This window comes from Mastacembelus armatus, chromosome 13 (assembly GCF_900324485.2).
Source record: "Mastacembelus armatus chromosome 13, fMasArm1.2, whole genome shotgun sequence".
NCBI lineage: Eukaryota > Metazoa > Chordata > Actinopteri > Synbranchiformes > Mastacembelidae > Mastacembelus > Mastacembelus armatus.
Window position 1 is genome coordinate 26,328,421 of NC_046645.1, and position 144,179 is coordinate 26,472,599.

A 144,179-nucleotide genomic window follows, 5' to 3' on the forward strand; every position below is an offset into this window, starting at 1 on the left:
CGACTGTTGTTATCAGATTCCTCGAGTTTTCACTCGTTCTGTGTTTCTGAGCTGACACACCTGAGACATGTCATTATTTGAACAGAAGGGAAACCATACAGATTTCACTGCTGTACAACCATCTCCTGCCACGACCACCTGCACATCCACAAGCATTTTGGTGCTTGAAACACAAACTGCAGGCAAACTAATGGCATCACAACTGTGTGCTGTATAGCTGTAAGTTGTTCTGTGTGGACATGAAGGTGAAGAAGAGCGGAGCAGTTTAATTTTAATTTTGGCAGTAGGGGGAGCTGGAGGTGCAGCAAATGCAAACCACAGTAAGTTCTGGTGTAGAGAATCAAGTCACATACAAGCTACTCTGGATGAAGCTGCTTTAAAATTATATGAGATGGCAAATAACAGGCAGTCACATGAGACGCTGAAGAGGAGACAGCGGAAAACAAACATACGTGAGAAAAGGACATAAAGGACAGGAGAGGGAGAAAGCAAAGGAGCAAACAAAGTTAAAGACGATGACAGCAAAGAGAGAAGAGGACACGGAAAAAGAGGAGAGAAATGCTGAAAAGCAAAAATGACTGGTTGGTATTTGGCATTAACAGGGTTCTCATTAATGCTGTGCTTGAAACCAAACCAAAAGTACTAAGAGATGATAGAGAAAACAAAGAGGAACTCAGAGAAATAAAATGAGGAAGAAGAAAGACGGAGGAAGCGTGGAGGAGGAGAATGCTTACATAATGGAGAAGAGAAAGCTTACATAATGGAATGACAACAATCTGCATACTATGGGAGATCAGGCCATTATATAATGGCCCAATAAAAAGGAATAATGTTGTTTACTAAAGCACAGAGATATTTACAGAGCACTTAGAGACAGACTGACTCCAGGCCTGCTAATGGCTGCTGCACTTGCTCTGTCTTTCCATCCCTATCTGTCCACTCTCTCATCCTCACTTCACTCTTTCTCCATCGTTCTCTGCTTAAATGTGCCTGGCGTCTTTCCATGCTCCCTCCCTGAGAATTCTTCTTCTGGTGGAACTGAACCCTCTCACCTGTGTGCACATATGTGTGTGTTTGAGCTCTCACCTCTCCGACCTCGTCTGCCTCCAGTGCTGTGAAGCTGAACCCATGAAATCTGAAACACACACACACACACACACACACACACACACACAGAGGCCACACAAGATAACAGGGTCAGCACTGATAACAACACACACACACACACACACACACACACACACACACACAGAGGCCACACAAGATAACAGGGTCAGCACTGATAACAACACACACACCCAGGGTGGGAAACACAGATATAAAGACTGACAGACTGATAGATAGATAGATAGATAGATAGATTGATAGATAGATAGATTGATAGATAGATAGAGGGCAGCATAGTGGGTGAGTGGTTAGCACTGTTGCCTCACAGCAAGTAGGTCCTGGGTTCTCAACCCAGCCTTTCTGTGTGGAGTTTGCATGTTCTCCCTGTGCTTGCGTGGGTTTTCTCCAGGTACTCTGGTTTCCTCCCACAGTCCAAAAACATGTATGTCAGGTTGATTGGTGACTCTAAATTGCCCATAGGAGTGAGTGTGAGTGTGTGAGGTTGTGTGTCTCTATGTGGCCCTGTGATGGACTGGTGACCTGTCCAGGGTGTACCCCTGCCTTTCACCCAAAGAGAGCTGGGATAGGCTCCAGCAGATCCCCGTGACCCTGGTTAAGGAATAAGCGGGTATAGAAAATGGATGGATGGATGGAGAAACAGATAGACAGACAGACAGATAGATAGATTGTTGCTTATAAATTGCTTCTTCTAAATAAATGGCCAACAACGGCCACCAGTGCACAGGCCACTCCCCACTGCCTGTAAACCTTAGTGATATGAATCCAATCAAGTCTACAGTACAATGAAAAAACAGCTCAACATTTTCATCATTCTTTCATTTAGCTTGTGGCTGTGAGAAAACAGATTTTACATGTTTTACATGTCTTCACATCCTTCTCTCCTCTGCTCTTCCACTATTGTATTACTCCTGCTTTGGTCTTCAAAGACTAATTGGCAGACAGCTCTGATGTCTTGTATCATGATAATAAAATATATTCCCTGCATAAGATTGAGAGGTGTGGTTGAAAACACTAGGTAGACTTTGAGTCTGTTTAGTGAAACTACTGTTTGCCAGGCGCAAAACAAAGTTTCTGAAGTTTGGAAAGTGTAAAATGGGTTTTCACGTCTTATTTTGCTCAACCAACAGTCCAAAGATATTTCATTTACAATGATCGAGCGATAGGTAGTGGGCTACTGTTTTCTGTCAATGCCTGTAAATCTGGGCTTCAGCTTTTTGTTTGCAGACTTCTCATCTTCTTCATGTCCAGTCTCCTCCCAATACCTCCTCCAACTCCCCCTCATCCCTTAGTAGTTTTATCTCCATCTCTTCATCCCTCCATTTTTTGTGTCAATAAATGTGTCTCTGGGCTCAGTGACTCATCTGTACTTCTCTCTGTTTGGTTGGCTTTCTTGCTATTTCTCTCTATTGTTTTTCCCTTCACTGTCTCACTAAATATAAGTCCATAATCCTCCCGTCTGTCCCTCTCTCTGTCTTTCTTCGATATTTCTCTCCTTCGCCAACTGTAAACCCACAATCCGCTCGGCTGCTACCTCTCCTTCTTCATCTATCTTTCTCCTTCTTTTCCACAGAGATTAAAATGATTTTGACTTTGTTTGATTTTTGTCAAAGGGATATGAAGCCACTGGCAATGTTATGCTGCACATTATAGTCAAACGATTGCCTTAAATAGATATCAGGAAAGAGCAGAGCACAAGTTGGAATTCCACTACTTCCTCCTGTATTCACATGGTTTATTTAGCGCAAAGAGTCCATAGAAAACCAGGATAAACTTTAAAGACAGGCTATTCTCTTGTTTTTGTGTTTCTACAGTTACTTTTAAGTGTGACACCCACAGATAACAGCAAAAAAACTCTTTTTTAAAGATCTCAGAACTGGATGGAGTCACTCAAAGTGTCTACTCCCAGCATCCAGTCTCTGAACGTCTGACTGACAGCGTTTCTTCACTGGACCTGATCTCAGCTATAAACCAGGGGTCCAAGTTATGAAAATTAAAGTCAGTGTGAATCAAAGCTGACTCATTCTTCACAGCACAATTATCATGTAATGCAAAAGTACACTGTCAGCCCAGGAAATACTGGGATATTTATTGTGCATCACAAAAATGAAGGAGAAACAATGATCTAGATTTTAAAGACCTGGGTTCAGACCATCAACCACTGCTGGGGCAGCAGCCATTCCCAGCATGCAGTGGGTGAGAGACTCTTGTCTTGCAGATATTGTTGGAATAAATTCTTTAATTCGTTAACACACAAGTTTTAAATAACTCATTGTTATGAATTTGATCTCTGTAGGACCTGCTCACAGGACCATTCATGTCATTATCTTCTCAGGTTTCTGTAGGTGATGTGGAAATGGGGGAGATTCTTTTGGGATCTGAACACCTGTGCTCTCGGCTATAAGAATTTTATAATGTTGTGTAGAAGATCCTGATTTTCTGTTCAGAGCAGAGAGAGCACAACATCTATTTTTCCTTTGCTTTTGGGGGGTTAAAGAAACGCTTCCTCTCCTTTAGACATGTTGGTATAAACATCTTTCTGGTTTTACTCAGAAATGTCGTCCAGCATCCTCCCTTAGAGACTGTGGTTTTACTGGGTAATTTCCAGTGTGAGTTTGTGGAGGCATGAAAGTGACCGGCAGCATCTTTCTCTGGATGGATGCATGAGGGTAAAGCTAAAGGCACATGCATTTGTGGCACAGTGTGACGTGACCACCTGGTGTCACTGTGACTCTGTGCAGGCACTAACAGTTTAGTCACTGTGTCGTCCTGCTGCTCGGTGCCAGGCCTGGATAATAAAAGTACAGTGAACGAGGCCCTGATGCCTCGTGGTGTAAGTGAGCACACAGTGATGCTATCTGCCTGTTTCTGCATATATCTCTGTCCTCTGTGTGGTCAGCGGTGAGCTGCTATCGTATCAGAGGGAGCCACCATGTGTTCAATTAACGTGTGTATTTCTGTGCAAGGTGTGTGCACGTATATTGATGCTGTTGCCTTTGCTAAAAAATCAAGCTTCTTTCATCTGAATCAGTGCATTTCTGGCATTATATTTCCCATGCATGCCTCTACCACTATTTCAGGGGTGGGTAGGGTGGGTAGGGGGTAGGGTAGGGTGCATACACTAAACTCGATTTACAGTGATGCTCAGGTTCATCACTAGCTCCACTGTCTGTGTGTTGTATAAAATGGTTGGGCCTCCACCTTGATCCCAGAACCTGAATGTTTGAGGCCTGTTGCCTTGATGTTTGTTAGGGAGAGACTGGGGGTCAGTCGACACATGATGCTTCAAATCAGTGTTGACTTTCTCAGTATTTAACCAAAGTGAGAATCTTTCCTTAACCTCAATAAATGTTAAGCTGTAAAAACATCAGCTATTACTGTATCTGTGAGGTTGAACGCTCACTGGCTGGAAAAATGAAAGGGGACCATGAATATCTGTACAAAATGTTAATGTTCAGTACATAGAGCCTCACTGCTAGTGTGGCTAACAACATTAACCACGCTAGGCACATAAAGCAAGAAAACAAATGAAATCTGTTCACATAAAGTTTGGTTGATATCTGAGTGTGTGAACATTTTGCAACAGCTACGTTCTCACGTTAGGTTATGTACACAAATACACTCCACGCAGAACTAAGTTTCTCTTTGTAAACATTATTTCTCAGGCAGCTGGGGTATAAACTGAGATTGTCAGGGAGATCGTAGCCACAACACCTCCACAGAGACACATTCCTCACTGATATTTCATTATTAAAAAAGAAATTAACATCTTTAAAGCTTTTAATAGGCCTTGGAGGGTGGGAAAGTGTAAAATGAGAAATGCATTCCTGTGGCTCATTGTGTGTGGGCCTCGTTTTACTTACATAGCGGGAACAATGTTGGTTTAAGGTTAGGGGGAGGTTAGGATGAGCGTAGGGTGAGGTTAAGGTGAGGTTAGAACCAAAGAGCAAAAAGGGATCAAAACAAAGCGGGAGGTGAAGAAAAGAAAAATACAGTAGGGCTGTTAGACATGAAAAGACCATGGAGGATGGAAAAAAACACAGGAGAGGATAACTGATGGCTATAAAAGATAAAGCAGAGAAGGAATGACCTGAGCCCACAAGAGGACGAGGACACAGTTTCTCCAAAAATACTTCCAACATGCTTCTCTGAATTATTTCCTGTGGGACAGGAGGCAATGGGCCTGATGGGAAAAGTGGATCTAATTTGGAGAAACAAATACAGCAATACTGGTGTTAGACAGTGGTAATGGGGTTATTTCATAGTGGGGCCAGTACTACTTAATACTTTTATCCATATATACTGGAAATACGTGGTGTTGCCTTGTTAACATCCACTAAATTAAAAAGTGTGATGTGGATAAAACATCACCCCAATACAAAGGGATAGAAAGGGATAGATGATAGAAAAACAATTTCTTGTGTTGCAGCCCTGACTGGGCCTGCACACTTGGTGGACGGGGCCCCGGTGCTGTGCAGAGGCCAATGGAGTGCTTTGACCTTTGACCTGGTTAGATAGATTTGAATTGTGGCATTAACCTCCTACTCTTGTATAAACCTGAGTTTCCTGATCCAGATGAAAGTCCATCAGGTGCTAACACTGGACGATCACAAGGTCAAAACACATCCCAATTTCAATCCAAAGATTCAAAAGGAGGTGAACTCCAACTACAGACAGAGAAAATATGTGAACCAGACCCGTGCAGAAACTCGTGATACAGAAGGATGGTCTTCTGTCATGTGGCTTGTAAATGTTTGGATAAAAAGGTCACACGGAGCCTGTATCTGTCAGGTCACACAGGACACGTGACCCACAGGCACAAACGACTTGTCGGCCTGTTTAAACCCTGACAGCGCTGTGTCATGCTCCATCCACTGAACTACACAGGCCCACTTTTTCAATTCACACCGAGATAAAAAGAAAAGAAAGAGCTCGTAAACAGTGTGAAGGCAAGAAAACCCTCCAGAGCTTTGACAGATACCTTTCTGCAGAGCATACATCTCAATTTAGGAGTGAAATTGGAGGCACAAATATCACAAGATAAAGAGAAGAGCTATGGCGGGGGATAACAGACAAACAAAACGACCTTCAAGTCAGAAATGAAAGCACTGGAGACGAGAAAGGAAGCATCCAAACATAACAAGTCATTAAAAACAAACAAATGACTACAGGGAAAGAGAGGGAGAGAAGACGCTTGTTCGTTTTGGGAGGGAAATGCAACAGGCAGACAGAATATTTCTGCACAGCACAGAGCTAGAAGTGATATGGGGAGAGGCCGTGTTTGGAGTTCCTCTGAAGTTTGAATGTAAAGAGCTCATCAGCAGGTTCCCAGTAAACCCCTCCCAAACATTTCCAGAGTGAGACAGACCAGCTCAGGACTCCACCTCTAACTGGCTGATAAAACCATTTAACATAGTGACTCGTGAAGAACTTTATCTGTGAGAAGAACCAGTTTCTGTGTTCAAGAACCCTGAGGTGACTTCAGGAACCAGTGGCTGCTGCTCTAATAAACGAGAAGCTACTGTGCCTATAGAATCACTACAATAGACAATTACAGCACCATTACCTCTAGATATATGTTCAACTGCACCAGCTTTGATTAACTCTGCATTGACGTGATGCTGTTAAGACAAAAGTTTTGCAGTAATGATCCCTAATAGACATGATGATGTAAAGCATCAGTGAGAATAAACAGGACAACAACATGAAACCTAATCCCTGCAACAACTTCACAGTCAATATTAACATAAAATCCAAAGGGCTGTGACCTGCTAAACCTGATTACACAGCACCAAACTCTGCCTGTGCACAGCATTATATAAAAGCAAATGCATATTCAATTCAGCCTGATGTAGCAGCATCGCATACCTGTAGCCCCAAACTGTGTCAGCATTTGTGTATTACACATGTTGTGGCGACAAAAGACTGTTTGCACAGTCCCTGAAATGTAAATCATTAAATTTTAGAGGCACAAACCTGTTTAAAGCACACGACTGTGTGTATTTGAGTGTATGTATATGTGTATGAGTATGAGTGTATTTGAAAATATGTGTATGAGTGTGTGTGTGTGTGTGTATTTGAGTATATGTGTATGAGTGTGTGTGTATTTGAGTATATGTGTGTGTCACTCCCCAGGTGAATGACTGTTCATTAAGGTGTATTTTTAATGGCACAGCATTCAGCTGCTGCTCCCTCATGCAGGCTAAAATAACGTGCATTGTTTGTCGTCTCCATCATTTTCTCTCTGAGCTCCTGTGTGTGTCTGATTTCAATTTCAAACAAACTTCAGATCCCTCTGTTTGCCTCTCCTCCCCCACCCCTGTGCTGCACTCAGGCTGAGCTGTATTGAACTGAGCTCACGTCGTGTTTAACCATTAGCTCTGTGTTTGCCAGCTGACCAAAGGAGCCCTAAACCAAAGGCTGCAGGTGTTGGGTCTGTAGAACACAAAGACAACTGCACCTGAAGATCCTCCGAAAGACCTGAGAGTGAAATCAGGTGTCACTCTGTGCTGGCCTGACAGCAGGTACTCACCACTGACAAGAGCCGCTCTTCGCTGTGAAGTGGAGTTTGGCTCCAGGCACCAGCAACAAATAAAAAAAAGGGGGAAGGAGTATTGGTCTGGGCTCAAAGATTGGTGTGTTGTGGGTATGATTGACAGTTTCTTGTGTGTTATTGGGAGATGGCGTCATCGTCATGGGTGGGATTTAAGTCCACTACAGTCGTCCCTCGAAGAGAGGCTCCTCCCATTCCGTCTGTTGACGATGACGGTTGGGAGTTTTTATTTGCACCAACCCCTACCAGACAAAAATTTGGAGTCAGATTAGCAGAAGCTGATGACAAAGAGGAGTCACACCTTTCCATTTTTCCTCCAGTACCTTGCCCTGCAGAGGAGGAAGATGGAGGCAGAGCGAGAACGTTAGCGCCCCCTCCTCCCCCGTTGGTCTGGGAGCAGACGTTGGCCTGGCGTGCAGCGGCTTTCTGCTTGTAGTGGTTACTGTGCAGCTTGTACTTCATCAGGAGGATGAAGATGAAGACCAGGACAGAGGCCACAATGATCCCCCCAATGATGATGATCATCGTCCCACCCAGGAACTGTGAGAAAGATTGAAAACATGAAGAAGAGAGTCTTGTTCCCACATCGTATGATTCACAGTAGGCACGTTATACCCTGTGACTCATCGAGTATGAGCTCTCCTTTCACTGTGACCACTTACTATCACAAAACATCACAACAATCTCAAACTCTTTTCACCTTTACAGGGAGCTTTAAAGCTGCCTCATTACTCGAGTTCGAGCCTTGTTACTGGAGTTTGAGTCTCGTTACTGGAGTTTAAGCCTCATTACTGGAGTTTGAGTCTCGTTACTGGAGTTTAAGCCTCATTACTGGAGTTTAAGCCTTATTACTGGAGTTTAAGCCTCATTACTGGAGTTTAAGCCTTATTACTGGAGTTTAAGCCTCATTACTGGAGTTTAAGCCTTATTACTGGAGTTTCGTTGGTTAAACAACGCCCAAATCCATCTGTGGATTTTGTGGTCCTGTGTGTATCAAAGCTCCAGAACAGCCACTAAAACACTTCAAAAATGAGTGTAATGAGCCTAAATATCCTCTGTTCCAAATAAAAATCCTGCATCCAAATGTTATTGCTGTAAAAGTTCAAAAGTATCATCAAGTATCCAAAGTAAAAGTAGTCATTGTGCAGAATGGCCCATTTCACATGAATGTATCTGATATTATTGGATTCTAATTATTGATGGATTATTGTGTTGATCACTTTAATGTTGGAGCTGGTAAAGATGGTGCTGATGTTAACTACCTTATATACTTCTAATTTGAAGTACTTTATATACCGCTGGGTAGATGATGTTAACTATCTTATATACTTCTAATTTGAAGTACTTTATATACTGCTGGGTAGCTGATGTTAACTATCTTATATACTTCTAATTTGAAGTACTTTATATACTGCTGGGTAGCTGATGTTAACTATCTTATATACTTCTAATTTGAAGTACTTTTCATACTGCTGGGTAGCTGATGTTAACTACCTTATATACTTCTAATTTGAAGTACTTTATATACCGCTGGGTAGCTGATGTTAACTACCTTATATAGTTCTAATTTGAAGTACTTTATATACCGCTGGGTAGCTGATGTTAACTACCTTATATACTTCTAATTTGAAGTACTTTATATACCGCTGGGTAGCTGATGTTAACTACCTTATATAGTTCTAATTTGAAGTACTTTATATACCGCTGGGTAGCTGATGTTAACTACCTTATATAGTTCTAATTTGAAGTACTTTATATACCGCTGGGTAGCTGACGTTAACTACCTTATATACTTCTAATTTGAAGTACTTTCCATACTGCTGGGTAGCTGATGTTAACTACCTTATATAGTTCTAATTTGAAGTACTTTCTACACTTTCTACTTTTAAATTCAGAGAAAAGAGAAGTTATTGCATTCGGGCCAAAAACCTCAGAAATAAATGTTCTAAAATTATAGCTACTCTAGATGGCATAGCCCTGGCCTCCAGCACTACTGTGAAAAACCTTGGAGTTATTTTTGACCAGGACATGTCCTTTAACTCACACATACAGTAAAACAAATCTCTAGAACTGCATTCTTTCACCTGTGCAACATTGCTAAAATTAGGAACATCCTGTCTCAAAATGATGCAGAAAAACTAGTCCATGCATTTGTTTCCTCAAGGCTAGATTACTGTAACTCATTACTATCTGGATGTCCCAGTATCTCCATAAAAAGCCTCCAGTTAATCCAGAATGCTGCAGCCAGAGTCCTGACAGGAACTAGCAAGAGAGATCATATTTCTCTTATATTAGCTTCTCTTCATTGGCTCCCTGTAAAATACAGAATAGAATTTAAAATCCTTCTTCTCACATACAAATCCCTTCATGATCCAGCTCCTTCATACCTTAAAGACCTCATAGTACCATATTATCCCAATAGACCACTTTGTTCTCAGAGTGCAGAGCATCAACCACTACTTGTGGTTCCCAGATTTTCCAAAAGCAGAATAGGAGGCAGAGCCTTTAGCTATCAAGCTCCTTTCCTGTGGAACCAGCTCCCAGCCTGGGTTCAGGAGGCAGACACTCTCTGTATTTGTAAGGCTAGACTTAAAACCTTCCTCTTTGACAAAGTGCAACCCTGAAGGTAACCCTGAACCATCCCTTAGTTATGCTGTTATATGCCTAGACTGCCCGAGGACCATCGGTGCATCTCTCTCTTTTTCTTCCGTTAAAGGGAGTTTTTCCTCTCCACTGTTGCCAAGTGCTTGCTCATAAGGGATTTGTTGCGTTTTTTGTTTTTGGCAGTATACAAATAAAATTTAATTGAATTGAACTGCTGGGTATCTTGGGAATTTCCCACCAGGGATCAATAAGTTTGATGATCAGACTGTATTTTGTTGGATTCATCTGATTCTGAAAAGAAACTAAAGTTATCAGATAAATGTAGAAGTACAAGGACTACCCAGGCTTTCAGCTCTTCTTTCTATGAATCAGTGTTATGCTGCATGTTTCCACACTAACCTGGTCTCGTATAGAGTGACAGCGTCCGTACTCTGTCTCCGTGGTGAAGGACACGCAGCCCACCAGTTTGGTGCCTGTCAGGGCGGTGATGCCGTCGTCGTACACGGCCAAAACACACAGCTCGTAGTCTCGCGATGACGCCAGGTCACTCAGCAGGAAGTATTTATGGTTGGCTGGGATCATCCTGAAGGAGGAAAAGACAGAACTTTAGATTTGCTCTATGGAGAAACTCTGATTCAGAGTCAAGGAGTCTTAGATTAACATAAGAGTCAGTCGGCAGTTCAGTTTCTTTCAGTCCAGTCGAAGAGTTTTTGTTATTTTTGCTGAGCTTCATGTTGTCAAAAACTAGAGGTCCAGCACCCACAAAGTCCCAGTTTGTTTACTGGGCTGAAATGTGCAGTGAGGCAGTGCACTGCACACTGCCTAGTGTGACTGACACCTGACTGGGTGTGTCTACGGTTGTTGAGCTTTCTGTCTGGAGACCCCCGACCAGAGCAGGTCACAGCACCGAGTGGGCAGGGGTCAAACATCATCGAGGAGTAGTCAGCTGATGGATGGACAAAACCATTTTCACATCCAGCACCAGAGGCCATCTTTGAAGGGGGGGGGGGGTGGCGGCTGGCTCAGCAGCAGCCTCCATGTCCTGTACAACCAGCTGTTACCACATGCCACAGGGTTAAACTGATTCACTGATTCCATCCAGCAGCATAACAGTGATCTTTCCTCTGTGTGACCTGTGAGCAGAGCACTTTAGAAAATACTCCAACCTGGACACCATGATATATCCACATATTCAGCTGTCTCCTTCACCTCTGTGGCTGCTCTCTCCTTCTCCAACGTGGCAGATGCTCCCTCCACCTCCACCCCCACCTCTGCAGCTCCTTACTATACCTCATACTCTATGACTGCTACCTCGATCAACCACCTGTATGGCTGCTCCCTCTTCCTCCACCATCCCTATGTTACAATCTGAACAGTTGCTTATAGTGCAGTGAAAACACTGTTGTTTACTGCTGCCTTCAAATAATTGTTCATCCTTGTTTTCTTAATGTGCTTTTACATCATTACATTTTAATTTACTTTATTTTATTTAAATTTATTTTATTTTAAATGTCTTTGTTTTTAAATGCTCTTTTCCATACTTTTAATGTAATTTTATGCCTTGTAAAGCACTTTGAATTGCGTAGTGTATGAATGGTGCTATACAAATAAATTTGCCTTGCCTTGCCTTGCCTTATATCTCTAACAACAGAAGAGGTTGGAGCTGAGCTCAGGAGACTTCGGCCAGGGAAGGCAGCTGGACCAGATGGAGTATGTCCAAGGCTTTTGAAGGACTGTGCAGGACAACTAGCTGTTCCTCTTCAGAGGCTCTTTAATATGAGGCTGGAACACGGCTGGAAAAAGTCCCACTGCTGTGGAAGACTTCTTGTCTCATACCGATGCCCAAAATAGGGTGGCCGGTGGAGCTAAATGACTATAAACCGGTAGCTTTGACATCCCATATCATGAAGACCTTAGAGTGGCTTCTTGTCCGTCGCATGAGGCTGCAGGTTGAGGAGGATCTTGATCCCCTTCAGTCTGCCTATAAGAAGCACTTGGGAGTGGAAGATGCGGTGCTTTACATGCTGCACCGGGCATATGCCTATCTGGATGTACCTGGTTCATATGTGAGGATTATGTTCTTCAACTTCTCCAGTGCTTTCAATACTATCCGGCCTCCCATACTGAGAGACAAGTTTCTATGTATGGGGGTGGCCCCCTCTCTGACGTCATGGATTATGGACTATTTGACATCCAGACCACAGTATGTCAGACTGGGGAGATGTGTTTCTGGGACACTGGAATGCAGCACTGGGGCTCCACAGGGGACTGTTCTTGCTCCTTTTCTGTTCATGGTCTACACTTCGGACTTTAGGTATAACTCAGAGTCTTGCCACATTCAGAAGTATTCTGATGACATGGCTGTTGTGGCATGTGTCCGCAATGGACAGGAGGGGAAGTACAGGTGGCCTAGTTGAGGCCTTCACTGACTGGAGCAAAAAGAACTATCTTCTCCTGAGCACCACCAAGACTAAGGAACTGGTGGTGGATTTTAGGAGAACAAAAGCACCATGCCAGTAGGGTCTGTATTGATGGACAGGAGATAGAGACTGTACAGACCTTCAAGTACCTGGGGGTGGTACTGGACGAAAAACTGGAGTGGTCTGCCAATGTGGAAGCAGTGTACAGAAAAAGGCAGAGCCGCCACTTCTTCTTGAGACGGCTTGGTTCGTACAGTGTCTGCAGTGACATGGTATGCATGTTCTACCACACTGTCATGGCAAGTACACTGTTCTATGCTGCTGTCTGTTGGGGGAGTGGCATTACAGACAGAGACTGTAGGAGCCTGGACACCTGGTTAAAATAGGCCAGTTCTGTGCTACGCAGGGGGATGGACCCTCTCAGAACTGTGGTGGAGCAGCAGATGTGGAGGAAGCTGCTTTCTATATTGAACAATAATAAACACCCCCTCCACCACATACTGACTAAGCAGACTAGCAGCTGCAGTAGGAGGCTCATCTCACTGTGCTGCAGAACTGAGAGGTTGAGAAGATCCTTTGTCCCCACAGCCATTAGACTGTTTAATAATAATTGTTATTATTATTAATTAATCATTATTATTATTATTAGTAGTAATTGATATGTAATTGTAATTGTTGGTCGTAATTGAGCCCTTATTATTAGTAATTGATATGTTATTGATATGTTATTTATGCTATTTATGTTATATGTTATTGATTTGAGTACCTTTATCTGTTAATTATATTTCATATTTTATTTTATATTTTATAGTGGAATCTCTGTTAAAGTTACAATCTGAATTTCTCCAATGGAGATGAATAAAGTATCTATCTATCTATCTATCTATGAGGACTAAAACTTTCCTCAGTGATCAGCAGAAAATCCAATGCTCGTCCATTACAGCTCGTCTCTCGTCAAGAGGAAGTTGGTGTTAAACTGAACTACAATGGACAGGACATTAGGATGCACCGGGCGCAATGCATCATGGGTGTTGTAAGACTTTTCACCTTGGGAGCTTTTGGGAATAAGACAATTTTACTGTTAGACACATAAAGGGCTGAATTGGATTTAATGAGAATCTATGGAGCAGTTAATTATTCCTTGACCACAAAGCTCATATGTTGACCAGACCTTTATATGGACCTGAATATAAATCAGAGAGAGTGTTCAACCTCTAACGTCAACAACAGTCCTGTTACAATAAACACACCTTGGAACAAGACCTTTGTAGCAAAAAAATGTTTTAAAATTCTTTTACATCCACCGTGAGACAAAGAGCAAATGTAGGTTTAATGCAACAACATGACATGACATCGATTATAGAGTTTGCATTATATGAGCAGCCTGTCTGAAACCAGCTGTGGACCAACATCCCAACATCGAGCTGCTGTCTGAAGGACCCACAAATCTGCTCAATCTGGTCTACAGTCCTATGACCTGCAGGCACAGTCACATTTAGCTATCGACTGCAATTACTAAAAGTTATTCCCATCACTATCATTAACTTTGGTCTGATTTGACTGTGATGAGTTGATGAGTTTTCATGAACTTCAATAATGCACCAGAGTGAAGATGCGCCAACACTTTTAAGTAAAGAAAATCAAATTGGCATTTCAGCAGAGTAAACTTTCACTTCGCACCTTATGTGTATTTAAACGAACACAAATCAGTCACCCTACAGATCTAGAAAAACAGGCCTTTACACCATTTTTAAAGTACTTATCTTTACGTTAATTCATTTCAAATGACCCCATCTCTGATGGAGCTGTTATCCAGTACGTCCAGTACAGTTCATTTCCTGTCATTTTTTTAGTGTCACCCAAGTTTTAATCTCCAGTGTTCCAGTGTTGATTTTTATCTTTGCCCGAAATCCTTTTTCTTCAGACTTCTCATTAACCTTCAAACTAAAAGTGCTGCTGCAAAGTGAAGAGCTGTTCCTTATCTATCTGTCTTCAGATTCTTGTATGTATATCACTGCTTCACTGGCTGTAGTGAGTTGGGCTGGACAGAAAGGGCAGTCGAGATCTAACACCATGTTCTAGTAAAGAGCAGAGGCCTTTTAATAATACAAATGATCAAAGCTGAAGAAGAAAATTCAATTGGAGAGAAAATGTACACAGCAGCAAATAACTTTTCTAAAATTATAGCTACTTTAGATGGCATTGCCCTGGCCTCCAGCACTACCGTGAAAAACCTTGGAGTTATTTTTGACCAGGACATGTCCTTTAACTCACACATAAAACACATCTCTAGGACTGCCTTCTTTCACCTGTACAACATTGCCAAAATTTGGAACATCCTGTCTCAAAATGATGCAGAAAAATTAGTCCATGCATTTGTTACCTCAAGGCTAGATTACTGTAACTCATTACTATCTGGATGTCCCAGTATCTCCATAAAAAGCCAGAGTCCTGACAGGAACTAGCAAGAGAGATCATATTTCTCCTATATTAGCTTCTCTTCATTGGCTCCCTGTAAAATACAGAATAGAATTTAAAGTCCTTCTTCTCACATACAAATCCCTTCATGATCAAGCTCCTTCATACCTTAAAGACCTCATAGTACCATATTATCCCAATAGACCACTTCGCTCTCAGAGCGCAGGTCTATTTGTGGATCCCAGATTTTCCAAAAGCAGAATGGGAGGCAGAGCCTTTAACTATCAAGCTCCTCTCCTGTGGAACCAGCTCCCAGTCTGGGTTCAGGAGGCAGACACTCTCTGCACTTTTAAGGGTAGACTTAAAACCTTCCTCTTTGACAAAGTGTATAGTTAGGGCTGGCTTCAGGTAACCCTGAACCATCCCTTAGTTATGCTGCTATAGGCCTAGACTGCCCAAGGACCATCGGTGCACTAAGCTCCCCTACCCTAACCCTAACACTCCCTTCCCTTCCCCTCTCTTCCTCTCCTCCCCCCTCACATGTATATTCCACCATTGAATGTCACTAACTTTGTGCTCTCCCTCTCTCTCTCTCTCTCTGTACCTTCTGCAGGTGTCCCTGGTCCTGAAGCTGTATATCGCTGATGTGCAGTTACTGGCCCTACCAACCTGCAGTGTCTTTGTTGTTTATTGTTGCTGTTCTTTTCTCTCTCACCCCAACCGGTCGAGGCAGATGGCCGCCCAAACTGAGCCCGGTTCTGCTGGATGTTTTTTCTTCTGTTAAAGGGAGTTTTTCCTCTCCACTGTCGCCAAATGCTTGCTCATAAGGGATTTGTTGGGTTTTTAGTTTTTGAAAAGTGCCTTGAGATGATTTGTATTGTGATTTGGCGCTACACAAATAAATTGAATTGAAATTGAATTGAAATGGTGGATGAGTGGTTAGCACTGTTGCCTCACAGCAAGAAGGTTGCGGGTTCACAACCCGGCCTTTCTGTGTGGAGTTTGCATGTTCTCTCTGTGCTTGCGTGGGTTTATTCCGGGTACTCTAGTTTCCTCCCACAGTCCAAAAAACATGCATGCATAAATTGCCTTTAGGAGTGTGTGTGGTTGTTTGTCTTTGTGTGTATGTATGTGGCCCTGTGATGGACTGGTGACCTGTCCAGGGTGAATCCCTGCCTTCCACTTGAAAGAGAGCTTGGAGAGGCTCTAGCAGATCCGCGTGACCCTGGTTAACAAATAAGCGGGGACAGAAATAGGATTGAAGGATGAAATGTACACAGAGGAAAGAGACAGATCAAAAGGGAAGCATCAGAAAATGTTTTTTTCAATTTTCAACTTGTACAAGGATAAGTGGGATTAAAGACAGGGCGGAGGCAAGGAAGAGGGTGGTGGGAAGAGGAACGAAAAACATAGGGAGGAAGAATCAGACAGAAAAGTGATGAGACAAAGGAAACAAGGAAGACAGGAAAGAGAAAGGAGATGTCAGAAAAACAACAGGAGCAGAGATGAAGAGAGGACGGAAAGATGAAAATATACAAACTTTATATTTTACAATGTGACAGAGCAGAGCTTTCCAAGTTCACGCATCAGATTTATCATATTTATGACCTGACACCACGTCCACCCCCACATCAGGTTAAACAGACCATCACAATGCCTTCAGTGACTCACTGAGCTACAACAACAAGAAGATGATTTTTCTGTTCTTGGGCTAGACCTGGGTTAGGCCTGGGTTTAGACATTTAGAGACAGGGTTAGGGCTGGGTTTAGATATTTACCAACAGGGTTAGGGTTAGGCCTGGGTTTAGACATTTAGAGACAGGCTTAGGGTTAGACCTGGGTTTAGACATTTAGAGACAGGCTTAGGGTTAGGCCTGGGTTTAGACATTTAGAGACAGGCTTAGGGTTAGGCCTGGGTTTAGACATTTAGAGACAGGGTTAGGGTTAGGTCTGGTCCCTGCAGCTCACTGAGTCTGAGGGAGTCTGAGAACGGGAACATAAATACAGGAAGAAGATCCATGTTCTCTCTGGTGAAACATAGAGAAATATAACTGTGGTGAAGATCTGGACTGACAGGAAGGATATTGAAAACACTCAACTGCTTCACACTTTGGAGCTGACAGTTGACTGAGCAGAACAGGGGAGTGAAGACTGAGCGTGTACAACCACAGGCTAAACTTCAACTGGCTCACAACCACATCCAGTAATGGGCCTCAGTCTGGCTGTTTTGATCTGATGCAACGTGCCCAAACAGACCGAACCAGAGTTCAATTCAACTGGATTAAACAAGGCAGAAGTGAAAACACCCTGAGTCACATGTAGGGTCTGCATGTCTCACACGTCCCTCCAAAATCTCACACCTGGTTTGACTGGGTTGAGATTTGTTGGCTGCCCCTACTCTAAAGGGACAAATAGACCCAAACCATGCTCCAATATCCAGTAAGTGTCCCTGTCTCCATCACAGTGAGGTCTGAAAACCTCACATTTTTCCTTCCACCTAACCACAGCTGTACTGCAGAGTGAAAACAGCCTTTAATAATGACTCAGAGACTCTGATGAACCTGTTCTAAAAGTTCTGAACTGCAGCTCTGCTAAATGTGACCCAGTGGAAATGAACAACACAGTTTTAGCCATTTGGCAGCTTTGCAGAGACACGTCAGAGGTACTGATGGTTACGGTTACAAACTGGGGAATGCATCATGTAAATTAGTGTATTCTCATAGGTAGCTGCACTAACAGGTGTGTGTGTCTGTTACAGAAGGTGGCTCTGTGCTGTACACACACACACACACACACACACACACTCACATACACAGTAAATGTTGAGCTGCTATTGTCGCCTGTGGCCTTGTTGCTGGAGCTAAGTCATGTCTCAGCCTGAGGCTTTAGACAGAAGCTTTAGACAGAAATGACAGCAGCATCATGAAGGCTGGTGGTTCGATTCCCTGTGTGGCTCAGAGGGCAGAGGCAGACCCTTACATTGAAGAAAAAAGTGAGAAATGAACTTTCCTTGACAACTTCTCAGGACATTCCTGCATGTGATGGATTTACAGGGTATTTGGGGCCAGTAAAGATCTTTAAGTTGTGGCTATAAAGGTAGTTTGAGCTTCTTTGTCCATTTTAACCCTCTGGTATAGTTTTAACTTCTCCTGTGTCCAGTCTGTGACTGTTAATGGCCCATTGTGCAGAGACTGAAAGATGTCACTGTTCATCAGGCATGAAGAAATGACATAATCAAGGTGTACTGTGGGAAATGTAGGACCCGCTGAGTCTCTTTATTATCAGATTTGGAGTATATCAGTAAAGGTTTTCATCCATTTTTCAGATCATAATCTCAGGAAACTAAGACCTGAGTTAAACTGTGTGGAGATGTACTGACTGATTGTTCTTTTGCTTTTTTCTTTTTATACAGAAAATACATATCTATAAAGTGCAATCTTTACTTCTTATTTCACTCCTTTAAAAACTGCAAACAGACAATAATGCGTTCCCATCGGCTCTTATAGAATTAACAAACCAACTTAATGTCCTTGTGTAAATCCACTTTTATAGTGTATGTGCAGACAGGCTGAGGTGGGATGCACTAAAATGAAACAGATAGCTTCAGTTGGAGCTTAAAGCTAGTGAAGGCTATTTTTATGCTGAAGCTTTATATTTTATCTTACCCTTGCCTTGTGTATAGAGCAAGTTAGACTGCTCTGTAACGACGATCCGGAGAGATCCGAGAAAAGTGCAGTTTAAATATGTCAACACAGCAGTGTGCATCAGTTAGGATTTTAATAATTCAGCGCTCATAATGACATGCTGAATGCCATAAAGGATTTAGAGACAGAATGACCTTGTGGCTGCTTCTCTGTCCGTTCATGGCAGGACTGTGAATAATGCAGTGGCCATGACCATATAAAATACAGCCACTCAGGGTTTTATACAAGGCAGGACACTAAATCCAACCCATCACTGGGGTTGCATTTCATATCGACCTCTCCATGTTCACATTCTGTATGTATGAAATGGCTATAAGCTTCCATTCCTCTTATGCTCCATTATTAAATGACACAGTCCTCAGCAGAGGGAGAAATGTACACAACCAGCCTCTGGAAACAGAAGCATAAATCTCTCTTATTTAGAGTTAATGTCACAGGTTTGATTTCTATATTGAGCAGATATGATGCTGGGCACGACAGGCAAAACACGGCAGAGCTCCCAGTAGTCTAACAGCAGATGCTGAGCTGTGGAAAGAGGCACAGTAGGGTTCTGGATTTCGTGGAGCTCACAGCATCACAGGAGGATGCGGTGGAAACGGCTGTGATATGCAGAGCTGGCAGCAGAGGCAGAGAAGTGTGTCTGAGAACCTATGGGGGTTTCGTTGGCAGACCAGCGTCGTCGCTGTTAACCACACTGGGTATAAGAAGGCCCTAAATCAGGCAGAGGGACTGGGGCGAAGTGAACTCGTGAACTCATGACATGCATGTGGCTCATTGCTAAGATGAGTGAGCTAAAGATTTATTGGTTCATATGGACACTGCTGAACTCAGAGCCCACTTAGCGTGCTACTCATTGTTAACTTGACATACAGTGGGTACGGAAAGTATTCAGACCCCTTTAAATTTTTCACTCTTTGTGTCATTGCAGCCATTTGCCAAAATCAAAAAAGTTCATTTTATTTCTCATTAATGTACACTCAGCACCCCATCTTGACAGAAAAAAAATGTAGAAATTTTTGCAAATTTATTAAAAAAGAAAAACTGAAATATCACATGGTCATAAGTATTCAGACCCTGTGCTCAGTATTGAGTAGAAGCACCCTTTTGAGCTAGTACAGCCATGAGTCTTCTTGGGAATGATGCAACAAGTTTTTCACACCTGGATTTGGGGATCCTCTGCCATTCTTCCTTGCAGATCCTCTCCAGTTCTGTCAGGTTGGATGATGAACGTTGGTGGGGAGCCATTTTCAGGTCTCTCCAGAGATGCTCAATTGGGTTTAGGTCAGGGCTCTGGCTGGGCCAGTCAAGAACGGTCACAGAGTTGTTCTGAAGCCACTCCTTTGTTATTTTAGCTGTGTGCTTAGGGTCATTGTCCTGTTGAAAGGTGAACCTTCGGCCCAGTCTGAGGTCCTGAGCACTCTGGAAGAGGTTTTCTTCCAGGATATCTCTGTACTTGGCCGCATTCATCTTTCCTTCAATTGCAACCAGTCGTCCTGTCCCTGCAGCTGAAAAACACCCCCACAACATGATGCTCCCACCACCATGTTTCACTGTAGGGATTGTATTGGCCAGGTGATGAGCAGTGCCTGGTTTTCTCCACACATAACGCTTACAATTAACACCAAAAAGTTCAATCCTGGTCTCATCAGACCAGAGAATCTTATTTCTCATAGTCTGGGAGTCCTTCATGTGTTTTTTGGCAAACTCTATGCAGGCTTTCATGTGTCTTGCACTGAGGAGAGGCTCAGGGTCACTCTGCCATAAAGCCCCGACTGGTGGAGGGCTGCAGTGATAGTTGACTTTGTGGAACTTTCTCCCATCTCACTACTGCATCTCTGGAGCTCAGCCACAGTGATCTTTGGGTTCTTCTTTACCTCTCTCACCAAGGCTCTTCTCCCACGATTGCTCAGTTTGGCTGGACGGCCAGGTCTAGGAAGAGTTCTGGTCGTCCCAAACTTTTTCCATTTGAGGATTATGGAGGCCACTGTGCTCTTAGGAACCTTGAGTACTGCAGAAATTCTTTAGTAACCTTGGCCAGATCTGTGTCTTGCCACAATTCTGTCTCTGAGCTCCTTGGGCAGTTCCTTCGACCTCATGATTCTCATTTGCTCTGACATGCACTGTGAGCTGTAAGGTCTTATATAGACAGGTGTGTGCCTTTCCTAATCAAGTCCAATCAGTTTAATTAAACACAGCTGGACTCCAATGAAGGAGAACCATCTCAAGGAGGATCAGAAGAAATGGACAGCATGTGAGTTAAATATGAGTGTCACTGCAAAGGGTCTGAATACTTATGACCATGTGATATTTCAGTTTTTCTTTTTAATAAATTTGCAAAAATTTCTACATTTCTGTTTTTTTCTGTCAAGATGGGGTGCTGAGTGTACATTAATGAGAAATAAAACTTTTTTGGATTTTGGCAAATGGCTGCAGTGACACAAAGAGTGAAAAATTTAAAGGGGTCTGAATACTTTCCATACCCACTGTATGACCACTGCAAGTTCACCTACATCATTCATTGAGTTTTTGTTTATGCAAGGTACATCACTTGGCTGTATCATCACTTAACTACAAACTACGATCTTCAGGGATCTTCTCTCAACATCAGATCCCCTCACTTGGGTGATCCAGCTGGGGTTGATCAGTCCCTGGCTTGTGCCCCAGGAGCCTAATTGTACCGTCTTCGACCAAAGCCACCTATAGGTGCTTTCCTAGCAGAACAGTCACAGCCTCCTCCCACCGTTTACTTTTTCACTCCATTACAACTCCATCACAACAATTTTATATTTATTTATATGAATGTAATTTCTAATAGGTTGGTGTAATTTATTTTATATACTGTTCTTTTATTTTCAGTCTAGTTTGAAACGTTAAATTAGAATCATCATAAAGTTCTGCCAAAACTCTGCTGTTTACATGAGTGAGTTTATAGACAGTAAAGGGCGCTGACACAGCCGGGCCTCCACTGTGCTAATAGATCTATAAACTGAAGGGTAATGAAACCTGGTGCTTCGCCTGAAAAATCTGTGACACACAGTAAGTCTACAATAAAACTATTGTTATACTCATTTAATCAGTAGATTAAAACAGTAATTTTTTAATAATTAGAAACGCACATTTTCAAAAGTAAATATGTCAAAGTAAAAAACAAGGTGCAGATTCCAAATAAACAAGGTTTTGTCGAGTCTCTGCATAAACAGACACAGCTTCCTGTGAACTGTCAGTACTTTTCCACCAGACACGTAACTGAGAACGGCTTTTTGAGTACAGGTGTTAATACAAAAACACTACAGGGGTGAGAGCCAGCCAACAAGCCAAGTGTGTAATTGACAGCAGTGAGCCAGAGCGAGACCTGAGGGAGGCACCTGGCTGTGGGTCGTCTGAAGATGCTGAGCTGACGCAGACTGACAAGCTCGTCAATAATCCAATCAGCCAACGCCAGGAAAAGGTGAACCACGAGAATCTGGTTTTATGAGCAAGGAGCGTGAACATGATTCGTGAAGCACTCTATTATGCTGAGATCAAAACACACTTGACAGTTAATTGTGAAATAAATCAACACCTGAACTACAGAAAATAAGACTTTATGGAGAATCCACAGGACACTGCAGGTATAAAATATAGATGTATAATTTCTTTTATCCCCTCAACACAAGGTCGAGATAAGAGTTTCTCTGCATATCCTCATTTTCACCAGCTCTCATCCTCTGAATATCAATAAGCAACAGAAGAGCACAGAGGAGAGAAACTCAGAGATGGGAGAAATTGAGATGGAGTGTGGGAGAAGAGGAAGACAAAGAGAAATGACGAAGAGCAGAAGCCTCCTCGTGTAGATGGAGGGAGGAACAACAAAAGCACAACACCTGTCCAGGCACATATTTAAAACGATGGCTCATTCACGGTCAGTACACAAAAGCTGTGCGCATGGTTTCACATTGATGGGGAGAATGAAAGCAGAGGCAGATAAAGAAAAGGAAGCCGAGATGTGTCTTTGCTGAACAAACTGCAGTCAATCAAATGAAAAACAAGTATCAACAAGACAAAAAAATCTGTTCCTCCTGTTGAAATCAACAAAACGTTTCTTCCTACTTCCTTTCATTTTTGGAGGCTTAGGCACCCGAAGGAGATTTGCACTTCCCCCCAGCTGAAGGAAAGTTCTTCAGATTTTGTTCGAGCTGAATTTTAAATGTTGGATTCCAGTTTTCTGAGATTTGACTTGAAAAAGAGACAGGACAGTCTGACAGAACGAGAGCAACAGCGTGGGCACCATTAGTGGGAAAGGTCAGAGATAATAGTGTTGGACATAGATTCTAGTTCACTGGGTATGATAACGTAAAGTGGGACAGTGAGGGGAAAGATGAAGCTGGTGCTGATGAAAGAATATAAATAAGTAGATGTTTGGTTTCTCCTCATCATATCAAGACAAGTGAGGAACATTCATGGCGTTGCCTAAATCATCTGAACTGCTGGTTGGATGCTCGGATAAAGCCCCTCCCTCCACATCTTTCCATCAGCGGAATCGGGAGGTTGTGTCCAACAACTTTCCAAAACCAACACCCAACGTTCACTGCCACTTCCTGCAGGGACCGACATATGTGCAGAGGTGTGAAATGGAGCATCGCTCTCAGTTCTCCTTTTTATTTTTGACACATCTACTTCAGAGGTAGCACAGTGGTGAAGTGGTGTTGCTCTGTCTCTCAGGAGGAGTTGTGGGTTTGATCTCTGGTGGACATGGGGCCTGTGGGTGTGGAGTCTGTGTGTTCTCCTGCCATTTCAAGCCACAGCTGAAGCTCAGTCACTGTCATAAACTAAAGTGTTGGAATCTAAAGTGGAAAATTCACCAAATGATGCTCTAGATATTTCGCAGGCCTAATCGGCCATTTGCATTCTTTAGTGGCTTCAAATGATGATGATGATGACAAAAGACTTGACTGTCAGCAGCACCGACTCAGATCTGAGGGCAGGAGACAAAAACTTTTGATTTGATCTCAGCCTGAAAGCCTGGAGCCTTTCTTCTGCACTACATCTGTGCAAACTGGAGACCCGGCGGGACGGAGTGACATTTGGCTGATGGAGGGAGAGCATGGATGGATAAGACGCATACAGAGGTGATACGATAGAGCGAGTGAAGATGACATTACAGTGGCTTCCTAAAGGTCTGTCCATGGATAGAGTGATGTAGAAATGCAGAGGGAAGAAGGAGACCAGTAGTAAGAGAGGAGAGCTGATGCCTCATCTTCTCAGCAGAATATGATCAGCTGCCATTTCTGACCCTTCTTCTGCCTGCCTTCTTCCTTCCTCCCTTCCTGCCTCCTTTGCAGCCTCCTATCTCTGTATCAGTCACAGAATCACCCTGTTATTCACAGCATGGTGGTGCTCCATCCCTCCTCCATCACTCCATCTCTCTCCAGTTTGCATTCTGCCGCTCTCTTCTTTAATCTGTCCTTTGAGAGCCAGGCTGGATAGTAATTAGACAGCCAGTGCGCTCACACACACACACGCACACACACACACACACAGAGCAGGACAGAAAGAGAAAGAAGAGCAGAACAGAATATTAAAGGAGGTAGAATTGATGGATTCATTTCCTGGTGCTTCAGGGGTTCATCTCTTCCTCACCCCATAATCCTGAGGGTGCATGTGTATTTATTTGTATGTTTGTGTGAGTGACAGAGTGTGAGAGAGGTAGAAAGAAGTGAAGGATGAAGCTGGTCAGGTTATTCCTGCCCTGGAGCAGAACTGAGGAAAAGGAGGGAACCGTGTAAAAATACAACTCCCTTTCCTTGTCTACTGAGAGTCAGAGCATGAGTGAGGAGAAAATGTCGATCTGTTATCTCGATGCATTAGTTCTCGACTTTTCTGCCATCACAGCAGCACGCTGGACCCAAAACTGGAGTATGTGAGGAAACTGAGATAGAAAAACAGCAGAGAGGAGGAGGAGGCGGTGCAGAGATGGAAACCAGTGCAGTTCACTCTCCACCCATCTCCCATCCACCTTTCCCTCCTCATCTGCCTCAACAGCTGTTTGGGACAAAGCTGTTTCTAGATTTGAAGGCAATGACCTTGACCATCTGATTCTTTCTTTTCCTTCATTTTCTAAAAATATCTGCACTGCATGTTGCACTGTTGGTCCTGAGTACATGTTATTGTCACCATAAATACATACAGCTTGCAAATCTATGTATATTGTGCAGCTACACTTTTGACTACATAATGTGAGCCTGTTACAGACACACTGCTGTCAGGGCAGAGGACAGGCCTGGCAGTGGGGAGGGAAAATCGGTTGGTGGGTGCTCAAAGTAAAAAATCTGGTGGAATTTAAAAAAAATTTTCAAACCGTAGAAATTAAAAAGCAGAAAAGCTGAGGCAATGCAGGACTATTTCATCTGTAATGCATAATTTGTTCAGCTGAACTGTGCTCCCCTGTGGCATGGGCAGCAGAGATAACCACGATGATGGTCACTGAACCCACTGAACTTCTGAAATTTTCATTGGCCCATTTGTCATGCCATTATGATAGGGAAGCAGGAGCCTACAGGGAACAGCCTGCGGCTTCAGACTTGAAGATTAGTGGTTGGGAAAATGATTGAGTAACCCCTCCTTCCTCCTGCCATCCCTCGACTACTTCCATGATGAACCCCTGAGCTGCTGCTCCACAACCAGCTCAATGCAGCTGCTTGGTTGCAGTTCAGCAGGACTGGACAGCTCCCAAATGTGAATGTGAATCAGGCCGGTGACTAACAGCAGGCATGATCGCTCAACTTTCCCTGGAAAGATAAAGGTTAGAAAAAGGCAGAGCCATCTGTGAGGAAACTGACTCCATCCAGACTTTTAGAAAAGTAGAAGGGCAGATTTTAATGAGGCGGTTGGTCAAAGGAAGCAGATCTGCTAGGCTTTGAAGCAGGAAAACAGAGGAGTATGTAACTGGACGTGCAGCAGCGATAAAACACAACAGAGCAGGGGTTTTTTTTATCACAGGTGTGCAGGTTTCAACACTTTTGCTGATGCTGCAGTTCTTACTTTGCTGCCCACATGATGAACTGACCAAAGTGTCTGCCTGTAGCTGTGAACTAGTCATTAACGTGGGCACGCTCCCGTTACATCCATGAGTCCCTGCTCCAGCTGTGTCAGTTTAAAGTCCCTGCCGGGGGGGGGGCAGAGAGCTGCTCGTAAAGGTTAACAAAGGTAAACATTCTGTGCGAAATAAAATAACAGAAACTACATCAACTACATCAAAGTCTGGAAAGGTTTACATCAACAAAGTGTGTGGGAGATTCAGCTCTCTGAACACACAGCGGCCAAACTGCAAACTAAATGGACTCGTGACAAATGTCTCTTGAGCAGCTGTGTGTCCATTCTTGAACAGTGCATTAGCCCAAACACAGAACGAGATGAATGCTGCTGTTTACACTGAGTCTGTCAGACAGACAGGACCGTTCAAGTAAAGATTAACAATAACAAAGTAAAAACTTCTGTTTGTAGATGTGCAGAAAATCATTTGCATGGTGAAGAAAAACCACTTGATGCTTTTAGGATCATAGCTGCATAAAGATGGTGGTTAAACATCTGTCTTTATATTTAGCATTTCTGCCTCCTGCTGTATGGGCTGCCCCTGTCTTGCCATCATGTGGAAATATGCACGGAGACATGCTGAGATGATTGTGATTCTTCCTTGACATCCGGTTTCTGAACTTGCACCACGCTAAGGAAGCAGACAGAACAACATGGGGCTCAGCAAATAAGGGCCAGAAAGTGACAGTAATTACAACAATGGATGTGGAGTGTTGCGGGGTACAGTGTGTGCCTCAGAGTGTGATGATGAACAGCTCAGTACTGTGCGGCTCCAGCTGCCAGAGTCTCTGTAAAGCATGGGCTCAGACTGCAGGGGCGGAGCAGAGAGGGTGCAGTGGGCGTCAGGAGCCTCTTCTATTACAGTGTGCAATGGAGAGGCCACAGAGCTCCACTTCTGCTATAAAAGGTTTTGCACTTAAAGTCAAACGCATAAGTACTATCACCATAAAGTAGTGTAGGTGTTTTTACTTAAGTCATGGGTTGTAAGGGAGCAGAAAATCTGCAGAGAAAGTGGGTGAGTCCCTGGTTATAATGAAATTCATGAGCTGACTGTCAGAGAGAGCAGTGGCCAACACGGACCATGTTTCTGGATAATCAGGGCCATGACACCTTCATCACGTCTTAACTTAATGTGCAGTTATCAGTTTGCAATCAGTTTTTGAGTTTTGACTGCACTGACTGTGAATCTGATTTTCTGTCATTATACACACTACATGTTAATGAAGCCTTGATTTTCCAGCCAGTCCAAATGACAACCTGCTTGATTTCATCCAGATCACTTTCAGCAACACACTGCTGCTCTGCTGGAGCATCTGCAGTCTCCGGGAGTGGAGTCTCCGAGCTCAAGGAAACAACCAGAGCTGCTATGAAAGTATTTTTCCAGCCGAGCCAGTGAATCAAATTCCTGACCTTTAAAAAAACAGAAGGGAGGATCTCTGTGCCTTCAGGCTGCCACATTAGAAACTGTTCGAAGAGGAGAGGCTGTAAATACTATAAAAAACACACCACAATAATACACGGCAGCTCCCTTTGTTTCCATGCTTGTTACAACACTGGAAAAACAAACCAAATGTAAAAGCCGCTTGACTAACCTACCTTTATTTTTCATTCCTAATCATTTAAAGCATTTTTAGTATAAATGAGTTACTTATTTATGCTGCTAATTCAAATGTAAAACCTGATATAAAAAACAGTAGCTGATTGTATTAATAGTGGCTTCAATTTCACTGTAGCAGCCAGCACTGGTGGCTGCAGGCATTTGTCATCGTTTGGTTACACTTTTGGGCTTGTGTTTGCCAAGCTGGAGATATTACAGCCGTCATAAAACCCTAATACACCCTACTTTGAATTACAACGTGGCCACTTGTAATTAGAGAAAGAAACAGCATTACATTCAGCAAGTGGCAAAATATACCAAAACAAATTATGATTCTTGCAGCAGTACTGGAAGTGTAGGTGTAGCTGAGGGAGGAGGTCAGGGTGGATAAATGGGTCTACAGAACATCTGACCCTGATACTGGAGCCTATGATTGTTCCCTAATACCCACAGAGGCAGTGCCCTGACCCAAATGTACTGGATATTAGTTTGGACACAAACCACAAAGTTTCCCATAACCAATTTGTTTTTGTGCCTAAACATTAACTGAGAAAACAGATGAGAAAATCTGTGTCTTTCTGGACAGCAGTGTCATTTAACATGGTGCTCTGATGACATTACAGCATTAACAAGAGCTCTGTAGTCCAGTATATACAGTAATGAATCACAGAGCCACCAGCCGTTCGTGGGAGGAGATGAAAACAAACAGACCCTCCTCTGCACTGAAGTTGAAGAGATTGGACCTTGACGTTGAGCCTGCAGGCACTGGGCTACCTGGTTCCATTATTCCTTGGTGAGTGCCAAACCCCCCACTTGTGGGAAAATGATTAGATCACCCCCACACTTCAATCTGGAATGATGCTCTGCACTCGACCAAGTGCTCTCTTCAATTGAAGGCCAGAAAATTGTCACTCGAGTGCCTGTGGTTCTCGTTGAAATGAGAATTGAGGCTGTGGACACATTTCAAACTGTCGTCGGCCCTCCAAATGCTTCGTAATAACACCCAATTAGACATGCTGAATGACGTTGCTAGGTTACCGAGCTGGCCAAGTGGCTGATGGGACCATCCAGTGGTCACTCAGTATCGTGGGGTGATAGAGGGCCCACACTCAGCCTCTTTCTCTCTAGGGGAGAGATAACGTAGAAGATGTAGTGACTAAAAGAGTGACAGTTAGACTGTCCAATCCAAGAAATCTAATTCAAATCCCTTGCAGACAGATAATTTCAGGTCCTACTCAAACCAATTTGAAACTTGCAGTGCTCAATGTCAGATCTTTAAGTAACGAATCATTTTTAATCAATAATTTTATTTCCTCTTATAATCTTGATTTTATGTTTCTAACAGAAACATGGTTAGATAGCAGGACAGGAAATGCAGTTCTTATTGAATCCACCCCACCTAATTTTACATTTCCATCAGAAACACGAGAAAACAAAAAGGGTGGTGGTGTAATATGGTTACCCACAGGCTGTCATTTGGGGAGTTCTTATCATTTGAGTATGTTTCTTTTAAAATGGAGCAAAAATGATCTCCCTCTGTACTCTATATAATCATTTACAAACCTCCCCAATGCTGCCAAAATTGTAGTGATGATTTCACTGAGATGCTTTCAGTTGTCTTCACAGAGTTTGACTGTTTGGTTATTACAGGTAATTTTAATGTTCACGTGAATAAGGCCTGTGACAGATATGCCAAAGAACTTTCTGCCGTCCTTGAAACCTATGGCCTTAGTCAGCATGTCAGTGAGCTGACCCATACCAGAGGTCACACTCTGGACCTTGTCATTACTAAGGGTGTTAACGTTTATAATGTCACTGTTATTGATGTTCCTTTGTTTTTGTGTATTTTTTGATTTGTCCATAATTCCCAAAGATGCAATTGGACCTACATTTGTTAAGAAAAGACACATAAATGACAACACCAGGACACTGTTTATGGAGATGATTAGGTTTGAAAATACCACTTTCTCTCATGTTGAAGATTGTCGAATTCATATACTTCAAGTGTTCTAAATGTCATCAATGTGATTGCTCCTGTTAAAGATAAATTGATCAGGAACAGGCAAAAGCCACCGTGGAGAAATGATGACTCGGTCAGAAAAAGGGGGTGCCGGAAGGCTGAATGAAAATAGCATAAATCAAAGCTCCAGGTTCATTATGACATTTATAAGCAGATGTTGTGTGTGTTCAATGAAACTGAAATCATCAACAACAGTACTAACAGTACTAACAACTCACGTGTCCTGTTTGCTACAGTGAGTAGGTTAACAAACCCTCCGTCGCCATTGCCACTGGAACAAATTTCAACATCTAAATGTAATGAATTTGCATTATTTTTTAATGACAAAATTCAAGGTAGGAAATAGGGTATTAAACAAGAAATGAATTGCACAAGGCAGATCCCACTTTGCAGCCATCCAGGAGACACTTGGTTAGAACTGACACACTTTACACCTGTAAATGACAAAACAGTTGAAAAGATCATCTCCAGTCTGAGTTCATCCACCTGTTGCCTCGATGTTTTACCCACTCGATTTCTGAAATCAGTACTAAGCAGTTTGTTACCACAGCTCAATCAATTAGTTAATAACTCATTACAGTCTGTAACATTTCCAAGGGCCCTGAAAATTGCTGTCATCAAGCCTCTCCTGAAGAAGAGCAGTCTTGATGCTACGGTACTGAACAACTTCTGGCCCATATCAAACCTGCCGTTTTTAGGCAAAAACTTGGAAAAGTTGTTTACCAACAACTTACTGACTTTCTCATGCTAAACAACTGCTTTGATGACCTTCAGTCAGGTTTAGGCCCCATCACAGCACTGAAACTGCACTCATCAAGGTGACAAATGACATTCGTCTGAACACCGACGCTGGCAGAGTCTCTGTCTTAGTACTGCTGCACAAGTGCTGCTTTTGACACAGTGGACCATGTGATCCTGTTACAAAGGTTAGAGGACTGGATAGGCATCTCTGGTACTGCCCTTAAATGGTTTAAGTCCTATCTTGAAGACAGGAAGTATTTCATTGAAGTTGGTAACTGTGTCTCAGACCAAATGACGTTGACATGTGGGGTCCCTCAGGGGTCCATCTTGGGACCCCTTTTGTTCAATCTTTGCATGTTTCCTTTAGGCCAGTTAAAACGCAGCAATAATGTGTCCTACCATAACTATGCAGATGACACTCAGATTTACATTTCACTCATAGTTGGTGAATATGGACCAGTCGATTCACTGTGTCACTTCATTGAACACACTCCACAGAAACAAAGAGAAAGTGTCAGCAGTCACCTCAAGTCTCTTTCTCTAAAATTTAAAAATGAAGTTAGAAATCTAGGGGTAATCATGGACTCATTGGACATTCATTTTAACAGCCACATTAAATCGATAACGTCGTCAGCATTTTATCATCTCAAAAACATTGCCAGAATCAAAGGGATCATGTCTAAACCAGACTTGGAGAGGCTCATCCATGCATTTATCTCTAGCAGGTTACATTACTGTAACGACCCGTTCACTGGGCTCTCAAAAAGGGCTTCCTGTCACTCAGAGAATAGACTTTAAAACAGCCCTGCTGTATAAGTCTCTTCATTGCTCAGCACCACATTACATCTCTGACATGTTGATGCCATATGAACCAACTCTAACTCTGAGAACATCAGGAACAGGCCTTCTGCTTGTGCCCAGAGTCAGGACTAAACAGGGAGAAGCAGCTTTCAGTTTTATGCAGCTAAAACCTGGAATAATCTTCCTGATGATGTTACACAAGCCTCATCTCTGGCAATGTTTAAGTCCAAGCTAAAAACTTCTCTTTTTAGCGTGGCATATAACATATGACAACTGACAGTGTTTTATCGAAAGTGATTTATCTGCACTCAGTCTCCTTTAATTTTATTTCAAGTTCATCCTCCACTATTTGCTGTTTCTTATTTTGATTTTTGCCTATGTACTTTTAACTTGTCTTTTATTTCTGTAAAGCACTTTGAATTACTCTGTGTATGAATTGTGCTTTATAAATAAATTTGCCTTGCCTTGCCTTGGCAGCATGAGTATACAACATGCCCTGAAATCCACATCTGGTGATTAGAATGTGCAGATCGAGTCAATGAGCTGCAGCATGGGACGGCTCAGGTGCCCAGTGCTGGATTGAGTGGACAGCAGGTCAGGACCATCCTCAGGACTGGGAACACAGGGTTTTAACTCTGTCTGTTCACTTCTTGTTTAAATGCTTAGACAAGATGATCGACATGCTTCTTCCTGCCAAACGACAGGTTAAATCACACTCACTATCGATCTAACCCACAGCACCCACCCAACCACACACACCCTCACTCTTACCTGTATATAAGTATGTCGTCTGTGGAGCTGTTGTACTGGATCTGGTACATGCGGACTCCTGGGATGTGATTCTGCGGGGGCCACCTGATGGTAGCAGAGCTGGATGTTAGATCTGACACGCTGACCCTCTGCTGATCGGCCCGGGCCTGTCCCCCGCTCACATTGGATTTGATGGATGTGGGTATGTCCGAAGGGCCTGGGTCAGGGTCCAGTTTGGGGTCAAAGTGCGGAGAAGGGTTGACAACTAACTCAACGGGAGCAGTTGCTTCCCCAGCTGCATTAGATGCTATGCATGTGAACTTTCCTGAATCCTAGAAATCATTGGAAAAGAAAAAGGAAAGATTAACTTTTATCCTCCCTTTGAAACCAATTATTGTGAACACACTCTTCACACATTGTGAATTCATGCTGGGACATTTTCTTGCTTTATAAAACCAGCTACCCCAAAAGGTTTGTTGCTAAGTGTACTTTAATTCACTATGAAGAAGTCATCTGAGTAGATATAATGAGGCATTACAGTTACCTGATATAATTGCGGAAGTTTGTTGTTTAATTAATCCCAAACTGAAACATGTTAAACAAATGGAGCCTACAGGCAACTAAACAGCTGATATGCCGAGTTTCAGTGGGAGAATTTGAAGGTCCCAGTGGTGCTCTGGACAGTTGATCATCAAAGGCTGGAAAATAAACTGGAGTCTACACCAAATTCACCCAAATGCTAAACGATAAAGTATCACAAAAAGTCAACTTTTTCAGCAGTGACTCAACAGAGGATGTTCCTCAAAATAAAACCACTTCTGTACCTTCACAGAGGCCTTGAGGATATCGAGCGAACCGTTCTCATAGGAGATGGTTCTGGATGTGTTTCCGATGAGCTTTCCATCAGGGCTCACCCAGTGAGTCGAAGGTTCAGGATCTCCGATGGACTTGCAGCGCAGGCTCACCTCCTGACCCTCCATCACAAACATCTTGGAGGTGTGACGCGTTATCATTGGTGGCTCACAGACAAACTCCTCCTGTTACAACAGACAGAAAAACTTCACTCAGAGAAAGTCTAATCTTTATAACTGCAGTATGAGTGTCACAGTACAGTACTATCAGAGGGCAACCTGATCTCATCCCAATGCAATGAGAAGTACTGTGCTGCAAAGGGAGATGCAGATTACTGTGTTTGAATAACAGAGATTTAAACTAGAGGTTTTCATTTACAATATATGATATAGGACACAATGGTACAGAGAAATCACGTCACTGAGAAATGGAGAAAAATCCAAATTTGCGTTTGATCTGTCCAGAGAAAACAATGAGCTCAGACTGACTCCCAGCAGTGCGTGCTTCCAACAGTGGCGTTTCAGGAGTTCAATTGTTTGCACATGAAGATTAAGTGATCTTAGAGTTTTTCAGCCTTTGCATTATTTAAAACCCACCCACTGGCACTTAAGCCTGTGTAAGGCCAGGAAAAACCCTGCTGGAGTATTACTGCATGACCAAACAGGACCCACCAAAACTTTCCAGGGCTTTCTCATCATTCCTATCAGTGCATCTTGTGGGGGTTTTACAAGATGTCAAGAGGTCACTTGAATGTTTACTTAAACCATTTCTTGTATGTGGTTCTGTCTTTTTTATTGGGTTAGTGTTTTATGGTTGTAGAGGGTTGTAAATAACTGCCAACAATTTGGTTAGTGCTGGAAGAGGCCTGGAGATAGAGGACACCTGAACAAACATGTAGGGTCTTCTCAGATGAGTCCACCCCTTGTGACAAAGTGTATATAAACCTGGTGTGGTAACACAGAGTCAGAGGATTCCTGCAAAGGCTCCTCTCCGGGCCCGTGATTAAACCTGAGATGATTCATCACACTTGTGGTTGTTTCTGAGAATTAGCAACTCTCAAACTTAAAGAAATTTCCACAACAATCTCCAAACCTTTTTCTTCGAATCTCACAGCAAGCCGCTGTGAACTGGGCTGTAAATGTACGTGACACTGGGCATTGGAGCAAGAAGCGTACGAATACTGATTCAGTCTTTCCAGGGATGACTCACCCCCCCCCCGTTAAAAAAGCATTTTCTTTCTTTTCAGTTCCCGTGAAAGCAGCTTTCATTGATTTCAAAGTAAGAATTCCCTTACTTTGTGGTAATTCTCTTACTCTGTGGCTAATGTCTGACCTGTGATGGATGCAGTCGAGGCTGCATCCTCGTCCTTGCAGTGGGACAGAGCCTATTAAGTCTCAGAGTATTAATATGCCCAGACACTTCGGTGACACAGAGGTCTGTGGCTCTAATCCTCTTTCAGTGATCCTACAGCATCATTCTGGAGGAGGTCCAGGACCATTACTTGAGGTGAGGCAAAGGTCTCCACATCATCCTCTCTAAGATGATACCAATTAATCCCTTTATCTCATGCTACACCTCCACTTATCATTGTAACTCTCAACAAGCCCAGACAGGTCAGATGCTGAAGATGTCCTGAGGCAGATCCCTACATATGTCCCCTTTAAAGTAACACCTCCAAACACACCACTTAATTCTGCTGTTATCAAACAGAGGGGTTTTCCCAGGTGTTTGGATGAAGAACAGATATTTCAGTGGCTCCTCAACTTTAGTCACTGTGATACACAGCAATAATACTCTGAGCTGCTCTACAATGCTGTTGGCTTGGAAAGTATGGCAGTAATGGATCAGCAACATATCTGCAATAACGAAACACATATAGGACAGTAGTGTAATGTGTGGCAACGGTGTACATTCTCCTCAAATAAACCCCATTCAGCTGCCCCCTGTCTCTGGAGTGCAGTGCTGGGCTTTTAGGAGAACACTAAAATTATTTTGGTAATACACATGTCAAAACAAATGATCTGGCCCTACAGTTACTCTCTATCTTTATAACCAAACATCAGAATACACATGCTGCTTAAATAACATGTAAGAACCTCAGAACCAAAGGTGAGAGCTCACAGGGACTCATCAGGTATATGTGCAGCACAGGTGTAATGCTGGGGCTGACAGAGTGAACGTCTTACATTATTCTGCATGTTTATGCTTCTTAAAAAACAGTTTTAATGTTCTATTCTAAAATGCTTTTGAAACATGTCTTCAGGGACTCAACTGAAAAATAGCTCCACTTCCACATTTGCCGTAATGTTTATTAATGTGCATGATTAAATAAACCAATAAAACTATATGCATATGGATAACAACCAAACCTTGGGCCACAACTTGTTCATTTTTGTCTTTTATGGCTTAATGTTACCGTACATTAAGGGTACCCTACTAATTATCTTTGTGGCTCAATAAACCAGATCCTATGTATTTTCTGCGACATAAACTGGTCATTTCATAACCCTTCTGTGTTGCTTCTAACTTTACTTTGAATATAAGGCAGGAATCTGTTTTTGCATATTAAACTCAATCACTGCACACCTTCACCGGAAGGTTCAGTCCTGTGTGACACCAACCATCTGTCCTGCTGATGTGTCCTTTGGAAAGTGATTATGTTTCCACAGAGTGCAAAGCTAAGACAGCACAGAACCACAGTTGCTACAGGGCTTAGTGCCAGTCTCAGTGACCAGCATCCTAAACGGCAGCTGATGGTGATTATGTTATCAAGGAAAATAATTGATTTACAGGCTCACCTAGAGACTACATGTGTTCTTTGGCAGTAGATGACATGAAAACTTCTGTCTTTGTAAGTTTACTAACGAACAAAGCAGAATCTTGTTGATCTCACAGTTCCAGACTGCGAGTAAAAACTAGGGACCCTAAAATGATTCGGTTTTGCGGCCTGTGGTGGGTTTTGAAACCAGGCTTCTGTGATGATGGATTATGCTGCTGTGATTTCTAGCATTAATAAAATAATCAAATGTCTCTGCACTAACAGACCTCTCTGATGGTCCAGAAGTATTTTCCAGCCAGATCTTTAGGTGACGCGCAAGTCTCCAGGTCGTCTTCCCTCGTCAGTCTGCGAAGCCAGACCAGCTCACAGTTACAGTGCAGAGGGTTCCCGCCAAAACTCAGCACAAGCGCCGTGAGAGGGGAACCCTTCATCTTTGCGTACACTGGGATTCGCAGGAACAACGGGTCTGGGGGGATTTTCTTCAGCTTGTTGGATGTCATGTCCAACCTGGTGACCAAGACACAGACACAGGGAGAGGATCAGGCATGTGCTGCAGCTGACCAGAACAATAATAAATAAATAAATAAAAATCATATCAAAAAACACTTTTTAGCAGTTTTCTCTCCAACATGTCATGGACCAAAATACGTTTGAATTATGTGTGTAATGCACACTTAGCTAAATGTTAATGTGAGTTTTTCCACTAATAAAGTATTTGCAGACAGAAGGAGATTATAAAACCAAGTGTTTTCGACTACACATGTATTACTGCATCACTGCCCTCCGTCACTGGATAAGGTTTGTCAGCGTCTCTGTGCAGAAACTATCTGATTAAATAACTGTCCAGCAGAGCTCCAGTGGTGGACAATGCTGCAAAGTTGTATTTGCAGGAACTGAATAGTAATTTTCTCACCAAAACACTGGACCTGATGACTTTGTAATATGTAGTAAATTCATGTGTATTCCTGGGGCCAGAGCGACATTGAGTCAAATTTGAAGCTGCTGGCTACGACTAATCGTAAATATGGAAAAATTGTTATTCACGTCGGCAGCAATGACACCCGATTACACCAATCGGAGGTGACTAAAATTAATGTTGAGTCGGTGTGTAACTTTGCTAAATTAATGTCGGACTCCGTAGTTTTCTCTGGACCCCTCCCCAATCTGACCAGCGATGACATGTTTAGCCGCATGTCGTCGTTCCGTCGCTGGCTGTCTAGGTGGTGTCCAGCAAACGATGTTCATAGACAACTGGGCCACTTTCTGGGGAAAACCCGGTCTGGTAGCGAGAGATGGCATCCATCCCACTTTGAATGGTGCAGCTCTCATCTCTAGAAATTTGGCCGAGTTCATTAGCCGACCTAAAGCCTGACAATCCAGGGTGGGGACCGGGATGCAGAGACTCAGTCTAAAACGCCTCTCTGCAGTTTCCTTAGAGCCGCCGCCCCCCTCAAACCACATAGAGACTGTGTCTGCCCCTCGAACATATAAATCAAACAAATCAGAAGTTAACAGAAGAGGAGTTATTCATAAAAACTTAATAAAAATTAAGACCACTCCTCTTATTGAACAGAAAAACAGAACTGTCAAATGTGGATTATTAAATATCAGGTCTCTTTCATTTAAATCTCTGTTAGTAGTGATTTGATAACTGATCACCAAATTGACCTACTTTATCTTACTGAAACCTGGTTACAGCAGGATGAATATGTCAGTCTGAATGAATCAACCCCCCTCAGTCATAAAAATTATCATGTTCCTCGAAGCACAGGTCGAGGTGGAGGAGTAGCTGCAATCTTCCACTCAAACTTATTATTAAACTTTCATCCTCAGAACAGTTATAACTCATTTGAGAGCCTCACTCTTAGTCTCTTGCATCCAAACTGGAAAACACAAAAAACAGTTCTACTTATTGTGTACCGTCCACCTGTCCCTTACTCAGAGTTTTTAACTGAATTTCCAGACTTCCTGTCTGATTTAGTGCTTAGTTCAGATAAAGTAATTATAGTGGGAGATTTTAACATTCATGTAAATGTTGAAAATAATAGTCTCAGCAGTTATTAAAACATTATTTTAATAATAGTTAATAGTTCTTCCCCAAAATCCTATTTTGTCAGATCATTCTTTAATAACTTTCGAATTTAAGATGACGGATCATGCAGTTTTTGGAAGAAAATTGCACCACAGTAGGTGTTTATCTGACTACGCTGTTAATAAATTTAAGAAAATGATTCCATCTTTATTTATGCCAAGTCCCATGGTATAATTTACATATTCGTACCTTAAAGCAGGCATCAGGAAAGGCTGAAAAAGAAGTGGCGTTCCACAAATTTAGAGGAAATTTTTCTAGCCTGGAAAAACAGTCTATTAACATATAAAAAAGTTCTCCGTAAAGCCAGAACTGCATACTATTCATCACTAATAGAAAAAAATAAGAACAATCCCAGGTTTCTTTTCAGCACTGTAGCCAGGCTGACAAAAAGTCACAGCTCTGTTGAGCCCAGTGTTCCCTTAGCTCTCAGCAGTGATGAATTTATGAGTTTCTTTACAAATAAATTCACAACTATTAGAGATAAAATTCAGCAGATGCTTCCTATACCTGCAATAAATGAATCTTCTACTACAGTAGCTCTTGAATCATCTGTAGGACCTCAGTTATGTTTAGACTGCTTCTCTCCCATAGAGCTCTCTGAGTTTACATCAGTAGTTGCTTCATTGAAATCATCAACGTGTTTCTTGGACCCCATCCCGACTAGACTGCTTAAAGACTGCCATTAATTAACTCATCTTTATTGGACTTGGTAAATTTATCTCTAGTATCAGCCTACGTACCACAGGCCTTTAAAACTGCAGTAATCAAACCCTTACTCAAAAAGCCTAGTCTTGATCCAGGAGTCTTGGCTAATTATAGACCAATATCCAACCTACCATTTATTTCTAAAATCCTAGAAAAAGCTGTTGCTAAGCAGCTATCAGACCACTTACACAGGAATGAACTATTTGAAGATTTTCAATCAGGATTTAGAGCACATCATAGTACAGAAACAGCACTGTTAAAAGTCACCAACGAGCTTCTCTTAGCCTCAGATAATGGACTTGTTTCTATACTTGTCCTCCTAAACCTTAGTGCTGCATTCGACACTACTGACCACAACATCTTATTACAGAGACTGGAGCATGTGACTGGTATCAGAGGAAGAGTGTTAAAATGGTTCCAATCCTATTTATCGGACAGATTCCAGTTTGTTTATGTCCATGATGAACCTTCCACACGAAACAAAAGTTAGTTATGGAGTTCCACAAGGCTCTGTGCTAGGACCGATTCTGTTCACACAAACCAGTTAACCAGACTTCAAGCATGTCTAACTGACATAAAGGCCTGGATGACCAGTAATTTTCTACTTTTAAATTCAGGGAAAACAGAAGTTATTGAATTTGGGCCTAAAAACCTGTAAATGTTCTAAAATTATAGCTACTTTAGATGGCATAGCCCTGGCCTCCAGCACTACTGTGAAAAACCTTGGAGTTATTTTTGACCAGGACATGTCCTTTAACTCACGCATAAAGCAAATCTCTAGAACTGCCTTCTTTCACCTGCGCAACATTTCCAAAATTAGGAACATCCTGTCTCAAAATGATGCAGAAAAATTAGTCCATGCATTTATTACCTCAAGGCTAGATTACTGTAACTCATTACTATATGGATGTCCTAGTATCTCCATAAAAAGCCTCCAGTTAATCCAGAATGCTGCATCCAGAGTCCTGACAGGAACTAGCAAGAATTATCATATTTATCTTATATTAGCTTCTCTTCATTGGCTCCCTGTAAAATACAGAATAGAATTTAAAATCCTTCTTCTCACATACAAATCCCTTCATGATCAAGCTCCTTCGTACCTTAAAGACCTCATAGAACCATATTATCCCAATAGACCACTTCGCTCTCAGAGTGCAGGTTTACTTGTGGTTCCCGGAGTTTCTAAAAGCAGAATGAGAGGCAGAGCCTTTAACTATTAAGCTCCTCTCCTGTGGAACCAGCTCCCAGTCTGGGTTCAGGAGGCAGACACTCTCTGTACGTTTAAGGCTAGACTTAAAACCTTCCTCTTTGACAAAGCGTATATTTAGGGCTGGCTTCAGGTAACCTTGAACCATCCCTTAGTTATGCTGCTATAGGCCTAGACTGCCCGAGGACCATCGGTGCACTGAGCTCCCCTACCCTAACCCCCCCTTCCCTTCCCTTTCCCTCTCTTCCTCTCCTCCCACCTCACATGTATATTCCACCACTGAATGTCACTAACCTTGTGCTCTCACTCTCCCCTAGTTTGTGCTCTCTCCCTCTCTGTCCGTTCTCTCCCTTTGTACCTTCTGCAGGTGTCCCTGGTCCTGGAGCTATTCATCGTTGATGTGCAGTTACTGGCCCCACCAACCTGCAGTGTCTATTTGTTGTTTATTGTTGCTGTTCTTTTCTCTCTCCTCTATCCACTCACCCCAACCGGTCGAGGCAGATTGTCGCCCAAACTGAGCCAGGTTCTGCTGGAGGTTTTTTCTTCCGTTAAAGGGAGTTTTTCCTCTCCACTGTCGCCAAGTGCTGCTCATAAAGGATTTGTTGGGTTTTTAGTTTTAGTTTTTGTAAAGTGCCTTTAGAGATGATTTGTATTGTAATTTGGCGCTATACAAATAAAAATGAATTGAATTGAAATTGAATTGAATGTGTTTTCTGTTGTCAGCAACAAACACAGGAAAGTCTATTTATCCCTAGAAGTACCTCCAGAAATATTCAACCACAGCAATGACTTAATAAATGCAACCACAGGGGGGCACAATCCAGTGTCTTCATGTGCCGGTCCCAAGTCCGGGTAAATGAAGACGGTTGTGTCAGGAAGGGCATCCGACGTAAAATTTCAGCCAAATCAAACATGCAAATCACAAATACGATTTCCATACCGGATCGGTCGCGGCCCGGGTTAACAACGACCGCCACTGGTGCTGTTGACCTACAGGGTGCCAGTGGAAATTGGACTACTGTTGGTCGAAGGAGAGGAGGAAGGCGTGTTCTGCATGTGATATGATGGAGAGAAGAAAGTGGATATCTTGTGTGTTCAGGACACCAGGTGGAAAGGTAGCAAGGCCTATAGATTAAGAGCAGGGTTCAAGCTGTTTTATCATGGTGTGGATGGAAAGAGGAATGGAGTAGGAGTTATCCTGAAGGAGAATTTTGCTAGGAATGTTCTGGAGGTGAAGAGAGTGTCAGATAGGGTGATGAGTCTGAAGCTAGAAGTTGAAGGTGTGATGTTGAATGTTGTCAGTGGTTATGCCCCACAGGTAGGATGTGAGTTAGAAGAGAAGGAGAAATTCTGGAGGGAGATGCATGAGGTGATCCAGGGTATCCCTAGTGGTAGAGTGGTGATTGGGGCAGACTTCAACGGACATGTTGGTGAGGGAAACAGAGGTGAGGAGGAAGTGATGGGTAGGTTTGGTATGCAGGAACAAGGGAGACGTGCAGAGTTATCATGGTGTGGATGGAGGAAAAAAGGAATAAAGCTGATGAGTCACGCAGTGAAGTTATGGGAAAGAGTAGTGGAGGCTAGGCTGAGGTCAGAAGTGAGCATTTGTGAGCAGCAGTGTGGTTTCATGCCAAGAAAGAGAACCACAGGTGCAATATTTGCTTTGCAAATGCTGATGGAGAAGTACAGAGAAGACTAGAAGGAGCTGCATTGTGTCTTTGTAGATTTGGAAAAAGTGTATGACAAGGTGCCGAGAGAGGAGCTGTGGTTTTGTATGAGGAAGTCTGGTGTGGCAGAGAAGTATGTTCGAGTGGTGCAGGTCTATGAGAGCTGTAAGACAGTGGTGAGGTGTGTTGTAGGGGTGACAGAGGAGTTCAAGGTGGAGGTGGGACTGCACCAAGAATCGGCTTTGAGCCCCTTCTTGTTTGCTGTGGTGATGGACAGGCTGACAGATGAGGTTAGACAGGAATCTCCGTGGACCATGATGTTTGCAGAAGACATTGTCATCTGTAGTGAGAGCACGGAGCAAGGAAGTAGAGGTGAAGAAGGTGGAGGATTTTAAGTACCTAGGGTCAACAGTCTAGAGCAAGGGAGAGTGTGGAAAAGAAGTGAAGAGACGTGTGCAAGCAGGTTGGAACGGGTGGAGGAAAGTGTCGGGTGTGATGTGTGACAAAAGAGTGTGAGGAAAAGAAGAAGAAGAAGCGATAACTTAACAAGGAGTTAATAGCTGTTGAGAGCAGCGAGTGCGCTGGACTTTACAATTTCAAATATGTTATTTCAGCCTTGTGCTGTATTCATTTGAGACAGTGCTGATTCATGTGTGTGTCTGCACCGATGCACATGGACAAAGCCAGAGCTACACTAGTTAGTCCTTACATTTGATGCTGCAGGGCAGGAATAACCTATAATAACCTATTACAGGCTTTTGAATAAATGCATGACTATTCACAGGGATGCTTGGTCGCTTTTCCTTCATCCATGTCGATGAGTGTCGCTGGGACGTAAATTGAAATTGATTACTGTTAATGGGCTTCAAATGCTGTTCAACCAAAATTACTCACATTTAGTGGCAGATAATAACAACAATATTTATTTCTGAGGCGTTTTTCAAAGGCTTTCAAAGACTTTAAGGCCAAAGTCAGTAACAAAACACAATACAAATACAGCAAATATTGTTGAAGAAGGTGCAGTTTGGGAAAAGCCTCTGGCACAGGCTGCAGGCACAGGACCAAGGTCTGCAGATTGGAGGAGTAGGCTGAGCTCAGTTTCACACCCCACTCTGTCTGGAAGTCAGACAGGGCCCTAACATTCACCATCATCCACTGCTGCCGTGTCCTTGGGCAGGATGCTGAACATCAGACTGGGCATCTCTGAGAACTCTGACATGGTCTGACCTGTGATTTTCTGCCTGAGTCCTGCTCCAGCTTTAGACCTAATTGGTTAGAGAATCAATCAAATAAAAACACAGCTCATCAGAGGGACTGATGTCATGGAACAAAACATAATTAAAAGTGATTTATTTAAAATCTGATGCTGAAAACAAAACAAAAATCTTTAAGTGATGAATTCCTGACGACAGAAACACTGATGAATTCTTCGTCAATTCAGAGATGAAAGTATACAGTACATCTGCTGAATCAGTTGCAGCTTTCTATGTTTATAATATCACTGCATAACTGTAATATATATTTGCTTCTTCATATGGCTGTGTGAGGTCTGTCCACTGCTCTTGGGGGTTTTTAGACGTTGTTCTCACACCACATTTCACCAGGAATTTTCATGGTCAGCTAAGCACCCTCCATTACATGGCTGAAAAAATTTCAAAATACCTTGATACGGTTGATAGACATGGCTACTATTAAATAATTCATATCATCACTTTCTGAGGTACAGCACATACCAGGAATTTTGTGGATTTCGAAAGCTGGATTTCACTGTAAAGGTACACTGTTCCACCTCCGTCAGCAGCTTGCCCCTGTTTGCTGCTGAGTGGGTGCTGGACTTGGCTTTTTGAGAACTTGTGTCTGTGGGATCATTGAAAGTAGCTGAGACTGCATCATACACTGCACTAAAACAGTGAGTTTATTCACTGTTTATTCATAAAAGGAGGCTAAAGCCGTTCATGAGGCTCTAAACACAATGATGTATGTTATACTGCATCCTTATGTGGTGCTGAAGGTCGCAGTGCACTCACACACCAGCCCGATCATTTGGCTAGTGCCAGTTTAGCCAGTACCATTGAAATGGATTGGTTCTGTTTTTCACTTGGTCCTGACCTGGCCAGTTTGTGCAGGTTGGAGAAGATTCCCTCGGGGACACTCTCTATGAGGTTGTGGTCCAGGCTGAGGGTGTTGACGCTGACCAGCAGAGCAATGGTCTCCCAAGGGATGTCTACCAAGTTGTTGTAACTTAAATCCAAGTCCTCCAGGGTCTCCAGGAAGTCCTACAAGGTGGGACGGAAAGAAGACTGTGAGTGTAAGAGAAGGAGGAAAATGTGCAAAAAATGGGTACGAAAATGAAAATGAAGGAAGGATGGAGTACTGAAAAAAGCAGAATGGAAGAGGAAAGGCAGGAGTTACTGGAGAGCTGCAGATATTTGGGGTGTAAATTTACAGCTAAAGGTAGAAAACAGCAGAAATGAGCAAAATCAAGGCAACAATAATGAAAAAGAAAGGGGGAATGGGAAATAACGGAGACCGAAGGGAGTAGAGATCAATTACCCTGGTCAATGCTGTACACCAAAAGCATTTTGTTTTCTCTAATTGCCTCCATACAATTCTCATAAGCAGTACACAGCTAAAATGCCAAGAGTCAGCACACATAACACTGAGCACAAATACAAAGAGGGACTGGGGGGGAGGGCGATAACAGCCTGTTGATCAGCCAAAGTGGTGTTGTTGCTGTAATTGGTCTCATAATTCACACAATCAGAACGTGGTTTGAATGTCACAATGCCTCATTTCTCATTACGATAATTGGTGCTTTATTGATGCATGAGTAAAGGAAATCTCATTTCTTTCTGACACAAGAAACTTTAAGAGCTGTGAAGAGAAGTTCAAAGAGTTATGTCAGGAGAACATCTGCACTAAATGGACTGAATTTTCTGACTGGTCTCTAGAAAAATGGCCGAGCTGTTTGCTATTCAAGCAGCTGAACCCGACTCATGACTTTCCTACCAACAAACCACAGAATAAATAGCACCCATTTGTCAGTGCTTTTAGGACATGAGACAGGACGTTAGACTGGGCTCCAGCATCATCCACCTCTTACCTAAAGCTCCAAGACTGAACAAATTTAATGAAGGTCTAATTGTTTATAAATGGAAACATGTAGGTGGAATCCAGTCACCACCAGGTGAGGCGGAGACACATTTGGGTTCAGCTCGTTTCTGAAGTAACCAAATCTGCACTGCTTCAGTGATGCACAGCCATTTGAGGTGTCACACCTGCTGTGTTAATGGGCCACGATCACCGAGACGGCAGCGCATTAGTGCCGCGGCCTGGCACATTACTGCTCGGCTTGCACACAGCTTGATACAGGTACATCCACTTACAGTACCGTGGCTGATGGGACGTTTCATCATGCTGCTTTAAGACCATAAGGTGTTCCTACCTTAGAGAGCATGGAAAAACAAACAAGGCCCAATGAAAAACAGATTTATGGCAAGGTTAAAAACTGCAATCACAGTATGTTTATTGGCTGTGTCTTTGTATTACTGATATCTACAATATCTGTGGCAGCTATTTATGCTCAAAGTTTGGGAACAATTATGGTTAAAGATAATTATATTATGGTTAAATATAATTATTATAATTATGGTAGAATATAATTATTATAACTGGTTAACGATAATTACATTATGGTTAAAGATGATTACATTATGGTTAAAGATGATTACATTATGGTTAAAATGATTATTTATGGTTAAAATGATTATATTATGGTTAAAGATGATTACATTATGGTTAAAATGATTATATTATGGTTAAAGATGATTACATTATGGTTAAAATGATTATATTATGGTTAAAGATGATTACATTATGGTTAAAATGATTATATTATGGTTAAAGATGATTACATTATGGTTAAAATGATTACATTATGGTTAAATATAATAATTATAGATATTATTAAAGATAATTATTATAACTCTAGTTAACGATAATTATGATAAAGATGATTACATTATGGTTGAAGATGATTACATTATGGTTAAAGATACTTATAATTATGGTTAAGGGTGATTACATTATGGTTAAAGATACTTATAACTATAATTAAAGATGATTACATTATGGTTAAAGATACTTATTATAACTACGGTTAAAGATTATTACATTATGGTTAAAGATACTTATTATAATTATGGTTAAAGATACTTATTATATATGGTTAAAGATGATTACATTACGGTTAAAGATGATTACAGGTCTTTTATTGGATGGAAGCTCCCATCTCCTCCTCAATAGTCAAATGTACTGCTGCCCATTCACCACAACAACCTCCACAACCTTCGTACAGGACCTAGTGTTTCCTGCAGTGGCCCTGACAGCTGGTGCTCAGCATAAATTGTGAGCTGTTAAATAATTTAATATGAACATAATTCTTCTGGATTCTGGACAGTTCTGCATTTACATGGATGATGAGTTTGTTACTATCTCTCCTCAGGAATCTCAAAATGATGAGAAAAACAGGACCTGGATATCCATTCATTTTCTGTACCTGCTTATACCAAGGTCACAGGGCTTTACTGGAGCCTATCCCAGCTCTCTTTCAGGTGGAAGCCAGGGGTACACCCTGGACAGGTCACCAGTCCATCACAGAGCCACATATAGATACACAAAGACAAACAACCACACACACTTTTATGGGCAATTTAGAGTCATCAATCAACCTGACATACATGTTTTTGGAATGTGGGAGGAAACCGGAGTACCCACGCAAGCACAGGGAGAACATGCAAACTCCACACACAAAGGCCACGTTGTGAACCCACGACCTTCTTGCTGTTAGGCAACAGCGCTAACCACTCAGCCACCCCTAGGACCTGGATATTTCTTGAGTAATTTTAGTCTCATCTGTGATAATTACTGCTGGGAAACAAGAGCTGGTTCAACTGCTGTCATTTCAGGTAGATTTATGTGATGTGGGTTTTTTATGCACTAATACAGTTCACCATGTTACTGTACTTACCAGCAATAGTCAGTAATGATTGTCAATGATCAATCTGTATTGTTTGTATGTCTGTTTGTCTGAGTTTTAAATATCTGCCTTGCTTGACTTCAACCATCTGTCATCAATCTCCCCTCACAATGGGGACAAGCTTTTAGCTTTATCGTGCTTTATCCTGGATAATTGCATAGCAGGATTGGATGATAGGAGTCTTGTCTTTACTTTTGTTGTCGAATAAATCAAATCACAGCTTTAGCTAACATGTCTATGATTAGTACTTTGGCTGTTCATGGTGATAAACACTAACTGAAAAAATCAGGAGAAAGTTGCCTCATTATTTTGTGAACACAAAGACCTGTCAGGAAATCTATGTCCACTGTTTTCCTTTGATTGGAGTCTTAAAGCTGATCCAACTCTAGAGCAGGTTTGGCAACTGGTCCTCAGGGGTCGCTGTCCTGCTTGTTGTCCAACTATCCCTGCCTGTCCAGCTTCTGATTGGCTGAACAAAAACAAGCACGGCAGGCCCTGGAGTACACCCTGCTCTAGAGGCTCTAATGAGTCCAGACTAACTCCACCATAAGCCCCTCCTTCCCGCTCTTTGCCCCTCCCATCCTGTCCTGTTTCCTGAAGTTACGACGTGAACTGCACATTCCTGGTTGGGACACAGTGTCCAGTCCAACGCTAGTGTCAGCTGACTAAGGAATAAAGAGCTGACATTCAGGAGTTCCAGTCCATCACTGAGTTCAGAGTTCACATCTCTATTTCTCTTAATGAAAATTCTGCAAAGGTCTGAGAGCTGGTCCTGAGGGGGCAATTTGGTACTTCAGTGCTGGACTTTAATGAGCTGAGAAAGGACAGTGTCATTTAATGACGAGGGGAAAAGTTTATTTTAGGGCCCGGGTTATTAAAAGGCATCCAGCTGAGCAGTGGCGGTGAGCAGCACCGGCTGGTTCTGTTGGACATCAGAGTCAGAGCCAGAAATGTGGCTTCATTTTCACACAGCACTTGACCCTCAGCACCACAATTATTCTGACAAGCTTTAAATGACTTTGCAGTAACTTTTCAGACTGAGAGTCTTGGCAGTGGATTTCTGAACGTTTGGGTGATGAATAATGCAGTTTGTTGGCAGCGCTGAGCCAAAGTTTTTGGATTTAAAATAGCTTGACGTTGTTATTGTAGCCTGCAGCCTCCAGTGGAGCTGGATACAAATGTTCCTCAGGCTTTTCAAGGCTTTTCAAGGCACCTCATTGACTGATTGATTTGTGTTTGGTCCACTGTCAGGGCCATCGCTTTATTAACCCGGAAACTATTATGTTTATTTTTCATATGGGGAAAAAACAGAAACTGAATAAGCAGCAGCACAAAGATGTAAGTTTAAATCATAATCATTAACTCATGAAGGCATGAGGATAATTGGGAAATTGGAATATCAAATTCTCATATGAACTCAAATTAACAAAGACTCTGACTCTGTTATTTGCCCATTTCCAAGGTGTACATGCGTATGGTTGGCCACAGGGGAGCAAAGATGAAAGAATGTCAGGTTTAGATGAGTGGAGCAGTGGCAAAGTTTCAATATATGAATGAAATAGTTTTAAATGTTTCTGCTGCTGCCAGTTCTCTACATATTGCTTTCTATTTGGGGAAACCCACAGAGCTGCCGCTATGGTGGGAAGTAACTGAGCACAGTGTGTGATAGGACCCACTCACAGGACCCACAGTATTTTACTGTTCAGCTGTTCATATGTACATTTCACTTGAAATACTTCTGCACTTTTTGCTTTACCTGAATTTATTGTGTATTCTAGTATTGTTATTAGAATGCATCTTCCACTATTGCCTGCTGCTCACTAAATCATTACTGATGCAAAGTTTATATGTTATTGTAAGAAAGTGGTATTTTTACTGAAGCTACAATAGTACAATAGTACTGATGGTTCTGCAGTATTAGCAGTAGCTAGTTGCCTTGCATGAAAAGCTTCACAGCCTGACAGGTCAGTTTGCAAAACGACGGGCAGCTCTGGTGCAGAGCGCAATAAAGGATGTCGTACCTGGAAGGCTCCCTCCGATATACTGTGCAGCTGGTTGTTGGCCAGGATGAGGTGCCTCAGGTTCACCAGGCCCTGGAAGTGGGAGTCGTCCAGGATGGTGAGGCGGTTGGCATCCAGATGAAGGGCGTGGAGATCCTGGAGGTCAGCAAAGGCATACGGCCTGATCTGGCTGATGGTGTTTCTGCTGAGGGTCAGGTGGATCTGAGCATGTAGAAAGACATCTGCAGTTTATTAAAGGCAATAACACTTTTAGGAATGACACTATTGAGGTTGAGTTTTTAGGCTTCAAAATCTATTCTCCCCTTGTTCATTGGTTTTTCCTCACCACTGAAATAGCCAGACCCAGTCCTGCTTCCTGCTGGTCTGATGGTCCAAATAATGGACCACAGTCTTTATACACACACAGTTTGTTGGGAGGACTGGGACACCTGGAGGAAACTGTTTGCATCAAGGCTTCCTTCTGCTGCTGCAGGAAAGATGGAAGGAAGCCATTACTGCATCTCTGACACTTCACTTTCTGACACTTTGCCAATTTGCTTTGGCCCAGTTCAGCTTCAGCCCTGGACCTGAGCTGAAACATGCCAGTCACAGCAGAAACATGGGGCCTACCTCTAACTGGTCAGTACTTGAAAGGCTGCGCACTACCAGATGATTAAAACCTCGTTACTCACATTTCCGTGCGTGTGAGGAAGAAGAAACATATCTCCAGCTGTGACCAGTTTCTCTGCTTGGCACTGAAATATCATGATGTCGGTATTTTTCCTCCTGTGCTGCGAGAAGTGAAGCTGGTCCACTTCTGCTACATGCCCACCCAAAAGCAGCTGATATAATGTAGAAGACACCAGCAAATTCACCTCAGTCAATGTGACACATTCTTTAATTTCTTGTTTTCTTCCCACTGATAAGTTCACCCCTCTATGTTTCTGACAACACTTTCTGTTTCTGAGAGTTGAACACTGTTCGTTACTCACAATGATAAAAACCTAACGACACTCAGATACTATCCCACCATGAACCTTCTTTTGTGATGTTGCATTTATTCCAGACCTCATCTTGAACTGAAGCGTGGCAGTTTACAGTAACAGTAACAACTTGTAACTCTGGGCTATAATTCACTCCAGGTGGAGATGAAAGGTCTGGTACCAAATACATTTAAAACAGACTGTGACTGAACTTTGCCCTGTAACTTTAGCAGAAGGGATTTTTATTCTGCTGCAGGATGATCACTGGTAAATGCTGAATATCGTTTTTGGATCAGGAATTAAAAACTCAGAGGTTCACACAACATGATGTGATGATGATTTGAACAAATGCTCCTCACCCTATCTCTAAGGGAGCGCCTGGCCATCCTGCGAAGGAAGCTCATTTCAGCCGCTTGTATCCAAGGCCTTGTCCTTTCAGTCATGACCCAAAGCTCATGATCATAGGTGAGAGGAGGAACGTAGATTGACCAGTAAATTGAGAGCTGAGCTGAATGGACCGTTACACCGACCGCATTACTGCTGCCGATGCCCCGATCCGTCTGTCAATCACACGTTCCGTCATTCCCTCACTTGTGAACAAGACCCCAATATCCCCAGTCGAGGTCAGCAGCTCCCCACCTCCACACTAAACAGTGTTGGCAGAGCACTGCTTCCCCCTCTCTTCGAGGCCGACCGGTAGACCTTCTCCATGGTCCTTCTCACCGAACTCCTCCCATACCCGAGTTTTTGCCACCTTCACCGCCTGGGCTGCAGTACACTTGGCCCAGCGGTACATGTTCTATTTATGTTAAATACATGTTTCACATTGACCCTGATGCACTGAGGAGGTAGGCAGTCTGGTCTGGAAATAAAGTACTTCTCTGCTGCAGCTTGGACTCTTTCCCTGTCCCCATGCACTTTGGCACTGGGTGAAGGTTAGGAAGCACCACACTGAGTCCGTAAGTCCCACTTTTGATATTAGGTGAGAACAGTTATTCAGACTTTCATCAGTTCATTAGGTAGAGATAGCACAGAGTGATTTAAAGAAGTGGAAGGAGCCATCTGACCAAGCTTCAGTTTCCAACAACCAGGCTAGGCAAGCATGTTTATATCGGACAATTTTGTAAAACCCCGACATATGTTCTGTGACAACTTTTAGAAATGCTCCCTATGCCAATGTGCCTTCTCAGTTTGCACACAGCACAGGAATAAATCAAACTAACACAGTTGGCAAACTACTGATTGTACAAATCAAAGCAAACGTGACTATAAAGGTGTTCAGGAAAACGAGCTCTGACCAGGCTGGACATGTTGGCAAAGTCCCGGTGCCTCAATGTCGTGATGAAGTTGTCCATCAGCCTGAGCTCAGCTGTCTGGCGGTCAATGTTGGGTGGCACGAAGAGGAGGCCGGTCTTGGCACACAGCACTGTGTAGGACGGCAGCAGGTTCTGGCAGGTGCATCGCTTCGGACACAGCATGGAGGAGGAGCAGGAGGGAAGGGAGGACAGGTGGATGATGATGATGAGCAGGAGGAGAGGGCAGACCAGAGAGGAGGCGACATCCATGGCTCCTGTCCTGCTGCAACAGATGACAGAGAAACAGAAGCAGAAGTCAGTTCATGTCGCCTGTTGTTACACAAACTGGACATTAAAAATCCTCCAGGGGGCCGAAAATGACTTCCAGGCTCCTGCTGAGCTTTTAATTAAAAAACTAAATTATTGCTCCTTAAGTTGATTTAAAGATGTTCTTGTTCAGAAAAGATAGTTGTCTCCCCCACTCCCACTGCTGTGTATGTAAATGAAGACCATTCTTCACTCTGACACTGTACGCAGGATAACAGCTGCAGAAAATGTTAAGCTGCTGCATAAATCAGAACATTACCAACTTTCTCTGCAGCTCATAAGAACAAAAAAGTCTTTATTTATTACTTTATTTTTTCCCAAATTTTGTAAACGAATAAGGTGTGGTGGCAGAGAAGGGGCTGACAGTGGCAGAGAGAAGGAGCAGGAGGCAGGGAAGTTGTTAAAGCCGGTGGTGCAGGCTGTGTGTTTTTCTGCTGACTAAGATGCCCTGGGAAAGTGAGTAAACAGTACTTACATCATCAATTAAGCTCGCCGCACTCTCATGATTATTACAATTGGAGCACGACAATAAGAACTCAGACGATGCTCTGCATGGGTGTCTGTCTCACTTCATAAATTTCATAGATGTTTGGGTATAAAATGATACTAACCCAACTTATCCAGCCAAGGCAATAAAGGAAGACATTAGTGATAATACTGATTTCTCTCTATTCAGTTTGCACATTCAGCTTGGCCAAGGTCGGAATAAATGAAGAGAAGAAGAAAACACACAAGCAAAAGTAAAATGCTCATTCACACATATTCATACATGTTCCTCTAAGTTAGATGCTGGGTGACTGTAGGAAGGTCGATTGGAAATAACAGCGGAAAGAGACACCCTCTATATTCACAGTGGTGAAATATTCAGAGTGTGCCTCCCGTGCAGCCTGGAATACAGAGCAGGAAGCAGGCACATGTCCTCATAACAGGGAGCAAGCAGGAGACGGAGCTAAATGTGAGGAATTAATGGGACGAGATAAATTCAGTGGAAATGATCAGAAGAATTCAAAACCCAAGTGAGATGACTCTCAAATGTCAATGGGTAATTGAAGCGTCTGCACATGACAAGAACGTGAGCTCAGAAAACAGTCGGGAAACCGGAATTGTTGCTGGCATGGGAATATTCCAAATGTCACAGAGGTTCAGTCAGGCCAGAGGTGGATAAAGTAAAGTTTTATTTATTGGTTGTAAATATTTAACAAGCATTTAGTGATCATTCAAATTCTTAATTCAGTGATGTTTACTAAGTGCCTCTTGATGCCATTAATGAAGATCCTGTCTAATTTGTGCAGAAACAGCACATGACTTGTTGTGTGATTGGAGCAGGGGATTGGGATTGTTCCATTTCTTAAAACAGATGTGTATCTGTCAAAGAAAATGCTGTGGGTGTGGCCTGAACACCACAGGACAGAGATGCATGCCAGCAATGATCTCTGTTAGAATTGAACATGATAATCTATCAATTAATAATTTTCTATTATTTTAGTGTTTCTTTTCCTAAGAATTTACCATAAACTGTAGGTGCAGAGTAATGCTGAGTTTAAGGAAGGCTGGAGCTTTGAGAACAGATTTCATTTGTTTAGTTAAGCGTGAGGAAAATGCAAAGCAGCTCTTTTTCAGAGACAAGCCCTTTTCCATCTCTGTCGCCCTCTCCTCCATCCTTTCATCACTCTCTTCTCAGCTGCAAGAGCTTCTCATTTCAATTGCTTCGCTCCTTTTATCCACACCTCCACTTATCTTTCCTCCTGCATCCTCCCTCTGTCCAAATCAGTGTCTCTAACTCCTTCCAGCTGTTTCCTGTCGTACCTCTCTCCTCCAACACTGCACACATAACTTCATTCCTCTTTCCTCCCATCGTTCTTTTCCTCTCCATCCCTCTCTATCAGCTCCTCCATTCCCAGCTCCATAAGATTATTTTTCCTCCAGCTACATCTTTTTCCTCCATGTTACCTACGCCCTCATCTATTTGTCACTCCTGTCTTCTCTCCTCACTTCCAATCATCATGATTTCTTCATTTTTCACTTCCTTCTGTCCCTCATCCATAAAAACACCATGTTCAGTAACATGGATATGTGCACGTGATCACACTGCACACTGAGTGTCAGTGAAATAGAGACATCATGAGGAGCTAATGAAATGTGTGGAAGTCAACATGTTCTGTGCTGACACCACCAGCTTCACCCACGTATGTTATTATCTATAATATGTGAACATGGCCACAGGAGCCTTATAACAATGTTCCACCATCTGTCTCACATCACATTGGGCAGGAGCTGGGTTTCTGAAGCAGACTAATGTTGATCATGTTCCCTAAGCTTTAGTTTGGCTGATATCTGGTCATAAAGCAAAGAGCTGGGCATTTAAAGAAAAGTACCCACTACCACATGATCAAAATGGGACACTTTATTCTGAGGGACAAATAACCCTCAAACCCTCAGATCCAAATAACATCCTAAAGGAAAGCAAAAAGAAAATGCATGTGATCACTGAAGTCAGAAATATTTCACTGAATAAGTTAAAAGCAACCTGCTGATGGCACCAGAGGAAAACTCCTGGATCATCATGGTCAGTAGGGTTCAACCTCTGCACACAATCAAATAGTGGGTCAGAGATTTGAGTCTGGGACAAAGTATTGACTGACTTGCTGTGCCACTCACAGATTTGGATGAGGTAGGAAGCATGAGGACACCATCTTCTGAGAGCAGAAACAGGGTCGAGCACCAATGCGGCTGCTGAGGCTGCTTCACATCCACATACATACAGCATTAAATGTTAACGACTACTGCAGCTTTGGCAGTGACTTACAGCACAGAGCAGAATAGCAAAAGCCATAAATGGGGTGACGTCTACATCCATATGAAGTTGAGAGCGGAACAAGTGGAGCCACATGTGCAGGGTGAGAAGGGCAGCCAGCAAGAGGCTGGTCAGACTTAGATAACACATGTGTCTGTTTAGAGCATCACACAAACAAGTACCTGAAGACTCAATAATAAGCAGAAACATAATCCCACCTACAAATCACTGAGGTGCCAGCTAATTATTTCAGCTGACATGTCGGTTTAAAGGCAGAGACAAACAACGACAGCACAGAGCAGCAGAGGGAAGGGGGAAAGGAAGAATCCAGAGCCAGAATCACACCTTGGATTAGTGGATAAAAGACTAAAATGTCGAGGAAATGAAGGAGGAAGGAATGGAGGGGAGAGAAATGGAGGAAAAGATGGGAAAAAAACAGCAGAGGGAAGCAGGAAGAGAAAGAGAAAGAGGCTGATAAAAATGAGACAGAGCAGGGTGGTGGGTTTGCAGAGATGAAAAGATGGACATTTTATATGAAGGACTTTACATTCTCTGACCAGCTGGTGGGGATGTTGTGCTACATAAACACAAAAACACACCCAGCCAGTGCTAAAGTGAGCTGTAGGAACAGAGATACACTGTGACACAGGACAGGCCACCTCACATGGGCACGTTGTGCACTCACTGCTTCTTTGTCTCAGTACACTGCTCTGAGCCCCGTCACACAACACATGCTGGAAAGTATGCCTAATAAAACTCTCCTTTCCTTTCTGCTATATTCAGTTTTCTACAGTATGTCTACTAGAAATTACATTTGGATTCCACCAATTTGCTGCTGCAAATTCAATTTGGGAGAAATGTAAAACTGCCATGAATGTCATCGGCACAATAAGGAAAAGATTTAGTGGAAAAATCTACCAAGGCGCAAAATGTGAAAGCAGAATGTGTCTGTTTCCTGACAGTAAATTTCATTTACTTCTACATTTTCTGCTCATAGCAACAAAAGCATGATTAATGTTTTTTATGGTTATTTTTACACAGATGTTAACATGTCACAGTTGACTTGGGTCATGAGATGGGAATCAGTTTTTGTCGCCAAACTGCCATTGAAAGATAATACAACTGCAAACACCCTCTTCACTTCAAGGAAGTGCATGCACGCACGCACACACACACACACACACACACACACATGCGCGCGTTTAGAGTCACCAACCAACCTAACCTGCATGTGTTTGGACTGTGGGAGGAGAAAACCCACACAGACACAGGGACAACATGCAGACTCCACACAGAAAGGCCCCGGGTTCTCCGCTGCTGGGAGGAGACACCACTGTTCCACCGAATTAAACTTTTTTGGCCAAATTCAAAACATGCAGCAGTGACTAAACAGTAAACATTAAGAGATAAGTGTTGGCTAAACAAACAATCCAAGCTAATATTTGACTGCAGACAGGAGATCCACTAACCTGCAGCACATGTAAGAGCATAAATGCACCTGACCAACTTGCTGGAACATCTGGTGTTGTTTCCTCAGTGCCTGTGCTGCTCCCAATGATTTTACAAAAAGCTAACATGCCCATTCATTTTACTAGATAAAACACATTATGACTTAGTTTAAAAAATGAAGTATGGGCACTAAAGACCAATTTAACACCTGAAATCAGCATCAGCTTTTGTGCTTAAAGAATTCAAGTCAGCCCACTTTTTAAGTACTTTCCAAAAAAAAGCAGAGCAACTAAAATAAACTCCACTAAAATAAAAAAGCAAACAAACCTAATCGAAGATCGAAGAACCTCATTTCTATGAACAACAAAAAATGATTAACACTGGAACATTTACAGAAATACCAATTCTTCAGTGTTGCCCTTATAAAAAGAAAATTAAAGTGAAAATAACATTATGAAGAATATTATAAGGAGCAGTAGGAGTTCGAAGAGGTAAAAATCTACAACAGTACACCAAATGGGAGGTGCAGAGATCGTCACATTTGGATCAATATTTTCTTGCAAAATAAAAATGCTGCTGTTTCCAACATCAAACAGGGTCTCAGATCCAAGTAAGAGCCAAAGGAACATAAACAACAGTGTGCAATGGAAATTAAATGACATAATAGGCGACCACACCTCGTACATCGTGTCAAACATGCTTTATGCAACAGAACCCTTTAATCTTTGGGTTGTTCAGTGCAACACCATCCTGCAGCCACATCACACCACCGGCCACAGAGCTGCTCCACAGGCAAACTCAGGGTTTAATAATAGATGGAAGGAACCAGTGATTTATTTGAAGCTATAGTCCAGCAAAGCAATCTCCACGGGTAACTAGAAAGCACAAATGATTCTCCACAACTCCTGACTGCAGCCCTACATTAATCATTCAGTCATGTCACGATTTTCTGATAAAATAGGCTGTGAATATGAAACTGTTTATAAGCAAACTTAAGTTTCGTTCAGCACCCAAATACAGACACAGTTAAAAGTGCAATGATGAGGATCCAGATCTAAACCATGACCAAACTGTGATGTTATGGAGTCCTGTCGCTGCTGCAGTACTGAGGCTGATAACACAAGGCACTAACAAGAACATGTTAGTAAAGCATCAGTTTGAGCTTATAGCAGGAGCAGCCATTAAAGCTCCTCAGCTTGATTTGTGTGTCTGTGTATGTCAATAGAGGAACGAGACAGAAAGCATGAGAAATCACCATTTCAATTAACATCAATCTCTGTCATCCATTCCAGTGACATGTTAATGGATTTCACATAGACACAGCACACTGGTAGAGTGCATGTCATGGAAATCGTCATTTATATTTAAATGTCATTTAATTTCTACAGTCATCTCTGTTACGCTCATTACAAGCCACAGTGGGTAAAGCCGACAGCTTTGTACTTTCACTGAGCTGTAATCAATATCACTGAGTGCCATTAAAGCAAAGGAGGCACTCACGTTTCATTCTCACTCACCGCTGCTGGCTGAGGAAAATGTCTGGCTGCTTTATTATTATTTATTTTATTTTTCATATGATGCCAGGACAATAAGCAATTTGCACAAAAACACCATCACCCTCCAAATCCCACCACTCCACCACTCATTTTTAATCAGGTAAATCATTCCTGAGTGGAGTGGGAGCCAACCTGATTTATTAAAAAACAAAGCATGTTGAGGCGTCACGTGTCTCCTCTCAGTCAGCAGTTTTTACCCATGAGGCCTGATTCTCTTCAGGTGTATGAAAATGCTGCAGTATTTTTGTTAGACTGTAACTTGCATCCTGTTAAGACTCACAACACAGAACTGACAACCACTCGTCTAAACACTGGTTTGCCCACTCTGCCCAGAATAAAGTCTCAGGCAAAACATTCAGTCCTTCATTCTGTGGACTGTTTGCCACTACCATGTGACTACAGTAAAATACAACTCGAATACGTCTGGGATAAAAACAGAAACAAAAAGAATGGCAGAGCTGCTTCAGTAAAATGGAAACAAAGTCGTATGGAGGCTACAGCAGCTGGAATGGGCCCATGATGTCAGAATGATGTCAAGATCATTGCTCCTAATTAACTGTGCACAGGCAGACAAAGCTCATAGTTAGGGCTCAATCAGCCCTTAGTTATGCTGCTATAGGCTGAGGCTGCTGGAGGACTTCCCATCATGCACCAAGCTCCTCAGGGCTTTAGTTGGTTGACACACTGCTCATGCCAATGACTCGGGATGAGTCAAAGCCACCAGCCGGTACTCAGTGTACGGGGAGGGAAACATTACCAACTGACACCAGAGACCAGAGGAGTGACGCCCCACCTGGTACCAAGTTTACGGATGTAACACGATGACGCTGACACACATTTGGCACGAATCCTGTGAGATACAGTAGAAAATAACAAGGAAACCAAGATTTGTCCCAGTCTTTCAGACCCAACCTCATTAATCCAACATTACAAGTGTGAGACTTCATATATATCTGTATTCAAAGCATAAATCACTCTAAATTGGCTGCCATGTACTTCATTGTACCACAATTATAAAACTGGTGATGCCTCCTGAGGTGTCTGGTTACAGTTAATTACTGATTTTAACCTACTATGCCCATATATGAAACACAATTAATCAGTAAGGACATGTCAAATATTTACTAAGCCTAATCACTTTTTAATGAAGCAGCAGTTTCCAGGCAAGAGGAGAGAAACACAACAAAAAAGTTGTCCTAAAGTGTCGTCCAAGTCCAGGAACTTGTTCTTTCAGGCTAGTTTCACTGTTTACTCAAGACTAAATATTTGTTTTAATAATTAATGTCAAATGCCAACAAGGGGCAGAAATAATTGCTCTTGCTCACCATCATTATATGGAGGTTCTACGTCTATCTGAGTGAGGACACCTGTCAGCAAACACTGACAATGCAAAACTGACACTGTGCCCATTATTGTTGCTGCTCCTTTCTTGGCTCTGATGGATGTTTGAAAACTGTCATTCATATTAATGCCACTGTAGCCAGTATCAATCACTGTCTAGCTGCTCTGCTTGCTGTGACCGCAGCTCATCAGCAGTGTGGAATCCCGTCTCAAAGGCCGCGAAGATCAAAGTCGAACAAAAATTTGCTTCGCCTTTCATAAAAATTCAATTTAATACGCCTTTGATCACGCACATTGCACTTCTCCAAATCAGTGAATTTTGGCTTTTGTCCAGAAAGCTCATTGTTTGATCACAGGAATGCAGCAATCAGTGTGCCTTGTTTGGAACTGTTAATAATGTGATGGACACTAGCTCTGCGGTAAAAAGCCTCCACAACGTGCACACAGCAACTCTGATCAATGCTGAGCTTTAGAATCAGAATCAGAATCAGAATGAGCTTTATTGCCAAGTGTTTGTGCACACACGCACAAGGAATTTGTTTAGGTACAGGGGGTACTCCAGTGTAAACAGACATAAATACAAATGCTACAAAGGATTAAACATAAATGCTACAGAAACAAACGCTACAAGAAACTAAAAAAAAAATGCACAGATAACCTGAAGACAGAATGTAAGGGGAACTAATTGGTGTGCAAGGAGCAAAAAGGTGCCAGTGACATAGTGCAGGTGGTAGGAGGGAATGGTGGAGAGCTATGAGTTTAAGAGTTGGATGGCCTGAGGGAAGAAGCTTCCTTTGTGCCGGGCTGTCTTGATGTTTGGAGCTCTGAAGCGCCGGCCAGAGGGTAAGAGCTGGAAGAGGTGGTGGCTTGGGTGGGTGGCATCCAGAGTGATTTTAGAGCTCTTTTTCTCACTTTGGAGATGGACAGGTCTTGGAGGGTGGGTAGGGGAACACCGATGATCTTCTCAGCAGTCCAAACTGTCCTCTGAAGTCTTCGGAAGTCTGATTTAGAGGCGGAACTAAACCAGACAGTGATGGAGGAGCACAGGACAGACTCGATGACCACTGAGCAGAACTGGATCAGGAGCATCTGTGGAACATTGAACTTCTTCAGCTGTCGCTGGAAGTACAACCTCTGCTGGGCCTTCTTGATGATGGAGTCGATGTGGAAGTTCCACTTCAGGTCCTGAGAGATGGTGGTGCCCAGGAACCTGAATGACTCCACTAGTGCCACAGTGGAATATATATTTTAGTATATATTTCCAGGGAAGACAGGCAGAACATGCAGGCTGCTTCTTAGTAACACCTAACTCATATTCTTACATATTCGGACAAATTTTCAGAGTTCCACTGGCAAAACAGGAGAGATATTGTGCAGTGAAAACCAAGGGGAGCCAAATGGTGTCTGGTAAGACTGATCTGCATTACAAGCATTGTTTGTGTAATATAAACACCTACTTAAGGTCATATGGTTGTCAAAAGAAACAATAGTTATCAGTGTAAAATGTAACCATCCTGTTCCACCATTTGTGCTGTGGGCAGTGTTCCATCAGTTAAAGGAACTTTACTCCTGCTGCAGGTCACAGCATATGAAATCAAGTGTGTTCCACTTAAGGTGATGTGACTCGCTCATTTTTCTGTTGCTTCACTTGTGTTGCTGCAGTCCTGACTCAACACTGCTGTGGGAAGCTAAATATGGGTTAATAAAGACAGTTGTTTCTACAGGACAAATATAGGATTAGTGAAACCATGGAACCTGACTGACCCATTCACTGCTATACTGAACTGAAACATGGAGCAACACTGGCAGATCCTGGTCTTAGCAGACTCAGGCTTGCTACTTCCTCAGTTCTGTTAGTTCACTGCAGTTTTTGTCCACGTCTAAAACGTTTCATCCACGTGTCTAAATCACTTTGTCCACGTGTCTATATCACTTTTTAACCACGTGTCTAAATCACTTCATCCACATCTAAATCACTTTTATCTGTTTAAATCACTTTGTCCATGTGTCTATATCACTTTTTAACCACGTGTCTAAATCACTTCATCCACGTCTAAATCACTTTTTATCCATGTGTTTAAATCACTTTGTCCACGTGTCTATATCACTTTTTAACCAAGTGTCTAAATCACTTCAGCCACGTCTAAATCACTTTTTATCCACGTGTATAAATCACTTTGTCCATGTGTCTAAATCACATTGTCCATGTGTCTAAATCACTTTGTCCACGTTTCTAAATCCCTTTTTATCCATGTGTCTAAATAACTTCATCCACGTGTCTACATCACTTTTTGTCCACGTATCTAAATCATGTTGTCCACGTGTCTAAATCATGTCCTTGTGTCTAAATCACTTTTTGTCCACGTGTCTAAATCACTTTTTATCCACGCGTCTAAATCACTTTTTGTCCACGCGTCTAAATCACTTTATCCACGTGTCAAAATCACTTTTATCCACGTCTAAATCACTTTGTCCACGTGTCTAAATCACTTTTTATCCACGTGCCACGTGTCTAAATCACGTTGTCCACGTCTAAATCACTTTTTATCCACGTGTCACGTGTCTAAATCACGTTGTCGATGTGTCTAAATCACTTTGTCCACGTGTCTAAATCCCTTTTTATCCATGTGTCTAAATAACTTCATCCACGTGTCTACATCACTTTTTGTCCACGTATCTAAATCATGTTGTCCACGTGTCTAAATCATGTCCTTGTGTCTAAATCACGTTTTGTCCACGTGTCTAAATCACTTTTTATCCACGCGTCTAAATCACTTTATCCACGTGTCAAAATCACTTTTATCCACGTCTAAATCACTTTGTCCACGTGTCTAAATCAGTTTTTATCCACGTGCCACGTGTCTAAATCACGTTGTCCACGTCTAAATCACTTTTTATCCACGTGTCACGTGTCTAAATCACGTTGTCGATGTGTCTAAATCACTTTTTGTCCACGTGTCTAAATCACATTTTGTCCATGCGTCTAAATCACTTTTTGTCCACGCGTCTAAATCACTTTATCCACATGTCTAAATCACTTTTATCCACGTCTAAATCACTTTGTCCACGTGTCTAAATCACTTTTTATCCACGTGCCACATGTCTAAATCACGTTGTCCACGTCTAAATCACTGTTTATCCACGTGTCACGTGTCTAAATCACGTTGTCGATGTGTCTAAATCACTTTTTGTCCACGTGTCTAAATCACATTTTGTCCACGCGTCTAAATCACTTTTTGTCCACGCGTCTAAATCACTTTATCCACGTGTCTAAATCACTTTTATCCACGTCTAAATCACTTTGTCCACGTGTCTAAATCACTTTTTATTCACGTGCCACGTGTCTAAATCACGTTGTCCACGTCTAAATCACTTTTTATCCACGTGTCACGTGTCTAAATCACGTTGTCGATGTGTCTAAATCACTTTTTGTCCACGTGTCTAAATCACATTTTGTCCACGTCTGAATCCCTTTTTATTCATGTGTCTAAATCACTTTGTCCACGTGTCTAAATCACTTTTTGTCCACGCGTCTAAATAACTTTATCCACGCGTCTAAATCACTTTATCCACGTGTTCAAATCACGTTGTCCTTGTGACGAAATCACATTGTCCATGCATCTAAATCACTATGTCCACGCATCTAAATCCCTTTGTCCACACATCTAAATCACTATGTCCACAGGTCTAAATCCCTTTGTCCACACATCTAAATCACTTTGTCCACACATCTAAATCACATTGTCCATGTCTAAATCACTTTTTGTCCGTGTAAATCACTGTCCACGTCTAAATCACTTCATCCACGTGTCGAAATCACTTTTTGTCCATGTGTAAATCACTGTCCATGTCTAAATCACTTCGACCATGTGTCGAAATCACTTTTTGTCCATGTCTAAATCACTTTGTCCATGTGTCTAAATTAATTTGTGCACAATCTAACTTCACAATTACAGCCATAATCATTTCAAGCGTTTTTGCCTCTCAGAACTCACCTCACTCCCATTCACAGGCCCTGGGTTCCAAACCAAGCAATGCAATTTCTGCAAAAATAAAGCACTAAGCACGGGATTGCTGGACATGACATCAGGGGAAAGAAAAAACCTTGATTGTTTATAAATATCTTATTATGTAACACAGGCACAAAAACCCATTATCACCGGGAAAAATATGTACTGTTAGTTTATTGGATGGTATGATTATTCTTTGAGGTAGAAATAATGCAGTGTTAATGGAAAACAATGTAGTTTTCAAGGTAATTGGTTGGGAGCAGTTTAGGGGTTTGTCTCTCCTCCATCAGAGAGAGACAGAGTAGCAAGGAGTCGTTTTTTCAGTCAGTCAGTCAGTTACAAAGAAGTCCATACTCTGGACAAGAGTGAGTGAAGGACAGTTTTTCTTTTTTTTGGCTGATTGTAAGAGCGCGTTGTAAATATTGTACATCTATACCTATCTATACATTTTGGTTATTTTTCAGGAGGAATTATACATGACTTTTATCACATTTTGAACTTTTTTTTGTTAGAGATGAGCACAATAAATCTTTAAAAATCAAGCTACGGTTTCTGACAAAACTTCTTACAAGAACCCTGTCACAGTCCAGTTGTACAGAAATTCTGCAAAAAACTGCAGTGAGGGAAGAAGTAATCTGGGTAGATGGTGTGTAATCTCAGAAGGGTTCAGGACACGTCTGCTGATATTATTACATCATTTGCATTTCCCAGGCTCCCCCGGGAAAAGCTCATCTCCTCAACCAACAGGAAGACTATTTTCACTGCCATTTAGCCCAGGCCATTGATGGTTCACTGATATCAGTTACCTGAACTGAGGAACGACACTTGTGTTTGGGCAGCAGGAAAATATCAGCACAGTGATGGCAATTTGTTTGATCCTAATGTAAGAAATGATGCTTTCAACTCTTTACTCTGTAAATATGTTTTCTTTAAAGGCAGTATGCTTCAATTCAATTCAATTCAATTTTATTTGTATAGCGCCAAATCACAATACAAATCACCTCAAGGCACTTTACAAAAACTAAAACTAAAATCCCAACAAATCCCTTATGAGCAAGCACTTGGCGACATTGGAGAGGAAAAACTCCCTTTAACGGAAGAAAAAACCTCCAGCAGAACCGGGCTCAGTTTGGGCGGCCATCTGCCATCTGGATAGAGCAGAGAGAAAAGAACAGCAACAATAAACAACAAATACACACTGCAGGTTGGTGGGGCCAGTAACTGCGCATCAGTGATATACAGCTCCAGGACCAGGGAAACTTGCAGAAGGTACAGAGAGAACAGAGAGAGAGGGAGAGAGCACAAACTAGGGGAGAGAGAGAGCACAAGGTTAGTGATGAGTTGGGGTGGGTCAAGTCCTGATGCATGCTGAAGAGCCATTATGGTTCCCAGTCAGTGTCCCAATCAAACGAGATTTATGCTTACAGCAGGGGTGTCTCTCTCACTCACACACACACACACCTGCAGCCGGTTTCTAGCCACAGGTATCAGTTGTTTTCCCTCAGCTTGCCTTGTAAACTAAGGCCCTGATTGATGAAGATTTCAGATCAATGCTAAAATCTGGTGACTATTATTTATTTGTTTACTGTTGCGCTGCCTGAGCTGCATTCCATGGAGATTACTCTGAATTGTGACATGGTTTAATGTAATATCAGTGAGAATCTCATTACAGACAATGCCATGTGCGGGTGATATGAGATTGGGCTGAGATGTTAGAAGCTATAATGTGGAATGGCTCCCTTAAAACACTGACCCTCACCATAAACCTAAAAGCTGCTTTTACTTGATTAATCAGATTAGTCTTCTCGGCACTGAACACACTGTACTTCACTGAGCGCTGTCCCTGCACTGAGCTACACTGCTAATCAGCAATAAAGACCGAAAACACACTCACTACCATGGTCACTAGCACAAACAGCAGGAATCACACAGCTGTAAGCTGACTGGGTTCCACATGAGTCTCAGGGTCCTACAGGGACCTTTGGTCAGGACAAATTCTTTTTTTTCGATTTCAGCAAGAACAGAAAGTAAAAAATCAAATAATAATGCAAGATACTTTATCTGCATTTTGAAGTCCGAGGTGCTAGATCTTCATAATGAACCCAAACTCATAAACAGGGTTGTCTGCCGTTCGGGAGTGGCAGAGTGTGACCCCTAGGGCAGCAGGGACTGACTTACGGATGCGCAGTACCAGCTGCTGGATGGAGCTGAACGTCTGCTGCGTATTTAATGAGTAAAATACAAATTCTATAAAGAGCTAAAAATCACATGGTGTTAAATATTTTCTGTTCTGTCATATCCACCCAGACAGAAATGAGCTGTCCCAGCATGCATCAGGACTTTACCCACCCCAACTCATCTCCTGAAGAGCCATTATGGTTCCCAGTCAGCGTTCCAATCAAACGAGATTCATGCTTACAGCAGGGGTGTCTCTCTCTCTCTCTCACACACACACACACACATACACCTGCAGCCAGTTTCTAACCACAGGGATCAGTTGTTTTCTCTCAGCTTGCCTTGTAAACTAAGGCCCTGGTTGAAAAGCTTATTTAGAAGATTTCAAACTGTTGCTGAGGTGGCTCAAAGGGGCTGTGAAAATTGCGCTCTCCCGACAGGGTGTCTCTCGTGTGTGTGTGTGTGTCATGGCTGCGTGAAGAAAATCAGTCATCAGTCAGATCGCTTCATCTCATCGCTGTCTCAGTCTGCAGGTTAACGTGACACGTTTTCTGACTGTCGTCAACATTACATAACTGCACAGTTGAATGTATGAACCCTTTCCACCCCAGCAGCCTCAGTACTGGGACCAGTCTGTATCTGGTGTTACAGTGGGAGCTGCAGAGTCTCCACCTGGTGTTTCATTTAGCAGAGCTGCAGTTCAGAACTTTTAGAACAGGTTCATCAGAGTCTCTGAATCATTATTAAAGGCTGTTTTCACTCTGAGGTCCAGCTGTGGTTAGGTGGAAGGAAAAATGGGAGGTTTTCAGACCTCACTGTGATGGAGACAGGAACACTTACTGGATTTGAACAACCTCCCAGATGTTGCTGATCCACAGCAGCAAAGGTTGTTCAGATTGGGCTCACGGGTGTGGAGCTGTTACTGCCTGAATTTGGGTTTTGTTTTTTAACATGGAAATCCAGAGAAACTGGACTTGGGCTTGAGGGGTTGAAGTTTGTGGGTGACAGAATTTGTTTGTGTGAGCTGAGCACCCAGTTTAATTATATTTCTGAATGTCACTAATATGTGTGAACATCTGTAAACTCAATCCAATCATATACGTGTGTTTATGAAGACCATATTTAAATAATTTTACAAGTTAAATTGGAGTGTCACTGCTGCTTATATAGGAGTGTGAGTTTGTGTGAGAGAGAGAGAGAGAGAGAGAGAGAGATTGTCTTTTGGAGTCAGTCTAGAATAATTTTACATAATTCATGAATAAAGCCAACACAAGGAAAATGAAGCCGACATTTGAAACACCAATCACCTCTGTGCTGTCTACTGGCTGATGATCAAGTGTGTGTGTGTATGTGCATGTGTGTGTTGTTAGCATTCCTGTCCCAAAATGTCACCTGTGGAATAAAAGAAAAAATTGATTCTTTCAAAAATTATGTTTAGCTTTTAACCTGAGACTAAAAACCATAGAAGAAATTAATTACAGTCCAAGTGAAAAAGAAGAATAATACAAATCACAGTTGCGAGGCAACACTTGAAGTTTTGTTTTCAGCCCAGTGACATGATTTTTTTCTGTTTTCTCACTACATATGAAAACTAATCCTGTAATCATTTCAAATCACAAACAAACAACAGAGGTAATTCTAATTTGTTGTTATTTTTAGCAGTGACACCAGCCGTGACACCGCTCGTGTCCATCACCGTCCATTACAGCCCGTGTTAGTTTAATCCAATGGGTTCAGGGTGGCAGGGACTACAATTCATCAATTGGTCCGATTCAAATTCAACAATGCGTGTGCGAGTTATCACAAGTTGAAAAGTTGTTGGCGAGCCAAAAAATGTATATCGACTGGTTGGTGGCGCCAAACAAAAACCGTGAAAGTGAGCAAAAAAATTTGCAGCCCTATGTGTCTAGGTGATGTTGACAAAGAATGAGCTCATTTGCTCAAAAGCTCTAGGATGAGTTTCAAAGGGTACGAGGTGAGCAAAAACAGTGAACTCAATGACCTCCACTAAAAAAACACACTGGCTGACTTCCTGTTGGTCGTTCAACTTTGACATGATAAGCTTTTTTTCTTGCCTCGAAAGGAAGAAGAGGTGTGGCGAGTTTGGTGACTGTGCAATGAAAAAATTTCGGTCGACCTCCCATTGGCCCAATGTTTTTTTACTTTTCTCGGGGGCACTGTAGAACCATTGTTTTGTGTACATGTGTCATGTACAAAAGCATTAAAAAACAAAATTTTTCACAATTGTGACTTGGATGCAAATTTTCATTAGTTTTCAAATTTGTTCAGGGGGTCAAATTTGAGGTTGTTACGGAACGTGAAGAATAATAAATACAGCCGCAAGCGGTGATGAGTGGCCCTCGCCTCGAGCGCACCACCTCCACCTCCCCCTGCGGACCGCCGCCCTTAGCAAACCGCCGGTGCGAGCGACCCATGGCTGGCGAGAGGTCGAACAGTGCCTCCGGCATGAAGCGCTCAACGGGAGCCCTTTAAACGAGAGCAGGATTCAGAGCTGGAAAGCTTAGTGGGGGATTTTTTCCGGTCAATGTCTGTCTAACAGACAGACACTGAAACACTTGACATTTCCATGGTAACCAGAGCAGCAGTAGTAAACACAGACACACATTTCCAGATGTACTGAGACACAAAAACACACACACACACATATTAAGACATTAACAAATACATTCATCCACACACACCATTGCACAAACCCGTGGACACATACCCAGCAAACCTACACATTTATTGTTGTAAATTTTCATTTGACAGGACTACCAAAGCTGAGGTGGGGGATTTTGTAAATCACTCCAGAGGCTACAGTTGGAACCGAAAAGACACATTTTTCACAACACAGTGAAAAGAGTTGTCTCTCAGAAAACCACAATATTTATTCAATGCCAAGGTCAAACCGTGGTTTCAGTCACCTCACTGGGAGCCATTTAAATGAGAGCAGAATTTGCACCCGGAAAGGTGAGGTGTGGGATTTTGTTAACTGCTGCAGAGGGCACATTTCTGTGGCCACAGTGATACAGGCACATACAGACACACAGAAATGCAGGATGGCAGCAGCAGCAGACATTTATTCAGCTATTGCACTTTTAAGTTTAACCCTCTGGGGTCTAAGGGTGTTTTGGTGCACTGGACAAGTTTTGACATTCCCTGACATTTGTGCTTTTTTCAGTTGCTTTTAAACATATCAATGGCTATAGTCTCATAACTGTAATCAGCACAAACTGGGCTACAATAATATGTGAGCTGTCAGGATCTGTATTTTGAGTTTACTGTTTTGTGCTTTTATTTTGTAGGTCAATTTAGGATTTGGTTTTGTTCTGTCTTGTTCCCTTTACTTTGACCTGATTATTTGATTTGTTTCACCTGTGTCTTGTTTTGTTCCTTGAGTTATATACCCCTCCTTAGCCACAGCCAAACTGCCAGGTTATCTGTTTACAGCCTCTGACTACAGCCCTTGTCGAGCCCTGACTAGATGCCTCGTTTTGACCACTGCTTTTTCTACCCGATCTTGCCTTGTTTTGTTACCTCGCCTCGAGCTCTCTTTGCTTTTCCTCTTTTGGATTTTTGTTCATGGACTATCCTATTTCGGTTAAGCTAAGTTAAGTAGCTGTTTGTTCTTTGTGTATGTGTTTTTCACCAGGTATTCTTCGTTAGTTCCCTTTTTTCATGTCTTTGTTTCCCCTGGTCTGGTGTGTCCCCTAGTGTGTGTGTGACCCAGACCTTCATGTCTTGTTCCTCATGTTCATGTTTTCCCTCGTAGTCTGGTGTGTCCCCGAATGCGTGAGTGACCCAGACCTTCGTGCCTTGTAGTGTGTTTGAAGTCTGGCGTGTCCCTGAATGTGTGAGTGACCCAGACCTTCGTACCTTGTAGTTTGTTTGGAGTCTGATGTGTCCCCGAATGTGAGTGACCCAGACCATCATGTCTTGTCCCTTTTGCTCATGTTGCCTAGTTTCCTGTTTTCCTTGATTTCTGTTTAAAAAACTTTCCTTTTTGAACCTGAGTACCAGAGTGGGCGAATCATTGGTCCTAATTAATAACCCCCCTCGAAACCTGACATGAGCAGCAAGTTTATACATGATTGTTTTTGAGAAAACCGTATTTATGCATGGTTATTGAAAAACTACACTCCGAATACTTTTAGTCACTGAAATAAGACCATAAAACACAAACAGAACATTGGTTCACAAGACTTTTGAGAAAAATGTAGTGTAAAGTGTTTGCTTCAAAATGATGTGAAAGTCATCTTGTTCACTCATTCACAGAAAACAATACAATGATTTAAATTTTCTGAGACACTTTTTGTTTAGAAAAGACATATAGTCATATAGTCATGTGATTTACCTGAGAAGACAAAAGACGCACTCAATGACCAGACAAAGAACCGCATAATGAGACTTTCAGTCAATGTGGCTGAGAGGGGATTAGTGCAGCACAATACAACACAATGCGGAGCCAAACATTTGTCATTTGAGTTGTGTTTTTACTCTGAGGACAAACTAAATTATTTGTCTCTGTGTGGAATATAAGAAGTGCTTCTTCACCTGCATAACGTGTCATCATCCAAACGCGCAGAAAAAGTGAGTAAATTCTATGATGAAGTTTGACGTTTTATGTCATTTCTTTGGGGCGTGCACAGAATTACCTGGTTCACTTCAGATTATTTACATGTGAACAGCTTGCTCAGTGCGAGGCAGGATCAAATTAGCTGTAATGAGGTGAGACAGGAGAAAACGTACTTCTCCTTACGTTCATACGGATTAAATAAAAAGTGATGATTTGTTTTCGACTTGAATTGTTTAATTTAAAAGAAAACATTTCAAGTTTCTAGCCATATATTTCTTATTTTTATGAGGCACATATTCGCTGAGATTCTGATTATTTTATTTACATGTCTGTGAAGAGAGAAGACAGAGAGCGCACCCTGTCTGCTTTCTTTAGTTACAAAAGCACAGCATTTTGTTGTTATTATGAGTATATACAACTAAAACTAGACCCTTTACAGATTCAAATGATATATTGCTTTTATCTGTACGATCAAAATTGACGGAGTAATTTAAGTTTGTTTCGGTGTTATCAGGAGAGGATGGCACAAAACGCGCTGGCGCGTTCGTTGACCCCTGAGGGTTAAAACTCCCAATGGAAAACAATGGTGGAGCTCAGTCATCGCCACGGAAACAACGTGGAAAATAGAGCATGGGTCCAATCGGCTTTTTTGATCGGGATGCCCTAATGGATTTCTAAGCCAAGTTTGGTAAAGTTCTGACAAACTAAATTTTGGCTCTCAATGCATTTTCATCTCACAGTGTAGATCTCTCACTGAAAAACAATGGTGGCTGTCTGCCATTACCAAGGCAACAGCATGTAAAATAGAGCATGAGTCTTATTGACTTTTTCCATTACGGTGCCATAAAGGATTTTTCTGCCAAATTTGGTACAGTTCTGACAAACTAAATTTCAGCTCTCCATTCAAATATGCAAGTCCTTTTAGAGGGGACACCATTGTGACTTTGTTTAATCACGTGGGTACAGGCTCATGGGGGGTATAAGTGATTAAAATCTGACAACAAAGCAGCTGCAGATATTTATTCAGCTATTGCACCTTCAAGTTTAAAACTCCCATTGGAAAACAATGGTGGATCTCAGTCAGTCAGTCATGGACAATAGAGCATGGGTCTGATTGGGTTTTTTAATCATCACACCCTAAAGGATTTTTAAGCCACGTTTGGTACAGTTCTGACAAACTAAATTTTGGCTCTCCATGTAATTTCATCCCTCAGAACTAGGGCTGGGTATCGAATTCGATACTTTTTAAGCACCGACCGAATTGCCTCGATACTATTGAGTATCAAAAAATGTCTTTTTGTTCGGTACCAAATTTCGATACCTAAGGGTTTAATCTCGTCGGTTTAATCCTGTCAGTGAGCCATGCCAATAAGCATGCAGCATGCTTGACATGCCTAAATCAAACGCTGGTGGTATCGAAGTCAAGGTATCTGTATCGGTATCGGAAATTTTTGAACGATACCCAGCCCTACTCAGAACAGATCTGACATTGGAAAATAATGGTGGCTTTGGGTCATCTCCAAGGCAACAGCGTGAAAAATAGAGCATGGGTCTGAATGGCTTTTTTGATCAGTATGCCCTAAAGGATTTTTGTTCCAAATTTGGTAGACCTGTGACAAACTAAATGTTTGGCTCTCCATTCAAATTTTCAAAATGTTATACAGGAGGCGCTATTGCGCCTTTTGTGATTTTGTTCAATCGCCTGGATTCAGACACCCGGGCTCTAAAATTCATCAAGTGGTCAGATTCAAATCTGACAATGCGTGTGCGATCAATCACACCTCAAAGGTGCCAAAACGTACGTCAATTTTCCGCGTCCGCCAAAGGAAAACCTAAAAAATTAATTACGAAATTTGGATAACTTTTGCAGCCCCTCTGATATAGATGAGGCTGACCAAGAATGAGCTAATTCGGTCAAAAGCCCAAGGAGGAGTTTGTTGAAGTTCGAGGTGAGCAAAACTCCACACTGGTGAATTCCTGTTGGTCATACAAACTCAATATGATAGGCTTTTTTGCTTGGCATGAAAAATAAAAATGCCAAGTTTGGTGAGTGTGCGATGAAAAAAGTGTCAGACGGGCTGTCTGCACTTTCAGTGGGCTCAGGCCTAATAATGTGTCAGCTCATACTACAGTCTGGTCACAGTATTATCCAGCCTGATGTCACCCGAACATGTAGAGATAACACTCCTTGGAAAAACCGTGCAATATGTATACGCTAAGCCAACAAACAAACAAACTCGTTCCACTCATGCTACTGTGGGAGGTGGCTGTGATCTGGGTCAAGGATCAGGGATCTATCACTACCAAACTTGTATCTACTGCACACACAATCTGCGTTTGCCATGCACGGTATTTTCAAAAAGTGTTACCTGTATGTATCGGATTGAAGTTTGAAGCTTGTGCTTTGGACTGTTCTGCGTGAAGAACAAAACAGTAATTGTGTAAGTGATACCGGGAGGTTATGGTCCTAGCAGTCCACAGTACACAGCCACACATTTGGCACACACAGTAAATCTGAGAAAGAAGAAGAGACGACAGTGGCTCTTATTACTGCAGTTTATGATTATGTGTGTTTGGTGTGCGTGTGAGATGTACAGGTGAACAGTTTCTGAAAGTGATTTGATTGTGTAACTCACTAACATTTCTGCCCTCAGGTTTCCCACAGTGAGCCAGGATGGTCATGAACTGACCACAAAACGTTTTACTGAAGTTTCCTTGCACAACACAAACACAAGTGCGAGGAGAATGCCAGAGGAAAATGCCAGAAACTCAACACACAAACACACAAATAAATAAAATGATGTACCACACACACACACACACACACACCCTCACACACACGCACACATACACACACACACACACACAGCTTATTGCTGTTTGCTCTAACGCGGGCAGCCATTTGCTGTTGACAAGAGGATTACCACGTCAGGAAGAAGTAGCAGCAGCAGAAAGGAGTAGGAGTAAGAGGAGGAGGCGGTGGAGGAAGAGCGGCAGGAGGAGGAAGACAGTAGTGATGGACAGGAAAACAAGAGGACAAAGAGAAAAGGAAACATAAGCAGCTTGTTGATAACACTAACACTGTGGTCGAGATTTGTTTTGCTGTCTGTGATTGGCTGATGATGCTTCCTGGGAAACTCAGCGAGAGAGTCCAGCAGGAGTCCAGCAGGATGTTAGATGTCAGAGACAGGGGAGTGTTGATGACATGTGGAGTAACAAACGGAGAGGGATTTTGTCACATTTTCCAAGACACCACCCAGATAACCTGAATATTTAGCACAGTAACAGACACGTAGGCCTGTCCAGGGTGTACCCTGCCTTTCACCCAGAGAGAGTTGGATGGATGGATGGATGGATGGACAGACATGTAAAGGCTGGTGTGTTTACAGCTACTAGTTCTGTACTTACAGCAGGTTATGATTTATACAGCTGGAGCATTTAAATACCAGCATTTGGCACATTCAGTGACTTGAGTTCGAGGTCGTGACTGTGGACTTTTTGACCTGATAATGCTGAATAAAAAAGTCAGGAGGATCATATTAATTACAACGCACCTCTTGTTCTTGCACACACTGCCTGGTCAACAAGGAAGGATTTCAAGGAGCTGACAAGTCAGAGCCTTTAAAATCAGACAGTGAAATGTTAGTGCTGTTCTTAGGGGTCCAGTCAGAACACGACTCTTTGCAGACTTTAGGGCATTTCTTTATTTTCTTTCTCAGAGACTCATCAGTCAGATCGGTTTGAAGTAGAGAAAGGAACTCAGACTCATTCCCACTGAGAATAAAAACTATCCACCCACACTTTGTTATATTGTCTTCATGTTTTGGCAGTATGCAGACAGCAAACTGGATGATCATTGTTTTCAGTCAAAGAATAACAGTCAGCTCTGCCAAAAAAGCATTTTCCAGCATTTACCCTCTATAACAGCATCGGAAAAAACAAGACAATAAGAAATCTGCCAAAATGGATGCATGAACATACGCTCCAACACCTGCTCCTCATCGCCTCCTCGTCTCATGAAGATGAAGTAGATATTAAGCAAGCATGATAGTTCTGGAGCTGAAAAGATATAGCACTACTTTTAGATTTGGCTGAGTTGTTCCTTCTCCAGATACTGAAGAGGACTTTCAGTAAAATCTGATCTAATAAAGTCCATGATGCACAACAAGACTCTGGCATTACTGAGCCCATCTGCAAGTCACATCAGCTGAATGGGGTAAGAACTCATTCATATCCTGTTTCTGATTTCTGAGTATGTTTAGTTGTTCAGAGCTTTGATAATCCAAATGTTCTATTCTCAGTAGTTTTTTTGCATTTTTCCAAAAAAGGTCCAAAAAAGAGAATGCCTAATTTTTGTGACTATTGGTGGACTTTTAGAGTCGGTTCCTTTGTTACCACTTTCTGGAAAAAATGATCTAAGGGATGACTTTTTTTTAACTTGCTAATGGTGGTTATGGCAGCTCTGCTTTTGTGCTTAAGATCTAATTAAGCCTGCACTTAATTGCATTAAGAACAAGTTGAGGTTGTCAGTTAATCAGGGAGATGCAGCTAAAACTATGTCAGTCCTGCGATAACTTCTCCCTCCATGGAGTTTATAGTGTTCAGCTGTTTCAGCAGTGTAGATTTTTTGGAAGCTTTGTGATGCTGTTGACCAGCATGGACCCACATCACACAGAAATAGTTATTAGTATTTTGTCCCTACTTCAGTACAAGCTGAAGCTGATTGGATGTTATGTTTATAATGTAGATTCGTTCTGACTGAAAATGAACCAAGCCAAAACTGGTCATGTTCAAATGAGGAAATGAAAGAAGAAGGAAGCAAAAGAAGCATGAACACGTCATTAACTAATCACAGAGGAAAGCTCTAGTTTACAGGGACCAGTGGGACCATGTCATCAACACACAGAGTCCAGTTTTAATCTCAATGTCAACATGTCTCACCGAATCACTGCTATTAAATCGTCTGCTGCATTATGCCACAAGGGGGTAAGTTAAAATGCATTTTCATGTCTGCAGCCCTGAGATGCATAAATACATAAATACACATACATATTATGGAGCAGACTTTAAGCTGATTATTATAATTCTGGCTTTATGCAACAATAACCAGAACATCTACTGGCTCTCACGCATCATCATCTTTCTCCGTCTAACCATAATTCTATGTTTGGGTCGTTTACTGTAGTGGTTCTGTCTGTCAATCTTTTTCTCTCAGCTCTCACACACAAATCAGACGAGGAAACAGTGCAGAGATGAGGTTCAGTGGGTATGTTTGCCTCTTGTCTCCACGTTTCTCTTTGTGAAGAACATCAGAAGCCTCTTCTTCAACAGCAGCACTCTTCAACTCTGTCTCCCATACGAAGAGGTGGGGGAATCACAGGAGAGAACCAAGGCCATGACGCAAGAACAGAGGAGGTAAATCAGAGCGAGGGGGAGGAGAGAGATAAGAGAGGATGAGATGAGTGGGAGAAGAGAGAAGCTGCAGGAAAGCTGCCATGTCGACACTGCTGAAGTTCATCCTGTGCTCTGCAGGGCAGCACAGAGACAGAGGGAGTGCTGTAGTGCAGACACTGATCCACTGTGAGATAAATGGATTGGACAAAGAGTGCCCCGTATGTCTACGATATTTGTGAATTCATATTTATAGCTTACACTAATGTGAAGTCCATGAATTCAAGTCAACAGGAAAACAAAACCTGACCAGCAGCCTTGTGATTCCTAAAAAGGGAATAGGTGGATTGACACGAGGCTGGAAACACCCACACCGTGTGTTCCAGATGGAAACACAGAGGGCGAATACTCTCAGTTTAGGTTATTTTACCCAGCATGCACCATGTTTAGGACTGTCTGCTTTGTATCACTGTCCTGCTGTAGAATCAGACTCTCTTCACTTCACTTTCCTGAGGGACTGCAGAACATCTGGCACAGAATTTAGTGACATTTAGTGGAATCCATCTTTTTGTTTTGGGTGCCCAAACATTTACACACGGCACATTTAGTGTCATTTAGACCAAACCTAACACTAACTGGAACCTCAAGCCTCAAAATCTTCACTAATGTGTAAAATGTGTAAAAACACAAGTGTCCAGACTGAGAGAGAAGATGAGCTGAATTATATATCCAGTGGCTAATAGGTAGACAGACAGTGACATAGTGGATGTACAGCCACTATTTTCCCAGCCTGCCTTGCTGAGCGGTTGGAGGCCAGGACCTCAGAGGGTTTGTTGTTCCTAATGGGCCGACACCACCAGCCCTAATCAGCCTGAACAAGCAGACTGCCCACGCCAAGGTCCACACAAGAGGCAAGGCCATGAGAAAATGAGTGTATCAGAGCGACGCTGCGAAAATAAAAAAAACACAGAAACCACAGATCAATGGATTCAAGGCCTCTTCCTTTGTGCCTCCAGACCTGCAGGTCTTACCAGGTAAAGAGCTGACTGTCACTGAAATGCCCTCACAGCATTATGTTGCTCACAAACACTGAATTTTAGTCTAATTTTTGAATATTAGAATGAATATTCAGATTTGAAATGAATATTCAGATTTTTTACCTTTTATCCATCGTACCAAACTAAGTTTCCAGTCACCAACTGGACAAGGACGCACAGTACATTTTGTTCTCTCAGTCCCCTCAAACACAGATGGACACAGATAAATTCATAACTGCAGGCAGATGTTCAGCCTGCAGGAGGAACCAGAGCCCACACAGACACTGAGAAGAACATTAACCTGCAGGACCAAACCCTGAACAGCTCTAATGCTCATATTCTTTGTGTCCCCACAGTCTGAAACAGACAGTAAGACTCTGACCTGCCACCCTTCATCTTTAAAAACATCCAGATATTTTTTTAATGTTTGTCTTAATGTCAAACTTGTGTGTCAGTTCTGAGAGCTGCGGTCACAGCTCAGACCGTGCTCTGAGGAACTTTGTCAGTTGCTGCTTCAGGGCAGGTTTTCCCCAAGCACATCAGGAACCATGAGTGACGCAGTGCACTCTGATTGGTCAAACACCGAGCCAACACATTAGACCACCACCATTAAAAAAAGTGTTAGTCGTGTAAACATCAGGGTTAAGGAAACTTAAAAAAAATACAACTGGATCAACTGACACTGAAGTCCAGGCTTTATCCAGCCTCTGTGAGACTTCGATGGTTTAAGTAAAATAAGAAATTGATAGAAAGAATCTCCACAGTGGGTTGGTCCCTGGAAAGCTCCTTATGAAGTATCAGGTGTCTGGAGGAGCCAAACCAAGTCAGTTCTTTCTATAAGTCTGAAATTTATTCTTCATGTTTGTGAGACATTTTTTTGCTGAAGTGCAGGGATAGACAGCAATGGTGCAAATGAAAAGCATGGACACAGTCAACAGTAAGATAAATCTTTTATTATTATTTATTATTTTTCTGTTTCATATTTTTTAAGTCTGGAAAACACTGTCTGTTTTTCTTTTCAGTCATGTTGGTTTCTTCCAACTTTGTTTAGTGAGGACAGTGTTCTCACAACTGTACAAAATCAGAGAATATTCAGATTATTAGCTTAGTTTACACTGATGATGAACTAGTGCACTCATTTTTCACTCTGTGGTTCACTTCAGTTCAAGCTTTTTTGGGCATGTGTCAGCGCTGAACAGGTTAAACGTTAAATTATTTAGTCTGAGTGAAGACTCATCAAGTAACGTTAATGAGAAAATCTTCAAGACTCTCGCCATAATTTAATAGTGAGGTTTGTTTGACTTAGCAGGCTACCTGTCAATCACACCTATCAATCATCAATGCTTCTACAAATTGTGGTAAGGGAACAATTATGAGAAGAAGAATAAAGAAACTGGGATCAACACTGACTTTGACTCTTGGATGGACTAGAGTCGGGATTTGTTGGAGACATTGATGCTGTACTTTGAAATATTTCCATCTTGGCTTGAGCCTGCAGCTGCGCTGACACCGGGCGCAACATCCTGGCTCTTTCTGTAAGTAACCAAGGCTCAGTGTGGGGAAGTAGATGTGCTGTATTTCATGTGCTAGACTTAGATTTACTTCTGTGTGAACCAAACAATGCTGATTTGACTGTAATACACATTTATATTCATATGCCATGTTTGTCACAGCCTCAGTGCTGCCGGTGAAAAATAGATTTTACTAGATCAACAGATAAAAACAGGCAAACTGAAGGCCAGTCAGATCCACTCAGACTCTGACAATGACAGACTGGTGCTGCTGTTCCCATGGTACCTGTCTGCAGAATGGGCTATTACTTCTCACTAATGCTGCATCTGCTCCATGTGAAGAGAGCTCCAGTGTTTATGTTAAACTGCTAAATTATTTTCACAGAAATGATGAAAAAAGCAGCCGGTCATCAATTAAGAGCTCCACAATGGAAGCTTTCTAAACAGTCTGGTGTAACTGCAAAACTTCCCTCCACATTTAGGCCTTAAGATTCCAACTTTTCTGCATTTAAAGATAGAGTCATGTCTGCCTGCAGTAATGTGGCATTTTGATTTAGGAAATGATTCTTTTGGAGAAACTAAATGAAAATTAAGTTTTAAATAAATTATGCTGAGTTTGCTAACAGTTTTTATTTCAGCTGGTTAATTTATTTATTTTCCAAGTCTATTCATTCCTTCTGAAGTCACAGGGAGACGGATAAACCATGACTCCAAAGTGTTGGTCCACGACTCGGAGTGCTTGGAGCTTTGTATCCTAATGGAGACATTAACATTCAGTGCAACCACAGGGTCTGAAGTAGGTAATAAATAATTACTGAGCTGCAAACAGTCTCTGCCAGTGATGAGAGCTAAAGTTTGCAAGTGATGGCCCAAACAGGAAAACTGACTTTTCTGTTTCCAAACACAAACAGTAGTAGGACAACGCTGCTGGTGCTGGCTGACCATGAAACAGTGCAGGTCAAACTCACCAGCACACGATAGAACAAGACACTCGGCTTCAAACACCAGCTCAATCTCCAGACTGTCCAGGTGAAGAGGTGAAGCAAAGACACCTACAGGTGCAACAACAACAGAACTGTCTGTCCCAACAATATGAGATTCAGCCACAGGGTGTGAGGCTGCTGGAGGATCCAACATTCACATCACATTTACTGAGACGTCACAGGAAACTACACGCACGTTAGTGAGCGATAGTGTAATAGTAAGGAGGGAACTGCACTGTGGACCTTGGTCTGAATGACAGAGTTAATCAAACTGACCCATGTGTTTTCAGCTCTTCCTTGACTCTCCCAAGTGCAAATGTGTCGCATTGTGAGAGTGAAGGGTCGGATTAAGGCCCAGCTGTATGAATGTTGTTCTTACACAAATAAAGCTGAGAATAAGTTTTTATTGCCTTTGAGACTATCACTTCTTCCTTCTGCTTCGGTTCGACAGAAAGACCACTTTAAATTTTGCCTCAAAGATTTTCATTTCTCTTTGTTCTGATCCACAGACTTTACTGTCACATTGTCTAAATACAGTCGCACTGAGTTTCCAGCCCACCAGGAAAAGGATTATGTGGGAAGAACTGAGATAAATGCGCACAGCAGTGTACCACTTTATCCACCTACCATATATTTACTGATGCTCTCACCACTCACGTCTCAGGGTGGACTGACCTGTCTTCACCTGTAACTGTCTTACTGGCTGTGGTTGCAGTTTTTGATGTACTGCAGCTTAAAATCTGTTTCTGAGATTTTCCACCTGCTGAGAACAGGTCTCCTTTCCAGTCACCCCAGCTAATTATTTTATCTGGTTTAGTGGTCCAAGGTGTCAACACAGTGCAGGAGTCACTGCAGAAGGAGGGAGAAGAGAACCTGACAAATTGTGCTGCTTCACTCTGAGAAACACTGGATTTAAGCTTTTCATGGGGCTCCCTGCTCTTCGTGTATTACATGAAAATTGTAATTTGACAAATTCATCTTCACAGTGGCAGTTGGAGGGTTCTATGGCTTTCTACGGCTGCTGAAGAGAAGAAAAGGGAAGGACGCCTCATTAGTTGAACCAAAGTGAGCACATCACCATTTTCTAAAAGAGGACAAAGGCATACAGAAAGAACATTTGTCAGGCTCTCCAGCCATTTGGCTGCTACGTCTTATCTTTACTGTATAATGAAAGCCCATTGTAAATGTCTTAGACGGCACTAAGCTGAAAAAGAAGTACAATGACTACATGAAATGGACTGGAACTTATGTGAAGTCAAAACAGCTTTGAGGTAGAAATGAGAGAACATGGAAACATTCTCCTTGAATTAAAAGCTCTTCCTGTCTCGATATCAGCTGTTCGTGCTAAAAACTGTATCTGGACATTTATTTATTGTCCATCAACCTGGTTGAACCTGAACAGGTCTAAAAAACACACTTTGAACATAGTTTGCGTTAAAGACCGATTTTGTTTATGTTCCAGTTATGCTGCTCTGGGGGCTGGTTATGATCCGGGTCAGGGGTCAGGGGTCGTGGGTTGACAGGTGGCTTGGTGAATGACATGGTATATATATTGTACAGTTTTTCCAAAGTGTGTTATCCCATAGATGTTAGGGTGGGATTAGGCTGAAATAATCACTGAGGTGTTAGTCCAGCATGTTGTTAGTCCACTAAACATTACATTGTCACCAACTGTTTTCTTTGTGGATGCACGTTTGTGCTCAGAGCCTAATAATGATAAGGTTCTCCCTCATTTTTCATCCATCCAGCAGTTTTGTTGGATGCTCATTTGTCAACAGAAGAAAATGCATCCAGCCAGAATGAGCTGAGGAGGCTCATTTTTTTTTGGTCTTGGTCACATAGGAGCAACTCAGTTTAATGAACCTAATCTATCTATGACAACGAACCCATAATATTTATTCATCAGCTCAAACATCTGTGCATTTATTCACCAATCCACCTCATTCTGCTGCAGAGGACAGATGGAGTTTGTAGGAAGGTTGAGTGTTTCTGTGCAAGACTCTCAGAGAATAAAGGGATGCTGTTGGCTGATGGTCTCAGAGGGCTGAGGGCGTTTGTGTTGACCACTCATCAGTATTCTCCACCTCCTTCTTTCAGCTCTGTCTGCCAAAAGAAAGCATCCTCTGACACTCCTTGTTTCTTCTGCTTCTCCTGTATTCTCATCATGCATCCTAACCTTTGCTGTGCTAATGGGGTATCTGTTCGCTCTGTAAGGACTTTATCAGGCTTTACTCTCAACTGCCACGTTAATGGGATTTCTGCAGAGCAGGGAGTAAGACAGAGTTCAGAGTTCAACCCACAGAGGTGCATGCATGTTTCCTCCCCCAAAAGAATGAGAAAACAGTGAGTTCAAACTGTCGACCACACTACCTGCGACTTTTTAACACTGTGGTACACCATGAAATACGCCTGGATATGTCTGTGTCTACAAGATGGATCAGCACAAAGTTTGGTACAAACATTCAGGACGAGGTCAAGATGATGCTCCTCAAACCTTTGGTGATCTGACTTTTCCAGCACCTCAAGAAATTCCAGTGAAAAAACACTGGGTGGCTCCGTGTGACAAAACATCTTTGGTCTCTAAATGGAAGAGCTACTATACACACTTTCTACTCAGGTTTACTTGCATACTGAGAGCTGCTGTGTAACTGATGTGTGAAATGTATATAGAGCTCCCATTCAGAAATATGAAATTAACCCTTAAACCCTGTGTAAAACTCAAGGTTGGAGCAGTCGAGGCAGAGACAAAGAGGGCAACTGGCTCTTTGAAAATTTCATGTCGAAGCTTTTCACTGAATGCCACTACAGTTAAACACTAAATAAATGAAATATTTATCATTTAGCATTATTCATATTTATCATTCACAAGGCCTGGTTAGCTCAGACCAATGGAGTCTTCCCTCATATGATTTTTATGCATGTTTTCTATACTGAGAGCCAAGAAGCAGGATAAATTGAAATAACGAGGTTAAAAAATCCTCGGAAATCTGAAACTGCTTCTGAGGCCCTGGGCAATAATGTGCATGTATATTTGTAGGCAACTGTGTCTCCTAAAAAGATGCTTCTAATAATCTTCTAATAAACTGCAACAGCAAGTGTGTTTTGTAGGAACCATTATGCTCAGGGGCAACATCAATTTATTAACAGCATTAGATTGACCTGGAGGTGGATGGCAGATGTACGAACTGGCACATTGGAGAAATGAGGGCACATCCAGAGTCTGTGGTTTAGGACACAAAAGTGAAAGATGGTACATGAGTTATATATGAATTAACCACAACACCAACCTTTTCTAATCTTAACAAAAGAGCAGCCTCACAGGGCTGGAGTCACTACAGCTGCATGCTGCACTGCCAGCTCAGATCGTTTGGCTGAAAACATTTCTACATTTGAAAGCTGCCAAATGTGCGAATTAGCAACACATGCTCATAACGTTAATAGGAATCATTACAGCTCCATTTCCACCTCAGCATTTGATGTTGCACTTTAGTTGGACAGAAACCGGATCCACCTGAAGCATCGCCACAGATGATGGGGTCAGCCTGAGGTAAATCTGAATCTGAGTAAACACCCAGGATGCTTTGACACTGCAACTGTTTCCGGGTAAGTGAATCACTTCCTATTGCAAGCATGTCGTGCTGTGTGTGTTGTATAGTTCGTTTACAGCAACAGACTAGCTATAGTCTAACACACCTAAAAACCAACTAAACTCTCTAAACAATTCATTAACTGCTACATTCCGGTACTAGTCAAGTACCTTTCTATTTTGACCAGTATTTATTGCTATTTCTTGACTTAGCGTTCGTTAGCCTACCAGTTAGCTTAGTTAGCTAGTAACATGGCTTCTCCCTCTCTCTCTCTTCCCTGCTCGGTGTGCCACATGTTTAGTTATTCCTCTGCCTCCTTTAGCGATAATGATACCTGTAATAAGTGTAAGGTTCTGGTAGCTTTGGAGGCGAGGATCACTGATTTGGAAGCGCAACTCCGCCCCTTTGAACAAAAGCTGGTGTGGAGCCACCGAGCTCAGGGTCTGTTAGCAGTCCAAGGGCAGCTCCGGAGCAGCCTGGAGAATTAGCCTTGGTGATGGTCCGATGGAGATATACTTCTAAGCAGAAGCCCACGGCTCATCACCTGCCTGTTCACGTTTCTAATAGATTTTCCCCGCTCAGCGACACACCCGCTGACAAACCGACTCTGATAATTGGCGATTCCATAGTCAGAAACGTGAAGCTAGAGATACCAGCGACCATAGTCAAATGTTTCCTGGGGCCAGAGCGGGCGACATCGAGTCAAATCTGAAGCTGCTGGCTAAGGCTAATCGTAAATATGGAAAAATTGTTATTCACGTCGGCAGCAATGACACCCGATTACGCCAATCGGAGGTCACTAAAATTAATGTTGAGTCGGTGTGTAACTTTGCTAAATTAATGTCGGACTCCGTAGTTTTCTCTGGACCCCTCCCCAATCTGACGAGCGATGACATGTTTAGCCGCATGTCGTCGTTTCGTCGCTGGCTGTCTAGGTGGTGTCCAGCAAACGATGTGGGCTTCATAGACAATTGAGCCACTTTCTGGGTAAAACCCGGTCTGGTAGCAAGACACGGCATCCATTCCACTTTGAATGGTGCAGCTCTCATCTCTAGAAATTTGGCCGAGTTTATTAGCCAACCTAAAGCCTGACAATCCAGTGTGGGGACCAAGACGCAGAGACTCAGTCTAAAACGCCTCTCTGCAGTTCTGCAAATTTCTGTTTGTAAATGATTTGATAACTGATCACCAAATTGACTTACTCTGTCTTACTGAAACCTGGCTACAGCAGGATGAATATGTCAGTCTGAATGAATCAACCCCCCTCAGTCATAAAAATTATCATGTTCCTTGAAGCACAGGTCGAGGTGGAGGAGTAGCAGAGCATATACTCAGAGTTTTTAACCGAATTTCCTGACTTCCTGTCTGATTTAGTGCTTAGTTCAGATAAAGTCATTATAGTGCGAGATTTTAACATTCATGTAGATGCTGAAAATAACAGTCTCAGCATTGCATTTAATTCTATATTAGATTCAATTGGTTTCACTCAAAATGTTAATAAACTCACCCACTGTTTTAATCACACCCTTGATCTTGTTCTGACCTATGCCATCGAAATTGAACATTTGATAGTTTTTCCCCAAAATCCTGTTTTGTCAGATTATTCTTTAATAACTTTTGAATTTAAAATGATGGATTATGCAGCGTTTGGAAGAAAATTCCACTACAGCAGATGTTTATCCGACAACGCTGTTAATAAATTTAAGAAAATGATTCCATCTTTATTTACATCTATGCCAAGTACGAACACAGTGGAGGGCAGCTGCCTCAATCCCACTCCCTACCAAATTGATCATACAGTTGACGGTGCTGTAGCCTCACTGCGTGAAACGCTTGATACTGTGGCTCCTCTGAAAAAGAAGTTAGTGAATCAGAGGAGATTAGTCCCACGGTATAATTTACATATTCGTACCTAAAGCAGGCATCACAAAGGCTGGAAAGGAAGTGGCGTTCCACAAATTTAGAGGAAAAACAGTCTATTGACATATAAAAAAAAACTCCATAAAGCCAGAACTGCATACTATTCATCACTAATCGAGGAAAATAAGAACAATCCCAGGTTTCTTTTCAGCACTGTAGCCAGGCTGACAAAAAGTCACAGCTCTGTTGAGCCCAGTGTTCCCTTAGCTCTCAGCAGTGATGAATTTATGAGTTTCTTTACAAATAAAATCACAACTCTTAGAAATAAAATTCAGCAGATGCTTCCTATACCTGCAATAAATGAATCTTCTACTACAGTAGCTCTTGAATCATCTGTAGGACCTCAGTTATGTTTAGACTGCTTCCCATAGAATTTACATCAGTAGTTGCTTTATCAAAATCATCAACGTGTCTCTTGGACCCCATCCCGACTAGACTGCTTAAAGACACCCTGTCATTAATTAACTCATCTTTATTAGAAATTTATCTCTAGTATCAGGCTACGTACCACAGGCCTTTAAGACTGCAGTAATCAAACCTTTACTCAAAAAGCCTAGTCTTGATCCAGGAGTCTTGGCTAATTATAGACCAATATCCAACCTGCCATTTATTTCTAAAATCCTAGAAAAAGCTGTTGCTAAGCAGCTATCAGACCACTTACACAGGAATGAACTATTTGAAGATTTTCAATCAGGATTTAGAGCACATCATAGTACAGAAACAGCACTGTTAAAAGTCACCAACGAGCTTCTTCTTAGCCTCAGATAATGGACTTGTTTCGATACTTGTCCTCCTAGACCTTAGTGCTGCATTCGACACTATTGACCACAACATCTTATTACAGAGACTGGAGCATGTGACTGGTATCAGAGGAAGAGTGTTAAAATGGTTCCAATCCTATTTATCGGACAGATTCCAGTTTGTTCATGTCCATGATGAACCTTCCACACAAACAAAAGTTAGTTATGGAGTTCCACAAGGCTCCGTGCTAGGACCGATTCTGTTCACCCTGTACATGCTTCCTTTAGGATATGTCATTAGGAAGCACTCTATGAATTACCACTGCTATGCAGAGGACACTCAGCTATATCTATCCATTAAACCTGTTAATACAAACCAGTTAACCAGACTTCAGGCGTATCTAACTGACATAAAGGCCTGGATGACCAGTAACTTTCTACTTTTAAATTCAGAGAAAACAGAAGTTATTGTATTTGGGCCTAAAAACCTCTTTTTATTATAAAAATTATAGCTACTTTAGATGGCATAGCCCTGGCCTCCAGCACTACTGTGAAAAACCTTGGAGTTATTTTTGACCAGGACATGTCCTTTCACTCACACATAAAACAAATCTCTAGAACTGCCTTCTTTCACCTGCGCAACATTGCCAAAATTAGGAACATCCTGTCTCAAAATGATGCAGAAAAACTAGTCCATGCATTTGTTACCTCAAGGCTAGATTACTGTAACTCATTACTATCTGGATGTCCCAGTATCTCCATAAAAAGCCTCCAGTTAATCCAGAATGCTGCAGCTGTGTTTATTGTTGCTGTTCTTCTCTCTCGCCTCTATCCACTCACCCCAACCGGTCGAGGCAGATGGCCACCCAAACTGCGCCCGGTTCTGCTGGAGGTTTTTTCTTCCGTTAAAGGGAGTTTTTCCTCTCCATTGTTGCCAGGTGCTTGCTCATAAGGGATTTGTTGGGTTTTTAGTTTTAGTTTTTTTAAAGTGCCTTGAGATGATTTGTATTGTGATTTTGACAAATAAAATTGAATTGAATTGAATTGAATCTGCTTCAGCAGGTATTTAAGGTGAGTTGGGATAAAGAGACAGGCAGCCCTGATAACATTCACCTTTGTTTGGGCCTGTTAGTAAAACCATTATTATAATAATAATAAATAGTACTCAACGTCTATGCTAATTTTCAGATTTTGGTTTTGCCTGCGCAGACTGCATTAATAGTCAGAGGTGTAACCAACATGAAAACCACAGAGCTGCCTATGGGTGAAAACTGGGAAGCTGAGAGAAGATGAAGAATCAATCAGAGCCATTGCACAAACATTTGCCATAGTACAACCATTTGGAAGGTCCTGAATAGAAGCAGAAATTAACCACAGGTGCTTAAAACAGGTAGACCAAAGAAAACAGCAGCAGTGACAGCAGAAACACTGTGAGAGCTGTAAAGACCCTAAAACAACTGTTAGTGACATCAGCAACAACCTCCAGAGGGCAGGAGTGAAGGTATCACAATCTTCTGTTCACAGAAGACTTCATGAACAAAAGTATAGAGGCTATACCAGACGGTGCAAACCAGTCATTAGCAAGAAGAAGAGGAAGGCCTGGCTGGAAAGTTTTATGGACTGATGAGACAAATATGAACCTTTACCAAAGTGATGGAAAGGCTAAGATTTGGAGAAAGAAAGGATCTGCTCATGATCCCAAACGTACAAGCTAATCTGTGAAACAGTGGAGGGAATGTCCTGGCTTCTTCTGGGACGGGTTCATTAATCTTCATTAATGATGTAACACATGATGGCAGCAGCAAAATGAACTCAGACATCTACAGAAACATTTTGCCTGCTAGTTTAAAGAAAGATGGAACCAGACTGGCTGGGAGATCCTTCATCATGCAGCAATTTAATCAGCCAAAACAACAGAGGAGTTCATCAGGGGCAGGAAGTGGAAGGCTTTACAGTGACCAAGTCTGTCACCAAACTTAAACCCTATAGCGCAGCATTTTAAAGCTAAAGAGGAGACTGAAGGGAGTAACCCCCCAAACAAACAACTGAAAGAGGCTGCGGTGAAAGCTTGGAAAAGCATCACAAGAAAAAAGAAAAAGTTTGGTGATGTCAGTGAGTCACAGGCTTGATGCAGTTATTGCATCTAAATATTAAGGCTTATTCACTTTATCCATTTTAAGTCTATCTGTTTCAATACTTTTGCTCCCATGATAAATGGGTGGGTTCAAAGAAAATCTCAAAGAAAAAAGTTGTGTATCAGATCCAGATGTAAACACATGGAAATAAAAGCTGAAATGTTGATCTCATTGTATCATATTCATGTTTTGACGTTAAACCCAAATTCAGCCTCACTGTTCCAACACTTTTTGGGGGGGGGGTTATGTTTTATACTGTGCACTTCATACTTTGTGAAAGTCTTCATTAAAAATCTGCCATGATTAGTCCACAGGTCGTATCAAGGAAATACAGATGGCTCAGTTCTATTAACCAAATCATACTTATCTTTGTTTAGGCTTTCTTTTTAGATTGTCATTTACATGCAGGTGGTGTCCTCCATTTAAACCCCCTGTTGCCATTGATTTGTTATTAGTCTGACATTTGGATTCATAACTGGTGATAATTAGTACTCATCACAGGATCTTGTACTGGCTTGTATTGCTCTCTGGTTGATTAAATGGCTCCACATTGTGATTTATTCATTTTTCAAGCATTGTTCCATAAATACAGACTGAGATTAGGCACATTAATTTACAGAGATCTGGAGTTTGTTCTGCAGAATAACAGCAGGAACCACATCTCACTGAGACTGCCTGATTTACATCTGGTATTTTAGTCTTAAAGCAGCTGCATGGTGCACTTAGAGGTACAGAAGTGAACAAAATACTCAGATAAAACAATATCAATTTGCAAATGCAAAATCATAATACTATACTATTATACTGCATGTTGTTTAGCTCTTATTGGTGCATTAATGTGGTTAAGAGGTCCTTTTAAATATTTCACTGAGTTTAAAAAATAAATAAGAAATAAAAACTGTACTTATATATGCTATACAGTGGGTACGGAAAGTATTCAGACCCCTTTAAATTTTTCACTCTTTGTGTCATTGCAGCCATTTGCCAAAATCAAAAAAGTTCATTTTATTTCTCATTAATGTACACTCAGCACCCCATCTTGACAGAAAAAAACAGAAATGTAGACATTTTTGCAAATTTATTAAAAAAGAAAAACTGAAATATCACATGGTCATAAGTATTCAGACCCTTTGCAGTGACACTCATATTTAACTCACATGTTGTCCATTTCTTCTGATCCTCCTTGAGATGGTTCTGCTCCTTCATTGGAGTCCAGCTGTGTTTAATTAAACTGATTGGACTTGATTAGGAAAGGCACACACCTGTCTATATAAGACCTTACAGCTCACAGTACATGTCAGAGCAAATGAGAATCATGAGGTTGAAGGAACTGCCCAAGGAGCTCAGAGACAGAATTGTGGCAAGGCACAGATCTGGCCAAGGTTACAAAAGAATTTCTGCAGCACTCAAGGTTCCTAAGAGCACAGTGGCCTCCATAATCCTCAAATGGAAAAAGTTTGGGACGACCAGAACTCTTCCTAGACCTGGCCGTCCAGCCAAACTGAGCAATCGTGGGAGAAGAGCCTTGGTGAGAGACGTAAAGAAGAACCCAAAGATCACTGTGGCTGAGCTCCAGAGATGCAGTAGGGAGATGGGAGAAAGTTCCACAAAGTCAACTATCACTGCAGCCCTTCACCAGTCGGGGCTTTATGGCAGAGTGGCCCAACGGAAGCCTCTCCTCAGTGCAAGACACATGAAAGCCTGCATAGAGTTTGCCAAAAAACACATGAGGACTCCCAGACTATGAGAAATAAGATTCTCTGGTCTGATGAGACCAAGATTGAACTTTTTGGCATTAATTCTAAGCAGTATGTGTGGAGAAAACCAGGCACTGCTCATCACCTGCCCAATACAATCCCTACAGTGAAACATGGTGGTGGGAGCATCATGTTGTGGGGGTGTTTTTCAGCTGCAGGGACAGGACGACTGGTTGCAATTGAAGGACAGATGAATGCGGCCAAGTACAGAGATATCCTGGAAGAAAACCTCTTCCAGAGTGCTCAGGACCTCAGACTGGGCCGAAGGTTCACCTTTCAACAGGACAATGACCCTAAGCACACTGCTAAAATAACAAAGGAGTGGCTTCGGAACAACTCTGTGACTGTTCTTGACTGGCCCAGCCAGAGCCCTGACCTAAACCCAATTGAGCATCTCTGGAGAGACCTGAAAATGGCTGTCCACCAACGTTCACCATCCAACCTGACAGAACTGGAGAGGATCTGCAAGGAAGAATGGCAGAGGATCCCCAAATCCAGGTGTGAAAAACTTGTTGCATCATTCCCAAGAAGACTCATGGCTGTACTAGCTCAAAAGGGTGCTTCTACTCAATACTGAGCACAGGGTCTGAATACTTATGACCATGTGATATTTCAGTTTTTCTTTTTAATAAATTTGCAAAAATTTCTACATTTCTGTTTTTTTCTGTCAAGATGGGGTGCTGAGTGTACATTAATGAGAAATAAAATGAACTTTTTTGATTTTGGCAAATGGCTGCAATGACACAAAGAGTGAAAAATTTAAAGGGGTCTGAATACTTTCCGTACCCACTTCACATGCTACTCTAACCCTAAGTACTTCAGATTTGGTGGTTCTGCATTAAGAAACATATCTTAGCTTTCATGTCATGTTTTCTATATTTACCATGTTCTGCTCTGTGACATATGGGCAGTTCAAACAGCTTTAGTCTGAACCGGTGTTCACCTGTACTGCTTCTATTATTGAATGCAAAATTTTCCACACTGAGAAATTTAGAGATATTTAGCATCATTAGCTTTATATTGGCAGCTACGCAGCACTATGAGCGGTTGCAGTTGGTATTTGGTTATAAAAAATGCCCTTTCCTCTGAACGTTGACAGACCTTTCATCAAAAGTCAGGGTTTTTGAACAAAGGTCTGTTAAGGTGATTTTAAGATCAGAACGAGAACAACACTTCTATCCCTGTGGCACTGTTGTTTCCACCTCAGTGATCTGTCTCTGCTCCTCCTCCATCATCTTCATTTCATTTTCATATTTACTTTTTTCCCTCTTCTACTTCAGCAGCTCCTTGCTGTTCTCACCTTAACATCGCTTCTTCTTCAGTGAAGCAGCAAATTGTGTGTGTGTTTATGTGTTTGTTTGCCTGGGCGGCTGTGTGATCTTTGCTTCGTCAGCCTAAATATGGAGTGTGTGAATGTATTCATGCATGCCTGTGTTTTCAGGGAGCCAGTCTGTTTGCAGATATGCCTAAGGATGTGCCTGCATGGATGCTGTTTCTGTGTGTGTCTTTGGGGGGCAACGTGCTGTGTTTTGCCCAGTGGGTGAGCAGTGCCCAGACTGGCACTAACACTACAGGTAAACTATAATTCCTGGTGGTTACACACACACACACACACACACACACGCACATTGACAACATGTATGAGAGTGGTGTATCTCAGTGAGAAGCTCAGACAGAATTATTCTGCTTAAACACAGTGAAAGAAAAACTAAAGTAATAAAAAGAAGAAGATGCTTAATATAAAAACTTTAAAGTCACCTGAGCAGGAATCTCTGAGTCAGGACCGGAGAGCGAGCGAGGACAGTTGATGTTTGGTCTGCGTGAAGTTTTGCATGAATGAACAGTTTGGCTTCGTGCACTGGCTGTTTGCTGTCCCTCGTTTGTCCCTCAGATGAAAACGACTGTGACCCTGTGCTCACAGACACACAGTAAAGCTGCTGCTGCCCAAGTTGACGGTTATTTTGTCCCATTGGCCAATACTGTCATATGAAAGAGAAGTTCATTTATGGAGTTCAGATACATGAAGTCTCTTCCTCAGGTCTGTCACAGTGACCTGGGAGCTGTGAGGGGGGGTGGGGGGCAGACACTGCTCCCTCGGTTTGCTTTGAAGAAGTGAGTATTAGTGGAGCTGGACTCAGAAACAACTGTGTGTTTTTGCCTCCTCAGAGAAACCAAACAGATGTGAGTTATCTCCAGGTTGAAGAAATTTACAAACACCAGCTTCCCAGTTTGCACCACCATTTCACTGTGGCATTGTGACGCCACCAGCATGTGTGCTTCACATCACAATGGAAGGCATCCTGCAGAGTCGGAGTCTGCACATGTGAACAGGGAGTGAAAGAAAAACAAAGAGGCCAAAAAAAGGAAACCTGCCAGCTAAAACCTCACACCATCATGGACTGATGTCTGACGGCTGACTGCAGACTACTGACTTTTTGGGTTTATTGTCTCACTGGTCACACATTCCCCTAAGCTCTACACTGGAAAAACACTGATCTGTTGTCAGATCTGGTGGGACTGTACCTCAAAAGACACATCTGTTAACTAAACTATCTGATCAGATCAGTTTGCTCATGTGTTTAACAGTTATCCAAAAAACAGCATATTTCATCTATACTGCTGTAGCACTGAAGATAGAAAAACATCACACAGTGTTTGTTCATTTTGTTGGTGACTGTGTGGAGAAATGCAGGGATGTTTAAAATAAAAAAAATCTATTAAATTATTAGAGACTGGGCTAAGTTCTCAAAAACCTCATCATCATCTTCATCATCATGAAATGATGCTGCCTTTATGTTACAGGAATGGGCCGTGCTGTGATCAGCAGCATAATTATCAGTTAGAGGGAGAGCTGTGTTTGAACAGCCAGGCCCTGGTACTCAAACATACACAGAATTACCATGCTTTCATGCTTTTAACCCCAAGTCAGTTTATTCGTATTATTAAATTAAAAACAATCATTTTCCCTAATCCCTCCTGACCTTGTTGCCCTCTGGGACAAAGATGATCAGGCTCATTGATACTCAGGAGGCAGCTGATCCTGTGAACACTCTCCTTCCTGATGTCTCTTTCATACAGACATACATGTGTCAGCAGAGAGGTCGGAGGTCACAGGCAGACACACCACCCTGGCACATCCTTACAGGCTGAACACCAAAGAGAGTGCATTGTATGAACAGCAATCAGCTACCAGCTGATTTTAGCAATTCATTTGCACATGCATGACTAGAAGAGATTCCTTCAACCTGGAAAAATGTTTTATGAAAGCTTATATACAGGGGTTGGACAATGAAACTGAAACGCCTGGTGACCAAAGGTTTGGCTATAGCAGCCCGGCCATGGATATTGACCCTGTGGAGCTCCTGACAAACAGTTTTGGTGGAAACAGGAGAGTTGAGGTGCACATTTAATTCTGCAGTGTGTTGGGCAGCTGTGGTTTTATGTTTTTTGGATACAATCTGGGTTAGCACCTGGACATCCCTTTCAGACAGCTTCCTCTTGCCTCCACAGTTACTCCTGTTGGATGTGGTTCGTCCTTCTTGGTGGTATGCTGACATTACCCTGGATACCATGGCTGTTGATACATCACAGAGACTTGCTGTCTTGGTCACAGATGCGCCAGCGAGACGCGCACCAACAATTTGTCCTCTTTTGAACTCTGATATGTCACATATAATGTTGTGTTCATTACAATATTTTAAGCAAAACTGTGCTATTACTCTGCTAATTAAACCTTCACACTCTGGTCTTACTGGTGGAATGAAACCTCCAACACTAAATTGGCCAGTGTTTCAGTTTCATTGTCCAACACCTGTAAGTCACCAAAGGTCTGCACAGGTTTAGCAGAGTGAAACTGTATGTGGGAGCTGTAAATTAATCTCTCTGACAGGTAAAATGGTGTACTTTTACTTCCATTTATCGTAATTCACTATAATAAATTAATTTGCAAATGCATGCAGAGTGCAGGCATAGCTCTAATTAGTTCTCTTCACTTTCCCACCCGTAACTATTGACCACTGGAACTCTTTCTTTTTTCCTGTACAAAACACTAAGGAGCCCCACTGGCATTCTGCTGATCCTGAAAGGCTCACACTTTAATGAGACTTAACACGTGAGAGATGTGATGTGCCACTGCTGCAAATGTTCATCACTCCATTTATGATTTCAGATAGTAGCGACACAGGAGACTCACTCAAACTCTGATTCTATGCAAAGTTCCTCCAATGGTACCAATCGACACCTTCTCAGCTCCTACAAGGTCAACCAAAGCATGGAAGTGTGTCTGCAACAGGAAAACACTACCAGTAGTTGAAGGAAGGTTTTCAGTAATGATGACCAGATTTTTTTATTGGAGCTGACACATATTTCCCCTCAGACAGTGAGAAAACAATGGGTAAAATAGAAGTGACTGAAGAGAAAACTCAGTATTTTGTGTTAGAGCAGAGCTGAACTCCCTTGTGACGGCGTTGATTACAGCCTACTGAATAGACTCATTAAACCTGAGTGAGGTGCTGCTTCACAATGTGTGTGTTTTGTTAAACGTGCTGTTTACTGCCATCGTAAAGGTCTGATTGAGTTTTACAAAGGCATGTAATCATATACCACACGGGCCTGTATCAAAGCACACCTGGAATAAATTCAATACTTACACACACATGCATACATCCCATAAGCTCTATTATTGTCCATTCATCATCATCCCAGCCCATTGTGTTTAGTGCAGGGCTGTAATTGCTAAGTGCTGCTGGGAGAAAAAGTCTTAATGGTGAATGTGTGCCTACAACATCACACTTAGGGAGATACATTCTCTGTGTTTGTGTATAAATCATACTCACACTTTTTTAAATGTCTGTTCATGGCACAGGCATTTTGTCATTGCTCTGAATGTTATCATGCCATACATTGGGCATTATCAGGCATTATCGCTGCAGTGATTAAACATCAGAAAGTGCATCTCCTCTGAAAAACGCAGCTGACATCTGTCATGATTATGACATCAGCAAAGGTCAGATAACGTTGTATAAGGAGGAAGGTGAATGGACATGATAACAACCTATTAGGCCTACTAGAGGGTGGAGTAGTGCCCTTTATTCCTCATGGATAGTTCTGAACAAAACTAACAAATGCCTCTGGTAAGAACTTTTAAAGCAGGCTCACAGCAGGTGTGTGCATGTGAAAATCTGCACAGGACATCAGATTACAGGCTTGTATAGCAAATATACAGCTCAGTGTTTAGGAGCTGAAGCATCCATCAGAAAAAACTCAGGAACAATTTCAGTCGGAGAGTCGGATCCAGTAGCAAAGATTTCAAAGTGAGAGCGAAAACAAGCAATACTGCGTGCTGTAAAGCTGAGAAATATGAGAGGGAGGCTGTCAAACTGAATGTGCAGCATCCTTCCTAAAGCCAACACTGCATGGACCAGTCACAGCCCAGTTGTCCAGAATGGATGGGCTGTTTGACACCAAATCCACACACGATAATTATGCACAAACCAAAACACTATGGAAACATCGCTAAGCCACACAACTTAAAATACCACGCTGCACACGTCCAGATCAATCACGTTATTCAATTATTCACAGCAGATAAAATCAGCTGTGCTGCTGGGCAGAGAATTACAGATGACAGGACGTCAGGTTTTATGTATTTCTTACATCATTCATCGCAGCACTTGTATTGCTAATAGTTTTTATGCATTTCAACACTTCACACATAGCAGAAATAAGAGTTTTATAGTGCAGTTATCATCAGTGTTTAATATTTAAACTAAATCTGTGAGTCATTAAGTTTATTGGATTTTTCTCAGCTTCAGAAAGTGACTGACCTGTTGTGTGCAGCTTAAATGAAAAACTGCACAAAGTCTACTGAGTGAGAAAACACAAACACCAGAAAGATGTGACCTGATTCTGAGAATGAAATTCAAAATGTACAATGAAGGAACACCAGTAAAATAACACGCATCACATACCAACCAACTGTGTTTGGGGGGATCAGTAAGTCCTGTTTCATGTTGGTATCTGCGTGTGTGTGTGAGTGAAAGTGTTTCCCTCGGACACACACTCACAGTCCGACACACAGTTGGCAATGGCCTGTTGTCGTCAGCTTTGTTTAAAGCCATTGTTCTTCTGAAGGCTTCGTACATGTATTGTGGGACAGGGTGAACGACAGCCCAGTCCAGGAGGAGGTACTGTACTGGTCTGGACACATACAGTAACCTACAGTATGAATCAATCACACTATGCATAAAAACATAAATTATTCAAATTTCCAATGAAAGAATAGAAGAGCATATGAAAAAAAGTTAAGAATTTACATATAGCAACAGTAAGAGCAGGCCCTTTAAAGGCTCTGGACACTTTTAACAGCACTGCAAAGCCGAGACAGCACACAGTAGATCATCTGACAAAGGAGAAGACGTTGTTAAGGGCATGGACACACTGGGCCTGTTAACCAGCAGAAATGTACAAACATGAGGCTCTTAATCAAAGATGGGCACACACCACGGCTTTTAATAAACGTATGGACGAGGCTATTCATCAAAGCTATGAGCACATTGGGTCCTTTTATTAAAAAGGTGCTGATGCCTGCTGCCTGCTGCAATGTAAACATGAACACATTACAGAGTCTTTGTCAAAGGTGTGGACACTTGCTGAATACGATATAAAGGTTCGGGCACATGTGAGGCCAAATTAAGCTGCAATTGTGCTGAAACAGGAAAAATCACAAATGAACAGCACTTCGCACACTAGCACAGGCAGGGACAAAGTAAGCGATGACAAATGTTCTGACCCCTACAGGCAGCTCAGCCTGACACATGAGAGGCTTTTGCTTTGATAGTATTTACAAAACTGACCTCAGCTACAAACCTTTTAAAGTTTTATGTCTTCGGTGGGAACCAGCGGGTCTCAGCTAGCGAGAAACAAACACTGTTCATTTGCTTTTTTTTTTGTAATTTGATGAAAAACTGGAAAATGACACAAGCTTTATGCTTTGACTAATACAAGTCAATGGACATATGTGGCAGTCGAACTTAAATATAATGGTTCTATTAAAAAATAATTATTATCAATAAGCATGTGCTCATTATCAGCAGCATACACCCGTCATCAGCTCCTGTTCATTATCTTCCACTGTGCAGCAGTAACGAGGATCACAATCACATCACATGAAATGACATGTGAGCTGATTAAGATCGAGGTCCCTGCACATCTCTTCACTGTGCAGATCAGCAGCTTGATGTGCAGATGGAGACGTGTCCACCTGCAGGCCGTGACAGGCACCACCTTTATATTTGTCAAACTGCAGCAGCTCCTAATGAAGATCATATACAAATACAAAAACAAATATCAACAAATGTCACATGACGTTTCTCAGGTCTTTGGCTGTTAGATGAGTTTGAGTGTTTATTGCCTGAGCTGATCCACTGAACAAGTCACCGAATTCTTTTTCTGAACACTTGTACAATTGTACTATCTCAGATATTTAGCAGACACAACTTTCCTTCCTTCTCGCCCAACAAGGCAGCAAGTCCAGACATTTCATCCTATTTCCTGCTTCAGTCACACATGTCTGTCTATCACGTCATCACAGGCGGAGAACAACAGCAGCATCAGTGCTGGTTTCTGACGCCTTTTTACTGGTGTTACTGGTATCAACTCAACACCGGCAACAGGAGCCCACTGAATGGTTCAAAATTACAGCCGGTATTACAATGGAGGGGAATGACTCTAGGTTTTGTTCATCAAATTGTGTATTAATTATGATATAAATTAATTATACCCAAATTCTTTGCATATGCAGCCTTTGCAAATTAATTTTATGCAAGAGCTTCAGCAGCTGTTTTACCGATTTCATAATTTTTCAGGGCCATTAAGCTCTTAAGTGGCCCACATTTATGTTTTATGATGACTTAATCAAATCTATTGAGTCCAAATCAAATCTATTCAGTCACTAAGGGGGATGCAGATTAAAGAGAGGGAGAGAAACAGACCTCAGACCACTGAAACTGATGATTTTTTTCTGTTACTATCCAAGTACAGTTTTACCTAAGCAGAGGATTTGTTTGTCCACGATCTGCCTCTCTGTCTTGGCATCTAGCAGCCTGTCTGATTATCTGTCCGTCTGTCTGCTGTGAAAATTTCCACTGTCTGCTTACCTGCCCGTCCATCTGCTACCTGTGTGTGTGTGTGTGTGTGTGTGTGTGTGTGTGTGTGTGCTCCATGCGGGGCTAAACTCCATTCACTCGTGTTTGAGGAAGGGCAGCGAGGCTGGCGGCCATCAAAGCAGAAAAACACATGAATATACAGAACACAGTGTTGGGTGGCTGCTGGTGTGTTTGAAAATGACTGTCTCATGAAAAACAGATTATTTTGCAGGTGGGTTATCAGGGAAGAACTTCAAAAGGTCCATCATGAAACTCAGTTTGGTTAATAAGCACAGGAGGGAGCCTTTGACGTTCAAGGTTTGGGATCAGACACTCCTAAGCACCTTAAAAATTCACAGCTTTATTGTGAATCACCTTAACATGAGCATAGTTTATAATACAACCTTGGATTATATTAGCACCACATAAAATGCATAAACACCCTCAGCACTATGTGTAAACGCCATAAACAGAAACAGCAGCATGTTATCAATAGCCCTTACTCTCAGCAGCTTTAGGATGTCAGGCATGTTTCCTTAGTGGTGCCCAAAGCACTTTCAGCATTTTAACCTCATCTCAAACTTACACCTCCACCAATTAGTCTCTGAAGTCTCCCAACCATTACATGTACATCTCAAACCCGGGTTATTCCTGACATCAGCTCATCTGTGACTGTACGGAGTCACTGTCGAGCTCAGACTCGTCCTCACAGCTGAAAAAACTACATTCACAAAGACTCATTGCACTCAGAGGAGAAATGCAAACAGGCGCTTAGAAATACTGCTACAGCACTGAGAAAAATGTTTACAGCTATAGTACAACCAAATTACAGCTCCATGTCACAAGCTACGCTGCTTCAAACACTTCTACATAAAAAGGCACGTGAATAATGGAAAAGATGTGTTGTCAGAAGCAGGCACTACCCTGCCCCTGGAAGTGATGGAGCAGAGCAGTAACATGACACTGAAGCACTGACAAGTGATTGGCAGCTCCCACATCTGCATAAATAAACTGTATGTTCACTGCTGTTTGATAAATGAGCGACCTTGAGAGGTAGAAAGCCTTCAGGGACGTATTTAGCAACCTGAAAGATTATGTTTACACAGACCCAATGAACACAGAGATGAGTTTGTAATTAAAATGGCATTTTAGAAATTTGATCACCAGAATGGCCAACACATCTTTTCAAAGCATCTCTGGGAAACATTAAATGTACATGTAACAGCTACACACAACTAACACACACACCTCATACATGTAAATAGCTACACACAGCTAATACACACACTAAACATACATGTAACAGCTACACACAGCTAACACACACACCTCATACATGTAAATAGCTACACACAGCTAATACACACACCAATCATACATGTAACAGCTACACACAGCTAACACACACACCTCATACATGTAAATAGCTACACACAGCTAATACACATACTAATCATACATGTAACAGCTACACACAGCTGACACATACACCTCATACATGTAAATAGCTACACACAGCTAATACACACACTAATCATACATGTAACAGCTACACACAGCTAACACATAAACTTCATACATGTAAATAACTACACACAGCTAATACACACTAAACACACATGTAACAGCTACACACGGCTAACACACACACACACACACTGCATACATGTAACAGCTACACACGGCTAACACACACACGCTACATACATGTAACAGCTACACACGGCTAACACACACACACTGCATACATGTAACAGCGTGGAATACTGGTCTCACTGGTCAGTCCTAAGGGGAGGATTATGGTCCTTCAAGAAAAGCTGCTGCAATGACTGGAGCCACAGTCCACCTTTCAGCAACACAATGACCTGACTGGGAGGTGGGGGACCTCAGGATAAGTCGGAGGGCTCCAGCCAAAGTCCAGATTTACACCCCACAGAACATCTGTGCAGAGACCTGAAGATGGAGATTCAGACACTTCCATCCAGTCTAACAGAGCCTGAGAGGACCTGCAGGAATAACGGGACAAAGCACACAGATCCAGGCTGTACACCCCAAAGCTGTACCTGTACTGAAAGAGCGTCTGCAGAGTTCTGAAATAAGGCTATACAGTAAGTACTTTCGCAAATGAGGTATTTCAGTCACAGAAGCCACATGGCAGCTGCAAAGCTAACCAACAGTTTGTGGGTATTGTCCACTTCTCTCCTTTCAGACTTTCCACAGCTGTTGAATTGGGGCCACATATGTCCCACAACAGCTCTGGTGAGGCAAAACTCTGATGTTCCAGGTGATTCCAGACGTGTTGGAGACAAGAGCAGTGAAAGCCACAGTGAAAAACATTGTTGGAGTAGGAAAGTGTCATGTTTTGTCCTTTGGAATATACATATCCATTACACACATTGATGGTTAATACAGTTCTCCATGAAAGGGCCTAAAGACTGTGGGTTTTGCGCAATTCTGCCTGGAAGTTTTCAGAGTTATTCCAAAGCACGATTATCTGATTTATACTTTCTGGGGACTTAATGAGAGTGTTTCACTCTGCACACCTTTACTGAATCTAGGCCGGAATCCCTGCAAGCTGCAGGAGCACTGCCAGCTGTGGGGAGGAAGGATAAAGGAGAAGTTCCCTACAGGAACTAATACAAAATCTGAGGAAAAAGACAACAGGAATCCTTCTGGCAAATAAGACATGTCTAAGAAAACTGTTGGCTTATTAGGAGGTTAGAAAACTTGTTCGCTTTGGGTTTTTTAACAAACCTAATGATTTAACTGGAATATTCTGCACCTGTTCAGTGGAAGTGAAAACACAAACTGCATATACAGTATTAGTCAAGAAGAGGCAACAACTTTCAATGTCATTTCAACCATGCAGAGTGAATACAGTCAAACAACAATGTTCACGAGTCAACCATGGTGCTACACGAAACAATAGAAAGACCTCACTTGTCCAGTATTTCCTAAACATATCTAATACTCCTTACAAATATTTAGTACTATGACTAAAAGTCCTACGCTACATGGGTAGCTTAGACGGGTGCATGTGTACAGTCAGTGCAGTATCAGCAGTGTTAGTATTTCTGATCACAGAAACATTTCAGTAGTACAGCAAGCTGTCAAACCAAAATGACAAGTATGACCACAGACTAACAACTGATGTGTTTTTGTGCCTTAAACAAAGTCTTTTAATCTGTTAGCAGTCCAATCAAACACATTTACTTAATGGTTTAGTTAGAGTTTTTTTTCCTGGGATTTCAATCTGATGGCCAATAACATCTCAAACTGCACATGTGTCTTCAGTCTGATTTTATTTTCTTTAAACCTTGAACTTGGCAGCAGCAGGAAAAATGTGATGTGAAATGTCGAGTAGGAATAATCACTGCTTCTTCATATCTACATCTACATCTCTGTAGATGACTGTTTCCTAACTGATGAATGTAAGCTGAAGATACAGAGATGGGGAAAATACTGAGCAACAGAGGAAACACATCCTGATAATAAATAGTCTCACTGTCCTATTGTTTTTCCCAGAGCCGTGAAATCAAAACCTAGAGATACAATACCTGCGCTAATAACACTCTTCACAAATTTATTGTCTCCATTGCATTTATTAAAAGTTCCTTCATTTTTCTACTGCTGCTCCTTCTCTTTTCATTCATTTATTCATCCCGTGGTTTCTGTTCTAAGCGAATGGAGATGATTGTTCTCTATGCGCTTTATGTCTCTGAGCATTGGTTTCCATTAGCAGCACGCTAAAATCTGTCACACACTCGGAGGCTTTTGTTCATCCGCCTGCTCATTGCTATTGTTCAATACACGGGCTGCTTTCTGCAACCCAAAGCATGTGGCTGCATGGAAAGAATAGATCTGAATAGACTCAAAATGATAAGAACAGAGTAAACCACAATATAAATATATATTATATATTATACACTCATACACTCATTATATGTCATATACAGACATGAATTATTCCTGTTGTTGTTTTGAGGATGAAATGTGAAAATCATCACTTAGTAATGTGGTTTGAAAGCAGAGACAAAGGACCTTCTTATATAAAAAATACTGAAATCTTTCCAACTTGTATGAGCACACAGAAAAAATGTTTTGGTATTTCAAGGTGTGTCTGTAGAAGGGACTGAAGTCAAGACAACACCTAACTGCTAACACAAACACCATTTTTTGTGATGATTATCCAAATGTGCTATTGCAGCAGACCAGAGTATTGTTCCCATCAACAACTACAACTCTAAATTGAAAAAAAAAAAAAACAACTAAAATCCTAAATTGAAAAAACAAATCCCTGATTTTGTCTCATGGTGCTGCTCCTCTCAGTCATTCTACATCCAAACTGTTTGTCAACAGACAAGCTAAGAAATCCTGACACATCAAGACACGGACAGACGGATGGACGGACGGACGGACGGACAGACAGACAAACTACAATGGACGGGATACACCGTTGTAGGATTTTTCACCTTGGGAGCTTTTGAGAATAAGACATCCTCTGTCACTGTGTTCTCCAGTCTTAAAGAGAAATTATTTTGTTCTACTGTCTCTCCACATTTCTGTAGCCGTTTTTCAAGGATCGCTACTGCTTGCAGCATTAAGTGATGTTATTAAAACAGAAAACATTATTTGAAATTCTTAAAGTTTCCTACAAGTTCTCATTATGTCCTTTTTACAGAAACAATACAGTTGCGACAAATGAGGCGAGAAGTCTTTACACTCCCATTCCTGTTCACATCCAAATCCCATAAATGCTATTAGCCTCTGATGGTAGCAGCACTATCAGAAGCTATCCACTATTGGTTTTCATTGCCTATAAAACTGCTGTTACTGCTGAGCTGCTGAACTGATGCCCTGCTCTGCTTTACAGCTGCTGCTGCACATAGTCACACTGTCCTCATCTCTGCTTTAAGACGCAGCACAAATGTCCTTGATACGCTGGCAAACAGATGTATCCTCGCTCACCAGAGAGCAATATGCATCAGCACAGAGGGAACGCCATGGATGGGCGGCCATGACGGTACCCATGAACCCAAATTCACATGCGGAGCCCAGGCCATGTTTACAGCATTCTTATGATATTATGAGCTTTAGTTTCATCACTCAGATTCATTAACACATGCCTGCTGTTTCATTAAGTCTTTCTTTAAACCAGACACTTTAGAAATTATTGTATTTTATTTTCAGTAACAGCCTTTTGGCTAAAAGGGGGAATTCACCTATTCCCATCCAGCCTCCTGTGTGTCAGCTGTTTGTCTCAGTGAACAACAGTGATCTTTCCTTTGTGTGACCTGTGAGCAGAGCTCTTTGGAAAAAAACCCAACCTGAACACCAGGAGGACTAAAACTTTCCTCAGTGATCAGCAGAAAATCCAATGCTTGTCCATTACAGCTCGTCTCTCGTCAAGAGGAAGTTAGCGTTAAACAAACTACAATGGACGGGATACACCGTTGTAGGATTTTTCACCTTGGGAGCTTTTGAGAATAAGACATCCTCTGTCACTGTGTTCTCCAGTCTTAAGCATTGTCCATGGTCCATATTCAACTTTACTTGGAGTACACTGTAAATAGAGATTGTAGAGAGCCTGGAAAGTGTTGCTGACATGGAGTTAGGATCAGTGGACAAGTTGTTAGATCAAACAATCATAAGAACACTGACTGGAAACTGTTCACTCTTAAAACTGAAGAAATATCCACATCGGCTGTCAGAAACTGCCCAAGTCAAGCACATTTTATGTATGTGGATATTATCAGCTGCACTTTCAGAAAGAAACAAGAATATAAGACAAAGACAGGTTGTTATACCACATGCACACAGCTGTATTTAAATATCACACAGCAGCAAAACCAATAGATGTATTCAATTCAATTCAATTCAATTTTATTTGTATAGCGCCAAATCACAATACAAACCATCTCAAGGTACTTTACAAAAACAACAAACCCAACAAATCCCTTAAAAACCTCCAGCCGAACCAAGCTCAGTTTGGGCGGCCATCTGCCTCGACCGGTTGGGGAAAGTGGATAGAGGAGAGGAGCATGACACCACTAAGACGCTAGACACCACTAAGACGCTAAGCAGTGATACATTCAGAACATGTTGGAGAGAAATATCTGTGTGTGTTGACTCAGCTAATTTTTCACTGCTGAATGCAATGTGAACTGCAAATGTCTCTCGTTAACTCTGTCTCACGCTCTTTCATCCTCAGTGGTAATTTCACATCCAGCAGTCCAGACACCTGCGTCTCTGTTTGATAAATATTGAATCTGCCAGATTTAGAAATGGATCCTTAACAAGGCCAACACACACACATACGCACACACACTCTCCTCAAACATGCTCCTTAACTTCTGTCACATCCATCAGACCTCTGAGTCATCTCTGCAATAAAGTAGGTTTGTTGTTGTGTTTGCACCAAATCAAGTGCTGCTTACTGTAAAACTAAACCCAGCACCTACTCACAAACTGGGCCATGATGGAAGAAAACTGCAGTTTTTAAAAGAAGCAAACGTACCTGAGTAAGAGGGTTCAGTATTACTTTATTAAGAGCAGCCAATCAGGAGTCCAGCTCTGATCTGTTGACTTGATCTGCAACAGACAAGAAAAGTGATTATTAAAGCTGAAATCAAACTATGTGTTGAAACAAACTCAGAGCAAAGGGCAGAGAAGCAGTCACAGCAGCTGCACACACAAGCTTGTCATGGCAAGCACATGTATTACATTTGTGTGCAATTGTGTGCCATGTGATGGAAAATATTTGGTGCTGCATTACTTTCTGCTTACAAAAACACAACATATGTTCCATGCAAAGTCAGCACCCTTCATTGGTGAATGTCCTGCATTCTACATCAGCCATTTACTTTTTATTTTACCACATGCATGGTGCTTAATTTTAGGGAGGAAATAGTTAGATATTAAAGATATTAACAAAATGTAACCAGCAAAACTTTCTTTAGGTGTTGTTTTGACCTCATGGGTCAACTGAGACTTGTCAGTGATCCATACGACTATATTTTCCTTTTGCGATTTTTTCAAGTCCTGTGAGAACAGTCATGACTCAAATGTAGGTCAGAGTCCAGTCAGCAGATGTCATGTTAACTCTCAGTTAACATATTCAAATACACAAAAAGACACAAACACACACAGGTAATTTGAATCAAGTGTGGTCAATGACCCAAACTGCAGGGTTTTATGGAAGAATGACGTAACGTGCAGATGATGTTTCCTTACAGAGATACAGAATAGAAAAGACAGAGAAGCTGTGGGAGGATCTGTCTAAAAACCGAAACCTGGCTGCTTTGTGAAACCCATACATACCCTGTTCAGTAGCAGAATCTCTGCCTCCCACTGCTGTCACCACTGTACACTGGCAGCAGGGGTGATGCTGAGATGACTAAGGATCAGGTAAACACTTTTGTCCTGTAAAGATCACGATGGTGACCTGGCATTTGTTTGTATTAATAAATACAAATCTAACCTGCCAGTCCATTGTATCGTTGAGGCTTACATAAGTAACTTTCAGCCAATGATTTGGCTGTATGAAACCAGTAACTACAGGTTTTGTTTTAACTGGATTTTGATGCAACTGAAATTCTTGGTTATTTGCAGGGTTTTACCATCAACATGTAGAACGTGACTTGATTCTACATTACAGATATTGAAAATATATGTTTTGCTGTTAGTAAAGGAGTCAGGATGGTTGTGTCAGCTCCTGAAGAAACCCCTTGTACTGTACAGGCAAGGACATCTGCTTAATGTGTGCTGTGCTTCATACCAGGGCAGCACAGCCTGGGAAGGATGCTGGTCTTATTAAGAAGAGCGGAGATAAGTAGATGGGAGAGACCCAGTCTGGGTTATGTCAGGGAGTGTCCTCACTAAGATAGCAGTTTAACTGTGTGTGTCTGCAGGCTGACCCCGGTCCAGGTGGAGAGTCCAGAAGTCCCAGCCTAAAGTGTCTTCACGCTCCACAGGGCTGCGTCTCTGAAACTCTCTCATCCTTCTTCTCTCTTTGTATTTCCTTCCTCCAGCATTGAAGTCACGGGACACTGAAACGCTCATGTGGGGTTATTAGTAAAATTAGTCGCATTTATCTGATCTTGTGCATTTCCAGGGTGATATCTTGTTATTCATATGTTTTTTAAGTGAATACACTTTTCCTCTGGCTTCAGTTTGTTTTCTTTTCCATTTCTGAATATTTGTTTTGACAGCTGCGATACAACCATCCTGAATTAAAGCAGGGGCTTAGGGTTTGCTGTTCAGCAGATGGAGGCTCATAGCGATGATGTAGTGTTTATTTTGCCGAGGAAAGTGAGAGTCAACATCATTTAGTCAACGCGTCTTGTAGTTGCAATGCATTTTGTCGCGTTTTAGGCTGTTTTGTAATTTACTTGTGGAACTTGAGGATAATTAATACAGAAATGGGCCTTTTACATGAGACGGCTCAGTAAATACATCTTTTTCTGGGAGTTAATGTTTGTTGAAACCTTAACTGAAACATTTTGTGCTCTTGTGGTTACTTTAGATACGATGTGACGTTATTAATATCTGGACTGATTATCAGTAAAAAATAGAAAAAATAAACAACTACAGGGACAAAGATGTTCAACATGTCTTTAAAAGTAACTCTTTCGGTTTAGCAGCTGCGAATAAGAAATGAAAGATTTATAGGCGAGAAAATCTAAAGGCTGATGAAAATATTCATGAGGTTTTTACAGTTTTCTGCAGCTGTGGTCAAAGTGGAAGCTGCATCAGAGGTGGATGATTTGTGTGATGAAACTGCCATATCGTTTTCAGTGAGGTTAATGTGTTTCTGTCTGTCGCTCAGAGAAAGATATCAGTGAAAGTTATGATTTTCACCACCTCTCTCTGTGCATCTCTTTCTCCTCCTCATTTAGAGCAGGTTTCATTCCAAAGCCGTCTCAGTCTGAGGGCTTTGACCACTAAGCCTTTCCTCTCCACCGTATTAAGGCATCATATTCCTCTCAACTCTATTCATCTTTTTCCTGACCTGTCCATGCATGTCCTTCAGCCATCAGCAGTAGACCTCCAGAGGATAGAGGACAGAGAATGAGGAGGAGGACAAAGGCCAGTGCTGAGGTTACATTTACTCACCTACTGCATATGACTGAAAGTCTTTCTAATCCGAGCTTTCATTCAGACAACAAGCAGCAGAAATTCCTCAAGTTATAACCCAAAGACTGAATTATAGTATTAACAGAATTATACCAAAGACAACTCTCCAAATCAAAGCACAAAAAAACATCAATCAAACTTCACTTCACTTCAAACTTCACTTCATTCAAACAGGCTAATGCATGTCACATCTTCTCAGTACTTTAGCCTTAAATCTATATATTCATCTAGTCCACACCTGGGATGGGCGCTCACCACGATTGCATTTTTTCATTTTTTTACAAACAAAACAATAACAAAAAAAGAATCATTGCAACAGCACTGTTGCCTCACAGCAAGAAGGTTCCTGGTTTGAAACCCATCAGGGCCTTTCTGTGTGGAGTTTGCATGTTCTTCCTGTGCTTGCGTGGGTTTTCTCCAGGTACTCCGGTTTTTTCCCCACAGTCCAAAAACATGTATGTCAGGTTGATTGGTGACTCTAAATTGCCCATAGGAGTGAGTGTGAGTGTGTGAGGTTGTTTGTCTCTATGTGGCCCTGTGATGGACTGGTGACGTGTCCAGGGTGTACCCCTGCCTTTCACCCAAAGAGAGTTGGGATAGACTCCAGCAGATCCCTGTGACCCTGGTTAGGAATATGGGGTTATAGATGATGGCTGGATGGATGAATCATCACTGTGCAGTGGCACAGGAGTATAAAGCTGCCTTATCTTACATGTATGTACACAGGGGAACAGAACAATGGAGCAAACAAAGGAGAGAACACTGAATTGATGAACACATTCATGGATAGGCTGAATTGATACATGACAGATGATGGATGGACAGATTGATGCATAAATTGGACTAAGAGATGGATGAATAGGTAGAAGTATGCATAGACTGATTAGCTAATGGATAAATGGATAGATGGTGATTGATTGAAATATGGACAATTGATGGATGGATGTCTGAATAAATGGACTGATGCATTAATGGGTTCCATTAATTACTGGATGAGTGGATGAATGAATGGATGAATCCATTTTCTCTCCCCGCTGAACAAACGTGAAAAAGAAATGAAAGAAACTGGAATAGAGAGCTCTCCTCAGTGAAATGAGTCTATTAATAACCTTTATCTATCAGTTTGATTAAGTCACTAATCCTCTCAGCTCCACTGATTATCACAGGACAGATGGTGGTAGACCTCGTAAAAAGGATGGAAATGGCTGTAGTGAACACATTTTTCCAGAAAAGGGAGGCGCATAGGGCGACATATAAGAGTAGAGGCAGGAGCACACAAGTTGATTACATCTTGTGCAGACATTTCAACCTGAAAGAGATCAGTGACTGGAAAGTAGTGGCTGGGGAGAGTGTAGCCAGACAGCATAGGATGGTGGTGTGTAAAGTGGTGGTGAGGAAGATGAAGAGGACAAGGGCAGAGCAGAGGACAAAGTGGTGGAAGTTGAAAAAGGAAGAGTGTTGTGTGGCTTTCAGGGAGGAGCTGAAACAGGCTCTGGGAGGTCGGGAGGTTCTCGACTGGACAGCTATAGCTAAAGTGATCAGGGGGACAGGTAGGAGGGTACTTGGTGTGTCATCTGGAAAGAGAAAAGCAGATAAGGAGACTTGGTGGTGGAATGAGGAAGTTCAGGAGTGTGTTAAGAGGAAAAGGTTAGCTAAGACGAAGTGGGACACTGAGAGGACAGAAGAGAACAGACGGGTACAGGGAGATGCAGCGTAAAGTGAAGGTAGAGGAGAAGTGTACTGATGCCCATCTTTAAGAACAAGGGAGATGTGCAGAGGTGTGGAAACTACAGAGGAATAAAGCTGATGAGTCACACAGTGAAGTTATGTTAGCTTATGGTTATGGTTAGTGGAGACTAGGCTGAGGTCAGAAGTGAGTATTGGTGAGCAGCAGTATGGTTTCATGCCAAGAAAGAGTACCACAGCTGCAATATTTGCTTTCAGAATGCTGATGGAGAAGTACAGAGAAGGCCAGAAGGAGCTGCATTGTGTCTTCGTAAATTTGGAAAAAGTGTATGACAGGGTGCCGAGAGAGGAGCTGTGGTTTTGTATGAGGAAGTCTGGAGTGGCAGAGAAGTATGTTCGAGTGGTGCAGGACATGTATGAGGGCTGTAAGACAGTGGTGAGGTGTGCAGTAGGGGTGACAGAGGAGTTCAAGGTGGAGGTGGGACTGCACCAAGGATTGGCTTTGAGCCCCTTCTTGTTTGCTGTGGTGATGGACAGGCTGACAGATGAGGTTAGACAGGAATCTCTGTGGACCATGATTTTTGCAGATGACAGAGGTGGAGGAAAATCTAGAGGTGGAGGTTTGCTCTGGAAAGGAGAGGAATGAAGGTTAGCCGCAGTAAAACAGAGTACATGTGTGTAAATAAGAGGGACTCAAGTAGAATGGTGAGGTTACAGGAAGTAGAGGTGAAGAAGGTGGAGGATTTTAAGTACCTAGGGTCAACAGTCCAGAGCAACGGAGAGTGTGGAAAAGAAGTGAAGAGACGTGTGCAAGCAGGTAGGAATGGGTGGAGGAAAGTGTCAGGTGTGATGTGTGACAAAAGAGTGTCAGCAAGAATGAAAGGAAAGGTGGACAAGACAGTGGTGAGACCAGCAATGTTGTCTGGTTTAGAGACAGTGGCACTGAGAAAAAGACAGGAGGCAGAGCTGGAGGTAGCAGAGCTGTAGATGTTGAGGTTCTCTCTGGGAGTGACGAGGATGGATAGGATCAGGAATGAGTACATCAGAGGGACAGCTCATGTTAGATGTTTTGGAGAAAAAGCCAGGGAAGCCAGATTGAGATGGTTTGGACATGTTCAGAGAAGGGACAGTGAATACTTTTAGCATGCTGAGGTTAGAGCTGCCAGGAAGGAGACCTAGAAGAAGACCAAAGAGGAGGTTCATGGATGTAGTGAAGGAGGACATGAGGATAGTTGGTGTGGGTGTGGAGGACACAGAGGATAGGGTTGAATGGAGGCAGATGATTCGCTGTGGCGATCCCTGAAGGGAGGAGCTGAAAGGAAAAGAAGAAGAAGAAGTAGGAAAGCAGATTGCTAACAGAGCTACTCAGTAACAACAACTGGCTTCACTAGACTGAAACACATTTCAAAGAGTCAGTTTGCCCAAATCACAAAAATAAAACCCATTTTCCTCTGGTGTACTTCCATATCTAACCACACTGATAGTTTCTAGTTACTCATAGTTTCTGAACTGCTGAGTTCAGTAACTTAATGTTTGTATCTGAATAGCAGACAATGTTAGTTCATCACTCATGTCTTTTATTTCTTAATGTGCCTGACTTAACAAAAAAGATGAGATGAGATAAAGTTCATTAATCCCTGTACGGAAATTCAGGTACATGCACACAGTAAAACAAAAAGCAGTAAACAACATGAGACTGTTCTATATCAGTGATTGATTTCCTTCAGACTGACTGTCCACTGACACCGTGGACTCAGGATCTGCACTTCTGAGATAAACAATGTCAGTCTCTGGCTCATATAAATATAACTCATCATCCTAAATGCTGTGGTTCAGCCCAGACATCAGCAGCTCACTGCCGTTTACGCTCAACACACAAATGCTGATCTTTTCACTATTAAAAATACCCCATCAAAGCCATAGATTCAGTAGATGTAGCAGTAAGAGTCAAAGTGAACTTGCACCGACTCATTCATGTGAGTTTTTGCATGTGAATGAAGCAGCAGAGAAGTGGAGGCACAAGCAGAAGAATGGAGGCCGAATGCAGAGAGACGGAGGCAACATGAGGAGGAGGATGGATGGAGGAAGTGAATGGACAGAGGGTTGTTTTATCCTCAGAGATAAACTCAGCAGGGTGCCGACAGAAGGTCCAGGCTGAGCGTCCATCCTGCCAACACACACACAGACTAGAAACAGTGCTGAAAACACCCATGATGGAGCACACACCTGAGATGCAGCATGTTGTGTATTTCTGTGTGTGTGTGTGTTGGCAGAGGCTGGAGGCTGGCAGATGGTCCAGCCTGAGTCTCTCTCTCCCCGCAGGTCAATCAGCTCTCGCTCACTCTGCCTCCCTCCCTGCAGCTCCACCTCCGGGGGCTCCCTGCCTGCATTAAGCCTCACCAGAACATCTCCCGGCTGGACACAGAACCCCACCCCCTCTACTGCCTGGAGCTCGATCTGAACGTTCTTGGACACAAACCTTGTACGTTGTTGTTGTTTTCCCATTTGATTTGTGCTTGGATTAAAGTTTAAATCTGTCCCTTAAACAGTGACGATGATTTGGAAGCATTTTTAACTATTTAACCTCAGACTCATTATAATATTTTTTGTTTTCAATTGTGAAAGGCCATTACAAACTTTTAAAAAAAAACTTGTTTTTTTTAATTTTGGGCTTTCTAAGACCTAATTTATGTTTGCAGCTGCAACAGTCAGGTCGCAAGAAAAGCTGCTGAAAATAAAAACAAATAAATGAATCACCTATTCGACCTTTTTCGACCACCACCACCTTCTGACTGCTAAGCTCACAAAACTAGACCCCTGCATTAGCACCACTTACAGCAAATACTATACCATAAAGATGAGGCTACCTTCCATTCAGCTACAGACGTTTGTAAACATGTAAGTATGTCTCCTCCTGTCCTGGCTGTGAGTGCTGATGAGGTGGCTGGTGAGGTGGATGAGGTTGATGAAGAGGTGGATGATAAGGTGGATGCTGAGGAATGGTGAGGTAGATGAGGTGGATAGTGAGGTACAGTGGGTACGGAAAGTATTCAGATCCCTTTAAATTTTTCACTCTTTGTGTCATTGCAGCCATTTGCCAAAATCAAAAAAGTTCATTTTATTTCTCATTAATGTACACTCAGCACTCCATCTTGACAGAAAAAAAACAGAAATGTAGAAATTTTTGCAAATTTATTAAAAAAGAAAAACTGAAATATCACATGGTCATAAGTATTCAGACCCTGTGCTCAGTATTGAGTAGAAGCACCCTTTTGAGCTAGTACAGCCATGAGTCTTCTTGGGAATGATGCAACAAGTTTTTCACATCCTCTGCCATTCTTCCTTGCAGATCCTCTCCAGTTCTGTCAGGTTGGATGGTGAACGTTGGTGGACAGCCATTTTCAGGTCTCTCCAGAGATGCTCAATAGGGTTTAGGTCAGGGCTCTGGCTGGGCCAGTCAAGAACGGTCACAGAGTTGTTCCGAAGCCACTCCTTTGTTATTTTAGCTGTGTGCTTAGGGTCATTGTCCTGTTGAAAGGTGAACCTTCGGCCCAGTCTGAGGTCCTGACCACTCGGGAAGAGGTTTTCTTCCAGGATATCTCTTTACTTGGCTGCATTCATCTTTCCTTCAATTGCAACCAGTTGTCCTGTCCCTGCAGCTGAAAAACACCCCCACAACATGATGCTCCCACCACCATGTTTCACTGTAGGGATTGTATTGGGCAGGTGATGAGAACCCACATACGTGTGGTTTTCTCCACACATGCCGCTTAGAATTAAGGCCAAAAAGTTCAATCTTGGTCTCATCAGACCAGAGAATCTTATTCCTCATAGTCTGGGAGTCCTTCATGTGGTTTTTGGCAACTCTATGCAGGCTTTCATGTGTCTTGCACTGAGGAGAGGCTTTCGTCAGGCCACTCTGCCATAAAGCCCCGACTGGTGGAGGGCTGCAGTGATAGTTGACTTTGTGGAACTTTTTCCCATCTCCCTACTGCATCTCTGGAGCTCAGCCACAGTGATCTTTGGGTTCTTCTTTACTTGTCTCACCAAGGCTCTTCTCCCACAATTGCTCAGTTTGGCTGGACGGCCAAGTCTAGGAAGAGTTCTGGTCGTCCCAAACTTTTTCCATTTTAGGATTATGGAGGCCACTGTGCTCTTAGGAACCTTGAGTGCTGCAGAAATTCTTTTGTATCCTTGGCCAGATCTGTGCCTTGCCACAATTCTGTCTCTGAGCTCCTTGGGCAGTTCCTTCGACCTCATGATTCTCATTTGCTCTGACATGCACTGTGAGCTGTAAGGTCTTATATAGACAGGTGTGTGCCTTTCCTAATCAAGTCCAATCAGTTTAATTAAACACAGCTGGACTCCAATGAAGGAGCAGAACCATCTCAAGGAGGATCAGAAGAAATGGACAGCATGTGAGTTAAATATGAGTGTCACTGCAAAGGGTCTGAATACTTATGACCATGTGATATTTCAGTTTTTCTTTTTTAATAAATTTGCAAAAAAAATTTCTGTTTTTTTCTGTCAAGATGGGGTGCTGAGTGTACATTAATGAGAAATAAAATGAACTTTTTTGATTTTGGCAAATGGCTGCAATGACACAAAGAGTGAAAAATTTAAAGGGGTCTGAATACTTTCCGTACCCACTGTAGATGATGAGGTGGATGAGGTGGATGATGAGGTGGATGCTGAGGTGGATGAGGTGGATGGTGGGGTGGATGCTCAAGTGGATTAGGTGGATGAGGCGGATGATGAGGCGGATGGTGAGGTGGATGATGAGGCGGACAATGAGGCAGATGAGGTGGATGATGAGGCGGATAATGAGGTGCATGATGAGATAAATAATGAGGTGCATGGTGAGGTGGATGGTGAGGTGGATGATGAGGTGGATGGTGAGGTGGATGATGAGGTGGATGGTGAGGAGGATGATGAGGTGGATGGTGTGGTGGATGATGTGGATGATGAGGTGGATGAGGCAGATGATGAGGCGGATGGTGAGGTGGATGATCAGGCGGATGGTGAGGTGGATGAGGTGGATGATGAGGCGGATGATGAGGTGGATGATGAGGTGGATGAGGTGGATGGTGAATTGGATGAGGTGGATGATGAGGTGGATGATGAGGTGGATGATGAGGTGGATGATAAGGTGGATGCTGAGGGATGGTGAGGTAGATGCTGTGGTGGATGGTGAGGTAGATGAGGTGGAATGCTGAGGTGAATGACGAGGTCGCTGCATCTGCATCCCTGATTGGTCATCCCAGACTGGTCATCCCAGACTGGACACCCTAGTTTACAGGCTGAATACCAAAGTGGCCTCTCTCCAGTTTGCCATTTCGTTGGCTTCATTGCCATTTCTCCTTGATACTGTCTGTCAGGTTATGTATCCACCCTTTGTCTTTGTTGCTCCTCATCCTCGGTGCCTCTGTCTGTTTTCATCACCTTTCCCCTTTAACTCCATGCCTCTTGTGTTTTTCTTCCACTTGACACCTCTCCACTCTCGCATTTCTCTGTCACTTCTTCAGTTCTTATGTGAGATTTTTGCTCTTTGACATTGTTCCACTTTTCAAATCCGTGCCGTTCAGTGGATTTCTCGTGTTCACTCAACCCTTGTTACTTTTTAAAATTGTGTTTCCATTTGTTTTCTTTCTGTCATGACTGAAAAGAACATGCCAATGAACGTGATGGGCGGTGCATGTTCTCATGCCAGGCTGTGATATCCTTTCAACAGCTACAGTACTTTATTAATGATTAATTGATTATTGCTTGTTAAGGTGTTCAAATATCTGTTCAAAGAAGAACTTACAGTCCTAATAAAAGAGCCACATTTGTCAGTGATAATGGCTAAGAATCACCACTGAACTGTCCAATCAGCTGAGCACTGGATCAGTGAAATGAATGATTGATAACAGACTCCTCAGCCTACTGGTAGATGTAGTAGGCACCTTCTGACTTGTATTTATAGGACTGATGGATGAGAATAATACTACTCAAACTGTCTGGATTTGTGCACAAATGTAAAAACAAAACAGTGTCTTGGGGTGTCTGTACATTTGCAGTTTGTCCCTTTTCCTTTCTTACGTCACCTCTATCTAAGGCTGTTTGGGTTTGACATCGATTCCTCCACAGCCCAAACATCATGGAAAATTTCACATGGTCCTTTTCAGATTGCAGCTAAAGTAGTTCACTCTATCACCACCTACCTATGGTCCCATTGGACACATCATGGAGGCAGACCACAGTCACAACAGGGCTGTAATATCACAGGAACGTACAGGATAAAAATCCCACATTGTGGACTCCATGCATCACGAATCTGGACAGAGCCAAAATGTTTTGCAGTTTGACACAAAAAGGAACTTCAGCAATGTAGGAACTGGAATAAACACACTTATATAGTCCTGAGGCCTCACTAGTGAAAATACAACAGTTGTTATAGTGTTGCTGCTGGTTGGTTCTGAACTGTAGATACACAGAACATTAGACCTGCATCCCACCTGGTGGTGCTGCACATACAGCAGGTACTTTAATCTGCACAAAAAACAAATAAATACTCCTAACCCACAGCACCAGGTTATATCAACAAAACGTCATAACAACATGGACGAAAAGAGACAAGAAAGATGTGCACATATAAATCTGGCTTCTATTATCCTTTTCTTTTTTTTACAGGCAGAGAAGAGACCAAAACTATAAATCTCAGGTCATCACTATCAGTGTGTGTTCATTCCTATAAAAGCTCAATGGATATCCAGCTTTAAAGGAGGGTGTTAATGAAGAGAGGGGCACAGAAAAGAGAAGGGATGTATCACAGATGAAGGTCTGCTCTGAAATATGTGGCGCTAAATCAAAGTGTTAAGCTCCGACACGACAGAAGCGGAACAGTCCGGAGATAAGTGAGACAGACAAAGAGAGATCAGTCACTCTGTTATTAGATTCATGTGATGTTAAACTACAGTGTCATTACACTTTAATTTATTAGAAATAAGACCTAATGATCCCATTTAGTGCTCACACTCCCGACATTTATCTGACATTTTTCACCACATCAAGATACGGTTTGTTCAGCAGTAAAAACAGCGTTATTAAACCTCAAAGGCACAGCTAAAGAAGTCAAATTAAGCTCAACACGAACAGTTTGAGATGCTTTGCTAGAGAATACATTCCAGTGCAGAAACTGATATGTCACATTTCCACTTTGAGGTAGTAGAAAAGCATATTCTTCTGCCTCATAAGGCAAAATTATCTGCAGTTACAGCACAGACCATATGTCCCCTATGTTATGTAACAAGCTTGTTTGAAGCTTCAGAAAAATTTGGGGTTGCTTAAAGAAAAGAAACCAGTGGGCAGCACCAGTGGCGCCTGCAGAGAATATTCAGTGTGGGTCGGCCAGTGAAAGTCGGGGGTGGCACAATAAAGAGGCAGAGAGGAATGTCAGACTACACAAGGTAATAGAAAGGTAAAGATACTACAGTAAAATGAAAAATAAACTGCAGACTGTTTAATTCCTGTGAATATCAGATGATAATACTATCAAGTGTGTGGTCGTTCATGAACCAAACAGGAGTAGCCGTGTCGCTGAGGTGCCAGCGACACATTGAGAGAATCAAATGAGCTTGTTAGACCTCAGTTTATTTGGCAGTCTCTCAGGAAATCAAAGTCACTCAGGTTTTAAGAGAACTGACACACAACACACCTCACAACATTAACTTACCGCTAATTTAATTCATTATCACTCAAGCTGATCAGGGGAGATAGCCATAAAGCACCTCCATGTTAACTGTTTGTGTCTGTTTGCAGGTTGTTGCTGTGAAAGTCATCCTGTGACGGTGGTGCTAACAACCTCTGGCTTCAGCATCCACCTCACACAATACCCTGAAGGCTACACTTCGATTTTTATTATTTCATTAACCAACTGAGAAGCAAATCAGATTCTGATCAAAACATCTTTTTCAGTTGCCTCCTGTCTAATTTGTTTCAATGGATTATTAGCTCTGCTTGGACCAGACCCTTGATATTCTCCTTTAAAATGAAATTAAAAGAATCCTTCAGCATGACCTCTGATTCACAGGAGACTTGGTCTGAACGTAGAAAAGCCAGAGTCTGCTGATGAATCGGGCGTCCACAGAGGAACAAGTCCAGTGATAAACAAGAGGGCCCAGAGACCCGACAGAAACAGCAGCATGGCAGAAAAGCCAGACATTATCATGAAAATGAGACATTTCCACTGACAAGGGACAAGTCATCATCATAATAACAACAATAATAATAATAGTACAGCTAATAATAATAATCACGTTATGTTTTTGGGCTGCAGTGAATCACCAAAGACAGAATGTGTTATCAGCAGAGGACGGTATGAATATGAATGTGAGTGTCCAGATGTAAACAGTGTTCTGTTGTAATTCAGCTGCAGTGTGCTCCAATTAAAGGCAGTCCTCCAATCTGCTGGATATTTTTATCACTTCCAAACACGCCAATTTGCTGTGTATCTTTATGCAGAGCTGTGATGGAGCCTGGTTTTATAAAACAGGAAAACAAACTTCTCGCTTTCATTAAGGAGAATGAAATAGCCATCATAGTCAAAAATCCCCCTTTTTTTACTCTACAAGATCACTAACTTTTAAAAGAGGCAAAAGCTGAATTTCTGGAGAATGCAAACTTTTCAGATATGGTCATAATCCCTCTACATTCCACTGCTGAGCGGCTCTTCTCTGGATTCACTGGGCTTTTCCTGATTGATGCAAATGTGTTTGATTTTTGGCTTTTCTTTGATTTTTGAGCTCTGTGCACTCTGGGTGCAGCTCTCACTGCAGAAAGCCTCAGTGTGATCCAGAGGTGCAGGGCAAAACAGTCTTTGCTTTGGCTTCTTAAAGAACTATTCATTTATTTATTAAAACATAACATGTTCAACACTGTCAGTGACAGAATGGCTAAGTCCAACATTGTCCTGGTGTTTACACCCTCCATCCACCTTTATCAAGGTGGAGACAAGCATTCCCTGTCTGACATTAAGAATTATGAGGAAATAAGAACTGAAAAGCTAAATCCATTTTCCATTGGACAATCAACAAATCATGTAGGGTGAGAGAAGCTGCATTTGAAGTCTCAGAGCAACAGTGGAGCAGATTATCAGTGTAGATGTATGAGTATTGATCCTGATCAATACTACAAGGGGTTGAATATATAATAATAAGCTTGATAGATTGCAGAGGGTTTTTGATGGTTGTTTTCATCTCTCACTTAGAGCTCCATCTGTGCAGTCCCATGGAGATCAAGAGGGATGTTTTTGGAGTAAACATGTAAAATAAGCCTGTATTTAAAACTAGACCAGTTACAATCTGTTCAAGAGAGATGTGGTAACAGAAGCAGCTTCTGACACTACAACAAAAGAATCAGCCATAAACTGGTTTAGGAGAGTCTGAAGGCACCATTATTGACAGAGAAACTTCAGTCTTATCCTTTAAATTAACTCTCAGGCAGAACTGATGGAAAGAACCACACTGACCATCATCCATGCGTGGAGATTCACTGGACAAAGCTCCCAGTCTGTTCTCATTCCCAGGGCCTCAAATACTGTCACTGTGCCAGGTACTGTTAGTGATCTGATACCTCAGGAGATGCACAGGGTTTGAAAGGTTTTGCCTTTTAACCACAGTTGAATGCCTAAACCTTGCCACGTAGTCCGTGTGTAAATACTATTTTCATTTGAATTATGTACACCTCTTTTTACCTGTTTTTAAAACATTTTAATGATCCTCATGGTGAAGAATAACAAATGTTTCCAAGGTCAGCAAGGGAAAAACCTCTGCACATTTTGAGGTAGAGAATACACATAAATAGCTCTTAACTAGGTGGGGGTGCTATGCCCTCAATGGAGGCTTTTTTGTCATTACTGTTACCATCTAATACTATCAGTCGTCTACCATATTATCATATCACTACAACATGTAAATGGCATCTTGACAGAAACGTGTATCTCAGCCAGTAACTCCCGTCATCAACACAAGGCCAAGCCAAAGGTTAATGGAAACAAATGTTGTGATGTTGCATAAATCAGTAAACGTAGAAACAAAGTCAGGGTCGATGTGCACAGTAATCACAGCCAATGCAAAAATGAAACAAACACAATAAGGTAAAAATACAGATTGTGGCACTGATGCAGCACACCTGCTTTCTACAGCTGTGAACAACTCTGTGTTTCCTCATTAATCAGTGGACTTCTTTTTCCTGAAGGCCTGCTTGGTGTTACCATGAATGTATCAGAACACACATCAATGCTTAGTAATCTACTAAACCAGAACAATTTCATGTTTTCTTTCTTATCATTAGTGATTTATCAGAAATCCCTCTGTGGATTTTATAAGGATCAACACAAATCCAGCCAAAGCAAGAGGAGGAGAAAATTTATCCACAACATGGACGTGAAGGACTTTCCACAGCTAGGGCAGAACACAATACTAGACCTCAGACGGTAGAAATAAAATATTACTCTAAGTGGAATATTTTAAAGGTGAAGGGCTGTAATCAGCCTGGGAGACAGAGGGCTTTGAAAGGATTGTCCTTTTACAATTAAAGACAAGAGGATATTAGAAAAGATGGAGCTGCACGATACAGCAGACATGATGTGATGAGAACCTCAGTGTCAAACTGACACTATAAATAAAGAGAGCAGGGTTAGACTAACACAGAATCAGACTGACAGTGGAGGTTTATTCAGTATCAGAGTGTCCAGGTGACAGAGATTTACCCCTGACTGCAAATGACAGTGACTGCCTCTGCGCTTCATATTCATTGACTGGTTTCATTTATTTGTTTTTTGGAAACTGGGCACAGTGGAACTCCACAGTAAACTGACGTTATCACCTTACACCAACATTTTGGCAAACAAACGCTGTACACAGTGGAATCAACATTCACGCTGCATTTAGCTCTGGTTTTGTCTCCTCCACCTACAGAGAAACACTTCTGGTTGTTCTGGGATGTTAGAAAATGAAACTCTCTTACTGCACCCTTTCCTGTGTTTCCAGTGATGTTTAAAACTGTTTCCCAACCCCAACAGAATGGGAAAAAGTGAGTCTGATAAAAAACTGTAGTGTCTCTGCAGGCCATTTAAATCTATTTACATATTTTTATTCTTTATCATGCTACAAGGTCTACAAGGTCTACAAGCTGACACTACTACACTTAACTAAACCAAAGTCAGTTTAAAAAATCTAAACCACAGTACAAGCTTGCTTCTGTGGACAAGAGAATCTAATGTTGGCAGAAGAAACACTTCACAGCTGCTCGTAAAGCTCTGCTGGAAGACTAATGCGCTCTAATTCAGGATGTGTTGAGAAAAGATTTTGGACTCAAAGCAAAACATCCTCTCAGGTCCTCAGCACTGAGGGAGCACACAGCAATTGAAAGTAATGAAAAAAATAAATTATCCCTGTGAGGAGAGGTTCTGGGTGTACTCATACCCTCATCAATATTTATGCAACATATTCAGTCTTTCATTCACTAGGCCTACATGTTTCAACTGTTAGTGAAGAGGAGCCCTGGGGGTGAGGGTGTTGGATTTATGAGATTCCCTATATTGAATGTATATTTTATGTGTGCAGTTTAAACCAACATGTGGCAGTGGTGCAGAATGTGTGTTAATCATGTAACCCATGTTTTATACACATCCATGGAGCCTTAATGGCCTACACGTCACCTCATTACCAATTAACCACATTCACCTCTCAGTTACTGCACTCGTGCTATGCACCGACATGGCCAGGTGTGCTAGGAATAAAGTTTAACACTCGAATATTAAAACCAAATTAGCTTGAGGTGCAGAAAAAGTGCACGTGTCTTTGCAGGATATTTCCAGAAGGTCAGAGCTAATCAGAGTTTACGACTGACAATTTGAGTAATGATTTTTACTGGTCATTTCCCTTCGGCCTTATATTTTTCATGTTGAAATGAGACAAATAAAATATAAACAGCTTTTGAAAAAGATGAGGACAACCAAAAGTTTTGCATATTTTGTTAAAGAATAATCAATAATGAAAAGTCTGTAGCTCCGGTTCAATACAAGCTTCCTGCACCACCATAAATAAAGTTGATAAAGCTGCTTGGCCTGTTGGACTAACATTAAAAACAAGCGTCCTACATCCAATAGCGATCTGTCTCTGTCACCTGACGCTTCTTGGAACAAATGGCTCTATGATGAAAATTAGACAAATTGAATTATACAGCACTTTTTTACGCACCGAACCGTCCCACTCTTCACCCATTCACACACACACACACACACTCACACACTGACGGCACCATCAAATCATTCACACACTGATGGCACCATCCAGTCATTCACCCATTCACACACTGATGGCATCATCCAGTCATTCACACACTGATGGCACCATCCAGTCATTCACCCATCCACACACTGATGGCACCATCCAGTCATTCACCCATTCACACACTGATGGCACCATCCAGTCATTCATCCATTCACACACTGATGGCACCATCCCGTCATTCACCGATTCATCCACTGATGGCACCATCCAGTCATTCACACACTGATGGCACCATCCAGTTATTCACCCACCGATGGCACCATTCAGTCATTCACACACTGATGGCACCATCCAGTCATTTACCCATTCACCCACTGATGGCACCAGGTATTACTGGGAGCAGCTCAGCTTCAGTGTCCAAGGACATTTTGACCTGTGGCCTGGACATCGCGGCACGTTCTGATTATTGAACAGTCAGTATTGTGGACATGGATGTAACGGAGACATAGCCCAAATTAAATACCCACAATCCTGTGGGTGAGCAGACGGGGTCTGGCAGTGTTGGATTAGATGTAGCCATGTCAATAATAGAGCAACTGTAATGCTGACATCACTATCTAAAGGAATTCATATTTTAACACCAGCTTAAACATTTGAATCTTCCTCTTCACTAAAGAACTACACCTGAATCTGTGTCATTCAATAGGACTGGATTTCAGTTACAGTGTGAAGGGATCGGGTGTGTCACAATGCCTGTAACCATAGTAACCAAAACATAATTTTTAGATGAAAACTAGACAAGACCAACTAAAGTTTTAACAAAAGCTAAAGCTAAATCAGGAGCAAATATGAACATTGCTGCCAAATAATCAGTTCAGTTTCCTCAGTGTGAGACTCTGCTGTAATTAGAGTCAACAGACCTTCCCACTTAAGAACTAAGGGAAATATTAGAATCAATGGGGATGCTGTCCAAAATTAGACCACATTTCCTGTTCTCGATAATCCGGTCTGTCTCCAGCCCTCCTCCATGCAAGGAGGAGTGTTGGGATTTTTCCAAGCAGGATGTAGCAGGTGGAGAAACAAGCACTGCTCATGGAGGAGGGAGGTAGAAGGTGGATCATCAGGATCAGCCCTCTCTGTGCTGACGAGGCTTGTTAGGAAACCACCGTGTGTGAGACAGAAACAGATTATCCTAATGCCTTTGGGCTCGTGTGTGTGTAGTTGTTTATTGTGTAAAAGTGTGTGTCCTGTTGTTCTCCTCCCACACGCCACAGAACACCGGACGAGTTTCCAATATCAGACTCAGATTATTGATCGACATCCTTGCTTGTCGTCTCTACCTCTCTCTCCTCCACCTCTGGCTCATGAAAATTCCATTTTCTCTAATCCATCTCTCCTCCATCTCTTCTTCCTCTGTTCTCTCTTCCCCTTTCATCTCTGCTCCCTCACCAGCTTCTTCTTTTTCTCCATCTTCTGCTGCTTGTGCTCTCATCACATCATCTTGCTTTTATGTTGCACACAAATGCCTGGGGGTTTCAGTGACAGATATTTCTGACCATCAAAGAAGAAACAGCTCAAATTTCCAATGTGTTTCTCTTTTTCTGGTCCCATTAAATTACCATAGCAGGACAGACGACTTCTGTTTTATTTGTGACTTAACTGTAAAACATAAAGCCTCCCAAACTTTCCCTAAATAACAGTCTAAGACAACATGATGCTGGTTCAACCTACTGATTTGGCTTCAAGACAAAGAACATGTGTCATGTGTTGGTGCGGGGTGCTGGAGCGAAGAAGGAGAGGTAGGACCCAAATGCAGGACTCAAAGGATTTATTACTTTTCCTGGGATCACCAGGAGAGGGAAAAAACACAAAGCCGAATGAAACGGGAAAAACTGAAAGTCACAGAATGACCGAATGAGACGGTTGCATACCACACAAACTAGTATAAATACTAATGCTAGGCTTACACAAGCTAATGCTTCAGCCCAGAACAAAGGAAAGAGGGAAGTATATATAGGGAGAACATAAAAGGTGATATCAGACAGGTGAACTCAATCTAGTACATTGTGTGAAGCTGCCAGGGACCAAAGCGGAGAAAAAGGGAAGTCTTGTCACAGTAAAGGTCCCCGGAAGGAAGTCCAAAAGGAGAATCATGACAACCTGCAGTGGCTGCGACACACAGCTTACAGAGGTTATGGAGGAGAATTAAAAGCCACATTTTGAATCACAATTAATGTATTTTCCCAACTCATTCAATCTGAGCTCACAGACATGATGCAAATATTATTGGCTTCAAAGACACTTTCCAAATAAAAGTCCACAAGCCCACTTAGAAAGCAGAGATAAATGAGAACTCATAGCGAATTCTGCAAACTTTGAATGGTGCCATCATATCTGGGCAAAAGTTGTAGCCAAAAGCTAACAGTTATTTAGTTTGCCTATTAATAACTACACACTCTGTTTACATCACCAGAAGCTCCAATTACAAAACTACAGGGGCTCAGCTGCCTCAGTGTTGCCTGACGTAGATCCATAGCATCATAAAAGCCCCATAACTGGTCAAACAAGCTGTGGTTTGTTAAGCTGATTAACTGAGTGGGTACAAAGACAAGACAGTTTCACAGTGAGGGTTGGACACTTCTCTTTAACTTCAAGCATTTCAAAGTAGATCTGTGCCTCACAATTTTCTGACGGTTTGACCACATTGACAGTACGGTAAATATCAGCTTCTGGTCCCGGTGAGTTGAAGCTGTTATCAACAAACTGAAGCAAACCTGAATCTCTCAAAATCCAAAGTGACGCTTGAACTTCCCAGCATGCCGAGAGTACCGGAGGCAGCATTGAATTTCGTTTTTCTCTTTCCTGCTGGAGAGGGAAACAGGGGTCTGGCAGTGCTGGATTAGATGTAGCCATGTCAATAATAGAGCGACTGTACTTGCAGTCAGCACGAAAGTAAACCTGTTCAACCAGGGAATAATAATGGGGGTACAAACGAGCTATAGAAGCACCTTATAAAGAAAATATAACTACAATTGTCTGCACTGAAGCTTACAGACACAAAATATATTTTAAGACATGCATACATACAAAGGAGATGGTCAGAGGACCAGAGTGTGTGAGCAGGGAAAAGTGAATGAGCAGCAAAAAACAGAAATAGAGCAATAACTCCAGACAAAGAGACACCCGAGGGAGAATGTGAAAGAAAAGAGAAACAAAAGAAAAGGGTGGGTGGCAGAAAGAAGAAGCACATGAAACAGAAGCAAAGAAAAAAATTCATTTAGTGTTATATTCATGTATTCACGGAGAGAGGATGAAATCTGAGGGCATTCATTTCAGAAACAGAAAACAAGATGCTGACATGGAGATTGACGGGAAAGAATAATGGGAGGAGATAAGGAAGGAGGTGGGGGGGCAAAGAAGAAGAGAGCTAATGACGGTGAGATAGAGTATTTTTTATCTATGTTATTAATATTTTTATTAAAAACAATCTTTATCCTCATCTTTTCTAATCCAACACCTACTCTACTCACCTCACCTACTGGCTGCTGCATGCTGCTGTCTTAGCTCTGGCTCACTTCACACTGCCAGTAGAACTGTTTTCCTTCTGTCCCAAATGGAAATAGTCAACTAACTGAGTAAGCTTTAGGCAGCATTCAGGCCTCATGAGTTCACATGAGTCTCGCAAACTAAATTAGTGTAGTACTTACTGTATATTTAGAATGCGAGGAGCACAAAACATCTTACACTAAAACCATCATCTATAGGCCGAGGCATAACAGCTCGAACATAAAAGTTCTGAAATCAGTAACTCAGCAAAAGAGAGAGCCTGAAATTCTATCCCAGTGTATCACTTGCCGGTCATGTGTAATCAATGGTCTGACAATCTTTTCGTACTCGGCACAGTGCACACGTGTACAGATGTGTACATATGCTACAGGTAAAGTGTCAGACAAAATATCAGTGTAGCATAAATAATAAAAATAAATATATTTGAATTAATTACCAATTTAGGTAAGGCAAGCAGCCAGGACCAGGGTGTGGTGTAACGTGCAAAAATATGCAAATGCTGTCTCGTGCAATGATATGCTGATGACGCTGTTGTTTACCTTCGTGTTTGGCTCTTTGGTAGTGCTGCAGGAAAAAGAGCCTGGAGCCAAAGAGAGCACGTGGCTGAAGAGAGACCCATAAACGAGCACAGGGCAAAGAGCTAACTGATGACACAGCTACACAGACAGGCAGGCAGATTTAGTGAGCGACAGAAGTGAGGATGAAGATGCACGAGGAAAGGCCGGCTGAGAGAGCAGACAGCAGGGGAGGGATTGTGGGAATAATACTCGTCTGTTCCTCTCAATATTTTAACAGATGGCACCCACACACAAACACACACACACACTCTTGCGCCCACACATTTTCTGTCTCACACGTGCACGTGTGTACACTCATGCTGTGTTGACCATAATAAGCAAACACACAGAGAGTGGCTGGAAAACTGGGCCACAGTTCAGGAGAAGATGGACAGTAGGAGCATGTGTTTGTGTTGGTCTGGGTTTTTTTAAAACTACATGTTATAACTTATTGTTTTGTTTTTGTTACTGTGAATCAAACTGTGAGGATTAAATGATTTCTATCTCATTTTCAAAATTTGTTGTGTATGATTTTACAAATGTATAAACAGCCAGGGGACATGAAAACACAGTTTGATAATATGTTTAATAATAACATATTAAAATCCAGGAAATTCAAAAACAGCATTAAAACTCACTAAACATTAACAGAGATGTGACAGAGGAGAATGTGTTATATTTGTTATATTTTCCCTGCAGACCATCGCAGACCAATGAGACAATACAACTGGTGATGTCACACAATGTCAGTTACTAAACTCTGTATTCTGTATACAGTATAGCTGTGTAGCTGAATATAAGGACGGGTTAAGGGGCTGAGACACTAATGAGCATGTGCAGACTTAACCAGCTCTCTTGTCACACTTTCTGCCACCTTTCATTCATAAATATGGTTCTGGGCCTGGACCTGGGTCCATTCTTAGATTTAACTGTGTCACCTGACAGTCTCTTAAATTATGGTCACTCAGGGCTGCGATACAGTCACATAAAGTTCATGCAGTGCAACTTCCATGGCATTTTAGGAACCAAACATCTGACCTAACTAAATAATAAATGTGTGCTTCCGTGCAGAATCATGATTTCCGGCAGAACCTCAGCCACCTATAAAAAAAACATGTTGGTTTCTACTTAAATTAGTCTAATAAATGATCCACCACTCATTTTGGAATTTCTAATTAAGAATTGCAGTCAAACATAGTTCTAATTACATTACAACCAGATTGATAACACCAATGAAACAACAATGTAATGAAGGCAGCTGAAAGGTGAAGGAGGCTTTGGGTAATACTACAACAGCATTTTACAACTACATTCATTAATGTTTATTAAAAGGTTTATTGTGTGATAAAAGATGAAACCATTTAACTTTCACTATTATAGGCCTAACAAACACAAATGGTAAATTCCTGCCTGCTTGTTGAGAGTACACAGGTTTTCAATATGATTACATCATGGGCCACTGTTACTGTACCAATGGGACACAGTTAATGCTGAGTAAGTTGCCAGAGTCAGGACTTTGATGAGTGGGGGATTGTGGGAAACCATGTGGTTTGATTTAATGATAACGTGGACAGAGGTAGAGGAGAAGTTGAGAGTCGAGCCAATAACAGGAGCCATATCAGTGTCTTGTTAAAACCTTCAAATAGACTGATTCAGGCATGTGTGTCTATAATGAGCGTGTGGGTTGGCGAGTTGTTTGTATGATAATCACTGCTGATGTAAAAAGGGTTTTTCTTGCTGATTTCACTTGATTGGTGATAGTTTGTTTATGTGTTATTTGGAAATCTGATAAACAGATCAGCGATGACAGTAATTGCATGATTTCTGTGGTTTTGTATGTACAACAAGGATTTGAGCTTTCACCAGGAAACATTTTGCAACGGCTAGAATGTTTGCTAAAAATATAGTTTGTAAAGTAAACCTGTTTTCATTCTATTTTAGAGCTGAAGACTTTCTGAGTCGGGAGGGGAAGAAGAGAAGAAATGGGTGCGACTATGGGCAGGGATGATAAAGCTCAGGTGGGGGGGCTGAGGAGAGAGACACATCCACTTGGCAGGTGGATCGAAACACTTTGACACTTCGTCACGCTCAGCCTCGAAACACTGGCACATCGCAGCTTGTGTGCAGGAGATGAGGCTGTAATCTACTGTAGCTCAACAGATGGCACCAGCCGTGTGTGTGTGTGTGTGCGTGTGAACGTGCATGTTTGTTATTTGTGCATGCACATGCATGAGCATTTATTTGTTTGTGCATGCAATGACACAGACACAAACACACAGGAATGTGTGAGGTGCAATGAGGAAATTGAGTAACAAAAGTAACACAGCAGTGAAACAGAGGTGAATGTTAATAAACCCACCCACTGTTTCAATCACACCCTTGATCTTGTTCTTGATCTTGTTCTGACCTAATAACTTTTGAATTTAAAATGATGGATTATGCAGCGTTTGGAAGAAAATTCCACTACAGCAGATGTTTTTCCAACAACGCTGTTAATAAATTTAAGAAAATGATTCCATCTTTATTTACATCTATGCCAAGTATAAACATAGTGGAGGGCAGCTGCTTCAATCCCAATCCCTACCAAATTGATCATGTTGTTGACAGTGCTGTAACCTCACTGCGTGAAACGCTTGATTCTGTAGCCCCTCTGAAAAAGAAGTTAGTGAATCAGAGAAGACTAGCCCCATGGTATAATTTACATATTCGTACCTTAAAGCAGGCATCACGAAGGCTGGAAAGAGGCAGATGGCCACCCAAACTGAGCCCGGTTCTGCTGGAGGTTTTTTCTTCCGTTTCTTTCCGCTGCATTCGACACCATTAACCACAACATCTTATTACAGAGACTGGAGCATGTGACTGGTATCAGAGGAAGAGTGTTAAAATGGTTCCAATCCTATTTAGCAGACAGATTCCAGTTTGTTCATGTCCATGATGAACCTTCCACACGCACAAAAGTTAGCTATGGAGTTCCACAAGGCTCTGTATTGATTCTGTTCACCCTGTACATGCTTCCTTTAGGATATGTCATTAGGAAGCACTCTATTAATTACCACTGCTATGCAGATGACACTCAGTTATATCTATCTATTAAACCTGTTAACACAAACCAGTTAACCAGACTTCAAGCCTGTCTAACTGACATAAAGGCCTGGATGACCAGTAACGTTTTACTTTTAAACTCAGACAAAACAGAAGTCATTATATTTGGGCAAAAAAATCTCAGAAATAACTTTTCTAAAATTATAGCTACTCTAGATGGCATAGCCCTGGCCTCCAACACTACTGTAAAAAACCTTGGAGTTATTTTTGACCAGGACATGTCCTTTAACTCACACATAAAACAAATCTCTAGAACTGCATTCTTTCACCTGCGCAACATTTCCAAAATTAGGAACATCCTGTCTCAAAATGATGCAGAAAAACTAGTCCATGCATTTGTTACCTCAAGGCTAGATTACTGTAACTCATTAATATCTGGATGTCCCAATATCTCCATAAAAAGCCTCCAGTTAATCCAGAATGCCGCAGCCAGAGTCCTGACAGGAACTAGCAAGAGAGATCATATTTCTCCTATATTGGCTTCTCTTCATTGGCTCCCGGTAAAATATAGAATAGAATTTAAAATCCTCTTTCTCCTCACGTACAAATCCCTTCATAATCAAGCTCCTTCATACCTTAAAGACCTCATAGTACCATATTATCCCAATAGAGCACTTCGCTCTTAGAGTGCAGGTCTACTTGTGGTTCCCAGTTTCCAAAAGCAGAATGGGAGGCAGAGCCTTTAGTTATCAAGCTCCTCTTCTGTGGAACCAGCTCCCAGCCTGGGTTCAGGAGACAGACACTCTCTGTACTTTTAAGGCTAGACTTAAAACCTTCCTCTTTGACAAAGCATATAGTTAGGGCTGGCTTCAGGCAACCCTGAACCATCCCTTAGTTATGCTGCTATTGGCCTAGACTGCCCGAGGACCATCGGTGCACTGAGCTCCCCTACCCTAACCCCCCGCCCCACTTCCCTTCCCCTCCTCCAACCTCATGTATATTCCACCATTGAATGTCACTAACCTTGTGCTCTCTCCCTCTCTCTCTGTTCTCTCTGTACCTTCTGCAGGTGTTCCTGGTCCTGGAGCTGTATATTGCTGATGTGCAGTTACTGGTCCCACCAACCTGCAGTGTCTATTTGTTGTTTATTGTTGCTGTTCTTTTCTCTCTGCTCTATCCATTTCCAGGTTCTTTCTTCCGTTAAAGGGAGTATTTCCTCTCCACTGTCGCCAAGTGCTTGCTCATAAGGGAATCGTTGGGTTTTTAGTTTTAGTTTTTGTAAAGTGCCTTGAGATGATTTGTATTGTGATTTGGCACTATACAAATAAAATTGAATTGAATTGAATTGAATTGAATTTGAATGTAAAAAATAATCTGTTTTCATTGCTCTTGACTTTTCTTAACTTCCTCAGTGAAATATTTCTGTTTGCCAAAAGGTTTTCTGATGGTTTGGCTGCTGCAGACTCCTACAGTGCTTCCCTTTAACAAAAAACATCAGGGTCATTAATAACAGCTAGAGAAATGACACAGCTTATTGGCTCCATCAGAAGATAATGGCTAATTACTCACTGAAAGACATAAATTAAAAAAACTGTGCCATAAGCACCATCTACAACTAATCATTATTTTTCTTTCATGAGACCCTAATGTCATTTGTTTATTTCAGCTGAACAATTTTTATTGTAAAAACAAATGTAGTCGGAAAACATACATTTCAGTAGGAGCTGCTCGCTGAACATGTTTGTTGTGGTTTTAAAAGAGCAGCACTTATTATTTTATTTCTGAGCAGAACTGCTGGAAGTCTTTAGCAGTGATTCAGTGAAAATAGACTTGTAATACAAAAACTGGAAAGCAACTTATATTAAAGGGATTATTAAATGTGCTTTTTTACAGTCTGATTAGCTACAAAATGCCTGCATGCATATTCATAAAGGATTAATGGAATATTTTGGAAGGCTGCTGGTTCCCTGTGAGCCTTTATTTAGTTCATGTCTATCATAATTGTATTTTTTTACGTTTGAACAGTTTTGCATTAATTACATTTCAATCAGGAAAGAATAAATACATGCAGCACTTTGATTAACAGGTTTTACTACAGTTTGCATTTGTTCAGTGGTGTTTTACTAATGTCTGAAGGAAAGCTGTGTTATGCATTTTGCCTTCTCCTATAGTACAAGTACATAAGCTAGCTGAGTGTCAGCCACCAGTCAGTGTCCTGGTCATTGTGCTGATTGGATAGAGAACAGACACATTACTGTGCATTTAAAATAACTGTGGTGGTGTAATCACCATAATCATGTGTGAGGGACATTCTTCTAGTCTCCTCATGGTAAAATTTCAGCCCGACACCAGGTCAGGAATCTCACCTGTGTTTGCTCACATGCTGGGTGCAAAGCATTTCCAGGAGATTTGGCTTCACATCCTGAGCCTCTTTAATATAAGGTACACCCTGCATGAACATATTGTTTTCTGCAACACGCCTGAATTACCAGGAACCTCAACCTCTGCCTCACTTCCACACACAGCCAGTCAGGTCCATTCCTCTCTTTTCAGGTAATGTGTTGATACGAGTGAGTAACCTCCACTCTAAGCAGTTACCAACTGAGAGGGAGCTCTAATGAACCACCAGGGAATTCAGGCTCTTTTTCCAATGAACACTGTTGGTTGGCTGGCCACAGAACTGGAGAACAGAGAAAACACAAACACACACACACACACACACACACACAGACACAGTGAGCTCGAACATTAGCCACTATTAGTAGTTTCTCTGATCATCTTACTGGCAAAACTTTCAGCTTGTTTCAGCTGATTTTAGTGTCATAACTGGGTCGATGTGAAACAGACTATACAAACAAACTACAACAGCAGTTGTGCTCAGTGAAACACAGACTGAAAATGTCTTATTACAGGTGACATCCAAACAAGAGAAAGGCAGAAATAAAGGAGTGAGCAGGTTTTACATTATTAGTGTCCAGTCTGAAGAAAGTAACAATGCAAACAACGCTGCTGTTAAGAAAAACTGCAGCAAATGCATGAAAAACAAAAAAAGAAACCCCATGAGTGGTGAAAACGCATTTCCCCAAGGACAATGGATGTTTATTCTCTATAAGTAAATAATCCACTGATTGCCGACAGATCCACCATATCAGCAGTGTATGATATGTTTACAGCTGGTTGATTTGGCCAACAAGCAGCCAAAAAAACTGAATCACACCAGGTGAAGCAGGAACATCAGACAAGAGTTTGACTCGCTGAGACTCATAACCTGTGGAAAACCAAAAAAAAAAAATCAAACATGCACCCTGAACTGGTCGTCCTCAAAAATGTCCACGATTCACTGGTATAGTAAGGCAAGGCAAGGCAAGGCAAGTTTATTTATATAGCACAATTCATACACAGAGTAATTCAAAGTGCTTTACAGAAATAAAAGACAGGTTAAAAATACATAAGCAAGAATAAAAAATAAAAAGGCATGCCACCACTTTGTTACCATATTTGCCCCTTATGATATCGACTATTGGACCACGCTGACCCATATTTGTGGGTCCCCTACTTTCAGTTTGTCCCATCCCTGATGGACTAAAAGTACCTCAACACAGACTATCTGCGGAGACAATCCTGAGTCCCGGACTCTTATGTCTAGGATCAAGTAGACTACAGCTGGAGGTTCCAAACCCCTTATTTAAGTCTACAGCTGTTTAGACCCGTATTCTAAGGATAACACTAAAGCGCCAGGGTTCCTAACCCCTGAGTCCCTGACCCAATTGGCTTTAGATCGAAGGTTCCCAACCTAATCAACTTAGAGTACTGACCGTGAGTCCGATTGTCTCCCCCAACTGGACAAAAGTAGTGACGACAGTTTTAAAAAAGAAAAAATAAATAATAATAAAAAGTTAAAAATTAATATTAAAGGAAACTGAGTGCAGATAGATCGGTTTGGATAAAACACTGTCAGGGCTAGTCTGGTCATATGTTATATGCCACACTAAAAAGAAAGGTTTTTAGCTTGGACTTAAACATTGCCAGAGATGAGGCTTGTCTAACATCATCAGGAAGACTATTCCAGGTTTTAGCTGCATATAATTGAAATAATTGATAGTACATATCTTTGTAATTCGTTTTTAGGCTTAAACTGTAATCTTTGTGCCACTTTCGTTTAGTTTGTTTACTTTAATACCGTCACCCAAATAATCAATTCTGCTGGACAGAAGTGGTGGGATGTTGCAATCAACATCACAAAATAGCATCAGCAAAAGCTAATTCTCATATCACGTCCTCGTCTCACTAAATCAACACGAGGGAGACACAGTAGGGCTGAGGGGGATGAAACATGAAATGATAAATGATGACTGACACAAACGGTGGGATGTTGCAATCGGCATCAAACTAGCATCAGCAGCATCTTCTCCTCATATCACATCTTTCTCTCTGTAAATAAACAGAGAGAGAGATGGATGCATGGAGCATAAGGAATGGATAAAATGATGAATTGTGACTGACAGAAGTGGTGGGATGCTGCAATCAGAGACCACGGACAACACCACTGCTTCATGTTGCATCTGCACCTAAAGTAAATGAAATGGAGACAGGGAGAAATAGATGGGCGATAGATGAGGTGGAAGAGCGTGCAGAGGAGGGGAGGCGTGTGGGGTGTATATCATCAAGCGCTGATAAATTTGGAAAGATGCAAATAGTGTGAGTGCTCTCCTTTCACATCCACATATGCAGCCTGTGAATTTTAGTTCTGTTGTAGCTGTGCTTATCTGCAAACTTCTCTTATATGTATCTGCATGTTGGAAAATTGCCTAGAAATTATGCTGAGACCTGGATATGGGGATGTTTCCTCCATGTCTCCATTCTAGCTGTCACAGGCTGAGGATCTGTCTTCAGGTGCATTTCTGACCCAGGGAGGTGGAAAGGTCACTACACCTGGATATGACATTTACTTATCTCAGTGTCCTCCGTTTATCATAACAGCTGCAGCATGAGGCTGTTTCCACTCATGATGAAGAAAAAGCAACAGACCTCACAGTTTTTACCACATTCAGACGAGACAGATTCAGCAGTAAAACCCCAGAACACAACACACACTGAAACCAGATAAAATGTAGTTTTTCTTTTCTTCAGCTCTGCTCACAATTGTTGCATCTGTGTTTTGGCAATATTCACATTACATGGATTGAGTCTGTTTTGAGAGATCAGACCCACACGGCTGTTTGCCGATTCCAGGTGTTTTGGCTGCCTCTGTACCGCAGGCAGTTTCGGACAACGCCAGACATGGATTAACATGAAAATGCCTGAAACACCTTCTTAAAGTGCTGATTTTGGATGATTCTAGACTTTTCTACTACTAGCAGCTTGTAAAGATGACAGTAATTAATACTTTCATCAACCAAATGAGTGGGCAGGTTATCTCACCTCTTTACTGGCTCACATACCTACAATACCAGTCCTGCAGCCTGTATCAGCCTGACTCCCTCCCTACCCACTGCCCAGTAATAAACACCTGGCACAGTGGCAAAAAACAGAACGGAATATCTGCTGAGCTTTACAGTTCACACACACACACCTCATTTTCACTGACTCCCCACTACAGGAAAAAAGATGCAGACTACCCAGAGTGCATCAGTACATCCATCCCGGCACTCCCCTGATGGCGTTCAGCTCTGATAGGTCCCTGAGGATCATGCACTGCAAAGGTTTTAACCAATAGGAGCAGGCCATTAGCTGAAATAAGCACAGGTACAATGAAGAGGAACTGCTCCTTCATCTGCGAACTGAGACTTGCTGAAGAATCTGATTTTTTTCCCAGCAGTGAGAGCCAATAATAAACCCGTCTCCATGAGGATGCTTTGGGAGGTAAACTGGGAGCTACTGGTGGAAATGTATTTGGTTTCCTTCTCGCAGCCAACACCAGTGTCTGTCTGAGACAGGCTGGGACCCAGCTGGACCTTTGAGTTTATAAGGCCTGGGTCATATCTACTCCTACCCTGCTGCTCCCATTCAAGCTGTACGAGGAAGAGGAAGGACAGACAGTAAGGAATGGAACAGAGAAGGCAGGAAAGGAGAGATCATGGAGCTAAGGCCTAAAAGATGTGGCCTGTGGCCTGCCTGTGCTGTATGGCAGCCATCTTCAACTATTCATCATACAGTCTTTATCTCTATATTGATGCTGTCTAAGTGATTAGTCAAAGCAGTGCATACACATCATTGTACTAATCCACTCCCTCCATCTCTCCCTGCACTGAGAAATGTAACTCAAAGCTTAAAAGGACAGAAATGTACTACAAACCAGATACAGTGCACATTCAGCCCAGTACTGCAATGAATCAGGCTCATGTTGGACAGCTTTCCATCTCATGATTTACGTTCAGAGAGTGTGTAGAGGCTGGATTGGTGGATCCAATGCGTCTGGTTTTCACAGGTCACAGACACATGATTAACTGTGGCCTATTATGAACCCTAACCACAATCAATTCATATGCTTTTCATATGTTGCCATTTGGTGCACATACTGCCGAGTACATCCAAAGCATGTTACCTGCATGTGTTGGGGTGAGATCAGGGTGCACTACATGATAAAATAATAATCAATAACAATAATAATAATAATGATAACATATAATATTATAATAATGCAGACTTGACATAGTATTTCCCTGCAGAGATACAGCTGTGTAGAGGAGATTGTAGTGGAGGTCTGAACCAATGAAATTATGATCTTTATCTTTTATGTTCTGCCAACAATAATCCAGTAGCTTTAGTTGTCTCAGTTAAACACCTGTTTACCATAAAAACTGCACATCAGAAAATGTTCATATGTGTCATTTCTGGAAGAAATATTTGGCTGCTCAGGTAAAAGGAGCCAGAACATCCAAGCCTGTTTTAAGACTGTAAAAAGTCATATTTCCTGCTGATAAACCACAGCCAATGTGATGGGGAGGGGGATCCAATTAGAGTAAGACAACAGTTCCCATGTGCCTGTTGTTTAATATTTGTACAGGAATCCTGCAGCCTGAGCCTCCATGAAGCCCTGCTTTGTTAGCTGCAGATCCAAACACATTCCCTGTGGAAAAGTGGGCTGTCCGCTCTTTAATGAGGTCTGTTCAGGTTGCAGTCAGTGTGCCAGAGGTGGGAGAAGACCTCTGATCCTCAGTGCAAATTTATTCTCATGTCAGCTGATCCAGGTTTCCCACAGAATGGTAATCCTTGCAATATACCCAGTCATGTAATAGACTGCCTAGTCAATGCAGTGTGAAATCCCAATGGGCCCTCAGTACCGCAACAGTCACTAGCCAATACCTCCCTCGCCTGCTCGCCAACAACTGGATGTTCACTCAGCTCTGGGTGCTGCTGCCTTAAAGGACCAGACCACAGCGTTTCTTTCTATAAGAGCATCAGAGGAATAGATAGTACTGTTACTGACCTTAGGTATGAAGAGGCATGAAAGATCAATCAAAAATATTTTTGATATTCAATATTCTGTTCATGTCCAGCTGTGAGCTCAGTTCTCTCCTGTATGTGTGTTAATTTCACAGAAAGACAATGTGTTGACGGTACCGTTCAGTCTGAGGTCGACAAACACTGTCAGACTTCTCTATTTGCTCAAGGGATGACAAACTTTCATCCACTGCAAACAGCTCTGAAACTAGGACTAATTCATTATTTTCTTAACAACAAATCTTTGGCAACTTGAACAAATACATGACGACAAAGGAGCTTCATTATTTTAGCAGTTTGCTTTTGGATTGTGAGGATGGAAATGAGAAAAGATGGATCCATGCACAGCTGAGATAATGGCGCAGAAGCCTGTGATGAAGGGCCCTCAGCAGGGCAGCATCAACTGTGATCATCTGGCATCAGTGATAATTGAGCTGCTGTATTTCTCTGTATATGTTCACAACCACTACAACCATACATCCCATAGCAATCATCCCGGTACTCCCTGGAGTACTCCTGTATTTTCACAGTACAATATGGAAACATACACAAAGGACAGGTCAGTCAACAATAAAGAAAGATACAAGAATTGCAATCATTTCACTTTTTACAGTTGTAAGTTGCCCACAGGCAGAGGAGGCTGCAGCTCCAACTTTAAAACATTACCCTTCACTTTGTGTAAGGTCCTTGTGCCCCATGTCTGCTGAGACGCAGCGTGGAGCGTTTCAGTCTGCTTCACGCCCAGCTCTGATGAAGCTGTCCACACTAACAGCTTAGACTTTCGTCTGTGTTTCACTGCCTGAGGTTACACAGCAGGAGGCTCAGACCAGAACATACTGAACTATGTCAGCACATGGATCATAGTAAACCACATAATTTAACACTCACCTGATGCTCAATTTGTTAAACTCATATTGAAAAAAAAAATTACTTCTAATTCATTATTAATAACAAAATGAATGAAAAATAACATTCTTGATCAAACACTACTCATTTATTGTTTATAAAGCAAAAGCAATCTTTACAATTTTGAGCTTTTTACTCATATTTGGTCCTGCAGGTGTAGATTTCATTACGCCCCGTCAAAAGCTTTTTCCTGCCTCTATCCTCAGCAGTCGAACATATTGAGCAAAGATAATTTAGTTCTGCCCACAGACAAGACATGAATCTGTTCCTGTAAGTCTCACAATGTCACACACCCTGTAGGTCTACCGCACATGCTCAGTGGGCTATAATTATAATTGATAATGTGTACTTATTTTCCTGATGAAGGTGACTTAAAGTATTTGATTTCCCTGTGGCGTTAGGCATGTTCGACATGTACTGAGTTAACGGTAAACTGTCATTCACATCAAGTCGTGCTGCTGCTGGAGTTGTATTTTCTTCTTCATACTGAGTTATTTCTCGCTGCTCTTACAAATGAAAAAACAGAAATTAAAAGTGACAAAATCAGACAGAGCGCTCCTCTGTATCAGCAGCTCTCTGCGGTGTTATCACTAACCTGTAAGGAGCCGCCGTCCACAGCATGAAGCTGAATCAAACTAATTAAGCTGTCCAACAATATTCTCTGCCATCACAGTGGAAATCAAATCCCACCATGGCAAATTATGCCTGTCCCTGTATGTCCACTACAACATAATGCCACCATGGGCTCATATCCGATGAGTTACATTACCGCTATTGGACAGTATTTGACCACAGTGAAGCTGTCTGGCACATAATAGTTAGAAAAGTCCCACACGGGGGCAGAGCTGAGCTTTTGTTCAGTGTATTAACGCCGGCAGCAGGGTCCGAAACAAACAGGCTTAAAGGATGAGGCCGTGATGGCTATTCTGCACAAATCCCATCCAGAGACTGACAGCACCAATGAATGTTGTGTCCTCAGCGTAATGTGTGTGGATCCAGAACCTGGTTCAGCTTATTTGTCTGTGCCGTAGACCTCCATTGTTGTCCAAAAACTATTAAAAACACAGCAGGGAGCCACACCGCTGAACTGGCTCACCAAATCTGTGGTGTATGTGTGATAAGAGCGAGGGAAGCCAGTGTATACAGGGCAGAGGTCACACACATACACAGCGGGCGCTCTCTAAGAAGCAAATAATGGATGTTTTTATTGCATGGACCTAAAAATGAGATGTACACAACACATTTTGTGAGGAAGAAACATGTCACCCACAGGAAAATGCAGAACAAGCTCAGGAGACTCTATGTAATATAGAGTCTATAACTCTGTGGGTGATTGCTTCATGGCTTTAAATGAAAAGTTAATGAATATGTGAGATTTTTTTCTGGAAAACTTAAATAAAAACCTGGTCTGAGAAATGTGTACCAACATCAGCTGAGATCTCACTGGATTACAATATAAGAGTAAGCCTACGCCACACATATGCCACATTAGCGCACAGGAGTAAAGCCAAGCAGCGCATCACACTGCTGTGATTGCCACATACTCAGGCCTCTGCCATTTGTTACAGCACAGATGAAGAATGAAGAATTGCCCTGACATTTACAGCACACATCCTGCCGCAGCACAGTCGACAAACAGTGGGAGTGTGCCACCAAACCATGTTGAGCTTCTTGTCATTATTAAGTTATCCTCAGTAATTTAGGAGATTAAGACTGAAATCCCACATTAGAGCTTGTTTCTCAGAGGTCTGTGTGCAGCATAGATCCAGTGATGCTCAGCTGACTGCGGCTGTTTGAGGAGGGAATTAGATGTCATGCAAGAATAGACACTGTGCAGGAGTTTTATATGCAAACAAATAAAATCCACTGTTCTGTCAGTTCCACTGTATAAATGGCACAAAAATACACAAAAAATATTCCTCTCTGTGCGTGCTTACAGTTTATCTGTGCTTATTCAAATACTGTACATATGGACAAATATAAATAAAAATATAAATATAAAAAAAAATATAAATAAAGATGGCGCCACGGACGACTGCCTCAGTCTGGAGCTCTCCAGTTGTTTTGTTATTTTTGTTAGTTTGTCCTGCACTCTGTTTCTGTAACTTATTAAGTTTCACTCGGGCTGAACTGCTAAGCATTCGGCAGCACTCCCAGGATATTTTTCCTCCAATTTTTGCACACTCGGACGTTTTGTTGAGCGTTTTAGTTGGTGGAGCAGCTGCGCTTCTCAGGAAGCGCAAACGCGGGAAGTGCGCTGGTGCGCTGGTGAAACTTCATCAGCTTCCTCAGGACAGCGCTGCCCAGCATACACCTGGCGAACCTCCGCTCTCTACCCAACAAGATGGACGAAATACACCTGCTTACCCGGATAAACAAGGACTTTTCGAACTCTGCTGCTCTGTGTTTCAAGGAGACCTGGCTTAATAGAGCCATACCGGACAGCGCGCTCCATCTACCCGGATTCCAGCTGATCAGAGCAGACCGCAACTCAGACGCAACAGGGAATCGCGCGGTGGTGGGACATGCTTTTACATCGATGAGAGGTGGTGTACAGATGTAACAATGTTGAGGAAAATCTGCTGTCCTGACCTGGAAGCGCTTTTCATTAACTGTAAACCCTTCTACTCGCCGCGGGAGTTTTCCTCGTGCATTCTGGTCAGTGTTTACATTCCCCCGCAAGCGCGCGTGTGCGACGTGCTGCATCAGCTGGCTGAGGAGATCACAAACACGGAGCAGCAACACCCGGACTCTGTTTTAATCATCCTCGGAGACTTTAATAAAGCACACTTGATCCACGAACTGCCCAAATTCAAGCAGCACATCAAGTGCCCCACCAGGGAGGGCAATATTCTGGACCACTGCTACACCACAATAAAGGATGCATATCACGCCGTCCCCAGAGCAGCTTTAGGACTCTCTGACCACTGTCTGGTCCTCAGACAGCTTCGTAAAGCCAAAGGAGATGCCTACAGAAGTGGTGATCGGGTCTTGTATAATCAGGCCAGGAACACACTGAATAAGGAGATCAGAGCAGCTAAGAGGAGCTACTCCAAAAAGCTGCAAAACCAGTTTACAGCTAACGACTCTGCTTCAGTGTGGAGAGGCCTGAGGACAATAACCAACTATAGGACTCCATCCCCCTCCTCAACAGGCAATGAAACCCTGGTGAACGATCTGAACGAGTTCTATTGCAGATTTGAATCACCCCCCACCCGCTCTGATTGTCCTCCAGAGCAACCATTAACACCTCCAACCATCAACCCCCTCTCCCCCGCTCCGACACTTCAGACCAGTGTGGACGATGTGTGTCGGCTCTTCAGGAAGCAGAAGAGAAGGAAAGCACCAGGACCAGATGGGGTTTCACCATCTTACCTCAGAATCTGTGCTGACCAGCTGGCTCCCATCTTCTCTCTGATCTTCAACAGATCACTGGAGCTGTGTAAAGTCCCTGCATGCTTCAAACGCTCCACCATCATTCCCATCCCCAAGAAGCCAAAAATCACGGGACTCAATGACTACAGACCAGTGGCTCTGACATCTGTGGTCATGAAGTCCTTTGAAAGACTGGTGTTGGCCCACCTGAAGAACGTCACTGGACCCTTCCTGGACCCCCTGCAGTTTGCCTACCGATCCAATCGGTCCGTGGATGATGCAGTCAATATGGGGCTGCACTACATCCTGCAACATCGGGACAAACCAGGGACTTATGTAAGGATTGTGTTTGTGGACTTCAGCTCGGCATTCAACACCATCATCCCATCACTCCTCCAGAATAAACTCTCCCAGCTCTCCGTTCCTGACTCTACCTGTCAGTGGATTACATGCTTCCTCACGGATAGGCAACAGCTAGTGAGGATGGGGAAATTTACTTCTGGCTCCCGCACCACCAGCACTGGCGCCCAGTAGACTCCTCTGTGAAACTCCTGAAGTTTGCAGATGACACCACTGTCATTGGTCTCATCCAGGACGGTGAAGAGTTTGCATACAGACAGGAGGTGGAGCAGCTGGCTTGCTGGTGCAGTCACAACAACTTGGAGCTAAACACGCTCAAAACAGTGGAGATGGCGGTGGACTTCAGGAGAAATGCCCCCGCCCACCTACCCCCCTCTCACCATTATGAACAGCACTGTGGCACTAGTGGAGTCATTCAGGTTCCTGGGCACCATCATCTGTCAGGACCTGAAGTGGAACTTCCACATCGACTCCATCATGAAGAAGGCCCAGCAGAAGTTGTACTTCCTGCGCCAGCTAAAGAAGTTCAACCTTCCACAGACGCTGCTGACCCAGTTCTACTCAGCGGTCATCGAGTCTGTCCTGTGGTCCTCCATCACTGTCTGGTTTAGTTCCGCCTCTAAATCAGACATCCTAAGACTTCAGAGAACAGTTCGGGCTGCTGAGAAGATCATCGGTGTTCCCCTACCCACTCTCCAAGACCTGTTCACCTCCAGAGTGAGAAAAAGAGCTCAGAAAATCACTCTGGATGCCACCCACCCGAGCCACCACCTCTTCCAGCTCTTACGCTCTGGACGGCGCTTCAGAGCTCCAAACATCAAGACAGCCCGGCACAAAGGAAGCTTCTTCCCTCAGACCATCCAACTCTTAAACTCATAGCTCTCCACCATTCCCTCCTACTGCCTGCACTATGCACTATGTCACTGGCACCTTTTGCTCTTTGCACACCACCTAGTTCCCAAGTTTCAAGTTTTTTATAGCATTTGTTTCTGTAGCATTTATGTTTACTGTTTTTACCCCTTGTAGCATTTGTATCTATATCTGTTTGCACTGGAGTACCCCCCCTGTAACTAAACAAATTCCTTGTGTGTGTGTGCTCACACACTTGGCAATAAAGCTCATTCTGATTCTGATTCTGATTCTAATATGAGGTACTTGCACTTTACTTGAGTGTTTGCATTTTCAGCAGCTTTCTACTTCTACTCCACTACATCCCAGATTCAGATATTGAACTTTTACTACACTCCATGTGTCTTGAGTAGATGTTGTACTTTTACTACACCCCGTGTCTGTCAGCTGCAGTTACTTTTCAAATGACAGTTTTCCATCCCCTTCCTGTCCAGTGAAAATATCAAACATGTGAGATTTTGTATAATATGATGGTCTGCTGCAGATGAAGTTATACACAGTTTATAAAGTACTTCAAACTGGTCCAATCTTAAACAACTACTGTACCAAAGTTCAACATGTACAATAATGCAGCAGGAATGTTCATCCAGGAACATCAGAAATAACAGTAAAACACAGACAGGGACAAGTTTACTGCAGTATGAGTACTCTTACTGTGATACTTGAAGTACAATTTGCTGATAATACTTGAAACTTTCACTTGATAAGATAAAATGAGAAGAGATGAGATAAAATTAAATGAGATGAGATAAATGAGATTAATACGTATGAATGTAAGGAGAAGTATGTTTTCTCCTGTCTCACCTCATTACAGAGGTAATGCGATCCCAGCTCGTACTCTGTTCACTGATCACATGTAAATAATCTCAGGTGAACCAGGTAATTATGTGCACGTCTCCGAGAAATGACATAAAACGTCAAACGTCATCATAGAATTTACAAAGAGAACAGACAGGAGTACAGGGAGATGCAGCGTAAAGTGAAGGTAGAGGTGGCAAAGGCCAAAGGGCATGTGAGAATTTGTATGATAGGTTGGACTCTAAGGAGGGAGAGGTGGTTTTGTACAGGTTGGCGAGGCAGAGAGACAGAGATGGGAAGGATGTGCAGCAGGTTAGGGTAATTAAAGACAAGGATGGAAATGTGTTGATAGGTGCCACAAGCGTGATGGAAAGATGGAAGGAATACTTTGAAGAGTTGATGAATGAGGAAAATGTTAGAGAGCACAGAGTAGAAAGGAAGTAGCAAAGATCAGTAAGGATGAAGTGAGGAAGGCGTTGAAGAGGATGAAGAGTGGAAAGGGAATTGGTCCTGACGACGTATCTGTGGAGGTATGGAAGTGTTTAGGAGAGATGGCAGTAGAGTTTTTGACTGGGCTACTTAACAAGATCTTGGAGAGTGACAGGATGCCTGAGGAGCAGAGGAGAAGTGTACTTGTGCCCATCTTTAAGAACAAGGGAGATGTGCAAAGTTGTGGAAACTACAGAGGAATAAAGCTGATGAGTCACGTAATGAAGTTATGGGAGAGTAGTGGAGGCTAGGCTGAGGTCAGAAGTGAGCATTGGTGAGCAGCAGTATGGTTTCATGCCAAGAAAGAGAACCACAGATGCAATATTTGCTTCGAGAATGCTGATGGAGAAGTACAGTGAAGGCCAGAAGGAGCTGCATTGTGTCTTCGTAAATTTGGAAAAAATGTATGACAGGGTGCCGAGAAAGGAGCTGTGGTTTTGTATGAGGAAGTCTGGAGTGGCAGAGAAGTATGTTCGAGTGGTGCAGGACATGTATGAGAGCTGTAAGACAGTGGTGAGGTGTGCTGTAGGGGTGACAGAGGAGTTCAAGGTGGAGGTGGGACTGCACCAACGATCGGCTTTGAGCCCCTTCTTGTTTGCTGTTGTGATGGACAGGCTGACAGAGGTTAGACAGGAATCTCCGTGGACCATGATGTTGGCAGATGACATTGTCATCTGTAGTGAGAGCAGAGGTGGAGGAAAATCTAGAGGTGGAGGTTTGCTCTGGAAAGGAGAGGAATGAAGGTTAGCCGCAGTAAAACAGAGTACATGTGTGTAAATGAGAGGGACTCAAGTCGAACGGTGAGGTTACAGGGAGTAGAGGTGAAGAAGGTGGAGGATTTTAAGTACCTAGGGTCAACCGTCCAGAGCAACGGAGAGTGTGGAAAAGAAGTGAAGAGACGTGTGCAAGCAGGTTGGAATGGGTGGAGGAAAGTGTCAGGTGTGATGTGTGAGAAAAGAGTGTCAGAAAGAATGAAAGGAAAGGTGTACAAGACAGTGGGGAGACCAGCAATTGTATGGACAATTGGGCCACTTTCTGGGAAAAACCCGGTCTGGTAGCGAGTGACGACATACATCCCAATTTGAATGGTGCGGCTCTCATCTCTAGAAGTCTGGCCAAGTTTATTAGCCAACCTAAAGCCTGACAATCCAGAGTGGGGACTGGGACGCAGAGACTCAGTCTAAAAAACCTCTCTGCAGTTTCCTTAGATCTGTCACCCCCCTCATACCACATAGAGATTGTGCCTGCCCCTCGAACATATAAATCAAATAAATCAGAAGTTAACACAAGAGTTATTCATAAAAATCTAATAAAAATTAAGACCACTCCTATTATTGAAAAGAAAAACAGTACAGTCAGATGTGGATTATTAAATATTAGGTCCCTTTCATCTAAATCTCTGTTAGTAAATGATTTGACAACTGATCACCAAATTGACTTACTCTGTCTTACTGAAACCTGGCTACAGCAGGATGAATATGTCAGTCTAAATGAATCAACCCCCTTCAGTCATGTTCCTCGAAAAACAGGTCGAGGTGGAGGAGTAGCTGCAATCTTCCACTCAAACTTATTATTAAACTTTCATCCTCAGAACAGTTATAACTCATTTGACAGCCTCACTCTTAGTCTCTGGAAAACAAAAAAACCAGTTCTACTTGTGATTCTGTACCGTCCACCTGTCTCTTACTCAACGTTTTTAACTGAATTTCAAGAGTTCCTGTCCGATTTAGCGGTTAGTTAAGATAAAGTCATTATAGTGGGAGATTTTAACATTCATGTAGATGTTGAAAATAATAGTCTCAGCACTGCATTTAATTCTATATTAGATTCAATTGGTTTCACTTAAAACGTTAACAAGCCCACCCACTGTTTCAATCACACCCTTGATCTTGTTCTGACCTATGGCATTGAACAATGTCCCTCCAACATTGTCCAATCGAACAGTAACTTCCTACTTTTAAATTGAGAGAAAACAGAAGTTATTGTATTTGGGCCTAAAAACCTCAGAAATAACTTTTCTAAAATTATAGCTACTTTAGATGGCATAGCCCTGGCCTCCAGCACTACTGTGAAAAACCTTGGATTTATTTTTGACCAGGACATGTCCTTTAACTCACACATAAAGCAAATCTCTAGAACTGCATTCTTTCACCTGCGCAACATTGCCAAAATGAGGAACATCCTGTCTCAAAATGATGCAGAAAAACTAGTCCATGCATTTGTTACCTCAAGGCTAGCTTACTGTAACTCATTACTATCTGGATGTCCCAATATCTCCATAAAAAGCCTCCAATTAATCCAGAATACTGCAGCCAGAGTCCTGATAGGAACTAGCAAGAGAGATCATATTTCTCCTATATTAGCTTCTCTTCATTGGCTCCCTGTAAAATACAGAATAGAATTTGAAATCCTTCTTCTCACATACAAATCCCTTCATGATCAAGCTCCTTCATACCTTAAAGACCTCATAGTACCATATTATCCCAATAGACCACTTCGCTCTCAGAGTGCAGGTCTACTTGTGGATCCCAGAGTTTCCAAAAGCAGAATGGGAGGCAGAGCCTTTAGCTATCAAGCTCCTCTCCTGTGGAACCAGCTCCCAGTCTGGGTTCAGGAGGCAGACACTCTCTGTACTTTTAAGGCTAGACTTAAAACTTTCGTCTTTGACAAAGCGTAGAGTTAGGGCTGGCTTCAGGTAACCCTGAACGATCCCTTAGTTATGCTGCTGTAGGCCTAGACTGCCCAAGGACCATCGGTGCACTGAGCTCCCCTACCCTAACCCTAACAGTCCCTTCCCTTCCTTTCCCTTTTCCTCTCCTCCCCCCTCATATGCATATTCCACCATTGAATGTCACTAACCTTGTGCTCTCTCTCTCCCCTAGTTTGTGCTCTCTCCCTCTCTCTCTTTCTCTCTGTACCTTCTGCAGGTGTCCCCGGTCCTGGAGCTGTATATCGCTGATGTGCAGTTACTGGCCCTACCAACCTGCAGCGTCTTTGATGATTATTGTTACTGTTCTTTTCTCTCTCCTCTATCCACTCAACCCAAACTGAGCCCGGTTCTGCAGGAGGTTTTTTCATCCGTTAAAGGGAGTTTTTCCTCTCCACTGTCGCCAAGTGCTTGCTCATAAGGGATTTGTTGGATTTTTAGTTTTTGTAAAGTGCCTTGAGATGATTTGTATTGTGATTTGGCGCTATACAAATAAATTGAATTGAATTGAATTGAACTGAACTGAAATTGGTTTAGAGACAGTGGCACTGAGAAAAAGACAGGAGGCAGAGCTGGAGGTAGCAGAGCTGAAGATGTTGAGTACATCAGAGGGACAGCTCATGTTAGATGTTTTGGAGAAAAAGCCAGGGAAGCCAGATTGTAGATGGTTTGGACATGTTCAGAGGAGGGACAGTGAATAATATTGGTAAAAGGATGCTGAGGTTAGAGCTGCCAGCAAGTAGGCCCAGAGGAAGACCAAAGAGGAGGTTCTTGGATGTAGTGAAGGAGGACATGAGGATAGTTGGTGTGGGTGTGGAAGATACAGAGGATAGGGTTAAATGGAGGCAGATGATTCACTGTGGCGACCCCTGAAGGGAGCAGCCGAAAGGAAAAGAAGAAGTAGGAGTCTGTGTACTGCTGCCAATTAAATGATAAACAAATGCCAAGAAAACAATTTGTGGCAACAGAAGTGTTTTTTTAATCAGTCACACACAAACACACATACACATCTGCTTTTAGAAGTATAATCTCTGCTGCTGCTAATACGCATTTGAAAATTACTTTCTTTAAG

The 144,179-nt window shown here is 42.2% G+C and overlaps 1 protein-coding gene across 1 annotated transcript; it reads right to left on the minus strand.

Moving 5' to 3' along the window:
• Positions 1-7,732: 7,732 nt before the first annotated feature.
• Positions 7,733-102,452, minus strand: LOC113145584 (leucine-rich repeat and fibronectin type III domain-containing protein 1-like protein). The gene is made up of 10 exons (XM_026332468.1): positions 102,376-102,452; positions 50,426-50,705; positions 48,166-48,366; positions 43,216-43,382; positions 35,702-35,942; positions 32,629-32,841; positions 31,826-32,136; positions 10,682-10,865; positions 8,002-8,218; positions 7,733-7,920 (listed from the first exon to the last, which is right to left on the minus strand). Exons 2-10 carry the CDS (start codon positions 50,690-50,692, stop codon positions 7,796-7,798), a joined length of 1,926 nt encoding a protein of 641 aa, XP_026188253.1. The 5' UTR covers positions 50,693-50,705; positions 102,376-102,452; the 3' UTR covers positions 7,733-7,795.
• Between the last annotated feature and the right edge of the window lie 41,727 nt (positions 102,453-144,179).

Excerpts from the sequence above, each read along its gene's own strand:
- LOC113145584 (XM_026332468.1), bottom strand. The coding sequence starts at position 50,692 with ATGGATGTCGCCTCCTCTCTGGTCTGCCCTCTCCTCCTGCTCATCATC. Across the intron at positions 48,367-50,425 it reads TTGCCAACATGTCCAGCCTG|ATCCACCTGACCCTCAGCAG; the intron begins GTCAGAGCTCGT and ends CTACATGCTCAG. Across the intron at positions 7,921-8,001 it reads TTCCTCCTCTGCAGGGCAAG|GGGTTGGTGCAAATAAAAAC; the intron begins GTACTGGAGGAA and ends TTTGTCTGGTAG.